The sequence below is a fragment of the Myotis nattereri genome, assembly GCF_964212035.1.
Source record: "Myotis nattereri genome assembly, chromosome: 5".
Classification (NCBI taxonomy): domain Eukaryota; kingdom Metazoa; phylum Chordata; class Mammalia; order Chiroptera; family Vespertilionidae; genus Myotis; species Myotis nattereri.
The window spans coordinates 25,845,214-25,984,797 of NC_138080.1; the positions used below are offsets into that span (position 1 = coordinate 25,845,214).

Sequence of the window (139,584 nt, forward strand, 5' to 3'; positions counted from 1 at the left end):
CCGAGTTCTGGGCTCAATCCCCAGTAGGGGACTGCAGAAGGCAGCCAATTGATGATTTTCCTCTTTCTCATCGATGTTTATTGCTATCCCGCTCCCTTTCTCTCTCTCTAAAAGTCAAAATTAAACACACACACACACACACACACACACACACACACACACAGGAGTTTAATAAGCTTTACTTATTATTGTTTTATTTTTTTATTATTTTTTTATTATTGTTTTAAATAAATAGATATATTTAAAGTTTTTTTAGCAAAATAATTTTTTAAAATACATTTTTGTTGATTTCAGAGAAAGAGAGAGAGAGAGAAACATCAATGATGAGAGAGAATCATTGATTGGCTGCCTCCTGCACACTCCACACTGGGGATCAAGACCACAACCCAGGCATGTGCCCTGACCTCTGGGTTCACAGGTCGACACTTAACCACTGAGCCACGCCGACTGGGCAGCAAAATAATTTTATTTACTAACACATAGTAAACATATACATCCAACATCTTGCACATTTATTCACAAATGACTTCCCAATTCCAATAACTACCTTGATATTTAAGCATGTGTTAAAAGTTATCTTAGTTGAGATTTAAAAAAAATGCTTTGGCCCTGACTGGTTTGGCTCAGTGGATAGAGCGTGGGCCTGTGGACTGAAGGGTCCCAGGTTTGATTCTGGTCAAAGGCATGTACCTTGGTTGCGGGCACATCCCAGTGGGGGTAGGGGGTGTGTGGGAGGCTGCTGATTGATGTTTCTCTCTATTCCTCTTCCTTCCTCTCTGTAAAAAATCAATAAAATATATTTTTTTTAGGAAAGAAAAAGAAAAATGCTTTGTTGTTGTTAATCTTCACCCAAGGATATTTTTTCTATTGATTTTTTAGAAAGAGTTGGAAGGAGGGAAGGGGGAGGGGAGAGAAACATCGATGTAAGAGAGACACATTGATTGGTTGCCTCCTGCAAATGCTCGACCAGGGCCTGTGATCAAATCTGCAACCCAGGTGTGTGCCTTTGGCTGGGAATAAACCCGAGACCCTTCGGTGCTCAGGCCAATGCTCTAATGGCCAGGACTGAACAATGCTTTTTTTTTTTCCAATGGTTATGTAATCCAACCTTTATTGTAAAAGGAAAACATAAAAAATACAGTGGAAATGACGTACAAGATGATCACTAAGCACATCAGTGAGCCACAGGTACTGGAGAGAAGGGCATGTCTATGCCCTGGCTGCCCGGGCACCACGTCCCACCATTGCTTGGAATGGGAAGGAATGCCTCATGCTGAAGTTGGGCTTTTAACTGTTCTGGGAGACAAAAAAACCCCACCAAAATTGCCTTTTACTTAAGAGACACACGAAGCAGGTTCCAAGATTCTCTTCTCTGTCCAACCCTAGAGAAGGATTGATCTCCAATCCTGGTCAGGGTCTGGATGGCGATGCCCTGTCCCTGTCCTTCAGCACAGGGGGTGGCTGTAGAGGGTTGGGTGTGGAAGGTCATGAAGTTTCTCAGTTCAGAGCCGGAGCTGTGAAGGGAGAGGCATTCTCGGGCTCAGGAGGGAGGCAGGCTCTTGGTGCTGCCACACTGCTCTTGGTCTGGCCGTTCCTCTTCCTTCTGCGCCAAATCGATGTTCTCAAGCTCCTGCAAAGCCTCATCCATGAAGTCCTGGGGATTCTGCTTGTAGGACACAGCTAATCGAATTGCGTCGTTGAAGAGCTTCACCACGTTGCTGCCATCAGCAGCTGAGACAAAGTACAGGGGTAGGGAGAACTTCCTGGCAAAATTGAAGCTTTTTTGGGTCACCTTTATGTCAGCATCGATTTTATTGGCCACCACGGGATCTCTGGCCTGAACTCCCGAAGCTCTGTGTACCAGGTGCCCAGGTTCTTATATGTGACTTTCCTCTGCACATCGACACCATGATGCAGGCGTGGGCCTTGTGGTAGTAGGAGGCATGCATACTCTGGAACCGCTCCTGGCCCGCCGTGTCCCAAAAGTCCACAAGAATGGTCTTGCCATCCACAGTAGCTGTATGCTTATACAGGGTCGGGGCATACGTGGATAGCTGCTGGGGCTGAAATCCATCCATGAGAAATCTCCCCATGAGTTTGGACTTGCCCACAGCGCTGTCCCCCAGGCAGATGATCTTCACGTTGTCATCAGCACCATATTTCTCTTGGTCCACAGCACAGGGGTTGGCTTTGTCACTGGCCATTGGCCCCGGGCTCAGCCCAGGGGAGGGGGCTATCTCTTGGGCCCTGCCCTCCATCCCGGGTGCCCGGGGGGCCGTGCGGACCCGCACCCCTAGGACCCGTCCGCTCGGACCCGGCTTTCTGAACAATGCTTTTATATGGATATCACACTAAATATATTGGATTGGTCACAGCAGAATTGGCTTTGTTAATTAGATTAGTTCTATAAAGTTAAAGTTTTGAAAACCACTACTTTTGCCTATCAGCAATATCAGCTTGTATTCCAAAGAAATTTCCTCAGTTTTTCTGGTTATGGAACCACTGATGTACATCTGTTTGGTGTTCTGCAGGCAGAGTCACACAGCCACGCGGCGGAGGTAAAGCGTAAAGCATTCGCAATGGCTTTGGCAGTGTCAGGATGACACGTGAAGGGACTCTCAGACACTGGTATGCATGCAGCTAATTCCTTTTTCATCCCATTTTCTTTGTCACTTATTCTCTCCAATGGCCGTGAGTGCTTTTAATAATATCAGTTGCAAAGTTCTTATCTTTAAGTTCTGCCTGGAAAGAAAACTGGTCCTCTGGTTTTTATCAGGAATCTTGTACCCTCGGAACCAGGCCACAGTAGCTTCTGGGTAGCCAGGTTTCAGCCCCTGGCATCTTTAACGTCATTATAATTTGCTGCATCAGGACCACCCACATTAATGGCAATCACTCTCCCATCAGTTTCCCTTTCATTGATCACAGCCAATATGCTCAGACTTTTCACCCCGATCACTTCCCCTCTTGCACATACCTTGCTTCCCGTTCCACAGGCGTCAGTTGGGTCATGGCTACCATTACAGCCCGTGTGTTTGTCCCTGTGTCCTGGGTCTTGCCGAGTCTGCAGGATGGCACCAGAGTTCCAGATATATCCTTCACAAGGGGACAGATCTGCAAAATAACCGTTTCCCTTTTTTCACATCTTGTTTAATTGGGTTTAAAGGGTCTTTTGTAGCAATCTCCATTTTTGTGTTAGACCAGCGAGGTACTTCAACTACCGTGTGGACTGGAACACATCCTTATCTGCATAAATTAGACCATCATGAAATGGAGAGATATATTGTCTGTTTTCATTTTTGAAGAAGACTCGGTATTCAAGGGTCCCGCTGTAGTGGCCATTCATGGTGCCTGAGATGAGCAGCCTCTGCCACAGAGCAAGCAGCCAGCAGCCCACACACAGCGCCCTATTTAAAAAGAGATAACAGCCGAAACTGGTTTGGCTCAGTGGATAGAGCTTCGGCCTGCGGACTGAAAGGTCCCAGGTTTGATTCCAGTCAAGGGCATGAACCTGGGTTGTGGGCACATCCCCAGAGGGCGTGTGCAGGAGGCAGCTGAATTGATGCTACTCTCTATCCCATTCCCTCTCCCTTCCTCTCTGTAAAAAATCAATAAAATATATTTTTTTAAAAATAAAAAAAATAAAAAGAGATTATCCTTACCACTGATAATCAATAAATGGTGTATAATAAACACAAAAAAATAAAAAAATAAAGAGATAACATATTACCACATGGTTAAATATGTATATACTAGAGGCCCAGTGCACGAATTTGTGGGTTTGTCCAAACATTTCAAAACCTATGACTTACTCCAATATAAGTTTCATAATAGTTTTTTTTAAAAATTCAGTAGCAAAAAGGAGAAACTTCTGGTTGTCCCCCAACATTTATTACACTAATAAAATTACATTATACCACACCTAGTCCCTGTGACTTGCTTTATGTTCTATACAATTGTGTTTTTAAGATACATTCGTGTTTTAAGTCGTTGTGGTTCATTCATTTTTTCTGCAAATCAATGTACCATATGTATTGGTATAAATATACTAAAGTGTGCTTATTCATTCTCCAGTCAATAGACTTGTGGACTTTTCAATGTTTGTTTTTATTTTTAGTTTGTTTGTCTTTATCATTATAAACAGTGTTGCTGTGAGCATTTGTGTACACATCTCCTTCTATACTGCTGCAAGAATTCTAGGAACAGAATTCCAGGACCCTAGAATGCTAGGAGAGTCAACATTACAAGGCAGGACCACTTATTTTCAAGTAATTACACCAACTGACACCCACACAAGCAACGTAGGAGCTCCCTTGTGTCACGTGCTTTCAGACTCTTGTATTTTCAGAACTTAAAAAAAAATTATTGATTTTCTCAGAGAAACATGAATTTGTTGTTCCTCTTTATCCATTCATGGTTGATTCTTATATGTGCAACCTTGGCATATAGGGGATGATGCTCTAACCAACTTAGCTACCAGGCCAGAGACAGAAACGCTTACATTTTGACAATCAGGTTTGTTTGAAATGGCATCTCATTGGGGTTTTAATTTGCATTTCCATGATTCCTACTGAGATTGAACATCTTTTCATTTTTATTTTATTTTATTATTTATTTTTTAATATATTTGTATTGATTTCAGAGAGGAAGGGAGGAGAGAGATAGAAACATCAATGATGAGAGAGAATCATTGATTGGCTGTCTTCTGCACAGCCCCTACTGGGGATTGAGCCTGCAATCCGGGCATGTGCCCTTGACTGGAATCGAACCCGGGACCTTTTGTTCCGAAGGTGGACGTTCTAACCACGGAGACAAACCAGCTAGGGCTTGAACATCTTTTCAGATGTTGGTGCCATTTACCAACATCTTTCATTACTCAGTTTAGGTGATTTGGCAGCAGAATTCAACCTGGCCAAGCTGTTGAGCACATAAGTAATTGATTTTTAGAGAGAGAGGAAGGGAGAAGGAGAAAGAGAAACATCAGTGTAAGAGTGGAATACCCATGGGTTGCCTCCTGCACACCCCCTACCAGGGATTGAGCCCGCAACCAGGGCATGTTCCCTGACCAGGAATTGAATTGGCAACCTTTAGGTGCAAGGGACAACGCCCACCCAACTGAGCTACACTGGCCAGAGGTGAGCACTTCGTTTTAAGTTTAGTGTTTTGTGTACACACACACACACATATATCTCTTCCACAAAAATACAATAGGGTCTTTAGAGGTTGTAACTACTAGAGTCTTCACTGAACTACACTTTTATGTTTTAGGCACTTTTCTTCATGTGTAATATTTCAAAGTTTCAAATGTATTAAAAATTCAGAAAGTGTAGCCCCGGCTGGCATGGCTCAGTGGTTGAGCGTCGACCTATGAACTATGAGGTCCATGGTTAGAGTCCTGGTTAGGGCACATGCCTGGGTTGCAGGCTCGATCCCCAGTGGGGGGAGTGCGGGAGGCAGCCAACCAATGATTCTCTCATCATTGATGTTTCTATCTCCCTCTCCCTCTCCCTTCCTCGCTGAAATCAATAAAAATATATATATTTTTAAAAAAATTCAGGAAGTGTAAAAGGCAAACTCCCTCCCACCTCATTCCGCACCCACCCACTTTCCATCTCAGCCTTTCCTAGTAACATGTTTTATTACATTCCTGTCTTTCCAGCATTTCTTCATGCAAATAGAAGCAAATAGGAAGCTAAATACTTACCTCTTCTTTACACCAAAGGCTTGCTAATTACACCGGTAGGTTGCACCTTGCTTTTGGTCTATACTTTGGAGACCATCCTGCCAGTACATAGTCTCCTTGCTCTGAACAGTTGCCTCATATCCCAAAGTATGGATAGACCATTATTCACTTAAGGGGTCTCCTGTTGATTCTCGAGTTATGGGTAATTTTTCACTTCTATAAACTAGGTTGCAATATATAATCTTGTATTTAAGTAGTTTCACATGGCAGCAATTTTATATATATATTTAAATATATATATATATTTGAATATATTTTTATTTATTTCAGAGAGGAAGGGAGAGGGAAAGAGAGATAGAAACATCAATGATGAGAGAATCATTGATGAGCCCGAAACCTGGGCATATGCTCTTGACAGGAATTGAACCTGGGGTCCTTCAGTCCACAGGCTGACACTCTATCCACTGAGCCAAACCAGCTAGGGCAGCAATTATATCTTTAGGAGAAATTTCCATCAGCTCAATGACTGGGTCAAATATTATCCTATACAATAAAAGGCTAATATGCAAATTGTTCCCTTGGGAGTTCAACCGCTCACTATGACATGCGCTGACCACCAGGCCCAGGTCCCTAGGCCTGGCTGGCAATTGAAGCACGAGCATCTGGCGTGGAAGGGCAGGTCCCAGCTGACCTCTGGGCCCCATGCACCCCCCTCCGCCTGAGTCATGGCGCCCGAGTCCCCACGTGAAGATGCACTGAGCATGGCTGGATGCTGTGAGCCAGGGCGTAGCGTGGGCCTCTTGGCTGCCCAGCGGTGCTGCACAGAAGTGGCAGCACACTCTCTCCAGGCCTGTCTTGCAGACCAGCTCCTGGGCGAACCCACGGGGACCACAACCAACGGGCCCCTGCTGTCCCGGGGGCTGTGGCCTGGCTCACCTGGAAGAGGCCGCGTGGGTGCAGGGTGGGCTCATGAGCCCTGGCGTCCCAGGGGAGGGTAGCAGGGGGAGTGAGAGCGAGCTCTGTGGACAGCCCGCATTCTCATTGTAACTCTGTCACCATCACCCCCACTTCCAGGTAGCCAGAGAGAGGTCGTAGCAAGTCTCCAACGCCAGCCATGTTTGGGGCCACCCCCTGGTGGTCAGCGCATGTCATAGTGAGCGGTTGAAATCATGGTCAAAGGAAAATTTGCATATTCAGCTTTTATTATATAGGATATTTTAAATTTATTTCAGAGAGGAAGGGAGAGAGATAGAAACATCAATGATGAGAATCACTGATGATCCTGAAACCTGGGCATGTGCCCTTGACTGGAATTGAACCTGGGTGCTTCAGTCCACAGGCTGACACTCTATCCACTGAGCCAAACTAGCTAGGCAGCAATTACATTTTTTTTTTTTTATGAGAGATCTTTGTGTTTTGTTTTTTTAGAGCGTTGGCCTGCGGATTCAAGGGTCCCAGATTTGATTCTGGTCAAGGGCATATACCTTGGTTGTGGGCACATCCCCAGTAGGGGGTGTTCAGGAGGCAGCTGATCGATGTTTCTCTCTCATGGATGTTTCTAACTCTCTATCCCTCTCCCTTCCTCTCTGTAAAAAATCAATAAAAAGTATATTTTTAAAAAAAAGAATCTCATGCCGAACCGGTTTGGCTCAGTGGATAGAGCATTGGCCTGCGGACTCAGGGGTCCCAGGTTTGATTCCGGTCAAGGGCATGTACCTTGGTTGTGGGCACATCCCCACTGGGGGGCGTGCAGGAGGCAGCTGATTGATCTCTCTCATCGATGTTTCTGGCTCTCTATCCCTCTCCTCTCCCTTCTTCTTTGTAAAAAAAATCAATAAAATATACTTTTTTTAAAAAAGAATTTTTTTTAATATATTTTTTTATTGATTTCAGAGAGGAAGAGGGAGAGATACAAATATCAATGATGAGAGAATATCATTGATTGGCTGCCTCCTGCACACCCCCTACTGGGGATTGAGCCCAGAACCCAGGCATGTGCCCTTGGCAGTAATCAAACCCAGGACCTTTCAGTCCCCAGCTGACACTCTATCCACTGAGCAAAACCAGCTAGAGTAGCAATTACATTTTTAGGAAAAATTTTCATCAGCTCAATGACTGGGTCAAAGATTATCTCTATATATAAAAGGCTAATATGCTAAGAGTCCGACTGTTCGACCTGTCGCAATGATGTGCACTGACCACCAAGGGGCAGATACTCAACACAGGAGCTGCTGTTATGCACACAGAGAAACGGCACCTTGGACCTGGCACCCACAAAGCAACATTGGCTTCCCCCAAGTGGGACAAAGGGCCCCCAACCACCCCGGAGTGACAGCCCACCAAAATGCAGCCAATGCTACCAATACGCTGTGGCACAAAATGCGACCCACAGGCCAGCCTAGCCCTGAAGCAGTCACTGTGGGCGCCAGGTAATGACGTCACATAGTAACGCCAGGCTTTCTCTCCCTAGCCATGACTGGTCTTGTAGTTTCTTCAGCACAGGAACATGACTTGCTTTATAGCAGGTGGAAACATTTCACACTTTAAACAAATGTCTGTGAAGCATTTTCCCGCGCCTCATCTCATTTGATCCTCAGGAAATCCTGGAGTAGCTAGATAGGACAGTGGTCGGCAAACTCATTGGTCAACAGAGCCAAATATCAACAGTACGACGACTGAAATTTCTTTTGAGAGCCAAATTTTTTAAACTTAAACTATATAGGTAGGTACATTGTTATTAACTTAATTAGGGTACTCCTAAGGCTTAGAAAGAGCCACACTCAAGGGGCCAAAGAGCCACACGTGGCTCCAAGCAGTTTGCCCACCACGGAGATAGGAGAATCAGTGGAATGCTATTTTCCTTTCATTAGCCAGAAAACGGAGGTTTAGAAAGCTTAGGAACTTGACCCAACTGAAAAGAAGAAATGGTGGAACTTGAAAATGACTTCAGGTTTTCTCACTGCACAGAATATAGTCAAACACGGTTGCAGTTAAATATTTTACCCTTTGTTCTCCCTGCGTGATCTACAATAATAATCTGCTTCGTGTTGATATTTACTGCTGTGTTACTGACAATTACCTGAAAAAGAAGCTGGAGTGCTTCACTGGGCTGGAAAAAGTTTAGCTAAATCAGAAATCAGGCAAATTAAGTTTATTCTATATATCTAAAAGGCTAAGTTGATTCTCGCGTGCATGATACATGTAAAGCTCTCGCTGGCGCCAATTGCACACGTGTTTCCATCTGTCATTGTCAATCGTGAATTTGGTTGACACTTCTATTATAGAGAAAGGATGAATGGTAATATTAAAATATTTCTTCTAATTCCCTTTCAATGTGCACGAATCCATGCACTGGGCCATTAGTAATGTTATAAAATCCCATCAAATGTCCTCTATCAGGTTCTGATATTTGCACCTGCACCAGCTTGTAGTGGTTGGACGTGCTTATTTCCCCACAGCCTCTCCAACACAATCTCAACTGCTTTTTTGACATAACTGTGGTGACTCCATGTCATTTGTTGTTGTTGTCAATCCTCTCCTGAGGATATTTGTTCCATTGCCTTGCATAGAGTGGGAGGGAAGGATGGAGGGAGAAGGAAGAAGGAGAGAGAGCGAGACATTGACTGGTTGCCCCCGGCCCACAGCCCACAGGGGTGGTGAGCACACCACTACCCAGGTATGTGCCCTTGATCAGGAGTTGAACCCAAGACACTTTGGTCTGCGGGCGGGTGTTCTAACCACTTAACACACCAGTCAGGGCTTCATGTAATTCTTAATGTACATTTCTCTTATTCTCAGTGAGGTTTGGGATCCCAGTGAGGTTTGGAATCTATTCTTCATTCCCACCTTTTTAAAAAAACATTTGCCAAAACCGGTTTGGCTCAGTGGATAGAGCGTTGGCCTGCGGACTGAGGGGTCCCAGGTTCGATTCCGGTCCAGGGCATGTACCTTGGTTGCGGGCACATCCCCGGTGGAGGGTGTGCATGAGGCAGCTGATCAATGTTTCTCTCTCATCGATGTTTCTGGCTCTCTATCTCTCTCCCTTCCTCTCTGTAAAAAATCAATAAAATATAAAAAAAAATAAAATAAAAAAACCATTTTAAACTTGATTTTTAGAAAGGGAGAGGGAATGAGAGAAACTTGATGTGAGATAGCTGCCTCCTGCACACCCCCAACCAGGGATGGAGCCTGAAACCCAGCATATACCCTGACCAGGAATCAAACTGGCAACCTTTTGTGCATGGGAAAAAGCCCAACCAACTGAGCCACACTGGCCAGGGCCACTCCTACCTTCTTCTTTTTTTTTTAAAATATATTTTATTGATTTTTTACAGAGAGGAAGGGAGAGGGATAGAGAGTTAGAAACATCCATGAGAGAGAAACATCAATCAGCTGCCTCCTGCACACCCCCTACTGGGGATGGATGTGCCTGCAACCAAGGTACATGCCCTTGACCGGAATCAAACCTGGGACCCTGCAGTCCCCAGGCAGATGCTCTATCCACTGAGCCAAACCGGCCAGGGCAACTCCTACCTTCTTAAAAGCCTGTCTTCCTATAGCTTTTTTGGTCTCATTCTCCTAATTTTCAAGTCAGTTTTAGTTCATACAAATAATAATAATAATACAATGATGGTTAACAGCCAACACTAATGGAGGTGTTGGTGTGTGCCAGGTGCCTGCTAAGCTCTACCCTGTCATTGCATTATTTGACCTTCTGAGTACAATGAGGTGGGTATTACTTTCATACCCATTTTATGAATGAAGAAAATGAGGCAGAGTCATTTACTGGCTTGCTCATGGTCATATGGCTAATAATCAAGGAACAGGAATTGAAATCGAGTCCTGTGTGAGCCCTGTGAAGTCAACCTCTTATACAACTTCTTTTTCTGTAGAAGGCAGTATTAGGGATTGTAGGACAGAGAAGGATGGAAAGGATACAGCCAGGAAAACCTGAGAGGGAGGATTCAGGGTCTGACATTTAGAAGTCAGGGGACTTTAGTCTGGTGATTGCCGTTCTCTGAGTTTGTTTCTTAATCTTTAAATGGGGACAGAGCCCTGGCCAGTTTTGCTCAGTAGATAGAGTGTTGCTTTGCAGATTGAAGGGTCTTGGTTTCAATTCCAGTCAAGGTCCATGTACCTTGGTTGCAGGCTCGATCCTTAGCCCCGGTTGGGGGACGTGTGAGAGGCAACCAATTGATGTGTCTCTCTCATTGATGATTCTCTCTTTCTGTCTTTCCCCCTCCCTTCTACCCTCTCTAAAAATCAATGGGAAAATATCCTTGGATGAGGTTTAAGAAAGAAAGGAGGAGGGGCAGAGGGGTCATTATGAAGTAAGTAGGGCTTGGCACACAGTAAATGCCCAAATATATGCACGAATATATATGCAATAAATATTATGGAGCACTCACTCTGTGTCAGACACTGTTCTCACTGCTGGCAGCATAGCAGTGAACAAGCAGACAAAAATTCATGCTCTGACCCAGCTGGTATTGCTCAATGGTTGAGCATCAACCTATGAACCAGGAAGTCATGGTTCGGAAATAAAAACTATATATTTACCAGAATTTTCATGCACTGGAGCCGGGGTCCCTCATCCCAGCCTCCCCCTTCTCACAGCCTGGGAGCCCTCAGGGGCGGGAGGAGACCCTACGATCAGGGGAAGGCGACACCCCAACACACCTCTGCTGCAGCGCAAGCCTCGGGCAGCCCTCGTTACTTGAGCCTCGGGCGGCTAAGGGCTGAGGGGACTGGGGGACTCCGGAGGCATGTGTGCAGCTGCCTGCCACCCAGCGGAGCTGAGGGGACTGGGTGCCGCCATATTTGAGAAAGTGGCAGTCAATTAGCATATTCCCTCCATATTGGCTGTGGGCGCTGCCATCTTTGAGGATGGGGCAGTCAATTAGCATATTCCTTCCTTATTGGCTGTGGGCGCTGCCACCTTTGAGGGTGGGGCAGTCAATTAGCATATTCCCTCCTTACTGGCTGTGGGTGCCACCATCTTTGCAATGGTGTGAGGGTCAATTAGCATATTCCCTCTTTATTAGCTAGGATTATCCATGCCCAGGAAGGACAGGCAAAAAAATTATTAATGCATATCATGTCTTATGTGGTGAGGAGTGCTGAAGAATAGAGAGCAGGGAAGGAGAGGAGGAGTTGGAAGGTGAATTTAAATAGGGTCGGCCTGGCCAGCGTGGCTCAGTGGTTGAACATTGACCTATGAACCAATTCCCGGTCAAGGCACATGCCTGAGTTTGGGGCTCAATCCCCAGTAGGGGGTGTGCAGGAGACAGCCAATCAAATGAGTCGCTTGCATCATTGATGTTTCTATCTCTCCCTCCCTCTCTGAAATCAGTAAAAAAATTTAAAAAATATATATTTATTGATTTCAGAGAGGGAGAAATACAAACATCAATGATGAGAATCACTGATTGGCTGCTTCCCGCATGCCCCCTACTGGGGATCAAGCCTACAATCCAGGTAAGTACCCTTAACCAGAATCAAATCTGGGACCCTTCAGTTCGCAGGCCGATGCTCCAACCACTCAGCAAACCAGCTAGGGCAATAAAAAATAATTTTAAAAATTTCTTAAGCCCTAACCGGTTTGGCTCAGTGGATAGAGCATCAACCTGCGGACTCAACTAACTGTCCCAGGTTCGATTCTGGTCAAGGCATGTACCTTGGTTGCGGGCACATCCCCAGTAGGGACTGTGCAGGAGGCAGCTGATTGATGTTTCTCTCTCATCGATGTTTCTAACTCTCTATCCCTTTCCCTTCCTCTCTGTAAAAAATCAATAAAATATATTAAAAATTTTTCTTAAAATAAAAAATAGAATGGTCAGGATCAGACTCACTGAAATGGTGACATTTGAGTTAAGGCCTGAAAGACATGAGAAAGGATCCATGATGGGAACTAAGAGCATTCATGTAGTGGAAATAATGAGCAAAGTCCTCGTGGTGGGAATGTGCCTGGATTGCTTGTGGCGCATGGGGTAGGTCAGTGTGGCTGGAGGGAATGAGGGAAGGAGCAGAAGATGAGGAGCTGGAAGTCAAAAGAGAGGTCCCCCAAGTCCACTAGTTTGCGTTGAGAACTTTGGCTTTTATCTGAGCTAGAAGGGTGGGATGTGGAGCGAGGCGATCTCTTTCTATCACCAAGAGGTAAAGTAGGGTGTGGAAGTGGGGTGTAACCGAGGTTCAGTGGGGGAGGGCTAGGGGCGCCCTGAGGTCTCCCCTTGAGGAAGTGCTGGGAAGGAGACTTCAGCACGCTGGACAGCGCCTGCACATTGCTTGGATACCAGGAAAGGGGCCTAGATCGGGGTGGAGCGTGCGAAGACGCCCTATTAGAAGCTGTGCTCATGGCCCTTGTGGAAGCTGCAGCTGCGTCCATATAGCTGCTGCGGTCAAAAGGAGTACTGAGGGAGTTTTCATTGGTTGCTGTTCTGTCCATAACTGATCTGCAACATTTAAGGAATACAGTTCAAAAAAAACTGTGAGCACCCTATGGGAAAGTGGCAGGGCGGGGCCTAGGAAAGGTCCTATTAAAATTGCTTGTGATGACACAGAGGGGGCGTCACTGGGCAGGGCCTGTGGAAGGCTTCTATTGGGACTGGGGCTGTTGATTGGGCATGGAAGAGGCGGGTGGTGTGTACCACACGGGTCTAGGGGTGTGTTTGCAGAAGTGGGGCTATGGCCGGTTTTTGCACCCAAGAGGAGGCCCACGCATCATCACAGATGCATAATCAGGACTATAGGGGTGCTCAGATCCCCCAATTTCTTCCCCGAGGAGTCCCTCAAATTGGGTACTAGGTGGTTGGCCTTAAGAAGCCGGTACTTTGATGTCCCAGGTAAGTGCAGGAGTTGGTTTTCTGGACACAGAGCGTAGAATCCCTGAACTCTGAAGTGGGCTTTTCAGATACCTCTAACGTTGAAATAGGGGTCCCAGGTTTATCCATCTGGGGGTGGGGGGCACAACTGACATTTTTCCCCGCCTCCTCCCCAAGCCCAGCTGCCAAGAGGCTCAGTTTAGATGTCGGCTTCTTGGGAGACAATAGGAAGACCACGGACAGGACTTGGAACCTTTGGGTAATGACCTCACGGCCACGCCCTAGCCATTCCTGCTTGTGTCCCCCTCCCCCCACAGAGAGGGGAAGAACTGGGAGCCTGGGCTCCTCCCTTCCCTATATCCCGAGGGAAGGCAATGCCCCTTGCTAGGCCATTCTGCTGGTCTGGGACATTGTTTTAACCTGTCTTGGGTCTGTGAGCTCTTCCTTTACCAAGCCCAGTGGACTCTGCCAACTAAGTCCCCCTGAAACTCACAGCTTGGATGTTCCAGAACTCAAGCCTCATTCCTGGTCTGTTGCCCTCATTCTCACTTCTCCCACACACCTATTCTCTGCCCAAGTCAAAAGGACTTCTCTGAAGCTTGACTTAACCTGGGGGTCTTCCCAGTTCAGAATCCTTCCATAGCTCTCAATTATTGTCAGGATAAAGGTTAGAATTCCTCTGGCTGGCTGTCAAGGAATTGCACTGGGTGTCCCTCACTAACCTAGCAACATTTCTATCTTTTTGCAATCAAAAAGCTTCACCCACCTTGTCGGAGGCCGGTCCATCCTTGCTGCTTGACACAGTCGCTGCAGGAAAGAAACATCTGCACAGCAAATGTTTTTCAAGGGACCTGGCGTAGATGGCGTACTGTTCTTGATGTTTGCTCCCCTTAGCGCTATGTGTTTTAACCAAGGTCACACCTCTCCGAGAAAGGTTGTTTCCCCAGGTAGGGATTTTCCCCTGAAGTTAGGGAAGGGATAAAACCCCTTAACTAAGTGCCAGGCGGGTAGTTAATCACTAACTACAATCACGATTAAGCTACATAATCTTTACTCCCTGGAATGGAGATAAGAAACACCCTAACCTTTGCAATAGAAATTGACAGGATTAAAATCAACTGGTATAAATACAGATGTAACAAGACAATAAACACCAAACTTGGCTAGAGATCCTGGCTAGGCTGCTGATCAACTGAACGCTGTCTCCGTGTCATTCCTTCTTCGCTGACTCCGTCCACACCTTTGGGGACTCCTGGACCTGCTGGGGTTGGATCCCAGCACCACCTGAGTTCGGCTCCAACTGAAATTTTGTTGCCTCTGCATGGCATAGCTTTCTCTTACCCTCCCCAACACACCCATGGTCTCAGTTCAAGCATCCTGTCTCACTTGAAACACAAAAAGCCTTCCCTGACCCTTCCTGCTCATATGGAACAGGGTTTTCTTGGTGCCTAGAAGCACCACGAGGGCAGGGACCAACTCTGCCACTGAAGTTCCAGTACCCAGTGCAGGAGTGATACATAAACCAACATCCAATAAACACATGTTGAGTGAATCAAACAATGAACACAGGAAGTTTCCATTTATTCCAGAATGGGTTAGAATAAGCATCTGGGCCAAAAAGGTTTGCAGCAAAGAGCACACAGCCAGCATGGGGCTCACATCAGGAGACTGAATCTCAGCTGACAGCCCAGCTGTACAGGGCCAGGCCTCAGGGGCAGAGCAGGCCCTGCTGACCACACAAGAATGGTCAACGGGCCAAGGGAGCTGAATGCTCTGCCAGGGTAGTTGGGCAGCTAGGTGGTAACTTTCAGGTCAGACTGGAACCTAGCCCAGAGGGACATGAGGCCCAGTGACTGCCAATCTAGAGAGGTGGAATCCTGGATCTGTATCCTATTACTACTCAGAGGTCCCCTTTGGTCCCAAGTCACCAATCCCCACCAACCCCCATGCCATCAGTCCAAAATTCTGGAAAGGGCCTGCTCCCCCCCCCCCCCCCAAAAAAAACACGTTGGCCCACCATGCCCATGTCTATCTGTCCCACCAGTGGTTTGGTCTCCTTTCCTGAGCCCTCTGGAGTGTTGTGTCCAGTCCCAGAGCACTGACACCCCCCCCCCCCCCCCGCAGCCTATTCACCAAGCACCCTGTCTGATCAACTCGCTGAGTAAGCATGTGGGTCGCTGGTCCTTCCTGCTTATGTTCCTGGTGATCTTTGCTGGTGACTGAAAGATGCATGGCACGGTCCTCCAGCAATATATGGGTCAAAGCATCTCCCCCACAGGCCAGCTCTGTTGCCCACTATGGCCCTGGCTGATGAGTTGGAGCAGCTCAGTGAGGGCCTTCTCTAGGTTGGCTTCCTGGGCTTGGAGGGCAACAGGCCTGGGAAGGCCTTGGTCAGCTTTGAGTGGGTGATGCCCCAGCAAGGCCTTCATGCTCAAGGTGGGTTCACATCTTCCTGAGCCCAGCCTCCTGCAGTAGCAGGTCCTGAGGGCTGGGATATTGCAGTTGGCCTCAGGCATCACCGGGCTATCAGCACAAATGAGGTCCCCAAGTAGCATTAAGGTGCCAAGGGATCTGGACTCATAAGCTGTCACCTCAGGACAGATACCCACTGTGTTGCAATGCTGCTGCTGGCTCAGTGTTGTCCAGACCTGACCATGGTGATCCTGGCTGTAGCTGAAACCTTCACCCAACCCTATTGTGGGCTGTAAAGTGTTTCCCAAAAGACATGTCCACATCCTAACCATTGACGCCTGTGAATGTGACTGACTGTAGGTACAGAGTCTCTGTAGATACAAGGATCTTGAAATAGTATCATCCTGGATTAGAGTGGGCCCTAATTCCAATGATTTGTGTCTTTGTAAGAAAGAGGAAGATTTGAGACACAGACTCATATTCATACATTGGAATATGATAGTGGTCTTTGTTTGAGAGACTGATGTGAGGAGACCTGTGTTGACAAGAAAGGTCCAGAGTTTGAAGGCATTTGGCAGTTGGGGCCAAGGGGCTCCTCCCTTTGGATTTCTGAGTGATGTAGGCTCTGTCCAAAGCCTGTATCCTGTCATCACAAACACAAGGTCCCGAAGATGTCACATGGGTCTTTATCCCAGCCCCTGCACACGTCTGGGAGAGGAGCTGGGGTGGATATCCACCCTCAAGTCTGTCTCCTCTCTCAACTCGTACACATACTTTAGGCACTTCAGGCTGACCAAAATGTTCACACAGTTGGCCACCTCTTGAATGGATTTCACAGGGCCCCTCTCCCCGACCTGGATCACTTGGTATCTAGGACCTCCTCTGCTGCAGCAGAGGGCAAACATTTCCCAATGTTTTCTTTTTTAGTGCAGAATACCTTTTATCACCTCTCCAAGAAAGCAAGTCTTCATCCTTTGAAGACACACTGGAGTTTCTGCCTCGGCTGAGTAATCCTGCATCAAGAATGGGTTGCACTTCTCCCAGTAGCCATGGTTAACAAGCACGGGAGGACAAAGAGCTTAGGCGGTGAACAGTGCCAGGATCTGAGAGGGTGAAGAGGCAGCAAGTCGACAGGGGTCCCTGCAGAGGGCAGTGCAGGCCCTGTCTGCCCACAGGGCTCTTCCCAGACAGGCCACCCCCAGAGTTGAGAAGGGCTGCTCAGGGGAGGTTTTCTCCACCTCCACACTGATGTGTAAGTGTAGAATGTTCTGCAGCATTGGCTTCTAACCACTATGTGACAATGTCTCCCAAGCACTACAAAACTGCCTGCGATTGAGAACAGTGCTCCAGAGAAACCCACTGCAAAGCCCACCTGTGCGCGCTGGGAAATTCTCAGTAGGGGTGCCACAGAACGCCACCCCAAATAGATGGTTCCATCTGGGGGTGCCTCAGTCAAATTTCAACCAGGCTTTTTCAGATTAGGTGCTATGTACCCAAATTAATCCATGGTGACTTCAACTTGCACTTACACTACATCCAGAATTCATGGAGCATAAAACAAAGCATGCTCTACTGTGGGAGCATGGGCCGCTAGGCTACTATGCAGACACTCGGGGCTGTGGAGTTCGCTGGGACATAGGGGCTACAAGATTCCAGCTAACTGCTTGCTGGCCCTGACCAACTCAGTCAAGATGTCATAAGCCTGGAAGTAGCCACTATACCCTCTTTGGTGAACAGGGACCATCCTGCCACATGCGCTCCACTTTCCAGTGCTGGAAACAGAGTGGAGGAACCTAAACCTGTCCATTGCACTCCTGGAGGGTCAGACACCCAGGCCTACAACGGTGCAGTTTGTTTTTTTTTTTTCGTTTTTTATTTGTCTACATTCAGTTGAATTCAAATGTACTGCCTGAATGATCCAGACATACAAAAACCCCACTCTTTCCCACTGTTTTTTAAAATAAAATCTTCACTTATAAAACTGAAACACTAAAGCATTAAAATACAGAAAGCTCGTTTAACTCACTTCACAAAAGCATTAACAGATGAGGTATCCCTTCTGTAACTATTTCAAGACAAACTGAGTTAACACTAACACCAATTGTAAATAGACAGAGGGATACTGAACTGTAAGAACTCAGAAAACTCTACTCGGACAAAGTTGTAATGGCAACTAACAAACCACTGAAGATGTGGAGTCCCAAACACGGCTAAATATGGGCCACAGAACGGTCACAAGGTGACCAGCTGCACCTCACAACACAGCAACGTGGACAGGGTAGGGCAAGAGGACCCAGAGGGGCCGCAGACATGTTAACTGTGATGCATAAAACTGAATCTTACAACGAGGAGGGTAAGTGCAGAAGGTACAAATCTTCACCCTCAGGGCTTTATCTGTACTGGTAGTTCATGCTGTGGTCTGCGTTCCTGCCGTAGCCTCCCTGTGATGACTGGTAAGAGCTGGGAGGGCCGCAGTAATTCTGGCTGGACCCCGGGGAGTTGTAGTTCGATTGTGATGAGTAGCCTCCTGAGGGAAAGAGGGGGTGGGGATCAGCCCAGTCACAGAGGTGTCAGCAGTGGAAGCTCTAACTGGGGCTAAGCACCAGGCTCTGTGTGGCTCTCCGTATTGCCAGCATTTCTTCATGGAGGCGGCAAAATTTAGGTACGATAATTCCTGGGCCCCTGGTTCTAAAAGCCAAGAAACTAGAGGCATGCCTACGTTGGTGCTTGCATAGGGCCCCATATGCCCCGTCTCCTGCTTTCTGTTCCTGCCCCACACAGAAGCCAAAAGGCAGCTGTCACTGTGGCCCTGCCCAGGCTATCTGCCCAAGCCAGGCCACACCCACCCTCACAGCCTCTGCCTCTGTGAGGACCCCCCTCCCCATGCTATGCCACCTGCTGCTCCAGGCCCACCTTGTTTGCCTTGGTACGAGGAGCCGCCCCCAGAACCTCCTCCGTAGCCCCCATGTGACCCTGGGTTGTACGACGACCCGCCTGAGCCGTAGCTGTTCCCACCGCTTCGGCCTCCGCTACCACTGTAGTCTGGGAAAGAGAAGACAGTGTGGTTAAAAGGGCCTTGTGCTGCAGCCCTGGACATGGCAGACCTTTGGCCAAGACCCTGGACCCTTGCAAATTTCCCTGTCTTGACTGCTTAGATTTGGCACAGGTCAGTCTCACCACGAACTGCTTGGGGCTGGCTGGATTCCACAGGTCACCATGCCCTGGACTGTCCTGATCACCACACTCTGAAGCCAAGCTCCATCCCACTTCCCCACCTGCTCCTCCAACCTGTTTCCCAGCAGCTCAGTAACTGCAGAGTTACTAGCACCCAGCCCCTGCTACTGGGTGTCCCACCACAAACCTCGGTTCTCCTACTCTTCCCCAATGGGGCCACTGGCACAGTGCAGCCCACCGGTTCTGTACATGAGGTGGAGGGAGAGATGGAGCAGAGTAACTCACGCTCTCGTAGGGGCTGGATGCTCCACAGGTCACCTCGAAGTGGCTGGCCCAGTCTCAACCCACAGCCTCAGGGGCTTTAGCCTGGGGGCCTCTGCCTCCAAGTCTGTCCCAATGCCCACCCTAAGGCCAATGCCTCCAACTTCCTTCCAGCCCCCAGCCAGAGGTGGGACAGTGTTGCGCTTTTGGGGGACCGGATGCCAACTCACTGAATTTGCTCTCGTAGCTGTAGTCGGAGCCGCCCCCGCCCCCGGGGGAGCTGTAGGAGTTGGAGTAGTAGTTGCCTTGGCCGTGACTATAGCCTTTCTGCTTGCCCTGCGGGGGGCCATAGTTGCTGTACTGGCTCTGGTTGTAGGACTGCTGCTGGCCTGGGTGGGGCTGGTAGCCTGAGCCGTAGGAGGGTTTCTGCTGGCCCCCGTGTGGCTGTTTCTTCCCGGCATGTTTCGGGGGCACTGGGGAGCTGTAGTTGTCACCTTGGTAGTAGGAGCCGTAGCCGGAGGAGCCACCACCGCCCCCGCCGCCGCCACTGCCAGCATTCCCAGAATGCCCTCCATTGCTGTAGAACTGACCTAAACAGGAAGGCATCCAGTCAGGTGGAGGCTCAGGTTAATGGAGTGGGAACAGAGGGGTAGGGAGGGAAGGTCGAAGCTGTGGGTCCTGAAGGCTGACCCAGGAGCCTGCTGCTCAGGTGGGGGCAGAGTGAGAGGCAGGAGAGCAAGGAGCAGCAGCTCCAGTCCCTAAAGCAGCCTGGTCTGGGCTGGCCCAGCCTTCAGCTCCACTCACCCATTAGCTGATGACAATGGATCTTTGCCAAGCAGCGGCACGGCAGCACGCTGAGAGCAGCTTTTGCAGCGGATGTCAACGTTACAATGAGATGGGCTCCGAGTGCAGGATGACATTCACAACTAGCTGACTGCTACCCAGATGTCCCCAACGATGACAGGAAAAGCAAAGCCCAGAGAAGCAACCAGCCCTCCCCTGCTGTGCTGGGAAGAGGCTTGGCAGTCACAGGCTTGGGTGACCCTAGGAAATGCTCTTTAACGAGGTCCCTGACATTGGTGTCATTCTTAGAAGACCAACTGCTCTGACCTAGTTCCAGAAGAACCAGGAATGGACACTTAAGCCAAATGTCCTGGGACTCCCCCGATGGGACTTATGCAAACACATGCCTTAGGAGCAATTCCACAGCCTCCGGGGGAAAGAAGACTAATGCTGAGATCAGAAGATCCAAGTGGCCCCCCAGAGGGCACCTCGTTGTTCCCAGCACAGCTGCTGGGCTCAGGCAGGACTGAGCAGCAGGACAAGCGTGCAGCAAGCCGCCACATTCTCAGGCTCAAGGGCAGAGAATGTCACAGAGAGCTCCCCCAATTCTGGTCATTAGGCAAGGACCCCCCAGAACACTGTTTGTCAAGATATGGCTCCCCAAAAGACTCTCAAGTGGACCTGTGGGAGATGGGTCAGCTAAGGTGCGGGGAACGGGGAGAAGATGGGTCCTGTGGGTTGCTGTCCATCTGGCTGGGCAGTGTCCAGTGCTCCCGCAGGGGCAGTGGAGCTCCTGAGTTCCTAGAGCAGGTAGGCCTGGGTGTGCCTTTGCTGGTTAGTTCTGCCTCTGTCCACAGATGGTTGAGGCTGGTGCTTGGTCAGCCTGGCTATGCCCAGTGTAGGTAGGAGAGGGAGGGGATGCTGCCACGCAATCTGTCCCGTTCCATGTAAGGGTCTCTCGTCCTTTGGGTGAATTTGGGAGTCCTCACCAGCCTTCCACCCACTGAAGATGTGCACCCCACAGTGGTGTGCCTTGGGTTATTTGAACAGTAATTTGGATAAAACTGATCTCTGCTATGGGTTTATTTTCTTCAGGCGGGCAGTCTCCACCCAACACCCCCATCACAAAGCCAAGGACACGGATGTGTCCCATAATGCAAGAGAGCAAACACAAGGAGGCCAGGACAGGAAGTCCTCTTCAAATCCCCTCTTAGAACTCTGCCACATCAGCTGACCCTCGGGCTACACTGAGTGCCTGCCTCCTCACCCCTCCACAAGCACAGGAATGAATGAAGACGCCAAGTAGTTAGGGCTTGTTACTTTAACATGTATTGATTAAAAAAAAAAAAAAGGGAGAGGGGAAGTTTTCAACGTCATTCAGGATAACTATTTCCTGGTATAAAAAGACATTATTCTCAAACAATAACTTTCTAAAAAAAAAAAAATACATCATGCAAAGTTTTAAAAAGTTTCACTGAATGTTTCAAACCTCTGGGAACAAATTATGCAGTAACCGTTTTGACCAGTTTTTGCCTGAATAAACGCAAAATCTTGCAAGTCAACACAGAGGCAGGCTTTGCTGCAAAAAAGAACTGCTGACCAGAGATAAAACCAGATTTGTTTCCAGGGACTCCCACCAGGAAATGGGGGCCTGAGTAAAGAGCCGGACCGCCTCTGTGTGCCTCTCCACACAGGGAGAAGCCACAACCTCAAGCCTGTACGTTAAGGTAAGAAGGGTGGAAGCTTCCAGGGCTTGTCGCAGCTGTGCGTCCAGCAGTGCAGGCCCTACTGAGGTAAAATTTTCACTGGAGAATTGAGCTACATATTAGGCTCTTTCCGCTTGATTATTTTTAAAACTCCATTTAATAAAATTCTAGAATTCCATTCATTTGCAACTGTAATCAGGACTTGCAAAATTCTGCATTATTGATCCCTTAAGCCTGTCTATTTCTTGCACTAAATGATGGAAGCACAGTTTTGATACCTTTGAGAGTTCACCTCTAGCTAAACCAGCCACAGAATGTCGCATCCCCAGTCACCCACCAGAGCATTTACAAGAGGCAGGAAAGGTTAACTTTGCACAATATACAATTCCCCAATGTTCCCATTGTTTTACATGCTTATAAAAAAAAGGAAAAAGAAAAAAAAAAGAAAGAAAGAAAGAAAAGAAAAAAAGTCGGTTGCTCTGGATTCAGATGTGGTGAAATAGTTTTCAGCACTATCAAAGGCATCAACCAGATTTGGGAATTTGTTAAAAGGTTAAAAATTCATACAAAACCTGCTGTAAATTAAGACAAAGGTAGATTAAAATGCATCATTATCTGTCTCTTAAATAAAGTAATGCTTTCCATAAAAAGCAAAGGTGGGCTTTTGCCTTGATGCTGACCAACGCTGGCTCTAGAATTCTGTGCAATTCTGCACAAAAAATGCATTCTCTGAAAATTGTTTTCCACTTATTGTTAACTTCAATATGACCAAGTTCAAAGGCAAATCACGATAAAAACTGCCATTGTCTTAAATTCTGCAGGCTAAGAGTTTCAGACAAGCTGCGGTGACAAGCCACGGTTGAGAAACCCAGTGAAGCACAGGGGCACAGCACGGACACTTTAGGTTTTGGAGTTCGAGAAAATTGGAGTAAAAAGTTGATTTTGTGTGCAATACTTTTAGATGCTCTAGGAAGACCCAAAATCATGATAGCCGTAGCAGTCTGTGAAAAAGTCACCTACAAAAGGGGGAGACAGAGCAGAGAAAAAAAATTAGAATTCTTTTGAAAAATGGCACAGAGCGCCACATTTGAAATTCATGTTTTAGATTTCTCTGCTCCTGTAACCCCCCAATGAAGGCTCCTTCTCAAGACAAGAGCTGTGCATTGTCAGGAAAAGTATATTCACAGATTGGTGCTTCGTTCACATGGCTTAAAGCAGAGAAATTTAAAATTTTTTACTTTTAAGGTACTTTCAAGTCATACAGTGTGTGTGTTAACATTTACAGAGTAAATCACACTTTTGCAGGATGGGGAGGGTGGGGGCCTTGAGGACCACCTGATCTAATCACCAAGGATGGGTGTGGGCCACCCTGACCTAACTCAGGCATGGGAGCTACACTGCAGCTTCTTCCCAAACTCAGACCAAGAGAAATACACACTTACTGTAGCCAGCTGTTGCTGAGTTGCCTCCATACCCATAGCTGCCATACCCAGCGCCTAGAAAGGAACCAACAGGGTTATCAGGGCTGGAGGCGGGTCTCCTTCTGCATCTGCCTCTCCCAGCACCTCAGCTCAACCCTAGGGACCCCACACACCCGAGAGAGCAAGACAGGCCCACGGGTATGGGACAAGGTTCCTCACCAGCATTCATGTAGTTTCCATGGTTGGCGCCACCAAATCCTCTTCCTCTACCCCGACCACGGATGCTCCCTCCTCTTCCCCGCCCTCGAAGGTTTGGGGGTGGAGGCACTTCGTTGTGCATGGGGCCTCCCATGCCAAAACCAGGGTTATGTGGCTGGACAGGAAAGAACAGACAAGTTACATTTGCCTCATTTTCAGATCACAGAAGAATTCATGCCAAGCTAAAGAGATTGAGGGGCAGCCAGTTGTTACCTTAGCAGCAAATTTCAGTCCACCTCTGACAGGCACAGGTGCTCTCTTCTTCTTATTGGCTTCCAGGGAGAGAGGGGCATCAGGGAATAGCTTTTCTAGCGCAGCAAGGGCAGCATGTGCTTTTGCCACCTTTTTATTTGAGCCAGCACCTTGAAACTTCTGTCCATCTACCTCAACCTGAAAGAACAGACATGTGTCAGGGGTGATCCAAAACCTCCCACTGGGCAAGGGGACTCTCCAAAGATTCCAGGCCTCCACAAGAACTGCTCCAGGATCACTCACCTCCATCACAAAGCGCTTGTCATGGCTGCCACCAGTCTCTGAGATGAGCTCATACTTGAGGCCACGCCTCTTCTCATTAAGTTCCATGACGGGGTTCTTGCCATGCTTGGTCAGAATCGGCCCCTGCTGTTTTATGTTCTCAGGGAAAAAGGAAAAAAAAAACCACACAAACCCAATACACTCAGCCAAGGGCTGTCCAACACGTGCTGCACAGCCACCACTGCATCACAGCCCTCCCCTCCATGTGCCCTGCTGTCCCACACCACCCTCGCCTCTGAAAATCACCTGTGAGCCTCCCAGCAACAAGATGACCTCCACCTGCACCCTCTTCTTCTGGGAAATGGCCTATCATTGACTGAGGGTCACCCCAGTACATCCCTGAGTGCTAGGTCAACATCAGCAAAGCCTTCTGGGTAATAGCTCAAAGGCTCAAATCCAGTTCCCCCTATAGGTTCCCAGACTGGAAGGTGACTCCTTTGTGAGAAAATGAGGAGGACCAGCAACCATCCAGGTTCCCAGGACACAAGGCTGCCTGCACCACTCTGTGGTGCTATCCGGCGCCCACCATGGACTCACCTCGGTAGTGGGATCCGCAGTAAAGGCAGCAGTGGGGGTGGAAGCGGCTTCTACCACAGGTGGAGGGGCCATGACAGCTGGCTTGGCCTCAGTTTCCTCAGCCGAGTCCTCCCCCTTACTGGAGTCTCTGCCTTCAGCACCGGTAGGCAAGCCCATGTCCTGTAACACCTGGGAGGGAGACCCGCAAGGCCCCTGTGAGGGATGGGGCTCAGCACTGGGACTCTAAATCAGAAGCTCCGAGGGTGGAACCCAGCAATTTGCAGGGTGTTGCTTCCTTTAGCTCCCCACATGCCCAACCATGTGTGGACACCTTCTGCCTGTCAGCCATGCTGACAAAGGCATTCTTGCCACATGTGATTTGACGAACATTAAAAAACCTAACCATTTCATTGTTTGTATACCCTCCCTAAGCCTCATAGTGTTTGCAGCTAGGACTTAAATAGGAGACGACAGGTATGAAAAAATCCTAGATGAACAAAGTGCTTTTGCTGTCTAAAGGAAAAGCATACGTTGGCTAATGCCACCAGCTACCGTACCTTAACAGCCACATGCAGCTTGGCAGTCTTTTTGGATGGTCCGGAGGCCTCGAATGAGCTGCCATCTACTTCCACAGACATGGTGAAGATGGGGGCATGGACCGGCCCCGCCTGGGAAACCAGTTTATACTGCAGCCCGGGCTTCAGCTGGTTCAACCTCATCAGGGCATTCATAGCCTGGGGAGGCTCTGCCTTCTCCTCTAGAGAAAGACCACCAACATCACTCTGGAACATCAGTTCTGAACCGGGGAGGGGATCACTTCTGATATGGGCTTTTGTAACGGGATATGAGAGATTGGGCAGCTACAAGGCCTTGTCTATGCTGTTGCCAGGTACACGCTAATTCTGGGGTCATCAGTAGGGGCACATCCCCCCCCCCACTTGTCTTCTGTACCCATATGATATACTTAACCATTTTAAAGACGTCTTAAACATGTCTGAAAAAATTCAGATGTCTCCCTACGTTGTGGTGAACCTTAAATGGAGACAGATGGAGGATAAAAAAGGCCTAGGAACAAATGCCTGTACCTTTCTTCTGTATCTTCTTCTTCTTTTTGCTGGGAGACTTTTCCTCTCCATCCTCCTCCATTGGGCGTTTCATTGGCGTAATGGCGTAGGTGGTACTGGGGGGGATTTGAACTGAAAGAGATCAGGACAGAAGTAGTTAAGAGACTAGTCTGGTGCTCTGTGAGGGGCTCACAAGGCTGCTGCCCAACCTGGAGCCCTTGGCAGACTTACCCGTGTAGTCCACTGGGTTTTCATTCTTTGGTTTCTTGGGCATCTTAGAAGGCAGAGGGTCCATACCCAGGACTTTATGCAGCTGTCCAAATGCAGCAAGTCGCAGAGCATGCTGGAAAAGGGGAAGAGGAACAGGAACCTGACTCAGCCGCCCTGTGTGCCTGGCCAAGGTGTGTACTCTTGCTAATGCCTTCTGGAAGGGGCAGGAGCTGAGGGGTTGCTAATGGTCTCCCCTAAAATAGCAAGGGGTCCCCCAACAGCCAGGGGAGGGCCTGACTTCCAGGACCCAGCCTTGCTGTGGGGGAAGGCCAGCCTGTGACCACCCGCCTCAAGAGGAATACAGGAGACCCCAATCTGGGGACTGGTTGCCACACGGAGCCACGTGGTGGGCCTGCAAGGGAAGGACCCCTGGAAAAATCTAAATAGCAAATACATCTCCCCACTGAACTCGGTGTCTGAAAACAACACTCGAGCAGGCTGGGGAGCAGGCTACAACCACGCGTGGCACCAGGGGAAAGAAGCAGCCCAGATTGGGGCGCCCTGTATCAGGCACAATCCCTTCGCCTTCAGTCCCAACCTGAGCCTACTGTCCAGTGGCGACCCTGAGAATACCCAGTAATGGAACTAGAAGCCAGTGATTACAGACTGGGTAAGGGCTCACGGTGGCAATGGCGATGACTATACCTGCGCACTCTGTGTGATATCTTCCCGTTGCTGTCTGTCTAGATGCCCAATAGCATCAGTGGCTTCTTTTTCACAAGGGTCATAAATGCCAGAACCATCTGAAGGCAGGAAACAAGGAAGATATGCAGAGGATTATCCTTTAGTGTCTCGGAAGAGTTGTACTGGCTGAGGGAACCAGATGCGTTACCCCCCGCGCCCCATCCACACCCAGCTCTGGAAAACACGCTGAGCTCGGTGACCCACTCAGCATCCAGCCCATGAGAGAAATAATCCACATGTGTCTCAGAGCAAGGAGCTCACATGGGAGTGGGTCACCAGTGCCCCGGATCCGCCCTGAGTCACAGCTGCGGAGCCGGCACAGGGCTGGATATGATGGTGCAAGAGGGTAGTCACATGCTTTAGCCCTATGGGGACATGGAGCTGCTGCTGCCCTAACCCGGTCAGGGGACCCGCCAGGAAGTGGCCTCAGGGCCTTGATCCCTGTCCTTTTCCTGTAACTTGCAAAGCACAAGGCCCCAACCTGGCATCACGATGCCTGACGCCAGGCACTCCAGCACTCTCCGCAGGGCCTCGCCAGCACCCATGGGTCTGTTGGCTGTGCCGATGGACTTTTCACAGAGAAGCTCAAGGGGCTGAAAGGCAAGAGGGATAGTTAGCCCATGTCCAGGGGGGGTGGGGGTGGGGGTGGTTGGCCAATGCTTGAGGAGCTGTCACTGTGTATATGTGAGGAGGGGTTGGCATGGAAAGTCACAGCCATTCAAGTTCACAAGACAGGGCTAAGCCAAAGATAGGACACGTAGATCAGGACTCAGCCAACTTTTCCTTAAAGGGCCAGACATTCAATCTTTTCAGCCACATTGGCCATGAGGCCAAGTTAAAGCTATTTTGTAGGTACTTATATTTAAAGTTATAAAAACATCCTTAAGTATGTGCTGCAAAACAGGCAGCTGGCCAGAATTGGCCTGTAGGCCCATTTGCTGACTGCTGGCCAAGAGCGGCCAGAAAGGCTTCATCATGGAGCCGAGCATGCCACAGTATGTGCTAGCACCCTCCCTAGGCTAAGCTGTGTACCTCCTCAACAGTGATGGGGGTCCTGGTCTCACTTTCACCTTCCACCCAGAATGTGGCATACAGCAGTTGCTAAACAAGCAGCTAGGATGGGGACACATCAGCCAGACCCCAAAGGGCCACTCTAGCCCAGATACCAGAAGATATTTCTGGGCTATGGAAGAAGGTCCCTGGTTCACAATCCCCAGGTGGCCATAGCTAGAAGGTGCCTTACCCATCCTCTTAGAGGACCCCAGGTGGGCACTCGGGTGCACAGGTCCCTCAGGACCCGGATGACAATAACACAAGACTTCAGCCCATTGGCTCTGGCCTAGAGGAACAAAGCACAGGCTCTTTACACAAGGCACCTACCAGAACACAAGGCAAACATGAACAACACAAGTCTCAGGGTGCTACTTTGTCCAGGGTAAAGGATGAACATTCACAACCATCAAGTGTGTGGTTGGCAGTGATGCCACTGTGTGGACGATAATAATGTTACTCTTGGCACAAAGCAGCAGCAACCCACCTACTCAGTCACAAGCCTCCTTGGGGGATTGTCAATTGGTTTATGCGTGCTGCATTAGCAACTGCATGCCTGCAGGTGCTAAACTCTGCACGGCACTGGTCAACATTACTGAAACTTTACAGCGCAAGTTAGCCACGTTAAAACTTAGGAATTCTCTACCAAAAGACAAATAGAAGAACAAAATGCAAACCTGGAACCACTTGGCGTGTCGGAGGGACGCCAAGGCAGCAAGGCATTTCTGCCTGTCCAGGACGTCCGGGGGGTCGTTGACTGATAGCGTTTCTATTCATGGATGGAATAAGAAGACAAGGCACAGTTTGACCAAGGGGTTTCTGTCAGGTGGAAAGGGGATGTGGCAGCTTCCTAAAGAGCAGTGGAGGTTCCCAGAATCTCAAGTCATCTCTACCCTGGACCAGGGAAGGAGAAGCCTGAGTGTGTCAACTCTGCCCAGAGAGGAAATTGCAAAAATTGGAGGCCCCTCCAAAAAAAAACAAAAACAAAAACGAAAATACAAGTGGGAAGTTACTCTACAAGGAATAATCCCATAGGGGAGGGAATAGATAGGTGGATCCTATCTTCTAATAGACTGTTACCATGCTTCCTCCCCGGCATCTCCCAATAAATTAGCTGTATTAAAATTTTCAATAGAGAAAAAAAAAACCGCACACACAAAAAAACCCTACAAAAAAAACCCAAAAAACAAAACAGTGGTGGGGGGAGTCGAAATGAACTCCCTCTCTGCTTCCCACAACAGCCATCCCAAGGCATCTGCTGCAAAGGGGACCACCTCCACCCACCAGGCAGGACTGCCCTAGCCCCAGCCCTTGACAGAGAGAGTCCTGTTGGTCAAAGGTCCAGCTTCCCTAAACTGATAAACTAAAAGGGCTTTGGTAGTTGGATTCGGGTATCAGAACCAAAGGTAATCAAAGAACAGCAACAAGGGTGCTAAGTGTGAGCCCATGCTGCAGCAAAACTGGTGTGTTTGTAGTTCTGCCGTGTGTGTATCAGGGATTTGGATAAGGCCTGTTCCCTTAATTTGTGGTGTGATGTTTGTGATTAAAAAAAATTCACACAAGAGGGAAGCCCTGGGAGGACTCTGAGTTGTGAAAGCATTATTAGTGTCTGAGCTTTTGTTTTTTGAAAAAAAATCACACAACAGTTTAACTTTGTATCAGCTCTTTGCATTTCACTTTGTATCAGTTCTTTGCATTTCAATTACTGAGCTGATCAAAGCAGCCAATGGAAGGAAGACAAATGAAGAAGCCCTCAGTTCTGCTGCACCACAAGCTGCTAGTACAACTCCATCATGATGTTTACGCAGAAGCCATATGTTGTCTCCCATAATTTAAAAAAACTGTAACATCACCCTGGACATACTTTTTCAAGGCCACACAAGAAAATGGCTCAACAGAAAAGCCAACTGTAACACTGATGACAGCATTCAAGGATTAAGACAAACCAAAATGGTGCAATCCTCTGAAAAGTGCTACTCACTTTTAGTGCAACTGTTTGATCAAACTCCCCAGTACCAAAACAGGAGATGTGATCTCAGAGTAAAAGTGGGCAAAGCTACACCAGTATCCTTTTATCAACGAAGTCTAAAACTGAATAGCACATTTGAGTAGTGAGGGAACACCAAGTTTCCAAAGTCCTGCTGGCCTTCTCAGCCTCCCTACCTCCAGCTAATACTTTCTCCATTTCTTCTCTGACAACGGGGGATGTCAGGTGGATAGTCAGGGACAATGGAGGCTCTTTTGTATTTTTTATCACTATCGCAGCATCATCGACAGATTGGAGTATTTCGTACTTATCTTCTGTAACAGCCTAAAAAAAGAAAATGCAATTTTCAAAATACTTTCTCAAGGGAATCCACACTTCTAGTTAGCCCCACTGGTTGTTGCAGAAAACAGGCCAATATCTTGGGGTGTGATGGACAACAGGCCCTTCATCTAGGGGGTCAGGACCTCCCTCTAATTGGCAAGGTCTATGGCTATTTTCCAGTACTTCATAGACAAAGATGTAATTTTTCAAAGGAAGCTTTATAATGCAACATGCAAGAGTTTAGGGCCTGAGAGCGTGAATCCTCCTTTTGTCATTTGCTAGTTGCGCAACTTTAGACAAATCACTTAATCTCATTATGACTCTTATTTCTAGCCCTGGCAGGTGTGATTCTGTTGGTTGGGCGTTGTCCTGTGCACTGAAAGGTTGCTGAGTCGATTCCTGGGTCAGGGCACATTGATGTTTCTCTCTCTCTAAAAAAATCAATTAATAAGTCTTAAAAAACTCCCAAAACATTGTGGCTTCTAATCTGTAAAATGGACTTAATGACATGATCTATACCACAAGGCTGCAGGAGGCTTAAACTGGACTCTGGATGGAAAGCTCAGCACACAGCACAAAGTGAGCATCTAGGAACTGCTATTTCCACACCAGGATGAGCAGCCACCAATGTGTGGAGTGAACATGATGTGCAGTAAAATAGTTTGTCATGTGGTGCATATTAAAGCACGTACTCACTGCAAATGCATGTCTATAAGGATGGTCACAATGGTCTGACTTCTGTTTTTTTTAATACCAGTTTACATGCCTTGATGAAGGAAAGTCAAGCTTTTATTATTTTTTAAAGGGAAACAAAATAAGTTTCAAATGTAGGGAAGACAACCGTACTTCCAAAAATCTAAACTGGGGGTTTTGCTCCTCCACAGTACTGGCCTTCAGGCCGATCATTCTGAGAGTGGGTCTGTCTTGTGCACTGTAGGGTGAGGAGCAGCATCCCGCCACCCTCTGCCCAACAGATGCCAGTAGCACTCTACTCTTCACACCGTGACAACCAAAACTGTCCCCAGAAACTACCACATGTCTCCTGGGTGTGTGTGTGCAAGTTTGCCCGTCAAAACCAAAACAACAACAAACCCATTCATCTGGAGATGAGACAGGAGGAGCAGACTTGAAGTATGAAAGTGATTCCACCCAAGGTTTCTGGCTTTGAAGATGAGGGAAGCCTCAGTAATGGAATACAGCAGTGGCCTGTAGGTGCTGGGAATGACCCTCGGCTAACACAGCCAGCAAGAAGGCAAGAAACTTAGTCCTACCACTACAAGGAACTGAATTATGTCAACAACCTGAATGAACAGGATAGTTTCTCCTCTACAGCCTGATTTTGGCCCACAGAGACCTACACAGAACTTCTAACCTCCAGAGCTGAAAGATAATATATGTGTTGTTTTAAACAAAAAACAAACACAAAAAAGCCACAACCCACCAATGTAGTTTATTTGCATCTTTCTCTAAAACCCACTCTTTATATATAAAAAAAGTTGTCTTTCTGCTCAGTTGGCTGAGTATCATCCCATGCACTGAAGGTAATGCTGGTTCACATCAATGTTTCCCTTTCACATTCATGTCTCTCTCTCCTCCCACCCTCTAAAACATCAGTAAGAAATTAAAAAAAAAAAAAAGTCCTTCCTTCAGAAACATTTTCATCAGCTTAATTTTCTTCAATTAATATGCTTTTAATAGACAAGGATAAAATTAACTTAAAATTACTTACTATTAAAACAGAAAAGCTAGGGTTTCATATTAAGTAGCACCCCAGAATTACCTATTGTAGTGCATTAGCTTCACATTTCAATTCTGCCCTTTGTCCTGAATCCCAGATTGTCAGTCACAAGGGACAGAATGCAACCAACTGATGTTCCCTCTCACATCAATGCGCCCTCCCACCCCCAATCAATAAGCATATCCTCAAGTAAGAATTTTTTAAAAAAAGTGAATGGTATTTCTAAGGAATGAGTTTTACTTCTTTTGTTTTTGCTAATCCTGTCATTAACTCCAGGAGGCAGCTGGTTGCAGTGATGTGTGGAGGTTCTGAAGCCCCAGAAATCAGCAGCTAGGGGTGCTGGTGTCTGTTACTCTTCCCAAATACCTTGTTGACAAAGCCCTATCTACAAGGAGCATTGTGAAGATGAAATGACACATGTAAAATGTATGCCTGGCCCTAGGAGGGTGGCTCAGTTGGTTGGAGTGTTACCTTCTATACCAAATGATTGTGGGTTTGTTTCCTAATCATTTGTAAGTTGTGGGTTCCATCCCCTGTAGGGACACATGCGGGAGGCAACCAACTGGTGTTTGTCTCCCTTTTCCTCTCTCTCTAAAAATCAAAACCATGCCCTGAGGTGAGGATTAAGGAAAAAATAGGATCTGATTTTTAAAAAGGTTTTGATGATGTCAAAATTTAGATCAGAGGGAAAGAATTAATTATACTATCTATTCATCCATCCCCCCACCCAGCCATCCAATGGAGTCTGGATGTGAAATATAAGCCTACTGAGGCCCTAGAACAGTGCAGCCTAGTATATGGTAGGTACTGGGTCCTTCCTCGAAGCCAGTGTCTGGGCACCACTGCAGTCACCCAGCCATTGTCCTCAGATCCTAAGTGGTTCTGCAGCACCCAGTCCTTTCCCTATTGAGGTGCGAGCACAGCAGGTATAAGGGTGGGTGTAGAGTATGTCTTTTGGCACATGTCACAGTTGGGCATCTCTTCCTCTGCCCCACCCAGTGGATGTGGTCACACTCACAGCGAGCTGGATGGCCAGGTTGTCAGCCACCTTGTCCAGGAGGGCAGTTGTGGGTTTCTCCTTGCATAGCAGCACCAGCTCCAGGTCCAAGTCCCCCTTGAGCAGGAGGCCCTTTGCCACAAGGCCAACACGCATTACACCCCGCAGGGTTCTGGTCATATGCTCCGTCTTTTGCTCCCTGAAGAACAGATCAACGCATGCTATGTGAGGGATTCAGTCTGGCCAGAACCCAGAAAGGCTGGAGTTTCTTCAGAAAGGAAATGCTCAACTCTAGACTAGTCAGTCTCCCTAGAAAGAAGAAAAACAAACAAAAAAAACACAACAAAACCTCAAACTTACCCGGCCCCTTCTTTGCTCTCATCCTCTTGAGGCACGTCCAAGTTCTCGGACTCGGCATGTTCACTGCTGCCTTTCTCCTGCTCATCAATCCAATCAGACACAGCTTTGAGAGCCCGCTCTGTGTGGGACACCATGTTCTGGACTGCCTCCAGTTCCTCTTGGGTTGGATAAACAGAAGAATGCTTTGCCATCACGTGGCGATCATCATTCACAAAAATTCGCAATGGACGCTGGAAATGTGAAAATTCAGTTAAAACCAATGTGAAGAGACCAAGCAACCCACCACTTACCTTTCAGGCTGCATAACTATGCTTTATCATTTGTGTGAAAATAAGACTATAGTAGTCCCCCCTTCTCCGCAGAGGATACATTCCAAGACCCCCAGCGATGTCTGAAAATACAGATAGTACTAAACCCTCTATATACTGTTTTTTCCCTGAGCATACATACCTATGATAAAGTGTAATTTATAAATTTGGCACAGTAAGAGATTAACAATGAATAAAATAATTTAACAATATACTGCAATAAAGGTTATGTAAATGTGGTATTTCTCTCTCTCTGAAAATATCTCACTGTACTGTACTCATCCTTCCTTGTCTTCTTGTGAGGTGATGATGACACAATGCCTACTTGACGAAGTGAGGTGAATCTGAATTGCTTTATTTCTGGAATTTTCCATATAATATTTGGGCTGCGGTTGACAAGGGGTAAGCAAAGCAAAGCTACGGATGGGGGGGATTACTGTACAGGGGTGGACAAAAGTAGGTTTATAGTTGTAATACAAATTAATAATACAATAATTAATAAATAACAATACAAGAATAAACTGTGTTTCACATACAACTGTAAACCCATTTTTGCCCATCCCTGTATATGAACACTAGGAAAATGACAACTAGACATAACAGTTGTTCTTTCTCTAGACAATGGGGGAAGGGGTCACTTATATTTCTATATTATTTGAATTGTTACACTATGTAGTACAATTCAAGTTAAATGAAAAATAGAATTAAAAAAAATAGAATCAAATATATTGAGGCAATACTACAAACATCTGTACATGTATGAAGAAATAGTACCTATGATTAAAGAAAAAGTTTCTTACCATTTTTACTTTTTTCTGTAGTGTCTGGAAATCAAATTTTGCTTATATTTTCAAATTGTGACAGATTTCCTTGGTGTTATCAATACTTCAGCTATCTATAAAATCAGAAAATCTTTTTAGTTTCAAATTTCACAGATGACTGAATTTTACAGGACAGCAGCGCTGACTCATTAATAAGCCCCATTAACACAGCAGGACACATCTTTATTTTCAAGTAACCACCGCTAAGCCAAGGTACAAACAGCTAATTAATTATAAAGTTCCCTAAAAATGAAAAGAGCTGGTTTCTAGAAGCAAAATCTCACTTCAGGCCCACACTCAGATGATTTTTACTTCTTCTATCTTCTTTCATCATTTCTTATATAAAGTATGCCAATTTTTACAAATATAAAGGAAAAGATGGATTCTGGTCCTTAAGGGTAATGAAGAAATGGAAGAAGCAAGAGACAGGGCTCTAAAAAGATCCTATAAACTGGAAAGGCAAGAACCTTCTGAAACACCAGGTAGATGTGACCACTGCACCACAAAGACACACCTGTGGGTTCATCCTTGGAGAGGCTGAGACAACTGAAACGCACAACAGAAGCCTTCAGGACAAACACAGCTGTAATTATAATTTTGACTACAACCTACTCAACCCCCACTCTGTGTAAACATTCTGGTCCACACAGAAATCTCCCAAATGAGTAAACAACAACAAAAAACCCATCAGCACAACATGGAACAGATAAATATACCCTTTGCATACAACCACCTAACAGCTAGCTCTGTCAATCTAAGCCAGTCACTAGCCAGGGCAGCAGGCTCATCCTGGACAGGGACTCACTTTTAAGATAAATGTCAACAAGATTGGCCAAAACAAGAATTCCCACAATGTTTTAGGGTTACCTAGTAACAGAACTGAAAATGTAAAGGTTCCACGCCTTGGCTACTGTGGCTCAGTTGGTTGGAGCGTCATCCAGTGCACCCAAGAGTTTCAAGTTCAATTCCTGGTCAGCACACACACCTAGGTTGCAGGTATGGAAGGCAACTGACTGATGTTTCTCCCTCTCCCTCTCTTATTTCCCTTCTCTCTCTCTAAAATAATTTTTTTTAAAAAGGGAGGATACAATCCAAACTTTATACTATTTAAAGAAAAAAATGTTTTAAATCACTTTTAATTCAATGTATTTATTTGTAGGGTTTTTTTGTTTCATTTTGTTAATTCTCACCTGAGGATATTTTTTCATTAGAGTAGAGGGAGAGGGAGAGACAGAGAGAGAAATATTGATGTGAGAGAGACACACTGATTGGTTGATTGCCTCCTGCACATGGCCCAACCAGGGCCGGGGATTGAGCCTGCAACCGAGGTACGTGTCCTTGCCTAGAACTGAACCCAGGACCCTTTAGTCCCAGGGCCGATGCTCTATCCACTGAGCCAAACCAGCTAGGGCTAAAGAAAAAAATTTTAAGGTTCCGAATAACTTGAAAATCTAAGGAGGCCAAATGCCCCTGCAGCAAATGCCAGGTGGGGGTCACAGGCTTCATGGGAAGGCACAAGTAGGAAGGGGAGGAGTGAATGACCACTCCCTGGACTCAGCTTCTGGCTGTGCATGGGCCCTCGATGAGCCACTCGGTCACTACCAAGTGGGAGCTTCTGCACAGACGTGGGCCTGAACCCTGCTTGCCCAGCCACTATCGGTGTGGTCTTGAGATTTCTTTGGAGCTTCCTTCTATACCTGCGAAAAGGAAGCAACCCCTCTCTCTCTGCAGGAGAATTGTGAAGTGAGTATGTCAACCCAAGGAAAGCGTGAAGCTGGATCTACACCACCAGGCTGCTGTGGAAGCCTAGAGCTAAGTGATATGCATGCAAAATTGCATCCTGTAGTAACAATGAATGATCACTATTCAGTTAGGGACAAATGATATTGTGGTTGTGTTTGAAAAGAATGTTTTTACCTATTAGATATACATTGAGAAAATTTTATGGTTGAAAGTACATGCCTGATATTTGCTCTTAAATACTCCAATGAGGCAGAGGATAAAAGAAGACTGCAAAATGTTGATAACTGTTGACGCTAGGGGATGGGTATATTGGAATTCATTTGTGCATGTTTAAAAATTTCCATGTTTTTTTTTTAAAAATGCATAAGCAGTCTTACAAAAGTGCAGCCATGGCAGGTAATCTAAAAATCAAACCAAAGCTCAGAAAACTAATTCTAAACTACCAAGCAACAGAAATCATAGCTTAATGGTAAGGACCTGTGTTAAAAAACCACCACTCCTAGCCATATCTGTGTTGTAGCTTCATCAATTTGATAAAGGCTGGTGTTTAAAAGCATATTTGTTCAACATGTATTCAGTGTGCACCTTCTTCATGCCAGGCCACAGGCTAGCTGCTGGGACAGTGTTGGACATGGCCTGAAAGTCCCGTTCACTTGGACTTGGCCAGCTAGCAAACCCTGAAGGACAAACTCCCTCCCTCTAAACCCGATGAGGCTCAGGAGCAAATACTTCACTGTATACCTATACCATCTACTCATCTCACATCCCTCCTCCAACACAAATACCAAATGTAGAGACTTTAAAAATAAGTTTTCAAAAAATAAAGTTTCTAACCAAGTTTCCAGATGGCTGACCTTTTTATCCAGGGCTTTTGTAGGATTGATATTGTCTAAAACCTATTTAAAAGGAGCTCCTGGGAGAAGTGGCTGATTCAGCACCTGATACAGGAACTGTACTTGGGTGGGCCTGGGTCAAGCTGCAGTGTCAGAAACTGCTTAAGAGATTGATGCAGTCTTGTCCAAAGAACAAGGAGCTGACTGGTAAGAGCTCTGACTGGCTACATTTGGGGCAACTGAGTATCAATAAATAAATAGTTTCCTATATGAAGTTCTAGAACAGGTAATACTAATAAATGAGAAAAAATTCCGAACAGCTGTTGCTTCTGGGGAATGGTTTCAAGGAACACCTGGAAAGGGGCCCTAGGGCACTTTCTGCGTGTGTTGGTCATGGTCTACATCTTGGTACGGGTTGAGTGTATGCAGTGGTTAGAGTTCACTCAATGGTATATTCAAGACGTGTGGCCCAGCCGGTGTGGCTCAGCATCAACCTATGAACCAAGATGTCAGGGTTCGATTCCCGGTCAGGGCACATGCCTGGGTTGCGGGCTCAAATCCCCAGTGTGGGGAGTAGGAGGCAGATGATCAATGATTCTCTCTCATCATTGATGTCTCTCTCTCTCCCTCTCCCTTCCTCTCTGAAATCAATAAAAATATATACAAAAAAGACCTGAGCATTACTTCAAAAGAAAAAAAGGACTGTACATAAATACTGGACTCTGGTTAATATTACAAGGGAAGCCCTGGCTGGTTTGGTTCAGTGGATAGAGTGTCAGCCTGCGGACTGAAGGGTCTCAGGTTCAATTCTAGTCAAGGGCACATGCCTGGGTTGCAGGCTCGATCCCCAGCATGGGGTGTGCAGGAGGCAGCTGATCAATGATTCCCTCTCATCATTGACGTTTCTATCTCTTTCCCTCTCCCTTCCTCTCTGAAATAAATAAAAATATATTTTAAAAAATGTATTACAAGGGAAGAGTTCAACTTTCTGCTTACTTTGAAGTGCACCATAAAAATAAAGTAGGCTGAAGGATGAACCGAACAGATTGATGGACAGATATGCGAAACAGTCAAATATCAATGGCAGAATCTAGGGTGCATATACAGGTAGGCATTCACCGTAAAACTGTCACCTTTTGTGTATGTTTAAATTTTTCATAATAAAAATTTTCAAATACCTAACTAAAATTCATTAAGCACACTGCATTTATAAAAATCCATGAATCCATAATGATAACTTAAAGAATTAGTAATAGCCTTGGCTGGTGTGGCTCAGTTGGATGGGCGCTGTCCTGTGCAGAAAAAGGTTGCTAACTCAATTCCTGGTCAGGGGCATGCAGGAGATAGCTGATCTATGTTTCGCTCACATGGATGATTCTCTCTCAAAACCAATACAAAATTAAGTAATAATGATTGGCCACCACCAGATATGCCTACATTCCAACTCCATACTCTAAAAACTACTAATAATGTCAGATGACGAACTGAGGGAAGCAGCCTAAAACTCCCCTTTTCCCACTGGGGAACAAGATATTCATTGTGTCAAAATATAAGCCCACGGAAAATGCCACTCGACACCTACCCCCAAATGCACCCCTCTGCTGTATTCACCTCACCGTTTAAAACTCAAGAACCTGGGTGTGCCTCTGTTTCAACAGGCTGTGTCATTTGATCCTCCTCTGAGGGGATTCACTGGGCTATGGCTGGCTCTGACCACCAAGTTTGGCCCATCTGCAGTCCCTTCATCCCTGGCCCTCCTCCTTAAGACCAGGCCTTGGTGGTGATGCCTCCTGATTCAGGTGGACAAAGTGATTCACATGGACAAAGCAAGTAAAAGTACTAATTACCTGAACTAAAACAAACATTTAAAAACTGGAGTAGCCCTAACCGGTTTGGCTCAGTGGACAGAGCATCGGCCTGTGGACTGAAAGGTCCCAGGTTTGATTCCGGTCAAGGGCATGTACCTTGGTTGTGGGCACATCCCCAGTGGGGGGTGTGCAGGAGGCAGCTGATCGGTGTTTCTCTCTCATCGATGTTTCTAACTCTCTATCCCTCTCTTTTCTGCTCTGTAAAAAAATCAATAAAATGCATTAAAAAAACCCCAAAAAACTGGCGTTGCTTGTCTCAGTGTGAGCCCAGATCTGTCACCCAACATAGCCTCTCAGAAGCCAGTTGCTCTGCTCTTGAATACCAGGGAATCCATCTCATTAATGGACACAGGGGTCTTCTGGATGAGCAGGAACCTTTAAAAAAAATCGTAGACCCCTACCAATCTAACTTTAAACTAAAGCTGTGAAAAGCTGCACAAAGCTGTTCCTGCAACCTCATTTATGATTCAAACCTAGGCACAAGTGACACCTAATTGTTACCAGCCCAACGTCTCTGAAAAAGAAACCAAAGGAAGGAAAGAGTGGAGTGAAGAATCAGGATTTTTTTTTTTTTTTAAGAGAAAGAGTGAAGGAGCCGCAAGAGAGGGAGAGGGAGACAGACATTGGGTTGCTTCTGCATGCACCCCAATCGGGAATGGAACCTGAAACCTGGGTATGTGCCCTGATCAGGAACTGAACCAGCCGCCTTTTGGTGTATGGAACGATGCTCCAACTGAGCCACACCAGCTAGAGCAAGAATCAGGATTTTAAGCCTGACCTCTGTGTAGTTTGGGATGTTTCAACACAATAGAGTCAGATTTCTTTCTTTTGTTTTTGAAACCAGACCACCTATGGCATGCAGTTACAGAAGTTTAAACCACAAATCATGCTGACAATGTGATGATCATCTTTCTGACCTCTCACTAATTAGAATATGATGTTCATGGCATTTGCTATTGGAAAAGAAACATGCCCAAGTTAGCACGTGTGATTCAACAAATGTTTTTGTTGTTGTTAATCCTTACCTGAGGATATCTGTTCCATCTATATCTAGAGAGTGGAAGGTGGGGGGAGGGAAAGACATGGATTTGAGAGAGACACATCAGTTGGTTGCCTCCAGCACAAGCCCAGAGCAGGGCTGGGGATAGAACCTGCAACCCAGGCAACCCTGCCCCCAAGCAGGAATCAAACCTACCATCCTTAGGTGTGTGAGGTGACGCTCTAACCACTGAGCACACTGGCCAGGAAGATCAACAAATGTTTATATAATAAGCAGGTGTGGTGGGAACAGCCTAACAGGTATGGCCCCGTCATTCTTCCAGAGTGGACTCACAACCCCACCTCCACGGTATTTCACAAAACCTAGCAGGTATCCTAAGGACTCTGGGGAATTGCCCCGAATTAGATGCTGGTCCTAGAGACTGAATTAGATTCTGAAATGTATAAGGACCCAAGCAAGCTCCTCCTGGTTTCCTAACCTCTGGAGCTATCCTATCCTGGAGTGTCAAGTTAAATAATACAGAAGTGCTGTCCTTTAGTAACTCCTTAAAACGTTTAATATCACATCAAGGACACGGAAAATAACTTTACTTGGGGTGGTGAACACACAATACAATATATAGGTGATGTGTTATATAACCGTTACACCTGAAAGCCATAATTTTATTAACCAATGTCACCCCAATAAATAAATAAATAAATAAATAAATAATTTAAACAAAGCAATCCAAAAGATACCAATCTAAAATGTGGCCATGGCCTGACCATTGTAGCTCAGTGGTTGAGCATCAACCTATGAACCAGGAGGTCATGGTTCAATTCTTGGTCAGGGCACATGCCTGGGTTTCAGGCACGATTCCCTGTAGGGAGCATGCAAGAGGCGGCTGATCAATGATTCTCTCTCATCATTGATGTTTTTATCTCCCTCTCCCTTCCTCTTTCTCTGAGAAATCAATAAACACAGATTTAAAATAAATAAGTAAACAAAAAATGTGGCATGGACACCACTCCGAGAAATTAAGTCTAACAAAAGTCTCAAGTCTAGTGCAATCGGCAAAGTTCTGTCTGCAACAGTGTTTTTATTGGTCCATAGAAAGGTAGAAAGTTAGGAATAAAGATTTTCAATGTAAAGGGCCATCCTTTAAGCTTAACTTACTTTCTGTATTTTCAGTGCTAAAATTAAAATATCTTTTTTCTTATGAAAAGATGGAGATGGTGTATGGTATCTGGTTAAAAGGCATTTTTCTAGGAAAAATAAAAAGTTGGCCCGCCCTAGTCAATTTGGATCAGTGGATAGAGCATCGGCCCGTGGAATGAAGGGTCTTGGGTTGGATTCCGGGTAAGGGCATGTACCTCAGTTGCAGGCTGGATCCCCAGCTCTGCTCAGGGCATGTGCGGGAGGCAGCCAATTGATGTATCTCTCTCACATGGCTGTTTCTCTCTTTCTGTCTTTCCCCCTCCCTTCCAGTCTTAATATGTCTAGAAATTCCAACTGGTCTGTGAGAAGCAGGACCCCAGGCCCTCTGACACTGAAGAGCCCACTGGTCTTAGAAACAGAAACCCCAGGTTTGTATCCACCTCAGTTCTCCAACCTGACAGCTGTAGGACCTCCAGAAAAATCACTTGCCTCAAAGTTGCAAAGAGTAGGAATTAAAGGTGACAATATGGGAAAATTCCTTTTCAACTATAAAGCCACAAATACAATGTATTATGGGAGTAATTTCAACTATTCTTGGATGAACCAAGAGAAATGTAAAATCACAGCAGAAAGTTTAACATGACACCAAGTGAGAATTATCAAACCCTCTTTCCAACACATTCCAGGCAGCAAAGAGAGAGGAGAAAACAGCTTTGGAAATCTTCCACACCCGGGGGGGGGGGGGGGGGGGGGGAGGATGATGCAACTTGCCCACCTATCCCATGGGGAAGCCGTAGAGGATTTTCAAAAAATGTAACATACATTTTAATTTCTTCTCCCAAAAGTTTTTCTCCCACTAAGGAAAAAAAAAAAATGCCTGCCTGGTGGTGTGGCTCAGTGGTTGAGCACCCACCCATGAAGCAAGAGGTCAAGGCACATGCCCAAGTTGGCTCGATTTGGGGGTAGGGATGAAGGGGCAGCAGGGACACGTGCAGGAGGCAGCCAATCAATGATTCTCTCCCATCACTGATGTTTATGTTTCTCTCTCTCTCTCTCTCTCTCTCTCTCTCTGAAATCAGTAAAATCACATTTAAGTAAAATAAGAAAAATTTTAAAAAGACTCCTTAACAAAGGACATTAACACTCAAATGTCAATTATTTTAGTAGGCAAGGGGGTACATTCATTTTTAATGAAAACTGTTTTCAGAAAATTGTAACTTCACCTGAAATTGTAAAGAGATTAAGTGTACTCTGTATACAGTTTCCTCCAGTTGTAACATTTTGCAAACTATATAGTACAATATAACCACGATACTCATAATGAAACAGATACAGACTGTTGCTGTCACAAGGATCCCTCCTGTTGCCCTGTACAGTCACATTCACCTTCCAATTGCCCCCATGCCTAACCCCTAACAACTAATTCATTTAACTTTTCTGTAATTTTGGCATTCCAAGAATGTTTTATATAAACAAAATTGTAGAGATGTAAACATTCAGGATTGGCTTGTTTCACGCAGCACAACTGCCTCAAGATTCATGCAAGTTGTGTATGTATCAATAGTTGGCTCTTTTTTATTGCTAAGTAGTATTCCTTGGTATGGACACACCTTGGTTTGTTTAACCATTTAGCAGCTGAAGGACATCTGTGGGGTTTCCAGTTCTTGGCTATCCTATCTAATAAAAGGGGAACATGCAAATTAACCATCACTCCATCACAAAGATGGTGGCACCCATAGCCACAAGATTGTGGCAACCAGTCCTCTCAGCCCCACCGGAGTCTCCCAGTCCCTCGTCACTGTAGCGACGAGGCAAGTGTTCAGCGCCCGGCCGCAGATGGGCCTCTGGGCAGTGGGCGTGGAGCAGCCAGGACCCACAGAGAGCTACTGGTGCATGGACTCATACACAGGGATACTAGTCACAAATAAAGCTAAGAACATTTGTGTATTCATTTTTGTGTGAACACATATATTCATTTCTTTGGGATAAATGCACAGGAGTCAAATTGCTGGATTATATGGTAGTTGCCTGCCAATTTTATGAAAAACTGCCTAAGTGTTTTTCAGAGCTGAAGTGTCACACTTTAAAAAACAAACTTGAGTCCAGCGGTGTGGCTCAATGTTGACTGTCGACCCATAAATCAGGAGGTCAGGGCACATGCCTGGGTTGCAGGCTCTATCCCCAGTAGGAGGAGTGCAGGAGGCAGCCCATCGATGATTTTCTCTATCATTGATGTTTCTATATCTTTCTCCCTTCCTCTCTCTGAAATCAATAAACATATTTAAAGTAAAAAACAACTCAAGTAACTTCACCAAAATTGACTCAGTTCACCTATTCTACACTCCTGTCAGTTCACACATCTGCTCTGTGAAGCTGTGGTCACTGGTGAGCTCTCACTGGGCAGCTCATAATTCTCCCTGTTTACTGGGCAACTATTTTCCCCTTCTGCAAGCATTCTGCACAGGTCATCCATAGGACAAATATTAGGTGCTACTAAGAGCCATGGGACTGGGCCAATTATTGTCATACAAGTGTCCTTGTGCACAGATTCGTGCACACTGAACGAAAATTAATCAGGAGGTGTCTGGCAGGGCAGGACTGCGCAAGATGGGCTGGACATGCCCTGCAGCCAACCTCCCGCAGTTCCTCCCTGGCCGGCTGCACCTGGGGTGGCACTGTGGCTCAAAAGGTGTCTGTAGCCGAAACCGGTTTGGCTCAGTGGATAGAGCGTCAGCCTGCGGACAGAAAGGTCCCAGGTTCGATTCCGGTCAAGGGCATGTACCTGGGTTGCAGGCACATCCCCAGTAGGAGATGTGCAGGAGGCAGCTGATCGATGTTTCTCTCTCATCGATGTTTCTAACTATCTCTCTCCCTTCCTCTCTGTAAAAAAATCAATAAAATATATATATATAAAAAAAAAAAGGTGTCTGTGGAGTGAGTGGGGTCCCTCAGCCAGGCCTGCAGGGATTGGACTGAAACTGGCAGTCTGACATCCCCCAAGGGGCCCCAGAGTGCAAGAGGGCACTCTGCAAAGTTGCTGTGGTACAGGGTATGGAACGCAAACATAAGTGTGCAGTAAACCAGATTCGGGGCCGACAGTGCCCCCAGCCAACAACATAACCCATGTCCAAAGGTGGAATTGTGCAGCCCAGTGAGGAATCGGGCTCCCTCCTCTCTGGTGTCGGGGTGCGTCACCTGAGAACCACTGCCAAGTCACTGCAACTCCTGCGTTGAGCATCTGTCCCCTGGTGGTCAGTGCATGTCATAGCAACCAGTGGGACAGAGGGAGGGAGGGACACTTAGCATATTAGCCTTTTATATATATATACTAGAGGCCCAGTGCACAAAAATTTGTGCAGTCGGGAGGGTCCCACAGCCTGGCCTGTGCCCTCTCAGTCTGGTACCCCTCGGGGGATGACGACCTGATGGTTTAGGCCTGCTCCCTGGGGGGATTGGGCCTAAGCTGGCAGTCAGACAACCCTCTGGCAGCCAGGGAGCCCTCAGAGGATGTCCACTTGCCAGCGGGGAGCAGGCCTAGCTGCAGTCGGACATCCTTAGCGCTGCTGAGGAGGTGGGAGAGGCTCCCACCACCACCGCTGTACTGGCAGCCGTCAGCCTGGCCTGTGGCTGAGCAGAGCTCACCCTGTGGAGTGCACTGACCACCAGGGAGCAGCTCCTGCATTGAGTGTCTGCCCCTGGTGGTCAGTGTGTGTCATAGTGAACAGTGATTCCCAGTTGTTCTGCTGTTAGGGTCAATTTGCATATTCTTTTAGTATATAGGACTAGCCCTAAGCATGAATTTGTGCTCCAGCAGCTCACCGCACCCTCCAGTAGTTCTCCGCCCACTACATCGCCCTCCTATAGCTCCCCCTGCCCCCCACCCCTCCCCTCATAGCTTGCTGCTCTGCCCCCTCCTGTAGCTCTCTGCCGCCCGCTTGTAGCTCACTGCCCCACCCTCCTGCTGATCCGTGATCTGGTTACATGGTCGGTTGTTATGCTTCATGGCGTAATGACCATTTGCATATTACATCTTTATTATATAGATTATATATATAGATTGACGTTTAAACTTTTTTTTTTTTTTTTTTTACATTTTACTAGTAATTTATGAATGCAAGGGATTTTCAACCTGCAAATCACTAGGTGTACTATTGAGAAGCTAAATTGCAAAGTTTCATTTTTTAAACACACACATACTCTTCTCAGGTTAGTTGAAAGGCAAGCAGTAGAAAAACAAGTAGCCTGGAAGATTATTCCAATAAGACCTCATCCTTGAGTCTGAACCACAGTCCTACTGTGGTTGGCCCTGATGGTGTGGCTCAGTTGGTTCGGTGTCATCCCATGCACCAAAAGGTTGCCGGTTTCATTCTGGCTTGACCCCTGGTAGGAGTGTGCAGGAGACAGCTGATCTATGTTTCACACTCACATCAATGTCCTGGTCCCCCCCCCCGCTAAAAATCAATTTAAAAGTCTTTTTAAAAGCCCTGGCTGGTTTCGCTTAGTGGATAGAGCACTGCCTGTGGACTGAAGGGTCCCAGGTTTAATTCCAGTCAAGGACACATACCTCGGTTGCAGGCTTGATCCCTGGCCCTGGTTGGGATGCATGTGGGAGGCAACCAATGGATGTGTCTCTCTCACATCTATGTTTCTCGCTGTCTCTCCCTCTCCCTTCCACTCTCTCTGAATATCAATAGAAAAATGTCCTTGGGTAAGAATTAACAATAAATAAATAAAATTCAAACATAAAAAAATTTAAAAAGGAGGAACAATTTTAAAAAGGAAGAACTCTCTCCTGGCTGGATAGCTCTGTTGGTTCAAGTGTCATCCCAATACACTTAGGTTGCAGGTTCAATCCCTGGTCAGGGCACATACAGGAATCAGCCAATGAATGCATAAATAAGGGGAATAACAGTCTCTCTCTCTCAAGTAAAATGAGTAAGTAAAAGGAAGGCTGTTTGGAATGTTCAATAAAAATCATCATGGACCAACCTGGCCAGTGTGGCTAAGCTGGCTGAGTATCACCCTGTGCACCAAAAGATCGCTGGCTCCGTGCCCAGTGGGGGTGCATACAGGTATCCACCGGTTAATCTTTCTTTCTCTCTCTCTCTTCCTTCCTCTCTCTAAAGTCAATAAAAACATACTTAAATTAAAAAAAACTATTATGGATCTCAAACTGCCAATAGCACCACTTTTCACTAATCACCTATAAGTATAAAAATAATATGGAACCAATTTACATATTCTAATAAACGGATTGCAGGTTAAACTTTTTTTTTTAAATCTTCCCATGAGGACGTATTTGAGTTGTTTTTTAAAAATATATTTTGTATTGATTTCAGAAAGGAGGAGAGAGAGAGATAGAAACACCAATGATGAAAGACTGCCCCTTCACGCTTCCCATGGGGGATTGAGTCTGCAACCCAGGCATGTGCCTGCTCTGGAATCGAACCCAGTCCTCCTGGTTCATGGGTTGACACTCAATCACTGAGCCACACCGGCTGGGTGAGAATATATTTTTACTGATTTTAGAGGAAGAGGAAGGGGGGTGGAGGGAGAGAGAGAAGGAGATGAACAACAGAGAAACATGGATCAGTTGCCTCCAGTAGGCACCCCAATTGGTGATCGAACCTGAAACTTGGGTATATGCACTGAGCAAGAATTGAACTGAAGACCCTTCAGTGCACCAGAAGCTCCAATCAACTGAGCCAGATCAGCCAGGGTATATATTCAACTTCTGACTACACGATCATTGGTGATAGTATATGGCTCCCACAAATAATAAAAAAAAAAAGGCCCATAGTAAACTCATTTTCCTGTTAAAACTGGTGGCTACATTTTCAATGAGAAGAGGAAAAAATTTCCACTGGACACTGCTTTCTTAAAACATCTGAAAAAAAGCAGGTATTGAAAATATGTCTGGCAAAGGCCAGGTGTTCTCAGTAGATTAGAGTGAGGTCCTATACATCAAAAGGCTGGGTTTGATTCCCAATCAGGGCACATACCTAGGTTTCACGTTCTATGGGATGAGTTTGGGAAGCAACCAATAAAAAATGTCTGAACTCCCAACTGCAATTTCTAATGGGATCACCTACAAAGTGCTGTCTTGGGAAAACCTCACAGGGGTTTAACAGAGCATAAACATGGTGAGAAGCAAGTCTGAAAAACCAGTACACTGACAAGGCTCCCTAACAAATACCTGCCCACAAAGCTAACACTCTGAAGAGGCAGCACCAACTTACCCAAACAGAGAGGAAAGCTAGTTGTTTCAGGTGAAATTGTCAAATGCTGCAGCAGAAAACTGAAGTCAACCTCATCTCTTCAGGACTCAGACACACTTCACTGACAACCTGTGTGTAGACTATCAATCCACCATCTGTCTCTCATTCCAAACCCTTCCCCTGGAAACAAAAATAAGATCTTCCTTTCCCAGGACTCTGCTAAAATAAAAAACACCCAATACAGAAAGCCTAGAAAAATCTTAATTTCTGAGAAAGTTTAAAGCATTTATCTATATAATAAAAGCCTAAGCTGCTGTTACAACAGAACGACCGGTCGCTATGATGCACACTGACCACCAGGGGGAGCAGCTGCCCAGCCAGAAGCCAGGCTCATTGGCTGGCGAGCACAGCGGAGGTGGTGGGAGTCGTTCCCACCTCTGATGCAGGGCTAAGGAGCAGTAAGCCGAGCAGTAAGTAGCCTGCCGCTAAGGAGCAGCAAGCTGAGCATAAGGAGCGAGGAATCCCAGGTTGCAAGAGGGCGCAGGCCAGTCTGAGGGACACCCGCCCCCCACCCAAGTTTACAAATTTCATGCACTGGGCCTCTAGTGATTTCAAATGTTACCACTTGCCTGGCCGGCACTGCTCAGTGGTTGAGTGTCAACCTATGAACCAGGAGGTCATAGGTTTGATTCTCAGTCACGGCACATGCCCAGGCTGTGGGCTCAATCCCCAATGTGGGGCGTGCAGGAGGCAGCCAATCAATGATTCTCTCTCATCATTGGTGTTTCCATCTCTCCCTCTTCCTTTCTCTCTGAAATCAATAAAAAAAATATAAATAAAATGTCACCACTTTTTGGGCCATATATGCTAATACCAGATGGTGACATTTACACATCTTTCAAAACTGTACCAGGTTGCCCTGGCTGGAGTGGCTCAGTTGTCTGGGCATCCTACCATTCACCTAAAGGTTTCGGGCTCAATTCCTAATTGTGGTTGTGCAGGAGGCAGCCAATGGATGTTTTACTCACACATTGATGTTTCTCTCTCTCTCAAAAACAATTTAAAAATCTTTTTTAAAAAAACTGCACAGCCCTTGCCAGTTTCTCAGTGGTTAGAGCATCGGTTTGAGGACTGAAAGGTTGCAGATGCCATTCTGGTTAAGGGCAGGTACCTCGTTCCAGGCTTGATCTTGGTTGGTTAGGGGTGCAGGAGGCAACCAATCAATGTGTCTCTCTCACATCAATGTTCTCTCTGATTCCCCTCCTCCCTTCCTTCCTCTCTAACCTCTGACCTGTAAAAGGTAAAATCAGAAAGAATTAGGAAGGTGGTGAGAGAGGTTAAGAGGCACATGTCCAGCCTAAAGAAAACATCTAAAGCCTTTTTCAGAAGTGAGAACATTTCCAATCCTTACATCTTGCTGAAGCCTAAAGACAGACAAGAGCCCGCCGGCGTGGCTCAGTGGTTGAGCGTCAACCTATGAACCAGGAGGTCACCGATATGATTCCTAGTCAGGACACATGCCTGGGTTGTGGGCTCGATCCCCAGTGTGGGGCGTGCGGGAGGTAGCCGATCAATGATTCTTCTCATCATTGATGTTCCCATCTCTCCCTCCCTTCTCCTTCCTCTCTGAAATCAATAAAAACATTTAAAAATTTAAAAAATGACAGACAAGATACTGTTTACCCAAAGAGAAGTGACTTATAGACTCATAGAAGACTCTTTCCTCATCATGGACTCCACCTGTGCCTACCTGAAGAACTTAACCAGGGGAGCACAAAAACAAGCACCATACATGTGTCATCAGAATATTAGCAGCTGCTCTTGCCAATGTGGATGTTTTTATAGCAAACTTTTTTTTTTTTTTTTTTTAGAAATTAGATTCCTCACTCCAAGGAATAAAATTATCAAGTATACTAGAAGTAACTAAACAAATTTTTGCCTATAGGCACTAAACGAGTTCAAATAAAGAAAAACAAAACTGCCAACAATTAGGCACCATTCCACTCCAGAAAGAAGACGATTCGAAGGCTTGCCCAAGCTCCTAGGGCAGGGAAGACTCTGATAAATTAAATGTCCAGTGCTGGCAAGGCCAAGCCTGGCAGTAATTGCCAGCCTCCAATAAGCTGCAGACAACACTAGGGCCTGCACAGATTCCATTTGCAAACCACAGGGACAAGAATTACAGCTCAGGGGCAAAGACCCCAGGACTACATAACAGCACCTCCCCTATGCCCCCTTTTCCAGCTGTGAATGAGCCTCTGGTTCCCACACTTCATTCACAGCATGAGTGGCTGCCGTCACTACATCCCACATGACCACACACAAAGCATCACATACAAAGCAGAGTGGCAGCACTGTGAGTAATCCGTGGAGCCTCCCAATCACAGACACCTGAGGAGAGCCTAAAGTCCTAAATTTGAGCTCTAACTTCTGACGGCACCTTGTATTTCCCCGTGGACCACTCACTGTAAAGACCGAAGAATACCAAGCATCAGAAATACAGGTTCACAATCTGAAATACCTGAATCCAGAAAAGGGAGGCTTATCACAGAAATTGTTGATTCCTTGCTGATCCATCACCTTCCCTAAGCAGAACCCCAAGCAACTTTCAATCAAATTTGAAATTACTTAGAAGAGATGGCTTACTCTCCCCAAGTTTAGGCATTGAACTAGTGGAAACTATGCTGATCACAGTACACTCCAAATAATTCATCCAGGCAAAGCATTAACCCGGGCAGAACATCAAGAACAACCCTAAGAATCTCATGTCATTTTACTACTTGAAGAAATAAGATAGAAAACCGTTTTTAGCACTCATGTTCGGGTCCCAAGCTTGCAGATTACAGTGCACCCAAACATCGCACCAGATCACCATTTTGGGGGAGGATGCAAGCCCTAAACAATCTGAAAAAAAAAATTCAACATCAATGAAACACCTGGACTAAAGAAATGGAAATCTCAAAGCCTTCCCCAAGTGTGGATGAGGATCTGTGGGAGGCCTGGGTGGCCAGGGATTTGGGAACCCCATGATCCCACAAAGACCTCCTCTGTAATCCGCACATGGAAGAGGTTCCGGGGAGGGGGTCCACCTCTCCGCGCCATGTAAGGACAAAGACCACGTTTCCCGCCTCTGGAGCCTAGGACCCTCCTGGAATCCGAGGCGGGAGTGGGACAAAGAGGGGAGGAGAAGATGAGGATGGGGGTGAGAGGCGCTCCTGCCCCGCGGACCCGGATGCTCTGGGCCGGAGGGGGGGGTGTGTGTTTCCAACACGTGCGCGCACGCGGAGCGCCGCAACAGACAAAAGCCCGGGCCCGGGGAGGCTGAGGCCAGGAGCCCGGTGCGCGCGCACCCCCCACGCGAGGCGCTGCCGCCAAACGAGGGGCCGCGAGGGGGGAGGACGGGTGCGCGCGCACGGGGCCCTCGCCGCCGACGTCGCCATTTTGTTTCCTCGGCACAATGGGGGAGAGTAACGGCCAAACGCGGGAGCACGGCTGGCGAGGGCAGAATGAACCAGGCGCCGGGACAGGGGACCGGGCGGAGGCGGGAAGCAAGGGGCGCCTCTGGCCTTGTCACCGTGACTCTCCAGCCGGGCCCACGCTGAGTGGGAGGACGGGCGGGGGGGGGAGGGGCAGAGGCGGGAGCGGGCCTGACCGCCGCCACATTGGAGCTTACCTTGTCAGCGTCCTTTCCCCGACCGCCACCGCCGCCGACCGCCTGCCACAACCCGCCGGGATCTCCCCCGCAAAAGCCACGCGGTGCGCACCGGGCTGCTGAGTCCAACTGCAATGGCGAGAAGAGGAGGAGGAGCCGGGGGCGAGCGGGCGGGCGCGCGCCAGGGAGGTGCGGAGCCACGTGACCACCCGGAGCCCCGCCCCCTCGCCGCCGCGTTGCGTTCGACGCAGGCCCAGCTTAAGAGTGAGGGACGAAAAGAGAGGAGGTGGGTTCTGGTCACGTGATGAGGGCGTAGACGTTGCGAGCTCATCACGTGGCGTCGGTACGTCCCCTCCCTCCCCTTTCCACGCCTTTGCTTGGTCATGTGACAGTGGCAAATTCGGACTCCTCCTTGGCCACGTGATGAGGACTGTTCGCTTTCCCTGCGTTGTATTGGTCGGCCTACATCATGTGACGACGCCAGCGCTCTCTTATTGACGGTTTTGAGCCGCCTTTTCACGTAATTCAGGTCTAGTGTCTGGTCCTCACTGAAGCTCGGAGTTTACGCTCATGCGCGGCCACCATCTTAAACCCGCCGCCATGTGTACGTTGGCGGAAACGCCTCTGGGAATCTGGCCCGTTATCGCCTTCATAATAGCTGGATCTCTGCGGAGGAGGCGTTTCCTCGAAAGGCGGCCTGCCCGCCCGCCGAGCTTCCAACCCCCTCCCCGCATCTCGCAAGGAGCGGAGAAGACCGGAGGTGCGAGTGCCAGACGGCAGTGTCCCGAGCCGCCGGAGTGCGGAGCTGAGCTGGTCGGGTCATTCGCCTGTCTTTCACAGATGGAGACGCTGAGGCAATGCGAAAAAAAAGACCTGGCTTGAGGGTTCACGGGAGAACCGGTGCCGGGACTCAGACGCTGGGCCACCAGTTTGGGTCTCATAAAGAAAGACCCTGGGGACCGAGGACATGCTCCCTTTTCTTTGCCAGCCCGTCGGGGAAGCCTCCCGAGCGCCGTGTAAGATCCCTGATGTACAGCCTGTACCTAAACTAAGCTCTGCCCCCTCCAGCGTCAGGGTCAGGCTGGCGCTCGACAGGCATGGTCGTTAGGCGAGGCTGGGTCCAGAATAAGGAGTTGTTGAAAAGGGTTTCTTCCTGAAAGAGATGAGAAATTCAAGACTTACAGCCTAGTAGCGGGTCTTCCTTGCCAAAACGGAGGGACGGCACAGCTAATTTGTAAACGATGCAATGTCCAGTGCCTGCCCTAGGTTTGAGGCCCCCGGTGAAACCAAGGTCTGATCGATCCCCCGTTTCCTTTTCTACGAAATAGTAATAATAAAAAAGCACTTGGCGAATTTTAGTGCAGGACAAATGCCCCATAATTATAGCTATTATTCAAAAGGGCGGGTGGCCTCGGCCTGGTTACTCAGTTGCTTGAAACTTCCTCCCATACACCAGAAGGTAACAGGTTCAGTTCTCGTCAGGGCACATACTTAGGCTTAGAGTTCAATCCATGATTGGGGTGCCTTTGGGAGGCAACCCATCAAAGTTTCTCATATCCATGCTTCTCCCCCTAACCCCCCTCCCCTCTCTGAAAACAAGAAAACGTATTCTCAGGCGCTCTCCCTCTGGGAGCATGTGTGCCTTTCCCTTTCCTTTTCCCATCCCTCTCCTCCCTGCCCCAGGCATGTTACCATTAGCTTCCTCACTCCCAAGCTCCAAGGGCCCTTCCTTTAACCTCTATAACTTGTTTCCTAAGCCCATTTCTTCTAGGAATTACTTATTCTACCTATGTGATTTACCAAATGTTCCTGTATAGTTTGGGTCTGGCTCTGAATTCTTTCCCAGAGCCCAAGTAACATAATTTTAGAAAATAAAAATAAAAAGATATCCTTGGCTGAGGGTTTTTTGTTTGTTTTGTGTGTTTTTTAATTATTAATTTCAGAGAGGAAGAAGGAGAGAAACATCAATGATGAGAGAGAATCATTGATTGGCTGCCTCCTGAGCGCCCTCCCACTGGGGATGGAGCCGGAAACCCAGGACCCTTCAGTCCCAAAGCTGATGCTCTCTATCCCCTGAGCCAAACTAGCTAGGGCTGAGGGTTGTTTTTTTAAAAGGTGTAAAGATATGATTACAGAAATGGGTGCATGCTGTACCTACTTTTTTAAAAATAGGTTTTTTATTGATTTTAGAGGGAGAAGGATAGAGAGAAACATGAATGATGAGAATCATCAATCTGCTTCCTCCTGCACACACCTCCCCCCTCCTCCACTGGGGATCGAACCCTGCAACCTGGGCATGTGCCCTGACCAGGAATTGAATTGGTGACCTGTTGGTTCATGGGTTGAAGCTCAATCAGTGGGCCATACCAGCAGGACCTTACTGCTTTTTATTAACACAGAATTTTGAATTGATTAGCTATTCACATGATGTAAAATGTCAAATGTGCAAGAGAGTGTGAGAGGAAAAGTCTATCTTCCTCCCCCAGGTACCCTCCTCCACAGCAGCTGTTGTAAAGTTTTTTGTGTCTCTCTACACAGGCATTTTACTCCCAACGATGCTTAATTGTATCTCTGTTTCTGTGTTTCACATAAATAATAGACATTCTGCAACTTCCTCCCCTCCCTACTTGAAAAGCTTTCTTTAAAAAAAAAAATCATAATTGATTTTAGAGAGGAGGTGAGAAACATCCATTTATTGTTCTACTTATTTATAAATTTATTGGTTTATTCTTATATGTGCTCTGAACTGCAAGCTAACCAACTGAGCTACCCAGCCAGGGATGAAGATCTTTCATAAACAAATAGAGCTTGAGATTAATGAAAAGTTTGGTAAAAGTAATGGCAGCTGTATTCAGATGATTAAGTTTAGAATTTACCAGGTTGTGATGAAGGTAATAACTGGCTTTTAACACTAATGGGCTTTACCTCTAAAGTTAAAGATCAGCAATGTCTGGCTCAGAAGCAGGGCAATTTGGCTAAGCTAACAGCGCTACCAAGTGGTAGAACAGGAAAGGTTTCTAGTTTTCTGACTCCAAGTCTGCAGACGAGTGATTTTTCATCTGGTGTGCCACAAGAATTTTTTTTTATTAATTTCAGAGAGGATGGGGAGGGAGAAAGATAGGAACATCAATGATGAGAGAGGATCATCGATTGGCTGCCTCCTGCACACCCCCCACTGGGATCGAGCCCACAGCCTGGGCATGCGCCCTTGACAAGAACCGAACCCAGGACCCTTCAGTCCGCAAGCTGACACTCCATCCACTGAGCCAAACCAGCTAGGGCATGCCACAAGAATTTTTAAAACATGCAATACCTGACTGTTTAGTCAGGGGCACCTGCCTCTTTTCCTTTAGATTGTCAAATTAAAAAAATGACAACAGCCGTGGGTGGTGTGGCTCAGTTGGTTGGAGAATCTTCCTATACACCGAAGGGTGGAGGGTTCAATTCCTGGTCAGGGCACGTACCCAGGCTTTGAATTCAATCCTGGTCCGGGCTCATGCAGGAGGCAACCAGTCAATGTTTTTCTCTCTCAAATCACTAACAAATAAAACGGTAACAGCCAACACAATAGCCATCCAGAGTGAATGAATCAAAATTATACCTTTTTTTTTCTGTTCGATGGGCAGAAAATGTATTTTTTGGTATGCTGCAGAATTTTGGTAATTTATTTATGTGTGCCATGAGATTAAAAAAAGGTTGAAAATCACTGCTGTAGACTTTTCTTGGGAGGGGCCCAAGGTTACATTTTTTAAAGAACTTGCTTTTGAGGATCTTATTCCTCTAAGGCAGCCCCTAACGAAGGGGCCCCAAGCAAAGTAAGGGGCAGGTAGGATCCTGATTCCAACAACCACCTGTATGGAGGATTCCTGGACAGCTTTGGTGAGTTTTTCAACCTCAAAGGGTTGCTGGAGCAGCCAGTCTGGAGTGGATGCTGGAGAAACAGTTAATGATTGTGGTGATTGCCTACTAGATTTGTGCCCCATTCAACCTGGTGGTGTGTGTCGTGTTGTGTTTTGTTTTAATAGAGCCCTTAATTTTTTAAATGTTTTTATTGGTTTTCAGGGAAAGGGATAGATAGAAACATTGGTGAGAGAAACATCATGGATTGGCTGCCTCCTGCATACCTCTTTCTGGGGATCGAACCCACCACCTGGGGATGTGCCCTGACCAGGAATGGAACCATGATCTCTCGGTTCATCTCCTGGGTAGATGCTCAACTGCTGAGCCATAGCGGCCGGGCCAACCTGGTGTTTTTCATTGAGAGGATCCACTGGGCTGCAGTGAAAGCGTAGAGGAAACAAAAACGCCCTTAAAAGTGTAGTTTATCAGGGCCCACACCTCCCCCACCCACCGGGAGCTGCTGCACAAGAGGTGCTCAGCCCAACCTCTGACATGCTACCTCTGTCATGCTCCTTGTCTGTGGTCTCTACTTGGTTGCCATACAAGATGGAGACTCCAGAAGCCACCTTGCCTCTCTTATCCCTGTATTTCCACCCTAACCCAGCCTCCTACCTTTGCCTTTCCATTACAGCATAGTTAACAATCTCTGTATGCACAGCCATCCTCTTCCTTCCTTGCCTTAACTGACACCCCCTGTCATCTGGCTACACCCCTGTCCTCCCCATTACACCCTCCCCTCGTTGGCTGAAGATTAAGGCCTGTCCCCATCCTCTTGTGCATCCTCTTGCTCTTCCTCTAAACAGGTTCTGCCATCCTCAGGGTTTTGTTTTGTTTCGTTAAAATATATTTTTATTGATTTCAGAGAGGGAGACAGAGAAACGTCAATGATGAAAGAGAATCATTGATTAGCTGCCTCCTGCACGCCCCCTATTAGGGATCAAGCCCACTACCCGGGCTTTGCCTTGACTGGGAATCGAATTGTTATATTGTAAATCAGAAGACGCCTTAATCAATAAGCCAAATTTATTTGGAGTCCCGTTCATTTTCGCTAGCGCTAGCAGGCCCAGAGGAACTCTTGCTTCTCAAATTCTGGGGCCCAATATGGTGGAAGTCTTTTCAATTTATATGTTTTTCAGCTCTTTGTTTTCCAAATTTGGGATGAGACTTACGGACCTTCTGAGAAAAAGTCCTGTTTCCTGGGACAGGGCCGTGAGACCGTATCTCCAGGCCTGGCCTGGCGCCAGCACTGACAACGCTGTCTGGGGCATAGTTTATGGCCTCTCTGGAGTGGGGAGTAGTCTTATTTTCCGGTTTATTTAAGCAAGCAAACGTTTTCAGAAGCCAGAATAGCAGGGTTAAAATTTTAAACCGCAGTTTTTACCCAGATGGAGGTTACTATACTTCAGAATCATGACCTCCCGGTTCCTAGGTCGAAGCTCAACCACTGAGCCACATTGGTCAGGCCATCCGCAGGACTTTACTGTCCTCAGGAACATCATCCGCTTGTCTTCCTCATCTTGTGAGAAGAAACAAGTCATCTTTTCTGTCAAAGAACAGTTTAGACAGCTGCCATTTGGGCTGTGTAACTTGGCAGCCACCATGCTGGCCGCATGACTTGCAGCTCCCCTGGGGGGCGCCATCTTAAAGTGGCAAAGGCCAGCCCCTCCCTTTGAATTAGCCAATCAGGGAAAGACCTTGCACCTGAGCGCCAATCAAGAGTGAGGGACAGGCCAGGGGCCTCAGGATTCTCAGGATTAAAAAGCCGAGCAGACCACCTGCTCCGTGTGCCCGTGCTTCCAGGCCATGTGCTGTGCACCCTTCTATGTAGAAGTCAAGATATTTATTTACCTTGCTGCCTGGCTCCCGAGTACGTTTTGGGCTCTACCAGGACCCCTGCATTGGGGGGCTTGCCTCACTTCTTACAATCTTCACAGATTTCTCCTGCCAACTCCCCTGATTATACCCAAGAAACTCCTCTCCTTGAACGCTTTTTGAGCCATGCCAGCTGCCTTCCCTCGGTCTCAGAGTGGACATGGGTTAACCACAGTGCTATGGGGGACCACCCCTCTGCCTAGCTCAATCTGTAGTTCCATCCTCAGGTCCTACTGCCTGACTCCAAAATTAGGCCCATGAGCCCAGCTGGTGTGGCTCAGTGGTTGAGCGTCTACCCAGGAATCAAGAGGTCACTGGTTTGATGCCCGGGTTGCAAGCTCGATCCCCAGTAGGGAGTGTGCAGGAGGCTGCCAATCGATGTTTCTCTCTCATCAATATTTTTATCTCTCCCTCTCCCTTTATCTCTAAAAAGTTATTTTAAAAAAACCCAAAACACATTTTTTTAAAAAAACTAAGCCTACGACCTAGCCACAGTAATTAGTTTAGTAGTGACAAAATTGGCCAGCGGCAGCCAGTGGTCACCAGGTCATGAGACTTTGGAGCAAGAGAAGCCTTGGTTTCTCTGATGTTGAAGCCAAGGAAATACCAGGTGTGGTTAAGGGACGGGGAGTGTACGCAGGGAATGAAACCAGCCCAGGAGAAAGATGGAGCTAGAGAACAGTATTGTGTTTCCTCAAAAAATTAAACCTAGAACTACCACATGGTCTAGCAATGGAAAGCAGGGGCTGGAAGCGGTATTTGCACACCCGTGTTCATAGTCTTACTCACAGTAGCCCAAAATGGAAGCAATCCAAGCGTCCACCAGTGGGTGAATGAATACAGTGAGCATTATTTAGCCTTAAAAAGGAAGAACATTGGCCCTGACCAGTTTGGCTCAGTGGCTAGAGCTTCCGCCTGTGGACTGAAGGGTCCCAGGTTCGATTCCAGTCAAGGGCATGTACCTTGGTTGCGGGCACATCTCCAGTAGGGGGCGTGCGGGAGGCAGCTGATCCATGTTTCTCTCTCATGGATGTTTCCAACTATCCCTTTCCCTTCCTCTCTGTAAAAAATCAATAAAATATATTTTTTAAAAAAAAATGGAAGGAAATCGGACGGGTTTACTGTATAGGGCGCCAGAGCTGCCTCTCCGGCTCCAGCCCCCCGGCCCGGCGACGCCCGCAGCTGCCGCCCGCGCTCGGGAGCCGCCCGCCTGCGTCGCATCCGGCAGTGGCCGGCCCGCTGGCTGCGGCCGCCGCGGGGGCGCCCGGCTTCTGCGCGCCTGTTCGCGCCCTGCGGGGGCTGCTGTCCCCGGGGCCCGCGTGCAGCCGGCGGCCTCCGCGGGAGCCCGGCCTGGGCGGCGGCGCGGGGAGGCGGCCGCTGAGCCTGTCGCCCCAGCGCGCTGCAGCCCAGAAGGTAAACTAACAGTCCACGTTCTCAAACCATGACGGTGACATGTTAACCAAAGGAAAGTCGGTGACTCTGCTAGATGTTGTGATTGAAAACAATCTAGCCAGAACCCGTTTGGCTCAGTGGATAGAGCGTCGGCCTGCGGACTCAAGGGTCCCGGGTTCGATTCCGATCAAGGGCATGTACTTGGTTGCGGGCACATCCACAGTGGGGGGCGTGCAGGAGGCGGCTGGTCGATGCTTCTCTCTCATCGATGTTTCTGGCTCTCTAGCCCTCTCCCTTCCTCTCTGTAAAAAATCAATAAAATATATTTTAAAAAAAGAGAAAAGACTCTAGATGTGGACGGTTTGGGTGCGTGAGGGAGCCTGGGCTGCTCTGCCTGGCACCTCATCGTTGAAAAGCACACGTAGAGATTGGAAGCCATCGCCGGTGGGAAAGACACGCGTGGGCTGGGTGCGGGAAAACACGCAGACCGCGACTGGGCTGCCAAATCTGCTAGACAAAGTCTATGGGCAAAATGACTGTTCAAGTACCAGATGCCATGTCCGATGCCAGACAGTCCATCGACATGGGCGAGAACTCCGAGGGTAGAATAAATGGGAATATTTTCACAAAGTGTTACCTATTTTTATAATTAACCGAGAGCATGGATGAATGGGTTTACGAGAATGACCCGCTTTACTACTTTAACTCACCTTGTATAACTACTGAAAGGATGCAATCTTTATTTTGTTTAAATTATAAAAAGCAAATCAAATGTTAGAAAACATATGATAAAATGCTACATAGTTTACCTTCTGTTTGTTTAGCAACCTTAGTAAAATGTTTTCATATGAATTCTATGCCTATTTGCCTATAAAGTAGGTTTAAAAAGGTACTATCCCTGTAAGATGGGGGTGATGGCAGAGGTCCAAGACCGCTTGTCTGGGGCCATACAGTGAATTAGAAAATCTGTACCGCAACCCGCATCTTGTTACCACAGATGCAATGTTTAGATCGAAACTGGAGAAATTATGAATATCTCATTTATAGTAGTAATTAGTGTGAATGTGAATGAAAAAAAAAAACACCTGTTGCCTCATGCACTGATTAATTTCAAAAACAGTTGTAACCTTATAAATAAATATTTCAATTTTTTTAAAAAGGAAGGAAATTCTGATACATGCTACAAGATGGATGAACCTTGAAGGCATCATGCTAAGTGAAATAAGCCAGTCACAAAAGGACAACTACTGTATGATTACACTTACAGGAGGTCCCTAGAGGAGTCAAATTCACAGAAAGAGTGAAGGGTGCCAGGGGAGGGGGAACGAGGAGTTGTTTAATGGGACATAGTTTTAGTTGGGGGAGATTAAAAGAGTCCTGGATGTGGATGGTGGTGATGATTGCACAGCGACGTGAATGTACTTAATGCCACTGAACTGTACACTCAAAAAACGGTTAAGGTGAGCCCAGCCAGTGTGGCTCAGTGGTTGAGCCTCAACTCATGAACCAGGAGGTCATGGTCCAATTCCTGGTCAGGACACAGGTCTTGTTTTCGGGCTTGGTCCCTAGTAGGGGGCAGGCAGTAGGCAGCCCATCAATGATTCTCATCATTGATGTTTCTATCTCTCCCTCTCCCTCTAAAAAAATCAATAAAATCATTTTTTTTTTTTTTTAGATTCATTGGTCTTTATTAAGAACTCATTGGTTTCACCTGCTTGGTGTGGCTTAGTGGTTGAGTGTTGTCGACCTATGAACGTCTTTTTTTTTTAAATTTTGTTTTATTGCTTAAAGTATTACAAAGAGTATTACATATGTCTCTCCCCCCCCCCCTTGACATTCCCCTGGCCTCCCCTACCCCCCAGTGTCTTGTGTCCATTGGTTATGCTTATATGCATGCATACAAGTCCTTCGGTTGATCCCTTACCCCCCTCCCTTCCGCCCCCCAACCCTCCCCAGCCTTCCCACTGTAGTTTGACAGTCTGTTCGATGCTGCTCTGCCTCTGTATCTATTTTTGTTCATCAGTTTATAATGGTCTTTATTATCCATAAATGAGTGAGATCAAGTGGTATTTTTCCTTCATTGACTGGCTTATTTCACTTAGCATAATGCTCTCCAGGTCCATCCATGCTGTTGCAAGTGGTAAGAATTCCTTCTTTTTTACAGCAGCGTAGTATTCCATTGTGTAGATGTACCACAGTTTTCTAATCCATTCACCTGCTGATGGGCACTTAGGCTGTTTCCAGAACTTCACTATGGCAAATTGTGCTGCTATGAACATAGGGATGCATATATTCTTTCTGATTGGTGTTTCTGGAATAAAATCATTTTTTAAAAATGGTTAAGGTGAAAAAAACAACAAAAGAAAAAAATCGTTACGGTGCTTTTATGTGTATTTTATAACAATTTTTAAAATTAAAATAAAAAATGGAGTGAAAGTGAAACTAAGTTGTGGCCACCTCATTTGAGCTACAGGATGTGGAGAATTGTGGGGAAAAAATACACATATAGTCAGACACAGTGATGCTAGCTTTGGGCCATGTGTGGCGCCTAAACCACCTTATGGTCATCTTCACCTGCCGGGGTTCTCACTGCTGCCCTAGTTCTTGCTCTCTCATCCCACAGAGCAGCTCTCTGTGACTTTTGCCTGCTGGTCCTCCTCATTCTGAGGACTGAGACTTGCCTTTGGGGAGCAACCTCTCCTCTGTTTTGTCCTGCCCCCCTGCCTTCGCCCTGGGTCTGGCCCATCAGAAGCCCATGGCTCCCCTAGTCCAGTGACTGGTTGGAGATGACATTTTGCTGAAACGGGACAAAGGAGAGGCAGCTGTAGAATTTGCCTCCGATCATCTTGGACGTTCTTTCTGCCGGTGCCACTGGCCTGGGAGGATGCAAGCCCGTGGTACACAGCTTGATGTGTCCTTTAACACCTTACTCCAAATGTTCAGTCCAGCACCCTCTCACCTCAGGGCCTTTGCCCTGGCTGTCTCCTCTGTCTGAAGCACTCTTCCCTCCATATATAGAGCTCCCTCCTTCTCTCAGCTCTCAACTCTCCTGCCCTGATCATCATTTCTTAAAGGGCACTATCCATTGCCCTGCTGTATTTTTCTTCAAAGTGTTTATTGCCACCTCTACAGCGGTTCTCAACCTGGGGGTCGCGAGCCCTTTGGCGGTCGAACGACCCTTTCACAGGGGTCACCTAAGACCATCCTGCATATCAGATATTTACATTACGATTCATAACATTAGCAACATTACAGTTATGAAGTAGCAATGAAAATAATTTTATGGTTGGGTCCCAACATGAGGAGCTGTATTTAAAGGGCCAGAAGGTGAGAACCACTGATGCATATTTAGTTGCTGTCTCCCTTGTTAGATGGTAAACTTGACGAGACCGGGCAACAAGGTCCTTGTTCACTCCTGTATATCTACTATGTGAAGCGTCTGGCTTAGAGCGCTCGCCACAGCAGGTGAGGGAATGCATGGGTCTCCCCCCACACCTGTGCCCCACTATGCCCAGGTCAGTCCAGCCTCACAGACAGATGAGCCAAAGGGAACTCCCCACATCCCTTAATCCACTTTTTTTTATTATACATTTGTGGTTTTCTAAAAATATATTTTTATTGATTTCAGAGAAGAAGGAAGAAGGAGAGAGAGATAGAAACATCAATGATGAGAAAGAATCATTGATGGGCTGCGCCTCCTGCAAGCCCCCCACAGGGGATCGAGCCCACAACCTGGGCATGTGGCCTGGACCAGAATCAAACCTGAGACCTTTCATTTCATAGGCCAACGCTCTATCCACTGAGCCAAACCGGCAAAGGACCTTAATGCACTTTAAAAAAATTAAAGTGTAATATCTGCAATCATAAGTGAACAGCGTGGCATATATTTTTATAGTATACACCTGTGTAAACACCACCCCAATCAAAATAAGGAACATTGTCCCCACCCCAGGAAGTTCCTTCCTGCCCGTCCTAGCCAATCCCCAGCCCTTTTTTTCCATCACCAGGATTAGCTTTACCTGTAGTAGAATGTTACAGGATTGGAAACATACAGCATATATATATATATATATATATATATATATATATATATATATAATTTATTGATTATATATATAATTTATTGATTATATATATATATTATTGATTTTTTACAGAGAGGAAGGGAGAGGGATAGTCAGAAACATTGATGAGAGAGAAACATTGATCAGCTGCCTCCTGCACACTCCCTACTGGGGTTGTGCCCACAACCAAGGTACATGCCCTTGGCCGGAATCGAACCTGGGACCTTTCAGTCCGCAGGCCGACGCTCTATGCACTGAGCCAAACCAGTTAGGGCAACATGGCCTTTTCTGTGTCTGTTGGTTTTCTGGGCCACGTTGGGTATTCGGCCAGCCTGTAACTGGTTGGCACGCCTGTGCCTGCATGCCTCCTTTCTGAAAGGGCAGGGATTCCCCTCCCGCTGGCCTCATCCTGGGTCACTCTGGGTCTGTACCTCTCAGAGCTGCAAACCACAGAAATGAATGCTGGCCAATCCAAGGGGAAAAGATCTTGAGTAAAGTCTGTTGGTAACTCACAGACCATCCAGGAGGGCAGCTGTCGGGCGACACAGTGAAGAAACCATTATGGAGCTGACCTGGGGGGGGGGGGCGGGGGGGGGCAGGCCATACACAATAATCGAAGTACATCATATGTCCCCCTTGAGGCAAGAGCAACGGACAAAAATAAGGGGGGGGGTTGGTGCTGGGCTGGGGTAGGTGCAATTCTAAGTCAGACAGCGCACAGGAAAATCCCTATGGGGAGCTGAGGGAGGGAGGGCAAGCAGATTACTGGGAGAAGAGCCTTCCAGGCAGAGAAAACGGGCAGTGCAAAGTCCCAGAGGTGGACTGTGCTTATAGAAGCAGCAGCAAGGAGGATCCAGGGGCTGGAGTGGGCAAGTGAGGGAAGCGGGGAGGAAAGGACGTTCAGGAGACAGCAGGCAGTCCTGGCAGAGCCCTGTGGACCCCCATGCGGACAGTGGCTTTCACCCTGAGCGCACTGAGAGCTGTGGGAGGATTTGGGGCAGTGAAGGGATCGGATCCGTCCTGCACCCCTCCCTTGCACACACCTTCAAGTGTCTGCACGTCTGTCATCCCAGCTAAATCCAACTCTTTGCCTGCACCTCTCACCGTGAAAGTTGGGGGGGGGGAAGAAAGAACCCCCCCACAACCTCCCTAACATTCCTCGTTTATGTGGTGCTTTCCCATGCAATGCGATGATTTCTCGTACTTCCTTCTCACAGCTTCCAACATCTCCCTACACTCCACACTCAGCTGATGGCCTTGCTTCTTATTTCCCAAGAAAACAGTCCCTGTGAGCATATTATTCTGCCACCATAGCCAGGAGCACTTGTGCCCACATTCCCTACCTTCCACTTAGCCCCAGAGGCCCCTCTCTGGTTCTCCCCTGCACCCACTTTTTCTTCTTCTTCTCTCCCCAGGGCTCAGACTTCCCCTCTGTCTACACCAAGCATGTCAAACTCGCGGCCCATGGGCTGCATGCGGCCCACAATGAATATTTTTGCGGCCCAGCCAATATAACATAAGAAACATTTTAATTAAAATTTTGTAACTTAATTTTTACAATACCCTGTTACGCATAATTATTTTTTAAATATATTTTTATTGATTTTAGAAAGGAAGGGAGAGGGATAGAGAGATAGAAACATCAATGATAAGAGAGAATCATTGATCCCCTACTGGGGATCGAGCCCACAACCCAGGCACGTGCCCTTGGCTGGAATCAAACCTAGGACCCTTCAGTCCCCAGGCTGATGCTCTATCCCAGTGATGGCGAACTGTGACACGCGTGTCAGAGGTGACACGTGAACTCATTTTTTTGGTTGATTTTTCTTTGTTAAATGGCATTTAAATATATAAAATAAATATCAAAAATATAAATCTTTGTTTTACTATGGTTGCAAATATCAAAAAATTTCTATATGTGACACGGCACCAGAGTTCAGTTAGGGCTTTTCAAAATGCTGACACGCGGAGCTCAAAAGGTTCGCCATCACTGCTCTATCCACTGAGCCAAACCAGCTAGGGCTATCCATAATTATGAATAACGAACTACAATGTTCGCTAGTGACTGATTACTATAATCATGTTGCATTCATTTCCCTTATGTACCTTACATGCAGCGAATATTTTAGCAACCGGTTGCCACATCATTTGTCTTGTACTGACTTGTCTGTTGTGCGCAACAGAAATATTTCACTTTCGGAGAACAAGAAAAATAGGTTTATTTGTGTTATGCTTATTAATTTGTGCAGTTATTCAGTGTCTGGTAAGTTAATGTTCAAGCAAAAATATTAATTTTCATTAAAATGTTCTATTATTTTATGTTAACGATGACTCATTTATTTCAGCCCTTTGTATTCAGCATGTCTCTACCGAAATAAACCTATGTTTCTATGAAAATTGAAGCTTTTGTTTTCTTGCCGCCCACATACACTTACACCTTGTTTATTTGGCCTGTGTTAGCCTTTGAGTTTGACATACTTGGTCTACACTCACTTCCCAGGTGACCTCAGGAAGCCAGATGACTTGAAAGACCTTCAAAACAGAAGAAAAGAAAAAGAAAAAAAAAAGAAAGAAAGAAAGAAAAAGGAAAAAAGACCTTCAAAACACTGGGCATTCCTGGTTGCATGCCTCCAGCCTGGGAACCCTCCCTGAAGCTCAGGCACACACATCCAACCATTTGTGTGACGACTTCTCTTGGAAATGTTCCATTCGGCGGGTCCAAAATCAACCTCCCTGTACAGAACACTGTCCTGCCCGGATCCCTTTGCTTCTGTCTTATTGTTTCTTTGCACCATTGCCAGGGTTTTGTGTGCTTTTGTCTGATGGCCTGCACCTGTAACTCTGGGAGCACTATCCTGGGGGAGAACTACCCTGGGCTCCGGGCCGTTTGCTACACATTCAGAGGACCAGAAGTGCCCGGGAGCTTAAATGTTCCCCTTGGGTGACCTTCAGTCAAGGACTTACCACTGTAGGACAACTCGAAAATATAACATCCTCCAGAGCTCCCTGCAGGGTCAGGCAGCGGGCGCCCCCTGCAGGATTCTGCCTGAGCTTGCTCCCCAACAGCTCTGCTTACTCTTGTTTCTTTGGCTCTTCTTCTCTCGCATGTCACATAGGATCAAGCAGGTCAGCTCCATCTTCAAATGACATCCAAAACTGGCACGCTTTTTATCACCTTCACCAAGACTACCTGCGTCCAGCCCATTATCAGCGCCTGCCTGAACTAGTGCAGTAGCCTCCTAATTGGTCCCACTGCTCTGTTTCCTATCAGACAGTCCTTGCACACAGCAGCCAGAGGGCTGTGAGCATGCATAAGAGACAGGGAACTTAAATGCTAACAGCAGTCACCAATACCGTGCACCTTCCCCTGGGGCAGGTGCTATGCTAAGTAAAGTAAGCTCTTTCCATTCATTCGGTTGTACCAGGCACTCTATCCTGCCCTGGGATAAGGTGGTAAAGGACAGGCACGAGCCCTAGCCAGTTTGGCTCAGTGGATATAGAGCGTCAGCCTGGGGACTGAAGGGTCCTGGGTTTGATTCCCGGTCAGGGCACATGCCTGGGTTGCAGGCTTGATCCCCAGTGGGGAGTGTGCAGGAAGCAGCCGATCAATGATTCTCTCTCATCATTGATGTTTCTCTCTCTTCCTCTCCATTACTCTCTGAACTCAATAAAAACATATTTACAAAAGGAGAAGAAGAGGCACGACCTGGGTCCCCTTTGAGCTGACATTCTGGGCGAGAAGGTTGATGCGTAGAAAGTAAAAACACAAATAAATAATTGCAGACTGTGACCAGTGCCATGAAGGAAATAAACAATGCCGCGACCTTCACGGCTAGGGTTCAGGGCCTGAAGGAGGGGCCGATGCACAAATGAAAACACTAGACAAGAAATATGAATTTAGAAGGCATGGGGGCCAGGTGGAGACCTCTCTTGGAGAGGCACACCGAAACCTGGCCTTGTCCTCTATTTATTCAATTTCAGATACACGTCTTGTCCTCAGTAAAGCACAGCAAACAGGTAGCAGGCAGACTGTCTCTAAGGTCAGCAAAGATCAGTAAGGTTCAGTAAACATTTACTTTGAGGTTATTAGGTCAGGAAATTGCTTCGAGCCACCACTAAGTCAACAGAACAATCGTGCTGGGCATTAGCCCTGCTGATGCCCAAGGTCCACTGGCCTTCCTCGTTCCGTGGTGCCCTCTCATGATAGTATCGGCAGTGGGTGGCTTCCCGCAAAACAGGTTGACGTGGTTGTCACCAAGAGAGGCCAACTTTAGGTGAGCAGGGAAGGCTCCCTGGAGGAGGTGACCCCTCAGCTGAAAGTGGAAGGATGAGGAGCTAACCGTGCAAAAAACCAGGGGGAGAGCATTTCAGGCACAAGCCCTGGGGCCAGAGTAGCTGGATGAACCAGCAAGGGGAAGGTGATGGGGCAGGTGGGGCAGGGCCTATGGGCTGCAGTGAGACCTTTGGCTTGTACTCTGAATAAGGTGGGAGCCCTGGATGGCTCTTGAGCAGAGGTGTGAACTCGTTCAGTTGTTCACAGGTCCCCTTCTGCACCTGTCGGGGGAACATGATGGCAGGAGCTGGGGACCAGCACGAGGAACTGTATGGTCCAGGTGAGTGATAATGAGGGCTGAGGGCTGAGATATGGGGAGAAGTGGGCATGTTTAGGAAATATTTTGGAGGTGAGGCTAGCAGGAGCTGCGGTAAAGTGAAAAAACTTACTTGAAGCTAGAGGTGAACAAGGAACCCAGAGAACCTTAGTACAGGTTAGCGGGTGTGGGCTTTAGGGCCAAGGAAACCTGGCCCCGTTCCGGCTGGCTAGGCAACCTCTTTGCCTTAATAAACTTACTAAGGGGAGAGCAATAGAAGCAAGGTATGGTATGCAGATAGGAAGTACTAAAAAAAATAAATAAATAAAAAATGGTGGCTGCTTAAGAAAAAATTCCAGGCAAAGGCATATACTAGTAGGAGTAAGAAAGGCAGTTAACATGGTGGGGCACTTGGCTTAGAGGTGATGGTGACAGCTGGCAGCAGGGGGCAGCGGCGAGCTTCCAGGCAGCCTGGCAGGGTGCCACTTTCCAGATCCAAATGAGCTACACAGTGGCACCTGAGGTGCCTGGGCCAGGGGACAAAGCAGGCCTCGGGACAAACCCAGGCCATGTGACCGAAGAGGGGGAGGCGGGAAGTGGATAGCGGGGCGGGGGTGGGAGGTGAATAGCCCGTGGCCGCCTTCTGGAGTCCAGGCACCAGAACCTAATAAGGGACATTTGTTCAGGAGAAACCTGAGCTGCTTGCAGGGTGGAATCCAGGCGGAGACGGGGGCCAGCAGACAGGGCTTCCTGGTCCCCTTCCCCTGGACACAGTCACCCCAGCTCAGAGAATTCCAGGGCTATACCAGCTGGGGTTCTCCTTACCAGCCTCCCGCGGCCCCCACAAACACTCCAGGCTTGGGCTGTTACAATAGGCACTTTATTAGTGGTTGGAATGCAGTTACACGCAGGGATGTGTGGACAGGACAGGGAGGGAGGTGGGAGGACTGGCAACAGGCGCAGGACATGGAGACCCCAGGCGGGAATCTCTCTCTCTCCCTCTCGGGGATCCTGGGACTGTGCTGATGAACAAAGACATGAAGTCGGGGGCCTTAGGATATGGCGGAGAGGAAACCAGGAAACCAGGTCCTGAGTTCAACCAATTTGGCAAAAGGATCCTCAAGATGAGGTGACTGGGCAGGGAGGTCCGGGGTGCAGGCAGCATTTGCCTTGCACCCCTTCCCCTGAAATTGTCCCTTGGGTGGATTCAGTTTCTTTTCTCTCTTTACAAAGAGAGCTGTGTCCGTCACTGGCAGAGGAAGGGAAGAAACTCAGGCCAGCTTCGCCCGCCAGCCGGTTCCCATCAGGCAGCTATCAGTGGTCTCCTCCCTCCTGCTCCAAGCAGCCTCCCAGAATAGTCTCACTCCCTCATCTCCCATCAACCACCAGGGTGCCCTGCTGCCCCCATGCCAGGAGACACCCCCCTGGGCACGAATACACACCCCGCTGCAGCCATACCAGATAACAGAAGGCACTCCTCAGCGGCCCCATTTCAGCTGTCGAGACAGAAAAAAACTAATAGACCCTTTAATGCATAGCCAGGTTAAAAAAAAAAAATAGTAAAGAAACACATGTGGCAGCCTGCGTGCCAGTTGTTCAGCTCTGGAGAGGGGGCTCCGTCCTGGCTTGAGCAGATGCGTGTGAAGGAGGGCCTTCAGGAGCTGGAGCTGACTGTGCCCATGGCTCCCGCAGACACAAACACCGTCCCGCCATAAGAGGGAACAGGAAGCGGGAGGCAGCCCACAGAGGCTGGGCCCCATCGCAGGCCAGACACATCAAGAGCCCTCACGGGACTCCTTCCCATCCCGGCCAGTGAGGGCTGGAGCAGTTCGTTGCGCAGTCTTGGGGGGGCCCTGACTGCCCCTTGGCATAGGGAGGAGATGCCACAAATCTTCCGGGTCCCCATTGGATGATGGGGGTGTGTGGCAGTGACAGGACTTCCGGTCAGCCCCAGGGGCTGGGGGTTCTGACCCCGCTGCCGAGCACCCAGCGTGAGACCTTGCAGGGAGGTGGGGGGGAAGGTGGGGCCTTTAAGATTCTGCCGGCTTCTTGTTGGTCTTGTTCAAAAGCTTCTTGAGATTGGAAGACATGAAGTAAGGCCTCTCGGCCGAGCCATCATTCCTCTCTAGGTCCTCCACTGCAGAGAGAGACCCCAGAGCAGGTGGCATGAGGGGAGCTCACAGGCAGGGGCCTCGGGGGGCAGGGCGGGCAGGGGCCACAGAAGCCTCAGAGGGTTAGGAAGCAAGACACACGGGCACTGGAGAGGGGGAGCTACAGTGGGCTCGGGAATGGGACACACACGTTCCCCCACGCCCAGGCAAGGAAGCCCCGCATGCACCCCCGTCTACAGGGAGGAAACGAGGAGGCTGGCCTCCCTCCTTCTCTACTCCTCCTACTCCTCGACTTCTGCCTGCTTCCCCTCCTCCGCACTCCCCTTCAACAGGATGTCTCTCAGCTCAGGCGACATGAAGTAGGGTCGCTCCTGAGAGCCGTCATTCCTTTCCAGGTCCTCACCTGGGCTCCCCCCAGGAACCGGCAGGGGAAATGGGGTGGTCAGGAAGGGGAGGGAAAAAGGGAGGCAGGGAAGAACAGGGAAGCCAGCAGGCGTGGAAGAGAGGAAGAGAAAAGAGAGAACAAAAACAGACAGATTGAGACCAGAGTTAGTGGCAGCCACAGTTACCCCCCAAACAAAGCTGAAAACTCGGAAACCAAGGGCCCAGGGCAGGGTGTTCCAGCTGCAGCAGCTCTGTGCGCAGGGAGGAAGCTGAGAGGGCATGCCAGGGCCCGGGTGAGGGACAGCCAGCCCCTGGGAAGCTGGGGCCATGTGGCAGGTGAATGCGTAGCCCCACGGGAAAGGGTTCTGCCCAGAGGGGAGAAGGGAGTCAGGGCCCAGCAAGAGTCGGGCTGAGGGGTCACTCACAGAAGCAGAGGAACAATGTGTCCACACACATGCCGTAGACGCTGAAGAAGCCGTGGGCGATCATGTAGGAGCCAATGATCACAGTCTGGGTGAGGGGACAGGAGCTGTTTCCATCCCAACTCCTGCCCAGGGCAACTCCCACCCACCCTGTCCCTCCCAGGCAGGGATCACCGTCACTCCTATGCTGTAAGCCCGTCTTAGGATAAAAATAACCTAACCCCTCAACCCTGTGGGCAGAGCCCTATCATTCACAGAACATTATTTGCTCTCTTTGACCCCAGGGCCTTTGCACATGCTATTGCCCTGACTTAGTCTAGTTTATTATGCTCCCTCATTATTCTACTTTAAGCTCAAACATCAAGTCCTCAGGTAACACCTCCTCCAAGGAGTAGCCTCTGACATCTAGACCCTGTTTTATGCTCTCCTAGTACTGAGCACCCCTCCTCGGAGATCTTTATCTAGCTGCAATTTTATGCATGTTTAGGGCAGTACAGGTTTTAATGCCCACATCTCCACCAGACTGTGCCTGTCCCGATTACTGCAATATCCCCAGCAATTTGGTGACTCACAAGGCCTTGGTAGGTACCTGATGAACATTTATTGACTGACATGAGTGGACCGTAGAGAGATTAAATAACTTGCCCAAAGTTATACATCGTAGAACCAGCAAAGAGGACTAAAATAAAAATCTAGGTCATGGGGCTCCAAGGCCTGCACCTAGAGTTTGTGATGACCTAAGCCCTCCAGCACCTGTTACCTCCCTGCCCTTATCTTCCTCTTCACTTCCTCCACACCAGTTACACTGGTTTCCTCACTGCTCTGGAATGGTCCCACCTCAGAGGCTCTGTCCGTGTTCCCTGTGCTTGGTTGTTGCCTGCACGTCCTTCAGATTTTAGACCTGACATCACTTCCTCCGTGAAACTGCCTGGACTCCCAGACTTGCACCGCAGGCTCCAAAAGGTCCCTAGAATTCTGCCCTGGGGCACGTGCCAGTCTGCAAACTCGTAGCCACCCACATCACGATTGATTTATTGATTAATGTCTATTTGCCTCTAAACTGCAGTTCTCTAGAGGGACGCCCTCCCTCCCTCTGTGGCTGGTCCATAGCAGGTGATTCATGTTTGTGGGAATAAATAACCAATCCCCTACTTCTGACCCCCACCCTATCTGTCCAGTCACAGGGGGCCAGGTGAGCCCCAACTCCTCCTTCTCCCCCGACACCCACCCATCCCCAAAGTTCCATACCAGTATAGGGACCCAGTAATAATTGAGGGGCGGTGCTGTGTCCTGAATGATCCTAATACGGTGGGTGAAGAAGAAGAAAGCCAGGATCCCTGGACAGGGGGAGAAAACCGAGATGGTTGGTTGAGGGTTTTGGCTAAGGGAAGTAGCCCCCTGCCCAGAGAAGGCCCAACCCACCACAGAAGAAGACATGGGGACCCCACAGCCCAAAGGGCTTCCTCGCCGGACAGGCTGGGTGAGCAGCACTCACCCACACTACCCACAATCAGAAGTTTGCCCAACAGGAAGAGGAAGTCGGTAACTTTGTCCAGGACAGCCACTCTGCAAGGGAGAGTGAGGAGCAGGTGTGAATGTTGGCTCAGGGGCCGGGGGGGCCAAGGGGGGGCGGAGGTGGTGAGAAGATGGTGTTTTCTCGGACCTGATGATGTTTCTCATCAGCAGGAAGAAGGCGTTCTTGGCCGAGGTGCAGAAGTTGGTACCATAGATGGCGATCTGGAGGGAGTAGAAGGGAAGGGTCAGGGCGCCCAGTGGGAATGAGGGCCCCGCCCTTCCAGGAAGAGCTGGTGGGTTGGTTATGGGTCCCAGGACACTGACCATGATGTAGGCATTCCTATTGAGGAATCTGATGAACTTCTCCAGGCACCAGAAGCAGCATTTGAGACAGGTCATGAGGAACTTGGCAAACTTGTTGTCGGCAGCTGGGAGAAAATGGAGGGATGTGAAGGTGAGGGAACACCACCACCATCACCCCCCTGCACCCCCCCCCCCCGCCCTCGACACACACCTCCTCATTACCAGTACACACCCCTGCACAGTGCAGGACTCCCAGAGCCCACCTTCTCAAAGAGACAAGGAGAGGAGAGCCTCCACCCAGGACCCTTGGAGGGCATGCCCCCAATGAGGGACCCAATCTTGAAGCTTTTTTTCAGCCCCGCCTCCAAGACAGGAACCAATCACAACCCATACCACTGCTCGGGCCCCGCCTCCCACAGACACCAATCCCTGTAGGCTTCCATGGTACAACCCATCCCCTCCATGGCAGGAACCAATCACTATCCCACACAAGCCTTGCCCTCAAGCAAGAACCAACTCTGACTTCCCCCAGTTCTGCCTCCCCAGTTTAAGGCCAAAGCCCACAGCACATGGGCCTCACCTTTCAGGCGCTGATCCAGGTACTCCAGCATCACGCGGATGATCTGCACGATGGCCAGAATGAGGGCACCAAAGGCCAGGGAGCCCGTGTGGTACCTGTAGTCCAAGGGCATAGTCAGTGGCTGGGCCAGGCTTCCTCCACCCCATCTCACCCCCACCCACCCCCAGCCCATCTGGGGTCCCACCTGAGTGCCCGGCTGAAGGAGGAGAAGAGCGGGAAGGCAGGCAGGTCATCTGGCTTGTGCAGGGCCCAGTAGTAAGAGGCAAAGGCCCCAGCCAGCGTGACCTGGCCCAGAGCCAGCACGAAGTTGGCCAGCCAGAAGAACATGAAGGCATTGAAGATCTGTAGGCCCAGCAGGGCCCGGTGGTAAGCTGACTCACCACCATAGAAGGCGAACTGGCAGTGGGCTCCAGGGCACAGGCGGGACTCGTTGGAGGAGGGGAAGGTCTGTGGGAGAGATGCAGAGCCCAGTCACAACACAGGGACCCGGGGTTCAGAGTGGGCTCTGGGCATCAGGTCTGGGTCAGCTATACCATAGGGTGGGACAGGAGTCACGGGGATCAGAGTTAAGGGGCTGGGGGTTCAGGACTGGGACTTGTATAAGGGGTTCTAGAAGCAAGACTAGGGATCATGGAACAAACTCAGTGGGTGTCAGTGAGGTAGCCTAGGCTATTTGGGGGGTCATGGTGGGGTCCCGTGTCAGTGGAGTGGCCACATGGACAGGACGGGAGTGGCAGAGGTCAGCATAAGGATCGCTGGGGTCAGGATAGGGGCTTGTGGAAGGCAAAGAAGGAGTTCTAGAAGCAAGAACTGGCCATCACTGGGTTCAGACAGGGGTATGGGAGCTGCCAAGTTGGATCTCTTCCCCGCCATACCCCCATATCCAGCACAGGGCAGACGGCAGGCACCAATGGTTTGCTGAATGGTCCCAAGGTTGGGATGAGAGGTTTCAGATCCTCGGTGGGTTGCTGGGGAAATAGCTGCCGCCCCCCCCCCCGCCCCGCCGCCCCGCCGCCCAACTCCCCCCTCTGGATACCCACCTCAGGGCTGCAGGTTTTCCCATTAACTGGGCAGGTGTTGACATCCCCGAAGATTTTATAAATAGCTTCGTTGGAAGTGGACAGGAAGCTGGGAGCTCGTTAAGGAATCTCTGAGGTCTGAGATTAGGGACCCCAGGGGCTTGTGAGAAAGCGTCTTTTCCCCCACCAAGTTTTGGGCCTGCCCCCAAGCTGCAGGTCACGTCCAGGCAAGTGTGGTCTTTAGCCATCCCCGGGGTCAGGAATCGGGGCCTGACAGTGGATACACGGCAGTGCTGGCCCAGTAGGCGATGCAAAGGCACAGCAGGAAGAAGGTGACCAGTGGGTACAGCAGGGAGCACATCACATATCCCACAGCCCTGGAGGGGAGCAGAGATATGGGCATGAGGGACTGAGCAGCCCTGGCACCACCCAAGCCTGACCCCCCTCACACCCACCTGCTGGCTTCTTTGATGAGGGCAATGGCGATGAGAATTCTCTTCCGTAGAAAGATGAGCAGCAAGATGATGATAACCTCAAGTATGCTCAGAATGATCACTGTCGGGGGCAGAGGGTGGCCACGTCTGCCAGCTGCCTAGGCTCCCACTCCCTCCCGTGCCCAGCTGGGGGCAGGAATGGGGGGTTGGACTCACTGAAAGCCATCCAGGTCTGCCTCAAGTGGAGGTACACGCGGAGGTCTGTCTGAAAGCCGAGATCCACCAGGGAGATGTCGGAGCCGGCTTCACCACGCAGTCGGGCGTACTCCATGTAGCAGTGAAATATACCTGCACAGGGGGGTCGCCGTGCTACAGCACACCCACTGCTCCGCCAATGGAGCAAAGCGGGCGCCACCGCCCCAGTTTAGCAGAAGCAAAAATGGAGGCTGAGAGGGGCTGCCATTGCTTGCTCCCGTCTCTGAGCTTTTGCACCAGCTCTTCCCGCTTCTGATACATTCTCTCCCCAACAGATCCTTCGTATCCTCCTGTGCTGAAATGTCGCCTTCTCATGAGACCTTCCAGAAACCTTTCCCCTTTCTAGAATCTTACCCTCTCACACTCCAACTTCTTATCCCCCTGCTCTGCTTTGATGTCCTAGAGGGTTTTCTGTGTTTTGTTTTGTTTTTCTTGTCCATCTGCTCCATACCTCCAGGAATATAACTCCACAGAAGCAAAGACTTGTCCTGTTTTATTCAATGCTATAATCCCAGCACCAAGAAAACTGCCTAGGATACAATAGACACTCAGTACATGTTTAATGAATGAATGAATAGGTGTCAGGGTGCTGTATGGTCTGAGGCTTTTCTGAACCCCTTGCAACTCTGTAACAATGATTCATGGGTAGTAAGGGAGGACATGGGTGTTAATGTCCAGTGGGGTAGCATTAGGAATTTTCAGCATTCCTCTTAGCTCTTTGTAGCAGAAAATTGTAAAATACAGATAAAGTAAAAAAAAAAAAAAAAGTTTAGTTGCCTAAAATGCCAGCATCCAGATAGAAACTACTATTAACATGAATATTTTAATATCTGTGCCCTCAGATTGGGTTGCATATCAGGCCATCTTTCCAAATGGAAAGTTTAAATGAATAAATAGGCCCTGCCCAGTGGGGCTCAGTTGGTTGAGCATCGTCCCATCCACCAAAAAGAGTTGCCAGTTGATTCCTGGTCAGGGCACATGCCCAGGTAGTGGGTTCAGTCCCAGAACGTAAGGGAGGCAACCAATCCATGTTTCTTTCTCACATCAATGTTTCTCTCTCTCTCTCTAAAATCAATGAAAACTTTTTTCTAAAGCCTCTATAAAAAAGAATAATCAGAATATAAAGCACTGGGTTTTGAGCTTGGCCTGTTGGTTCCTTCGGTCTCAGCTCTCTCCATCTCCTCTGCATACTACCTTCTTCTCGTTAAGCCTCCTAACTAGTAAATATTAATTATCCCCATTTTATAGAAGAAGAAATTGAGGCACAGGGCGGTTGAGTCACTTGCCCAAGGTCACAGAGTGAGGAGTTGGCAAAACCGGCATTTGAACCCCCAGCTTTCTGGTGCCAGAGCATGTATCATTAGCCACTGTCCTAAGCAGTCTACTTGCGAATGCCTTTTGGTGTCATAAAATACAGATGTGGGCCCCAGTTTGGAAGACTACGATTTAGCCCGTAAGTGGAGGACAAGGTAGAGGACATCTGATGGCTTAGAACAGTGGTTCTCAACCTTCTGGCCCTTTAAATACAGTTCCTCATGTTGTGACCCAACCATAAAATCATTTTCGTTGCTACTTCATAACTGTAATGTTGCTACTGTTATGAATCGTAATGTAAATATCTGATATGCAGGATGGTCTTAGGTGACCCCTGTGAAAGGGTCGTTCGACCGCCAAAGGGGTCGCGACCCACAGGTTGAGAACCGCTGGCTTAGAAGATGCTTAATGCGGCAGTGCCAGGTCAAAGGGCATGAGCATTTGGCGGACTCTGAGGAGGGCAGTGGGAAGGGAGGGGGAGACGTACCGTAGCCCAGTACTAGAATCACCATGACGATCATCACCCAGACCATAATGCCAGCCAGGAAGCGGAGCAGCACGATGAACAGGAGGCTCATCGCCATGGCGATGACCAGGCCTCTGAGGGATAAAACGGGGGCATGAGCGGTCCCCACCCTTCACCAGCCTCAGACGGCCCAGCCCAGAAAAGGCCACCGCTCCTCCCCTCTTACATGACAATCCAGTACCAGGAGACGGTGTAATCCTCAAATATCCGCATGGCCAGCTGCCGCGCCTCCAGGACCCCATTGGCCTTCCTGGGGGAAGGCATACGAGGGTGGCGTCAGACCCCTCCCTGACGGGTTCAGCCCCACGGGATGCTCTATCCCACCCAGGAAAGCGCGACGCCAGCGTGGTGGGCTGCGGTCCTCACTTGGCGCCCTCCACCAGCTCAGTGATGTTTTTCCGGACGCCGTCCCCATCCTCATAGGTCGTCGCGTTGCCCACCATGAGGACCCCCTTATGGGCGTGGATGGCTGGGAAGCATCGTTGGGCCACTGCATGGAGCAGGGGACGGGACAGCAGTCAAGCTGAGCCCCTGACACCTCCCCATGCCCCACCAGAGCTCACGGGACCCCAGACTCACGCGGGGTGCTAGGAGTGAGGACAGGGGGGCAGTCACCATCCCGAAGCACCTCGGCCACACCCTGTGGAGAGAGGGGACGGTTAACCCCCCAGACCAGCACCCTCCGCCTGGCCCTGCCTAGGCTCCCCTCACCTTGTTGTTCTGGAAGCCAGGCACGCAGAACTGCTTGTAGTACTCAAAGTCCGGGGAACCGCGAGCATTCAGATAGGTGAGGTATCGGTTGGGGCACTTCTCCACGCAGATCTTGGGGGAGCAGGAGGCAGGGTTGGGTGGGGTCAGACACCCGATCCCCACTCAAAATAGAAGTTCCACCTCCCATTCACCAGGGAAAAAGAAAAAGCTGGGTGAGAAGTCATCACTACAGGAGAAAAAGGACCTGGTGTTGGAAATGGGGGACAGAGAAGGGGCTGGGGAGGGGACAGGTTACCTGGGGGGTGGGACACTGGAATTCCAGCAGGACGAGGGGGCTGGCACACTTCACAATGTTGAAATAAAACAGGAAGGGTTTGTTCCTGGGGATGGGAAAGGGAGATGGAAACTGTCAAGACTCCTCAACCACGGTATATAAAATCCTAACCTATCCTATATAATAAAGAGCTAATATGCAAATTGTCATCATGTCCTCGCACCCTCACACCAGGGCCGGGGGGGACCTGAGGCTGCAACCCCCACCCTGTGGGGCTTGATGGGGGTGGGGCCGGCCGGGTCTGGGTCTGGCGCGATTTTGAGGCACAAGCAGTTGGGTGGGGACTTGACCCTGGGTCCCCCAGGCTCTAACAGGAGGGAGATTTTCATATACATTTTACTAATTTTCTTTCATCTCTGATGCTTCTATTACAGAGAAAGGGCAAATAGCAATATTAAAATATTTCCTCTAATTAATTCCCTTTTAATGTGCATGAATTTTGTGCACCGGGCCGCTAGTATCTTAATGAAAGCAACAACAATAACAATAACTGCAGCAGCAGCAACTTCCTGTCAAGTACTTTCTAAGCTCTGAACACATATAGGCTCATCTAACCATCACAACAGCCTTATTAGAGTGGGACTGTTAGAATCCCCAGTTTGGAGATGAGGAAAATAGGTTCAGAGAGGTTGAGACACATGCCCTAGGTCACACAGCCAGGGAGTGACATAACCCTCACATGTACAGGTGAAATGAAAGAACTCCCTCTTTTACCTCAGCTGTCATGACCGACATCAGATCCCATAACGTCTCCTCTCTGTCTCTCCCCTAAAACGTGGGCCTCCAGAGGACAAGGCTCTTAATGTCTCAGTTAATGCTGTGTCCCCAAGGCCTGGTACAGTGGCTGGGGATGGTGGGAGTTTTATAAATATTTGTTGACTGGACTAACGGATGGCTGGAAGTAGGAGAAGCCTAGAACCTTCTCCCCAGAGCTCATGAAGCCCTCCTGCCCACTCCTCTCCCCAGCCCCACCAAGCAATAAGGAGCTAGACTTACGCATTTTTTGTGCCCTTTTGCCCGCAGAACTCGCCTCGGCTATCAGTGGGGTAGATCACCTTTCGAGGGTCTCCATGGGTCCAAGCTGTGGAGGAATCCAGAGCCACTGAGGCACTGCCTGCCACTCCTCAGCGCCAGCCCCACCCCTGACCCAGAGGCTGTGGCTTCCCTCTCTCCCTGGGACCCTCAGTCCTGTGCCCTCCTCCACTCACCTATGATCCCCACGGCCACGTAGCCCACGATGGCCAGGAGGAGGAACACACAGCAAATGATGTCTGTGCAGCCCCTGGGAGCAAGAGACAGTGTCAGGGTGGGCGCCTTGGTGCCCTGAGGATCAGAGACCCACGGGACCCGGTGCACACACTTACACCCATGTGTGATTTGGACATGTCCCGGACTTACACAGATGCTATACCGAGGGGCACGTACACTTTACATGTTAATGCGCAATGGCACACTGTCCTCAAAGCAGGTGCAGCGACGTGCAGCTCTCCTTTGATTGAGGGTGTCCATTTTCTCACATCGTGACCAGCATTACATATTTTTTTAATTTAAATTATTTTTATAAGGTTAAATATTATAGTGAAAAATAGATGAGCCCTGGCCAGGTAGTTCAGTTGGTTAGAATGTCGTCCCTTATACGCCAAGGGTGCAGGTTCGACCCCTGGTCAGGGAACATACAAGAATCAACCAATGAATATATAAATAAGTGGCACAATAAATTGATGTGTTTTTTTTTCTCTCTCTCTCTCCAAAATCAATAAATAAAAACTTAAAAAAATATATGAACATGGTAAAAATTAAAACCACAAAATAGGGATGTATACAATAAAGAAATAAATCCCCCCCCCCAAACACACCGCTGCCTGCCCATAAGTAACCTGTTAGTTAGTCCTTTGGGTTATTTATTAGGTATTAACGCTAAAAAAATTTTTTCTTAAGTGTGATACATCTCCTGTTCTGTGTCTTGCTATTTTTGCTTAATATATTGAGGGATCCATATCATCACTTATGACTCTTGTACATTTTGTTGTTGTTGTTTTGTAAATCCTCATCAAGGATATTTTTTTTCCATTGACCTTTTTCTTTTTACTATTCCTCACTTTGACTCACTGGGAAATGCCCACTGTGTCTTCAAAACCAAGGCCAGTTAGCTTCTACCACCTCAGGCACGGATGGCCATCACCCCCATCCTTCCTGCGTACACACCTCATTCATACCTTTATTATTGCGTACTCCACAACGTCAGTTACTGTGGTTAGTACTTTGCCTGGCAGAATCAATATGAATTCAAATTGAACTTATGAATTAACAAACAAATAAGTGAATGAATAAATAAAGTGTTATGAAGACTACTAAACTAATTAAACCAGGAGGGTGAGGTGACCCTAATACCTTAGCGATTTAGGCAGCAATCCAAAAATCAAAGCCTTTATGTGCCTCACGTTTACAAAATCAAAACGCACAGGTTGTAAGCCACAGCCCATCAATAATTTTCTTAGTTTGTGCACCTTCTCTATAAAACTATCTTCCTGAGCTCCCATCAGTGGAACATGCCTAACCATTTCTGACTTGGTGCAGCCGGAGTTGAATTTGTTTTTGCTAAAATAAACTCTTAAAATGTTTAATATGCCTCAGCTCCTCTATTAACAAGACAGTGAACACAGTCTTCCTGTATCTACTTTTTTGAATAGATTCCTGTTTGCTTGGGATCACAGGGCGGTTGCTGGAATATTAAAACATAAATGGAGACGTGGAAAAACAGTGACGATGTCATAGTTAGTAGACAGGCACTTTGGTGTCTAAAACACCGTCAGACAAATACTAAAAAACCCAGCTATTTAGATCATGAGATCAGATTGATAAAGGGAAAAAGTAATGAATAACTACAATGTTTTTGGTGATTGTTATGCTCAGATTTTCCAAGACAGTTCCGAAGACCTCAGAAAAAGTGATTTTCAGATGGAAATCTGAAGGAATTACCAGATGAGGAGTTGGTAGAGGGTAGAGAAGGTGTGGGTGTCCACTGATCTTTTATAGAGAGTGGAAGGGAGGGAAAGGGGAAATAGAGAGAGTCAGAGAGAGAGAGAGAGAGAGAGAAATATTGATGTGAAATTGAACCTTATGGTGCAAGGGCCGATGCTCTAACCACTGAGCAACACTAACCAAGGCGGGACTCGTACATTTTAACAGCTGTGTAATATTAACCTAAGCATCCACTGTAGCTAGTTGCAAAGGATGGACATTCAGATGGTTAGATTTCTGCCATTTTCTAAAAGATAGCTATTTCATACATTTTTGTCCATGTGTGCAAGGTTTATGAAAACTATTTTTCACCGAAATTTTAATCTTTGGAACAAAAACATGCACACTTAAAATGTTCACATTTCCATATTCCCTTGAAAAAACCGCCACAGTTACTTTCAATGCAGAACATGTGTGTTGATCTACTTTGTGCTAATCCGTGATAGGAAATTCTATCTGGTTATCGTTTTAAATGATACTCCTTTACTCTCCATTGAGTTTGAAACATTTTTCCATAACTTCATCGCCTGCAGTATTTCTTGTCCCAGGCTTTTGCCCGAGTTTTTTTTTTTTTTTTTTTAATTCATTTGTAAGGACTCTTTATATTAAGGAAACGAATCCTTTCACCGCCAAGTTGCAAAATATTTATCCCCGGTTTGTTGGAGAACAGAGGGGGGAGTGTGAGACACAGGGGTGAGGCAGTACGAGCAGACCCCCCTCGGCCCACGGGAACCCGGGGCGCTCACCGGTTGTAGATGGGTCCTTTGAAGGTGGGGTCGTACTTCTGCGGCGTCCCTGAAAACCACAGGCAGAGCTGGTGGGCCCAGAGGCGCCGGGAGCCCCCCACCCCCGCCCGCAGACGCTCCTGCGGGGTCTTCGGTCCCCGGAATAAGTTTCAGAGGCGCTGCCGATCCGCCTCGCCCGCCTCCGGGGGAGGACGTGCCCAAGCCCCCAGCACAGCGGCCAGCGCGGGGAGCGGGCTGGCACGGGGGCCGCCAGGGCGCCCGGGGGAGCGGGGAGGGTCCCCGGGGGAACCCCACAGGAGAACTGGGGAGAGGGCTTCAAGGACGGGCCTCGGGGAGAGGGTTTGGAGGGGACTCTGAGAGGCGCCCCGGGGAAGACGGGGGCGCGGGGTGCTGGCCGGTGCTGGCGGGGGAGGGGGCGCCGCGGGCAGAGCCGGCACCCCCTGCGCCCCCTCCCCGCGGCCAGGCGGGTGCGGGCGGCGCTGCCTACCGTGCTTCCCGTAGTAATGCTGCCGGTCGCCCCCCATCCCTGCGCCGCCGCGCCCGCCGCCGGCTCCCGCGCCCCCTCGGCCTGGGGTCTGGCCCCGTGGGTGTCCCGAGGGAGGGGCGGTCGGACCGACTGGCGGCGGCTCCTCCCCGCAGGGAGCCGGGCGGGGCGGCCCAAACCAGTCCGACCGGCCCCAGCGGAGCGGCTGCCAGGGGACTGACCCGCGGAGGCGGGAGGCGGGCGGGGCGCGGGCAGCTGCTCCCGCCACTCACCCGCCGCCGGATTTAGCCCTTCCCCCCCGCGCCCCGCCCGCCCCCATCGGAGAACCCCCGGGCCCCCCCCAGCCCCACCCCCACCCCCACCCCCACCCCCACCCCCACCCCCACCCCCACCCCCACCCCTCAAACCCCAAAGGGCACCAAATATGACCCCATTCTCTAGGAATGGAAACTGAGGCACAAGGAGGGCGATTTCTAGCCGGGCGCCCGCCACAAAACCGGCGATGGCTGCCCCAAACGCCCAATTGCAAAGTATTTGAGCTGAAAAGTCTCAAATCAAGTGGCTGTATTTTATTTTGAGCTGCACTTAAAAACATTTAATGGTGACAGTTAAACATTGAGAGAGTCCGTATAAAAACCCACGCGGCCGCCCTACCCGGTTTGGCTCGGTGGATGGAGCGTCGGCCTGCGGACTGAAGCGCCCCAGGTTCCATTCCGGTCAAGGGCACGTGCCCGGGCTGCCGGCTCGACCCCCAGTGGGGGGTGTGCAAGAGGCAGCTGATCGATGTTTCTCTCTCATTGATGTTTCTAACTCTCTATCCCTCTTCCTTCCTCTCTGAAATCAATAAAAATATATTTAAAAAAAATCCACACGGCCAATTTCTTGAAAACTGGCGAATTGGGGCGGGCAGCCCCCATGCCACATTCCTGCCTGGCACCCAGATGGTCCCTGTATGGCCCCCAAAGCTACACACTTGAGTCATCATCCCTGCACACTCTCACAGCTGTGAGCCCAGGAGCCACTGTTTTGTAGAACAGGGATTTATTGAGGCCCTAGGGGAGCAGGCTCTGGGCTGGACACCAGGTTCGGTGTGTCCTGTGGAGCCAACATCCTCCTGGGTGGCCCTGAATTCAAATATTCCCCACCCCCCCCCCACCCCCCGCCCCCCAACCAGAGAACACTTAGGCCTTGCCTTCCCTGAGCCTGTTTCCTCCACTGTGAAATGGGACTAAAGCAAAAAACCAAAACTAGTCAAAGACCAGGCATGGGATGCCAGGAGGTATACAGTTGGCCTGGGGCTTACAGTGGAAATGGATGTACCGTACTGTAGGGTAGGGGTGTACGACCAATGCGGGGATGGGGATACGGCATGGGGGGCAGTCAGAATGGCATTTACAGCCAGTGTGGACTCACACAGCTGACATGGAGGCAGACAGTTGCTACAGGGTGTTTAATCAGCGTGGGGTATACAGTAAGGGTGGAGTATACAGCTAGTGGGAGGTATACCATCGGCGGAGGGGGCAGGCAGCCGGCTATCCTCCCCACACCAACCTTCCACCCCCATGTGAACCGTATACCCCCTCAGTTTCACTGCATCTCCCACCAGTCATGGGGCCAGTTGTATCCTTTACAGTGTAGTTACCGATATACAGCTGGCATGGGGGTACCATCGGCAGGAATGTATATTCAGTGTGGGGCATACAGTTAACATGGGATTAGCCAGTGTGGTCGCATACACTTGGCGCTCAATAATTACAGCAGCTGCTTCAGAGTCCCACCCCACGCCTGCCCCACTCTGATCGCTAACCCAGCATTCCTAGAGAAAGGCCACCTCCTCCCAGGGGCCCACAGCTGTGAGGCCCTACCTGACCCCTGGCCCGCAGACCTCAGCAAACAGGCGAGGCTCAAGGCTTCCGGCCATGCCCTCGGATGGCCAGGTCTCCTAAAGAGATCCTGTGGCTCCTGAGGTCCCTGCCAGCTAGTCCCACCCCCGGCCGTCTGAGTGGTGCCCAGGCCTCAGCTTCTTCTCTTCCCAGATACACCAGGCCTCTCGGGGTCACTCCTATAAACTCAGGACCTCAACCAACTCCATCCTGATGATTCCCAAAGGTCCATCCCTGGGAAGGCCTGGCCCCCAAGCCGCACGCCCCTGAGACACCTATCTCCCGGTGCCCCACATGGGGCTCTCATGGGCACCTCACACTTGGCACTGCCACATCCGATCCCCTCCCCATCGGCCCCCTGGACTCAGAAACGGGAGCTCTGTCTTCCAGAGCACTCAGTCCAGAAACCTGGGATGTCTCTCTGCTTAACATCAACATGAGCTCTGCCATCAGAATCTACCCAGTAACCAAACGCTTCTCACCCACTCCTTGGCCCGAACCCTGCCACATGGCGGTCATCTTCTGCCCAGGTCTCCCAGCTCCCACTCTTACCCCCGTCCCCTCCCCCACCCCGTCCCCCCCGTGTTCCTCCCGACGCAGCCAGCGGAGTCTGTAAACACCTGGGTCAGGGCACATCCTTTCTCTGTCCAGAACCCTCCATGGCTCCCACCTCATTCAGAAGAGAAGCCCCACTATAGCCCTCAAGGCCCTGTCCCCCCACTGCCCTCACCTGCTCCCTCTCTCCCTTTCGCTCATTCCACTCTAGCCTCACTGGCCTTCTGGTTACACCGAAAACTCACCAGGCCTGGTCTGAACGCAGGACCTTTGCACGTGTTCCCTCTGCCTAGCAAGCTCTTCCCTGAGAGTCCATGTGGCTCCGCCTCCTTCAGGCCTCGGCTCACAGCACCTCCTCTGAGAAGCTTTCTCTGACCAGCCTCTCTAAAACAGCACCCGCTCCCCTCCATTAAAATCACCTTATTTTATTTCGTTTCTTACCACCACCTGACATGTCACACATTTATGCATTGGTTGGTTGGTGTCTGTGCCCATGCCCCAAGGCAGGGGTTTATGTTTGTTTTGTTTGTGGTGGTGTCCCCGGTGCCCAGCATAGTGCCTGGCACAGAACAGGCCCCGAGGAAGTGTTTGCTGAATGAATAACCGCTCTATATAATCCATGTATATGCAGTTGACCCCTGAGCATTGGGTTTGAACTGTGCAGATCCACTTACATGCGGATATTTTAAAGTAAATATGTACAGTACTGTAAATGTATTTTCTCTTCTTATGATTTTCTTTTTTTAAAATATTTTAAAATTGATTTTTAGAGAGAAAGGAAAGGGAGAGAGAGAAACATCAATGTGAGAGAGAAACATCAATCTGCTGCCTCCTGCACACCCCACCATACCGGGGATCGAGCCTGCAACCTTTTAGTGCACGGGATGATGCCCAACCCACTGAGCCACACAGGCCCAGGCTCTTTAAGATTTTCTTAATTAACGTTTCTTTTATCTAGCTTACTTTATTGTAAGAATACACTATATAATACATATACAAAATATGTGTTAATCAACTGCTTGTTATCGGTAAAGCTTCTGGTCAATAATAGGCTATTAGTAGTTAAGTTTTGGGGGAGTCAGAAGTTACAGATTTTCCACCGAGTGGGGTGTCAGTACCCCTAACACCCATGTTGTTCAAGGGTCAAATGTATACTTAAGACTGAAAATGGAAATGTAGCTTAGCGTTTTCCAGGTTATATATTTAAAAAATTAATTTGAGCACTGGCCAATGTGGCTTAGTTGGTTGGAGCATTTTCTCGTACGCCAAAGGGTGGTGGGTTTGATTCCCAGTTGATCCCTGGTCCGGGTGAGTGTGGGAGACAATGGATCCGATGTTTCTCAGCTCGCTCATGCTCTCGCTCTCTCTCCCTTCCTCTCTCTGGAATCAATTAAAACTATTTTAAAAATTAATTTGTGAATTTTATACATAAAAGAATTTAATACATGACAAATGTGGAATTTCCAGTTGGCAGAGAAAGGATAAGTCAGTGACTGGCTTGGCTGCATTTGGAAGAAAATAAAGTTAACTCCACCACTATACATAGCAAAACGATTCCACATGGATTAGTCATGCAAATACATGAAAACTCAACATGATTACAAGTATGAAGGGAAAACACAGGGGCATATTTCTACCATCTGAGAGGGAGGTGAGACTGGTAAGCATGTGGACGAGAGAGAAAGAAACACCAAAAGTTCCTGTGTCAGTTAAATGGCAGCCAGACTGGCCGAGGGGGAGCAGCCACTCAACAGCTGGTGCTCACAAAGGGGGGCCTTTCAGACACTGGCGCTGCTCTCCCGCCTCTGGAGGTCCTATCGTCCACCCATGTCACAGCAGAGGAAACCGAGGCTCAGGGAGGGGAGGCAGCGAGTGGTGCGCCCCTGCACCAGGTGTGATGGGTGGGCGGGAGCCACTGAGGGTGTCTGGGCAGAAACGTAACCAGGCCAGGCTGCGGGAGACACGTAGGGAAATCTCAGACAGCTCTCATGTGAAAACGTGAGTTATCCCTCCCTAAGATGGAACTAAAGATGCAGAGACGGGCACCTGGCCGAGGCCTGGCTCAGGGCCTGGCCTGGTGGGCACTCAGGGAATACAAAAGGGAACATTGGTACCATCACCTCATGGATTCCACTAGCTCTTACTAATATTAGTGGATGGGGAAGGAAGGAAGGAAGGAAAGGCGAGGCAAATACTGATGGTTTCTGATAATGAGCCTGGACCAAACCCTGCAGGATGGGGACGTGCTGAATCTTTGCAAGGATGTTGCAAGGTAATAATAAGAAAAGTACAAATGTCCCAGTGCCTCCCTTTACTGACCTGTTTGCCATGTGCCAGGCACTCTTCTCAAACATTACACAGTTGACCTCAGTTCATCCTTACAGCAACTTTGTGAGGTTGATTCTATCATTATAACCCCCATTTGACAGATGCAAAACAATATTTCAGAGAGAAATATTGTTCAGGTGGCCACAAAGATGGTGAGCAACAGAGCCAGGCCAAGCTCCTATGTTAGTGTCTGTATGAGCTTCCTACGGCTCCTGTAACAAATCACCACCAACTTTGTGGCTTAAGACAACACAAAAAAATGTATGAGGTCAGAGGCCCCACGTGCATCTCACTGGGCTACAATCAAGATGTTGGCAGGACTGCATTCCTTCTGTAGACTCTCTTTCTCTGCCTGTTCCAGCTTCTAGAAGCCTCCCCCTTTCCTTGGCTTGTGGCCTCTTCCTCTTATTATTACCTTGCAACACTATTGCAAAGATTCAGCAAGTTCCCGTCTTCAAAGCCAGCACTCCCATCAAGGACATACCGGTTTCTATTGTCACTGTCTCCTCTGACTCCTCCCAACCTCTTTATAAGAACCATTGTCCCTGGCCTACCTGGATAATTCAGGATAAATTTCCTATCGCAAAATCCTTAATTTATTTATTTATTTATTTTTTTTAAAAAAAAAATCCTTATGATTTCTTTTATTAAAGTTGCATGATTTCTTTTTTTTAAAAAATATATTTTATTGATTTTTTACAGAGAGGAAGGGAGAGAGATAGTTAGAAACATCGATGAGAGAGAAACATCGATCAGCCGCCTCCTGCACACCCCCCACTGGGGATGTGCCCGCAACCCAGGTACATGCCCTTGACCGGAATCGAACCTGGGACCTTTCAGTCCGCAGGCCGACGCTCTATCCACTGAGCCAAACCGGTTTCGGCCCTTAATTTATTTTACTTATTTATTTCTGTTAATCCTCACCTGAGGATATTTTCCCCATTGCTTTGTAGAGAGAGAGAAAAGGAGGGAGAGGGAGACAGAGGAGAGAGAAACATCAATATGAGAGAGATACATCGATGGTTGCCTCCTGCATGAGTCCGACCAGGACCCGGGCCCTGGAGAAGCCTGCAACCGAGGTACATGCCCTTGACCAGAATCGAACCTGGGACCCTTCGGTCCGAAGGCTGGCACTCTATCCACTGAACCACGCCGGCCAGGGCTCAAAATCCTTAATTTAATCCCTCTGCAAATTCCCTTCTGCCATGCACAGTAATGTAGACACAGGTTCCAGGAATTAGGATGTGGACATCTTTGGGGGGACCGTTATTCTGCCTGTCACAGTGTCTTTACCATTTAGGCCAGGAGTTAACAAAATGTCACCAGTGGGACAGATCCACCCGCTGCTTGCTTTCATGTAAACCAGAGCCGCAAATGGTCTTTACATTTTTATTTTTATTTTAAATATATTTTATTGATTTTTTACAGAGAGGAAGGAAGAGGGATAGAGAGTTAGAAACATCGATGAGAGAGAAACATCGATCAGCCGCCTCCTGCACACCTCCCACTGGAGATGTGCCCGCAACCCAGGTACATGCCCTTGACCGGAATCGAACCGGGGGACCCTTCAGTCCGCAGGCTGACGCTCTACCCACTGAGCCAAACCAGTCAGGGCGGTCTTTACATTTTTAAATGGCTGAAAAACATCAAAAGAGGAAGACTATTTTGTCATGTGACAATTACGTGAAATTCAAACGTCAGTGGTCATCAATCAAGTTTCCAGGGCACACAGCCATGCTCATTTTCATAGTCTGGCCGCTTTCACACGACAAAGGCAGACCTGAGTGGCAGCAACAGACTGTACTACACGTGGCCCGCGAAGCTGGAAACTTTTATTCTCTCAACTTTTACAGAATTTTCCGCTTCCTGGTCTCTAGGCCATGAAGCAACATGCTGAGCTGGGTCTGTGCTGGCGTGTTTCATGCGCTCTCCTTGTAACAACTGGAGGCGATGAGGCGTGTCATTTACTCCCCAGCGACACAGGCCAGGAAACCAACAAGTTCTTTTTCTCTCCAGGCTGCCGTTTTCCTGTCTGGAGAACGAGACTAACACCTGCATTTGCTTCACAGGTGTTGCCAGGACGCGATACTCAAAAAGCACTTAGCGCAGGCCTGGGGTACAAAGCTGCAGCAAACACTAACCAGGGACGTGGTCCCATTCGACAGAGGGACAAACGGAGGCCACTGGCTTAGACCGCAGAGCTGGTGCGTGGAGCTGTAAAACAAACCAAGGCCCCTCTGGCTCCAACCCAGGCCTGTTCTTTGGCAGCTACTGGGCGAGACAGAGCTAAATATGCAACAATGGTAGGGGGGGGGGGAAGGCGTGGGAAAGCTGAGCCATTAGGCCAGACTAGGGGTGGAAGTGAGGGGTGGAGACAGCCCTTGAGTCCTGGCTTTGCTGGGCGCCATGGTCAGCCCACCCCGAGCAATGGGCGTGGGAGATAAGAGAACCAACACAGGCCGCCTGGTGACGATGCTGGTGCCAGGACATCAAGTGCCACCCAGCCCCCACGGCTGCCGTATACTGGCCAAGTCCCCAAGCCTACAGAGGCCCAAAGCCTCGCCCATGCAGCCAGTCTGGCTCACCCCACCTTCCCAGAAGTCTGTGCCTGATGAGATCCTTTGACAAAAGGTTTGGGGACAGCATGTGGGAGGGAAAGCTGGAAGCGATGCTATTCGTCATAAAGCTAAGAACAAATACAGAGTGCCCACTGTGTGCCAGGCATTTACTTCTAGAAACTCATGTCAGCCTCACAAGACTCTGAGGGCAGATGGTACAATATAGGAACTGAGTCACAGAAATGTTGAATTACTTGCCCGGAATTACACAGCCAGCAGTAGCTGGGATTTGAACTCTGCTCCTGACACCATATTCTTAAATTCTATGATAAATGAATAACTCTAATTAACTGAGCATTTGCCATGGACCAACTTCTGGGCTAAACGCTGTACTCACGTCAGTTCACTGAACCCTGGAGACAGAGGGAGCTCATACTGCTGTTACCCCCATTTTATGGATAGAGAAACTGAGGCTCAGGTATACGAAAGGTATAGATACAAAAGGCTCATGGATACGAAAGGCAAAGATGGTACAGAACTGGGAAGAATGGATCTGGGACTGGAATAGAGCCAAGGCTTGGCTCCGGAACCTGGCTGAGAGTCAGAACTCCGTGGTTAGCTTTTCCTGTAGATGTGTTTATTTAGCCTCTTGGTACTAGGTGATATAAGTACTCAACTAATCTTATTGCCTCTGCTCTGGTCTCCTGGTTTCTGCAATTGCAGCCCCTAGGGGCCAGGGCACGTCTGTGAACACCTGAGTCAGACCAGGCTCCTCCTCGGCTTAGAACTCTCAATGGCTCCCATCTCCCAGGACAAAGTTCCAAATCCTGCCCTCACCTCCTCCCATTCTTCCCCTTGATCCCTGTACTCCAGCCACACAGGCCTCCTCACTGATCCTCAGACACAGCAGACAATCCCACCCCAGGGCCTTTGCATAGACAGTTAGTGCCCTCTGCCTGAAACATACCACACTGCTCCCTCCCTCCCTCCTCTGGTCACCTCAGGCTGGCTTTCCCTGATCCTCCCATTTAAAATTTTAAACTTTCCCTCGAGGCCCTATATATCACTCTCAACCCTCTTTCCTGCTTTATTTTTCTCCAGGGCCCTTCTCTGGCATTTTAAGAATTTTCCTCATTCACCTAATGTCTTGTCTGGTTTCCTTTCTAGAATGTCAGCTCCAGAAGTGCAGGGCTTGCTGCGTCTCAAGCATTTAGCACAGACGCCGGTACACGGTACCTGCAGGATAAATGTTTGCTGAGGGAAGTTATGAATGAACTTTAGATTATGCAACCTATATGCTAATCAAGATAAAAACTTACACCAGAACAAGACTTCAGACTAACAGAAATCACTCTCTCTGTCACCCCAGGCCTGAGCCCTCACTTCCTCTCCGTGGGAGCAGTTCTTCTCACTGATTTTCCTTTCCTTTCCTCCTTCCAGACACTGGTTACAGTCCAGATACACAAGCAGATTTCTAGTTATTTAGCCCTGAGTTTTGTCACACATCCTATGTAATAAAAGTCTAATATGCTAAGTGTCCAGTTGTCTGTCAACCAATCAAAGTGTAATATGCTAATGATATGCTAAAGTCACTCAACCACTCACTGTAACGTGCACTAACCACTAGGGGGGAGATGCTCCAACTGGTAGGTTAGCTTGCTGCTGGGGTCCAGCCGACCTGGCACTGAGCGAGATGGGCCGGACACGCCCTGGAGCCTCCTGCGGTCCCTCCCTGGCTGGCCAACCTCCTGCATCCCTCCCCAACCCCCACCTGGCCTGTGCCCTCTCGCAATCCGGGACCACTCAGGGGACATCGGAGATACGGTTTTGGCCAATCCCACAGGCCAGGTCGAGGGACCCCACTGGTGCACGAATTTGTGCACCGGGCCTCTAGTCTATAATAATAAAAGCATAATATGCTAATTAGTCCTTCCAGGGCTGCGAGGGAAGCCCGGGTCCTGGGTGCCAGAGGGAAGCCGGTGCCAGCAGCCGGGGGAAGGAAGGCCTACTCTTGCACGAATTTCGTGCATAGGGCCTCTAGTACTAACATAATTGGACATTGTTCCCCATCAGAGAAGTTAAACCTACTTCATCTTTTTACAAGGCAACATGGTATCCTACCCTGGGAACAGTACAATTTTTCATTAAACCAGCCTGAGGAACTATAAAAAGATACAAATGCCACAGAAAGAGAAAGAGAAATTAGTAGATGAAGCTCTGGAGACTTCTAGGCTAGGTTACCTCTGGATGAGGACAGCTGGCTGAGCGTTTCTGAAGGGCTTTTTCAGGCGGAAGGCTAAATCTGCTGTGCGGTTGAGGTCTAAATTTTAATTTCCAGCTCCCACAGAGAACATGTTAATTTTGTTTATTTAAGAGTGTTTACATCTACTTAAAAATACCCCTCCCTTTGAGGATTGATGGGGCAAAGGACATAAGAGAACTCTCTGGGGTGATGGGGAAGGCTTTACCAGGGGGCTGCAAAGTTTTTCTGTTGAGGGCCAGATATTCAAGATGTTAACTTTTGTGGTTCACATATCACCTCTGTTGTACATTCTTTTTATTTTTCATACACTTAAAACAGTTAAGATAGCCCTAACCGGTTTGGCTCAGTGGATAGAGCGTCGGCCTGCGGACTGGAAGGTTCGATTCCGATCAAGGGCATGTACGTTGGCTGCAGGCACATCCCCAGTGGGGGGCATGCAGGAGGCAGCTGATCGATGTTTCTCTCTCATCGATGTTTCTAACTCTCTATCGCTCTCCCTTCCTCTCTGTAAAAAATCAATAAAATATATTTAAAACAAACAAACAAACAAACAAAAAAACCCCACACCAGTTAAGATAATAAATTTTGTGGTTTTTTTTTTGTGTTTTTTTACCACAAAAAATAATACATAATAATAATACTGATAAGCCCTCCTTGGGCATGAGAGGCTTTTGGGGTGCTGGTAATATTTTTCCTGGGTGCTGGTTACTTGGGTGTGAAAACTCCCAGAGCCTCATAAGTGTAGGATCTGAACGCTTTTATGTATGAATTTTGTTTCAATAAAAAGTTCAGCCCTGTCTGGTGTGGCTCCGTTAGTTGGGTGTCATCCTGTGTCCTGAAAGGTTGCTGGTTCAATTCCTGGTCAGGGCATATGCCCAGGTTGCAGGCTTGATCCCCAGTAAGGGGTGTGCAGGAGACAGCCAATAAATGATTCTCTCTCTTTCTCTCCTTTCCTCTCTCTGAAATCAATAAAAACATATTTTTTTAGAAAAAGGAAAAAAATGACTGAGGAAGCTTTCCAGGCACTGACATGAGAGATCATCTCGAACATATATTAAGAAAAAACAACAACAAAAAGCAACACGTAAAACAAACACCTTTCATTCAACAAATACTTGTTCAGCATCTACTAAGTGCCAGGCACTGTCCATACACCTTCAAACCAAACAGACATGCATTCCTGCCTCATGCAGTTAGAACTCAAACCATGAAATAAAGAATATGTGTATTTTTACATGTTCTAAGGTCTAGACTCCATTTGGAAGACAACACAAGTTGCTGTAACACTAATGCACTCCCAGACAGTGGTATGGGGCTGGGAAAGGAAACAAGGAGACTTTTCATAATCTACACTAATAAAACAGATGCAAAATGACCATACCTCCGTGACACCCACTAGCCAATCAGGACTGAGTATGCAAATTAGCCCAACAAAGATGGTGGCAACCCCACCCCCCAGCTGCTCAGGGCAGGGCAGGACGCCTGCTATGAGGGGGAAGGCGGGGCCTGGGGATGCTACAGGAGTGGCGCTTCAGCTGGAGCAAAGACTGAAGGCTCCGGGCACAGCAAAGACTCTAGTGGGAGTGAAGACGGAAGGCGGCAGCCAGAGCAAAGGCCTGAGCCCCGGGCCCGGAGGAAAACCAGTGCCGGCAGCCAGAGGAAGGAAGGCCTATTGCACAAATCTTCATGCAAAGGGCCTCTAGTAAAGCTATAAAAGTCTTTTGTATCATTTGTATTTTGAAGCATGTGACTATACTAATATATGTTCTCTTTTGTAAAAAGTTGCAGTTAAGAAGTAAATACCCTCTCCCAACAGTGTTTCGTTTTGTTTCCAGATCAGGTGCTAGGAACCCACTGCTGGTTGAGTTGGACTCTAGGAAACTGGGCCATGAAATCTGTTCGTTTGTTCTTTTTCTTTTTTTTTAACAAGCACCATTCCTTTTTTCCACCCCTACCCCATCAGGTTCTAGAATCTTATTCCATGCTGCTCATGCTAAGGGTGGGCCGGTAAGGATGGTTGTGCCCATTGCTGACATCAGTCGAGGCCCGGGAGTCATTTCCTTCTTGGAGCCACGGCCTTCCTCTAGACATCGTGTCTGCTGAGAAGGGAACTTCCGGCCCTGTCAGGTCAGCCCAAGTGTATGTCCTGACAGAGTGGGTTGCTTCTCTATCAGCTCACGGAAAATCCATGTCCCCAGTATCACCAGCCCCAGAAGTATCCTGAGTACGTGGAGCTTGCTGGGAACTGGGCAAAATGGTTCCCACCATGCCCAGTCCCAAGGTCACCAACTTGCTCAGGGCCACACAGCTTGTGTTAGAGTCTGGATTTGAGCCTTTGTCTGTCTGACGTCACCGTCTAAACTCACAGAAAGCACTGGAGTGCAAAGGGAAGATATGTGAGCCACTGTTGGACACTGTCCCCAAAGGAAAGGTCCTCGTTGTCTGGCAGGGTCTTCGCAGGGCAGCCGGAGGGCCCCAGGTTTTTGGTTCTGATGAGAAAAGACTTTTCACAAGCTAAGTGAGACCCTTCCCCACTTGGAGGACTCAAGCCAGGTGGCCCCCCTGGAGGAGGTGAGGCCCTGGCTGCAAGATCCAGCTGACGCCTCCACCTCTGAGCCTCACAGAGAGAAATAATGAAGCAACTGTGAGGCTTGTTTACTGTTCACTCTGCCTGAAACACGCTTCTTCCCATTTCCCCCACAGCCATTGGCTCAAGCTCCAGCCCTTGGTCACCTAAAATAAACCCAGATGATTTTCCCTACATTCACCATATCCTGTCCTTCGCTTCACAGCACTTACAACAACCTAGAATTACATCTTTATTCCCTTGGCCACTCCCTGCGGTCAAGGATTCTGCTCTGTTCGCTGTTGTATACTCAGTGTCCAGACCCCACCTTATAAGATGCTCAATAAATGTTTGTAGATAGAATGTGCTCCCGGCGCCCAGCATAAGGTCTGCTGGGCACAGAGGTCCCTTGTCTCGGTTGTGAGCCTGGCAGGGCTGGGAGGGTTTGCTCAGGCCCATCCATGGCTACCTCCCTTTGGGCAGATTCAAGGCTGGGTGAATAACATCATTGTCCATTCTGTCCCCCATCCCGACTCCAGTCTGGCCTCATGGAGCCCAAAGATTTCTCAAGTGAAGTGCCGCCCACAGGCAGGCCGGGCCAGGCCTGGAGCCCAGACTAAAATTTGAAGATCAGAGATAGCTGGCCACAGCCCAGGGATGCACAGCATGGGCAGCTGCAGGACCTGGGGCTTGAGCCAAAACCAAGAACAAGGAAGACCCTTAAGAGACTGGCAAGTTCAAGCAAGGAGGGGAGCGGCTGGGTGGTAGCCAGGTCCCCTGCCTCCCTCTTGAGTGGGCTGGGCAGGGAGTGTCCCAGCCTCCCCCAGATGTGTCTCTGCAGCCTCCTGAGGCCACAGTCTCTAGGGGGGTGGGACTTGGGGGAGGGGAGAGAGAGAGGCACAGTTCTGCCACATTTGTTTTTCATTTTTGAGTGGTTTCCGGCCCCTTCCCCAAGGCCATTCAGTCTTACAGTTTCCAGGAAGTTTCTGTCACACTAGGAGGGTGGCAGGGCCTCTCTGCCCCAGGGCACTGCCTTGTGAGGCGTGTGACCAGATCGGCCCTCGGGACACAAAAGGGGGAAGAGAAAGGAGAAACTGAGGACTGTTCCTCCCAGTCCCCGCCGTGGGAACCAGAGGAAGAGAAGCGCAATAGGGCGTGGTTGGGGAGGGGCCTCATCTTGGCTCCAGTCCCTGCGCCCTGAGGTGCAGGCCGCCTTCAGAGGTTCCGGGGAGGGGGGCACCCCCAACCCTTTGCACAGGGCAGGGAAAGTTAGCCAATGGTTTCCGGCTTCCTACCTGCCCCCGCACCGGAGGCGCCCCGGTTTCCGCCCTTCCCAGGCGGCGGGCCAGACACGATGGGCTCCCACCCTTGCATTCGGTCTGCCGAGTCTTGCCTCAGTTTCCCCATCGAGCCAAAAGCCCGTGCCGGCGACCTCCAGAGGGATGTGGGCAGGAGTAAGAAGTGGACAAAGGGGACTGGAAGAGGAGGGGGTTTGGGGAGGTTGGGGCCCTGTCCCTTTTCGAAGCCCAGGTCGCCGCGCCTCCCCTCCCCCGCCTGGCATCTGAGCCACCCAGATAACGGGACCTCCCCGGCGGAGCATGCGCGTGCGTCCCGGCCCGTCGGCCCGCGGGAGAGCAAGGGTTCCCCGGAGGGTCCGCAGGGCGACAGGGCGGGGAGAGGGGGAGTGGGCACGGCGCAGGGAGGGATGCAGGCCCTGGGAGCAGGATGAGGCCGCGGCTGCAGCGCGGGCGTTTAAGATCTCAGACCTGCCCCTCCTCCAAGGGCCCCCCCAACTCGGCAAAGGCGGCCACGGGTCAGAGGCGGCTCCTACCGTAGGCTCCGTCCTTCCGCTCGTCCTCCATGGCCACGGCGGGCTGGGAGGGGAGTCCGAGCCAGCGCGACCCCAGCCCGAGCGGGCGGGAGGCTGTGCGGGCTCAGCGCCCCGCCCCGGGTCCGGCTCCGCCCAGCCCGCCCGGCGCTCCGCGCGCCTTCTCCAATGGGAGCCCTGCGCGGGCGGAGGCAGGGGCGGGGCCGGAGGCGGGCCCGGCTCGGGAAGGGGTGGTACCTCAACCTTTGTTTCTTTTCTGGACCGTGAGACCTTCTCGGTGTGTTTCCTGTAAAAGGAGGAGTTGTCATTCATTCAATCATGCATCCATGCATCCATCCATGCATCCGTCCGTCCATCCATCCGTCCATCCATCCGTCCGTCCATCCACCCACCCATTCATTCGTCAAATAGATATTGAGCGCTCGCTGTCTGTGTGCCAGTGAACAGACAAAATGATGCCATTTTTCATTCTTCAGATTGGCAAGAATTTGAGTTTGGTAACATCAAGCCAGGTGAAGAGAGGCTGTAGAAGGATTAAATCCAAACCGTGCTCACCCCGTGCGATTCCTCTCTGCCGTGGCAGGCGTGTGTGCGTGGGGAGTCCATGCCAAACAAAGGGTGTTACTGAAAGGTTCCGAGTGGGCCGTGTTCAGGCACCTATGATATGAGGCCATAATGTATCAAAAGAACTTTTATTCCAGGCACCTGGGTACAGATGGGCTGAGTCCGAAAAAGGAATCAGTGGTGACTGAAGGGGGAGGCAGACTTTTTTTTTTTTTTAATTTTGTTTTTATTTTGATTTCAGAGAGGAAGGGAGAGGGAGAGAGATAGAAACATCAATGATGAGAGAGAATCATTGATCGCCTGCCTCCTGCACATCCCCTACAGGGGATCAAGCCCACAACCTAGGCATGTGCCCTTGGCCGGAATCGAACCTGGGACCCTTCAGTCCGCAGGCCGACACTCTATCCACTGAGCCAAACCAGCCAGGGCAGAGACTTTTATTAACCTCTGCTGGCTGCAAACAGTTCTGCTGACATAAGGGTCGGGTCCTTTCTTGGTTCCTCCATGCCAGACATCCAGTGGTTATCTAGGCTATGCCGCGTTCAAGACTGCAAGCTTTCCACAAGATATCTGCTAAGCACAATAAGTTTCCTCTGCCCCGTTTTATTATCTTGAACCCTTCCACTTACCTGCAGCTTTGATAGTGTTAAAAAAAACTGGGAGACGCCCTGGCTGGTTTGCTCAGTGGATAGAGCACCGGCCTGCAGACTGAAAGGTCCCAGGTTCGATTCCAGTCAAGGGCATGTACCTGGGTTGCGGGCACATCCCCAGTAGGGGGTGTGCAGGAGGCAGCTGATCGATGTTTCTCTCTCATCGATGTTTCTAACTCTCTATCCCTCTCCCTTCCTCTCTGTAAAAAATCAATAAAATATATTTAAAAATAAAAATAAATAAAAAATTTTTAAAAACCAAAAAAACAAAAAACGGGGAGACATGTCCATCAACGGAGGACTGCATACACCAGGATGGTAGGGTCCCAGGAGGGAATAGCATGAGCAGATAGAAAGAATGAAAGACATCAGGGAAATGAGAAAAAATTTTTTTAGAGTATAATAGAAGTAATCCTGTTATTTGCAGATTTTTAAATATTTCCTACAATTTTTGTGATATTATACTATGTTAGTACAGTTTTGGTAATATATTTAAAATGTTTTTTCTTCAAATATTAATGCTTATTGCATGTAACATTATTACATTTAAAATGGTTTTCTTGAAATATTAATGTTTATTGCATGTAACACTGTACTTAAAATTGTTTTTCTTGAAATATTAATGTTTATTGCATGTAACATTATAAAAAATAAATTTAAAAAATAACATAGCCGAAACCGGTTTGGCTCAGTGGATAGAGCGTCGGCCTGTGGACTGAAAGGTCCCAGGTTCGATTCCGGTCAAGGGCATGTACCTGGGTTGCGGGCACATCCCTAGTAGGAGATGTGCAGGAGGCAGCTGATCGATGTTTCTCTCTCATCGATGTTTCTAACTCTCTATCTCTCTCCCTTCCTCTCTGTAAAAAATCAATAAAATATATTTAAAAAATAAAATAAAATAAATAAAAAATAAAAAATAACATAGATGGTGCCAGGTGGGTACTGGAAATATCGAGAACACTTTATAAAGCACATGATTGTTTAACCATAAGCTGCATACCTGAAACTAATGCAAAATAATATTGAATGTAAACTGTAATTAAAAATTTAAAAATTTAAAAAAAATAAAAGATTTACTAAATTTAAAAGAAAAAGACATCAGGGAAATGCAAGTTAAAACAATGAAATACCACTACATTTTCACCAGAACAGCTAAAACTAAAAAGACAGACAGTAGCAAGTTTTGGTGAGCAAATGGGACTCTCCTCCGCTGCTGGTGGGAATGTGAAATGACACAGCCACTTGGAAAAAAAGGTCTGGCAGTTTCCTTTATAAGAAATGGGTACCCACCGCATGGCCCAGCCATTGTACTCCTAGGTATTTACCCAAGAAAAATAACACTGATTGAAAAAGAAAAAAAAAAAACCCCACAAAGACATGTAAACAAATGTTCATAGCAGCTTTATTCATAATGGCTGAAAACTGAAAGCAATCTAAACGTCTATAAATGGATGAGTGGTTCAACAAACGGTGGTCCATCCATATAAGGTGATACGCTTTGGCAAGAAAAAAGAAATGAACTATTGGTAAGTGCAACAGCATGAATAAATATATTTTTAAAAACATCCTGCCGGCCCTGGCTGGGTAGCTCAGTAGATTAGAGCATCCTCCCAATATGCCAAGGTTGTGGGCCAGCCCGGGCACATGCAAGAATCAACCAATGACCCTCGCTGGCTTGGCTCAGTGGATAGAGCATCCGCCTGCGGACTGAAGGGTCACAGGTTCCAGTCCAGTCAAGGGAGTGTGCAGGAGGCAGCCGATCAATGATTCTCTCTCATCATTGATGTTTCTATCTCTCTCTCCCTTCCTCTCTGAAATCATTAAAAATATATTTAAAAAAGAATCAACCAATGAATGCATAATAAACATAAGAACAAATTGATGTTTCTCTTTCTCTCTCTTCCTTCCTCTCTCTAAAAACCAATAATAGTAATTTTTAAAAATACATATTTTTTATTTCAGAAAGGAGGGGAGAGGGAGAGATAGAAACATCAATGATCAGGGGAAATCATTGATCAGCTGCCTACGGCATGCCCTCTACTGGGGATTGAGCCTGCAACCTGGGCATGTGCCCTTAACTGGAATCAAACCCAGAACCCTTCAATTTGCAAGCCGGCTCTATCCACTGAGCAAAACCATCTAGGTCAAGCATGTCAAACTCAAAGGCTAACACAGGCCAAATAAACAAGGTTTAAGTTTATGTGGGCCGCAAAAAAACCAAAAGCTTCAATTTTCATAGAAACGTAGGTTTATTTCGATAGAGACATGCTGAATACAAAGGGCTGAGGTAAATGAGTCATCGTAAGATAAAATAATAGAACATTTTAATAAAAATTAATATTTTTGCTTGAACATTAACTTACCAGACACTGAACAACTGCACAAATTAATAAGCGTAACGCAAATAAACCTATCTTTCTTGTTCTCCAAACGCGAAATATTTCCTGTTGTGAACACCAAACAAGTCAGTCCAAGGCTAATGGCGTGGCAATCAGCTGCTAAAATATTCGCTGCTAGTATTAGTGGAGAGAAATGGTGCGCCTGCGCATAAGGGAAATGAATGCACACGATTATAGTCATCAGTCATTAGTGAACATTGTAGTTCATTATGAACAATTATGTATAAATGGATATTGTAAAAATTAAGCTACAGCCGAAACCGGTTTGGCTCGGTGGATAGAGCGTCGGCCTGTGGACTGGAAGGTCCCAGGTTCGATTCCGGTCAAGGGCATGTACCTGGGTTGCGGGCACATCCCCAGTAGGAGATGTGCAGGAGGCAGCTGATCAATGTTTCTCTCTCATCGATGTTTCTAACTCTCTATCTCTCTCCCTTCCTCTCTGTAAAATATCAATAAAATATATTTAAAAAAAAAATTAAGCTACAAAATTTTTATTAAAACATTTCTTACATACCACTATATTGGCTGGGCCGCAAAAATATTCAGCGGACCGCAAGTTTGACATGCTTGATCTAGGGCTAATAGTAATTTTTTTTAAAAGCATTATACCAAGTGAAAAATGCCAGTCACTTTTGTATGAAGTTCTAGAACAGGCAGAGCTAATGAACCTGTGATAAAAGAACTTGGATTAGGGGTTGCCTTCATAGGAGGTAGTGACTGGTGGGGCCATAGGGTGACTTTCGGGGGACTGGAAACAGTACTGTGGTTACACGGGTGGGCTCAGTTGGCAACAGTTACTTGATATACATTCCAATTTTTTAAATGGAATTTTCAAATATAGTTTAAGAAAGAAAGAGGTGGCCCTGCAGGTTGTAACAAGAGTGAGTGTTTATAGGCGCTTACTCAGCATCAGGTGAGGAAATAAGTGCTTTATATTAAATCTTTATAACCGTTTCCTTGTTGGGGAAAGTGGCACAGAGTGGTTAAGTAACTTATTAAGGGCTTTGCATTAAATCTTTGCAATCATTTGTCAGTTGGGGAAAGTGACACAAGGGGTTAATTTACTCTCAGCCAGTTAGTGAGCCTGGGGCTGTACAAGAATTTGAACTCATAAGCCTGACTTCAAAACCCACACATGTTCCACACCCTTTAGCCACAACCCTGACAGTGTAGCCCAACTAAGCTTTTAGGTCCTACTGATGAGTAAAAATAGCAAGTTGTGTTCAGTGTTTAGTCATTTATAGTATGAGGGAGGGAGGGAGGGGGAGAGAGAGAGAGAGAGAACATTACACACAAAAGTATATACATACATATGTCAGCGTTAAACTAAACAGAAAAACATCTGAACACTTCAGTGGTTGTTATAGGGACCAGAATGGAGTGGAGCTGGCAAAGGGGACGAGTTTTCCTGATCTATGTTCTCTCTCTCTCTCTCTCTCTCTCTCTCTCTCTCTCTCTCTCTCTCATAGGAGAAAGTATATGTTTCTTAGGTTATTAAAACTCTATTTCAAAAAATAGATTTAAACAAACAAGTCACAAAAGGACAAACACTGTATGATTCCACTTACAGGAGGTCCTTAGAGGAGTCATAGAGACAGAATGAAGAATGGTGAGTCCCAGGGTCTGGGGGAAGGAGAATTGGGGAGTTTAATGGGGACAGAGTTTCAGTTTGGGAAAATGAAGACGTTTTGGGGACAGATGGTGGTGGTGATGGTTACACAACAATGTAAATGTACTTAATGCCACTGAAGCGTACACTTAAAATGAATAAAATGGTAAATTTTAGGTTATATATATTTTACCATAATAAAAAAAATTTAAATATATTTTTAAAAATTTGGTACAACACAGCTGTGATGGGAGTCACTTGGGAAAGCCCACAGGACGCATATGGCCTAGACATGGGTTGGCAGGTCAGAGAGGGCTTCCTGAAGAGGAGGCCTGAAAGCTGAAAGAGAACGGGGTGGAGAAAGCAAAAAGGCACAGGCATGCACTGAGTAGTCAGGTGCCAGAGGAAAGAGAGAAAGAGAGAAAGAGAGAGAGGAACTGAAATTAGGGAAGTCAGTGTATCTGGGGCAGTGGGTTCAAGAGGTGCATCATGGGAGAAGTCCGCAGGGCTCTGCTATGCCAGGCAGGGCAGTTCAGGGCAATGGGGAGCCATGGGGGATGTGAGAGTGAGGGAGGGCAGTAGGAGCTGCGAGTTTTAGAGAGATCCCTTTAGTGCTGTGGAGAAGAGGTTGAATGGGGTGCCTAGAGGCAGGTCCCTCAGGGGAAGCTGGGCAGGCTGTAGGCACCCAGGAGGAACTGGGGCAAGGCCACAGGTCCTGGGGACAGGGGAAGTTGCAGCTGAGACGGGGCAGCTGCTCACACAGAGATGCTCTGTTCTCTGACCCCACTGTAGCTTCGGGGCTCATGAATTTTTCAGCCAAACAGGACTTGAGTTTCAGATTCCAGGGCGCCTGGCCCAGGCTTTTGGGTTCTATTTACTGCCTGAAAACATCTCAGGGCCCCAGGAGAAGAGCCCTTGATGAGGTTCAGTGATGCCTGGGCTGGGGTGACGGACTGGCAGCTCCCAAGCCCCCCTAAATCACCTTCTGAGCGGAGGGCTGGTAGGATCTTGGAGATTACCTTTATTTGAGAAGAAGGCAGCATAAAACCTTGGGTTTGCAGGATTAGAATTCCAGTTTGGCCACTGCTGGCAGGTGACTTCTTTTTAAATTAAATATTTATTGTTCAGATTATTACAGTTGTTCCTCTTTTTCCCCCCATAGCTCCCCTCCACCTGGTTCCCACCCTACTCTCTGCCCTTACCCTCCTCCCCACACACACACTGTCCTCATCCATAGGTGTACGATTTTTGTCCAGTCTCTTCCCGCACCCCCCCACATCCCTTTCCCCACGCCCCCCCCAAAGAATAGTCAGTCCACTCCCTTTCTATGCCCCTGATTCTATTATATTTACCAGTTTATTCTGTTCATCAGATTATTTATTCACTTGATTTTTAGATTCACTTGTTGATAGATGTGTATTTGTTGTTCATAATTTGTATCTTTACCTTTTTCTTCTTCTTCCTCTTCTTTTTTGTATTTTTATTTTTTTAAAAAATATATTTTATTGATTTTTCACAGAGAGGAAAGGAGAAGGATAGAGAGTTAGAAATATCGATGAGAGAGAAACATCGATCAGCTGCCTCCTGCACACCTCCTACTGGGGATGTGCCCGCAACCAAGGTACATGCTCTTGGCCGGAATCGAACCTAGGACCTTTCAGCCTGCAGGCCGACGCTCTATCCACTGAGCCAAACCGGTTAGGGCTTCTTCCTCTTCTTAAAGGATACCTTTCAGCATTTCATATAATACTGGTTTGGTGGTGATGAGCTCCTTGAGCTTTTCCTTTTCTGTGAAGCTCTTTATCTGACCTTTAATTCTGAATGATAGCTTTGGTGGATAAAGTAATCTTGGTGTAGGTTCTTGGCATTCATCACTTTGAATATTTCTTGCCACTCCCTTCTGGCCTGCATGGTTTCTGTTGAGAAATCTGCTGACAGTGGTATGGGTACTCCCTTGTAGGTAACTGACTGTCTTTCTCTTGCTGCTTTTAAGATTCTCTCTTTGTCTTTAGCCCTTGGCATTTTAATTGTGATGTGTCTTGGTGTGGTCCTCTTTGGATTCCTTTTGTTTGGGGTTCTCTGCACTTCCTGGACTTGTAAGTCTATTTCTTTCACCAGGTAGGGGAAGTTTTCTGTTATTATTTCTTCAAATAGATTTTCAATATCTTTCTCTCTCTCTTCTTCTGGCACCCCTATAATTCGGATGTTGGTATGCTTGAAGTTGTCCCAGAGGCTCCTTACACTATCTTCATATTTTTGGATTCTTTTTTCTTTTTGTTTTTCCGGTTGGGTGTTTTTTGCTTCTTCATATTTCAAATCTTTGACTTGCTTCTTGCGATCCTCTAGTCTGCTGTTGGAACTCTGTATAATATTCTTTATTTCAGTCAGTGTATGCTTAATTTCTAGTTGGTCCTTTTTCATATCCTCAAGGGTCTCACTAGATTTATTGAGGGTCTCACTAAATTTATCACTGGTTTCTAGAAAATTCTTGAAAAACTTTATAAGTGTGGTTTTGAACTCTATATCCAGTAGTTTGCTTTCCTCCATTTCTGTCATTTGTGACTTGTTTCTTTGTCTCTGCATTTTTTATGCTTCCCTGTGCTTTATGGCTTTCTGTGCTAGGTGTCCTATAGGGCCCAGTGGCTCAGCCTCCCCAATTACCTGAGGTGGACACTCTTGGTGCACCCCTTTGTGGGCTTTGTGCACAGTCCTGTTGTAGTTAAGCCTTGATTGTTGTAGGTATCACTGGGAGGAATTGACCTCCAGGCCAATTGGCTGTGAGAATCAGCTGTGCCTACAGTGGGAGAACTTCTGTGCTGGAGACACCCTTCTGGGACAAGACTTGCTTCAGTGGGGCTTTGGTGCTCACTGAGTCTGCCCCCTGAGTGTGTCCCTTATGGATCTGAGGAGTTGTAATCTGCATGGTCCCACTCTGACCACTGGGTACACTGACTCTTGGATCTCTAAGGAGGTGCTAATTTAGCCTCTGCCTGAGGCTACCCAGCAGGAGCTATGGAGAGATCTGCAGATTCCTTTTCTTTGTTTGGGGTTTGGAGGTGCCTAGATGAGGCCCAGCTGTGAAGCAATGCAAGCTGCTGTGGGGCCTTGGGCCTTCTTTTGGAAGTTCTGGGTCTCTCTGACCCAGCTGCAGTTTATTAGGTAATTTTCAGATTGCAAAGGGCCAGGCCTTTCATATGCAAAAGCCTCTGCGCACAGCTTGGGTGGGGTGGGGTCTCAGGGAATCAACAGGGTGGAGCAAAAAGCTATGGCTGCACCTCAGCCCTACCCTAAGAGGCCCCGCGTCTCAGTGTCCCGGTAATCGCTACAACTACCTCTGAAAGAAAGCCGCCCTCAAGTTCCGCCTGCTGCCAGACAGTCCAGTTTCTCCCCGTATGAGTCTGGGTCCCCAGAGACTTGCCCGGAACTGGAGTTCAGAGCAGTCAGGAGCTTGAGACTCCCTCCTGATTCAAAAAGACAACTGTGTCCTCAGTTGCCAGCCCTTTCCACATGCGCCTCCGTACCTCTGCACTTTACTTCCGCACCTCCTCTGAGTCTCAGTGTGCTTTTCTCTTTCCTTCTAGTTGTAGAATTTCCACTCAGCCAGCCTTCCTATGGTTCTGGATGATGTCCGTTTTGTCTTTTAGTTGTATTTTTGAAGTGGTTGTGCGAGGCAGCAATTTCCGGTGTTTACCTATGCCGCCATCTTGGTTTCTCTGGCAGGTGACTTTTTACATACATATTTTTATTGATTTCAGAGAGGAAGGAAGAGGGAGAGAGAGATAGAAATATCAATGATGAGAGAGAATCATTGATCAGCTGCCTCTTGCACGCCCCATACTGGAAATAGAGCCCGCAACTCGGGCATGTGCCCTTGACCAGAATAGAACCAGGAACCCTTCAATCGGCAGGCCAACGCTCTAGTCACTGAGCCAAACCAGCTAGGACTATAAATATTTTTTGAATGGTTCAAGCTGTGTGCTCAGTGGTTGATCTTCGACCTATGAACCAAGAAGTCACGGTTTGATTCCCAGTCGACAGGAGGCAGCCGGTCTATGGTTCTCTCTCATCATTGATGTTTCTATCTCTCTCTCCCTCTCCATTCCTTTCTGAAATTAATAAAAAATATTAAAAATATTTTTGAATGAATAAGAATAACATTAGGAATAATAATAAAAGCAGCTACATTTGCCTTACTCAGAGTGCAACCCACAGTTCCTGTCACTGAGTGAAAGAATTTACTAGTGAGTAAATATTTGAGTGAAAGAATAATTCATAGGTGAGGTAAACGCGCGTGGACCCCGTCCTAAAGCCAGAATTGATGGCTGATCTGGACGCTGGGGGCATCAGTCCCCTCCAACAACTGGTGGCCCCAGGTGCCGGGGCTGTGATCACCTCCACTTTCCTGACCCCCCTGGACGTGGTGAAGATCCACCTGCAGTCTCAACTCCCTGCAGTGACCAGTGAGCTGATGCCTCCCTCCAGACTCTGGAGCCTCTTACGCCAAATTGCCCTCCTCCCTCCAACCCACAGAGAAGTACCTCCTGTACTGCAGTGGTGTCCTGGAACCCCGGGACCTGTGCCCAAATGGTGCCCGCTGTGCCACCTGCGTTCAGGACCCCACTCGCTTCACCTGGTGATGACTGTGCCAGCAACTGCCATCTTCTTCACGGCCTTCCTGTGTGGTCGAGCCCTGGCCTCTGACTTCTACACACCCATGGTGGCTGCTGCACTGGCCTGCTTGGGCACCCTGACTGTGATAAGCCCCCTAGAGGCGTAGGGACTAAGCTGCAGCCTCAGCCCGTGTCATACCAGGAGTTGGGTGCCTGAGTCTGAACCTCCGTAGCTCAGGGTGGCTGGCCTCACTGTGGCTGGGCTGGGGCCCCACTGCTCTTCTGGATGTGCCCTCTTCAGCCCTGCACTGGTTCAACCATGAGCTGGTAAAGAGCTGGCTGAGTGGGCGCAGGCCAAAGGACCAGACTTCGGTGGGCATCAGCTTTGTGGCTCTGCATCTCAGGGACGATGGCTGCCATCCTGACTCTATCCTTTGATGTGGCAAAGGCTCAACGCCAGGTTGTGCTGGGAGCGGTGGAGGCTGAGAGAGTGTCACCCGCCCACGTGCACGCTGACTCCACGTGGCTGTGGCTGCTGCTGCTGTGGCTGCTGCGGATCTGGGCTGAGTCCGGCACCAGGGGCCTCTTTGCAGGCTTCCTCCCAACGATCATCAAGGCCGCCCCCTCCTGTGCCATCATGATCAGCACAGGAGTTGGGCAAAAGCTTCTTTCAGAGGCTCAACCTGAAACAGCCTCTGAGCCTGAGAGGAGCGAGGGGATGAGGGCCGCATCTCTCCCATGGGTGGTGTGGGGCAGGAGACTGAGCCAAGTGCCTGTCCTCCGGGGAGGGGGCCGCAAGGGCCCAGCCCATCCCTGGGGCCTGCCCAGGCCCCCATCAGACAGCTTTCTTCCTGCTGGTCCTCATCCCAAGCGGCAAGGATCATCACTTTTCCACCCAACCCCCCAAGTTCAAGACCAAATCTGTTAACTCTCTCCTCCCCCTGCCCTCTCACCCATTTTCCTGTGTTTGTTGTGGCTGGGCCTGCCCCCAAGGCCCACAGAACCCGGGACCTGGCCAGTCTGAACCCACAGCTGTTAATTCACTGAGTGTAAAGATGAAAAATAAAGAGAGAATAATTCATAAATATTTATTGTATAAACGAGGAAAAGAATTAATGATTTGGACGAATATTATTGAGCACCCAGTGCTGGGCACTGGAAATACAGACATGAACAGAACACAGTCCCTGCTGTATTGGGTCTGACATGCGTGTGGGAGAGACCGGACGGGCGGACGGATGGGCGGACGGATGGGCGGACGGATGGACGGACGGCTGCCCTGGGTCTCCACCTGTCTGCACTCCTGGGTGCGAAGGGAAAGCCAGGCGGGGTAGCTGTGCGGCCTAGAGTCCGGCCCCTTTCCTTCCCGCCGGGACTTCTTGTCCGCTGACAGCTCCGCTCACCTGGCGGCCTCCCCTTTAAGACGCGCTCACCTGGGCGCTCACCTGCGCCGGCGCTTCCGCAGGAAGAAGGAAGCGGTGCCGCCGTCGCCGTCGTCTCCGTCCTCCCTCCCGGCTCCCGGTCCGCCGGCCGCCACCATGTCCGCCTCGGCTGTCTTCATCCTCGACGTCAAGGGCAAGGTGAGGCTGGGCGTGGGGTGGGCGGGGGCGCACAGGTGGGTGGCAGCGCGGCCCAGGTGTCCCCGAGGGCGGGGGGCTCCCCTCCCCCCACCCGGGTCCCGGGTCCCGTCCCGCCGGCACCGGCCACGCGCTCGCCTCTCGGAGCCTCGGTCTCACGCTCCGTAACCATGGGAACGACAGGGGTCTCCACCCCAAACAATGAGCACAACCCGCAGCCGGGGGCGCCCACTTGGCCCCGCAGCCCTGCTGCGAACACGCGGGGATCGACCCACTGGAATTGTTATTTCTGTCACCATCCGCACCCACAGTGTGAATATTTGGGGAAGACAGCAGGGCCAGGGGGCCCTGATTCCCCTTTGGGGCTGCTTTGTCCCTTTCTGGGGCCCCCTCTTACTGTCCCGTCGTTCAGGAGCAATCATAAGAGCGGTGGGGAAGATAATATTTCCGATAATGATAGTGAGAGCTCAGGTGTCTGAGGACCTGCCCCCAGCTCTGAGCACTGGACGAAACAACCTTACCAAGTAGGTTCTGCTGTTATTGGTGGCTCACTCCCTGCCAGTCAGAGCTAAGAGAGCTATATGGGCACAATCATTTTTATTTTCTTTCTTTTTCTCTTTTAGGTATAATCTTTCTTTTTTATTTTACTTCTTGGCATGATCTTTCTTTTCTTCCTTCCTTCCCTCTTCTATAATCTCTCTTTTCTCCTCTTTCTATAATCTGTCCTTCCTCCCATCCTTCCCTTCTTACCGTTCGTCATCCCTACCTTGCCGATTTGGTGCATCTGAAGCCCTGGGCAAGACCAGGATTTCTGGAATGAGGGTACTTGGTCCAATTCCTGATTTCCCACTTATTATGAACACGGTTCCTACCTCAGTTTCCCCAGCTGTGAAATGGAGGTGACAATGACACGACCTCACAGGGTTGTGGTGAGAACTAAATCAGCAAGCAAACATCCACTCTTTTTTTTCTTTCTTTTTTTTTTCTGAGAGCATACCTATTAAAGCTGGGGACAATGAAAAAGGAAGGTTTAGGATAGAAGAAGCAACAGGAGAGAGCCTACTTTGGCACTTTATAGGAAAGAAATGAGCCTGGGCAGGGCTGCTATTGGCTCGCTGAAAAGTCAGAGAAAAGAGGGCCTTGGCGACAGACAGGTCCTGGGAGGAGCTGCAGCTGCCCATTGCTCCCCCGGTTGCAAGTCTCCTGGGGGCCCTTAGGGTATAGGCCAGTGATGGCGAACCTTTTGAGCTCGGCGTGTCAGCATTTTGAAGAACCCTAACATAACTCTGGTGCCGTGTCACATATAGAAATTGTTTGATATTTGCAACCATAGTACAACAAAGATTTATATTTTTGGTATTTATTTTATATATTTAAATGCCATTTAACAAAGAAAAATCAACCAAAAAAATGAGTTCGCGTGTCACCTCTGACGCGTGTCATAGGTTCGCCAACACTGGTGTAGGAGATGCACACTTAAAGAGTGAAGAAAGGTGTCGCCTGACCGGTTTGGCTCAGCGGATAGAGCGTTGGCCTGCGGACTGAGGGGTCCCAGGTTCGATTCCGGTCGGGGGCATGTACCTTGGTTGCGGGCACATCCCCAGTAGGGGGCGTGCAGGAGGCAGCTGATCGATGTTTCTCTCTCATTGATGTTTCTAACTCTCTATCCCTCTCCCCTCCTCTCTGTAAAAAAATCAATAAAATATATTTAAAAAAAAAAAAAAAAAAAAAAAAAAAGAGTGAAGAAAGGTGTGGGTGTGCTCCTGGGAGGGGGAGGGCCAAGCATCCAGGCTTTAGTAGAACTATGACCTGGACCTTAGTGAAGGGTCTAGACATGTTAGCTGTTTTTATCACGTGCCCATTTTACAGAGGAGGAAACTGAGGTGCAGAGAGGTGCTCAGGCCCCTGGGCCAGGGAGTAGGGTCTGAACCAGGCACTCTGGGTAGAGTGCCCCTGGGTGGAGGGACCCTGGATCCCAGTGATGACTGGGCCTTCTCTGCCCGCCCTTAGCCCCTGATCAGTCGAAACTACAAGGGCGATGTGGCCATGAGCGAGATAGAGCACTTTATGCCTCTGCTCATGCAGCGGGAGGAAGAGGGCGCTCTGACCCCACTGCTGAGCCACGGCCGGGTCCACTTCCTGTGGATCAAATACAGCAACCTCTACTGTATCCAGCCACAGGTGGGGTCCCTGGGGGGCTGGGGTGGTGGCAGCTCAGGCCCAGAGAGGGTAGGCTGAGGTTAGGAGTTGCACAGCACATCAGTGCAACTCCTGTCCTCAGCCTAGGGGTGTGTGCGTGGGCAGAAATGGGGTGCTGGTGGGGAACAGGGTGGGGGTTCAGGGTCTGTGCTCCATTGGAGCCCTTCGAAAACGGCACCTTTTCCTTAACCTCGCTGCCCGCAGTGGTGGCCACCACGCTGAAGAACGCCAATGCCTCGCTCGTGTACTCCTTCCTCTACAAGACGGTGGAGGTAGGTTGGGGCCTCCCACTTGTCAGCTGGCCTGTTGGTCCACCTGTCTTGCCCATCTCCTTCATGGTCCATTTTCCTAAGAAGCTCTGCCTGACCTCCCTGGGGGTGCCCTAACAAAGTCCCATCACTTGTGTTCTCACTGGCTGCTATGGGATCATCTCTCCCTATAATAGGCAGGGACCAAGTGGTCTTTGAGAGAGTGTAACTGCTCAAATCTGAGCCAGAGTGAACTGGTTTCCAATCCTAGCTTTCCCTGCTTCCTGGCTATATGACCTTGAGCAAGTCTCTTCTCTCTGGGCCTCTAAACTGGGAGTTATAGCAAGTCCTACCTCGGGGTTGTACAAATTAATAAAATTCATACCTCTAAAGTGCCTAAAACAGTGCTCAGTATACACTAAGTGCTCAATAAAGGCTTGGTATTATTGTTAGCATTATCACAAATGTTATAAAATTATATAATTTAGTGAGCTCTTACTATATGCCATTCTTAATGACTGAGAAAGTGCTCAGTCATCACTATTCAACAAACAAGAAATATTCATGGATTTGTCTCCTCTCTGCCAGGCAAAGGAAAAACACCTATGCATTAGACAGGTCTCTGTCCTGAGGAGTTAAAGGGCATAAAGGAGATTCAATCTGATTAAGATGCTAATCTCACCATAGCATCATGGAGGGGAGTGGTCCCCACTCACCCAGGTATACCCATGACTCCTTACCTTGAGAGGGTGACATTTGAGCTGAGGTCTGAATGACAAGCAGCACTCTATGAGATGAGCTGAAGGAAGAGTGTTCCAAGCAGAGGGAATAGCATATGCAAAGGCCCTGGGGTAGGAATAGAAAGGCCAGTGAGGTTGGAGCAGAATGAGGAGTGGAGAATAGTTCAAATGTTGATGACTAACAGGTTCTCTTCTGTGGTTATGCCTACTAATTCCCAGGGGCTGTTAACTTGGGGACCCCAAACTTCCAAGGACTATGAATAGAATACAGAAAGTCCATGACCTCAGTCATGTTTCTGTATAACAGGTTTTCTTTCCCATCCTGTGTATTTTGTTTTATGTATTTATTCTGAGATAGGCCCATGAACATCAGATATGCAGGGATCCATGGTCCAAGAAAAAACAAACAAAAAGACCAGTTAGTTCTAATTCTTCCTGGACCTCCCCACCTCTGGGTTCCTACTTTCCTTGAGTTTTCCACGTTATTGTACCCAACACGTTGGGTTATTTTGGTTCTGTTACCAGTCCATTTCCCCCACTGGACTTCTCCCTGAGGGCAGGGACCCTGGGGGCTTTGTCCATCGTTAATGTCCCAGCACTGGTATAAAGTAGGCACTCAATAATTGCTTATTGGATGGCTGGCTGGATCAATGGGGACCCAGCCTAGGCTACACCAGCTCCACCTCTGTGGGTGTCTGTTCCTGCACCCCCAGGTATTCTCCGAATACTTCAAGGAGCTGGAGGAGGAGAGCATCAGGGACAACTTTGTCATTGTCTACGAGCTGCTGGATGAGCTCATGGACTTTGGCTTCCCCCAGACCACTGACAGCAAGATTCTGCAGGAGTGAGTGTGCTGTGGGAGCAGCCACAGGGCAGGTCATGGTGGCACGAAGTTGAGGAGGGCCAGGAGGTGTCCCCGGGTCCCCCTCTCCATGCTCCCTGCCGTCCTGCCAGGTACATCACACAGCAGGGCAACAAGCTGGAGACGGGCAAGTCACGGGTGCCGCCCACTGTCACCAATGCTGTGTCCTGGCGCTCTGAGGGCATCAAGTACAAGAAGAATGAAGTCTTCATCGACGTCATAGAGTCTGTCAACCTGCTGGTGAGCCCCCACAGCCCCACCCGCCCCTGGTTGGGGACAGGAGAGGGGGCCCCTGCCCGCTGACCCTCATGCCCATGTGTGCATCCCCAGGTTAATGCCAATGGCAGTGTCCTGCTGAGCGAGATCGTGGGCACCATCAAGCTCAAGGTGTTTCTGTCGGGAATGCCAGAGCTGCGACTCGGCCTCAACGATCGCGTGCTCTTTGAGCTCACTGGCCGTAGGTGTCTGGAGCAGGGGGTTCATGGAGGAGATGGAGACCCCTCTGCATCTGGGGCCCCAGAGAATTGCAGTCAGTTCTGAAATCGGCACTCGAGTACCCTCTGCTGGTCATGGCCAGCACTACAGCTGCTGGTTCTTTGCTCAAACGCTTCTTTATTAAGTGCTGGGTGCAAGGACAGGGCAGTGACGAAAAAGACAAATCCTGGCCCTCACAGAGCTGACATTCTGGGCTATACAAGGAGACAGACTAGCATTGCATTTAAAAGCCTGACAGTGAGACTCAGATCCCCTGGGTTCGGATCCTAGCTCTGCCCCTGGGCAGCGGGGTGACTGGGCAAGTTACTTATCCACTCTGGGCCTCAGTTTCCGCATCTGTCAAATGGGGGTGATGATAGCAGTGGGCTATTAAGTTAGGGGTAAGGGACCCTGCCCCGGCCCCCAGGGTCATCCTGCATGCTTGACTCTGAGTTTCAGGAAACAAGAACAAGTCGGTGGAACTGGAGGATGTGAAATTTCACCAGTGTGTGCGACTCTCCCGTTTTGACAATGACCGCACCATTTCCTTTATCCCACCTGATGGCGACTTCGAGCTCATGTCCTACCGCCTCAGCACCCAGGTGAGGCAGGGTCAAGCCCCATGGCAGGGGAGGAGAGTGACCCCAGAACCTCCCAGAGCCCCCCTTCCTTTGTCTGCAGGTCAAGCCGCTGATCTGGATTGAGTCTGTCATTGAGAAGTTCTCCCACAGCCGGGTGGAGATCATGGTCAAGGTGGGTTGGAGGAACAGTTACTCACAGTGCTTGATCTGCCCCTCCCGCCTCCTCACCAATCTAACTTCCTTTCCCACCTCCCTCCTGGTTCATTTCCTTCCAGCCACACAGGCCCCTGGCTGGTTCCCAAACCTTCCAGGCTCAGGTCCCTGAACCCCTGCAAGGCCTTTGCACTGGCTGTCCCCTTTCCCTGGATCACTCCGCCCCCACTCACCCAGGTATACCCAGGACTCCTTATCGCATCTCCTTAATCTCTTAAATTGGAGATAGTCTAGGTCAGTGGTTCTCAACCTTCCTAATGCCGCGACCCTTTAATACAGCTCCTCATGTTGTGGTGACCCCCAACCATAAAATTATTTTCGTTGCTACTTCATAACTGTAATGTTGCTACTGTTATGAATCATCATGTAGATATCTGATATGCAGGATGTATTTTCATTGTTACAAATTGAACATAATTAAAGCATAGTGATTAATCACAAAAACAATATGTAATTATATATGTGTTTTCCGATGGTCTTAGGCAACCCCTGTAAAAGGGTCATTTGACCCCCAAAGGGGTCGTGACCCACAGGTTGAGAACTGCTGGTCTAGGTGCTTAAATGTCATCTCCTCAAAGAGGCCTTCCCTCATGTACCTATTGGGAATTATACCTGCCCCCAACATTTCCCACCTCCCTTCTTTGCTCTGTTTTTCTCTTCTATTATCACCATCTATGATCTGTTTTACTTACATGTTTACTTTTTAGATAGATAAATAGCATATTTTTATGATTTTAAAAATAGTGAACTACCTAGCTTATTTAAATATACTTGACCTTGCCCAGCCATGGGCATGGTTTAGTGGTTGAGTGTCGACCTATGAACCAGGTGGTCATGGTTTGATCCCCGGTTGGGGCTCGATCCCCGGTGTAGGGTGTTCGGGAGGCAGCCTATCGATGGTACTCTCTCATCATTGATGTTTCTACCTCTCCCTCTCCCTTCTTCTCTGAAATCAATAAAAATATATTTCAACAACAAAAAAATGTATTTGACCAGAGCCTCTGAATCCCCACATGTCCCTCCCCTTGCCCAGAGGTAATTACAATCTTGAATTTTATGTAAATGATTTCTTTGCTTTTCTTCATAATTTTTTTTAAAATATATTTTATTGATTTTTTACAGAGAGGAAGGGAGAGAGAGAGTTAGAAACATCGATGAGAGAGAAACATCGATCAGCTGCCTCCTGCACATCTCCTACTGGGGATATGCCCGCAACCCAGGTACATGCCCTTGACTGGAATCGAACCTGGGACCTTTCAGTCCACAGGCCGACGCTCTATCCACTGAGCCAAACCGGTTTCGGCTTTTCTTCATAATTTTTCCCCCCACATGTGTAGCCACAAATATTTCATTCCTGCCAGCTTCTGACCCTCGTAGTAGTGGACTCAGGCTGTATGATTTTGTGTATAACTTACTTTGTTCGTGTAGCATTGATTTTAAAATGAATTTGGGGGTCGTAGTTTGTGCATCCATTTCTATAGCTGTAGAATATTCCACCGTGGAAATCTATGTCTCCATTCTCTCACATGGGTTGTTTCAGTTCGTGGCTACGCCAGTTCCCATTGCCATTAGCTGCTTTGTGCACGTGTCCCAGTCCCACAGCAGGAACTTCTGCAGAGCTTGTAGCACAGCCCCCTTTCACAGACGGGGAAACTGAGGTCCTGGGATTATGATGTCACTCATCTAGGGAGGGAGCTCCCCTCACGTTGAACTTGGGTCTGCCTGGCTCAGGAGTCTGTGTTCTTAGATTTGCCTTTGTTCCCTGGCCTTGGGGTCTCAGGGGAGCTGGGTTGCACAGTGGAGGGTCACCAGGGAGGGTCTTGATGCTCTTCAGTGTCCCCATCTCTGCAGGAAAGGGAAAGGGGCTGTTAACGCTAGAGCCTTTCATTCCCGCCTCCCCCCCCCCCCCCACCATTTACATTTAACTTCAAGTCCTCTGCCCAGATCCCACTTCTCACATATTCTTCCCCAAGTGAATAAATAATAGTAGTAATCATAATGCTAGCTACCACACACGGAACACTTAGAGACCTTATGGTGAAAGCTTGTCCTGTCACACAGCTCGAGGTACACATATAGTGTAGCTTCTTCATTCATCTGTAAGGAGGACATGTAATGGTTGAGGACACAGGCTCAGTTTGAATCCCCACTATGCCAGGTACCAGCTATGTGACTTGGGCAAAATGCTCTTTCTCTCTGTACCTCAGTCTCTTTTAAAAAATACATATTTTTATTGATTTGCGAGAGAGAGAAACATCAATGATGAGAGAGAATCATTCATTGGCTGCCTCGTGCTCGCCCCCATCCTCCCCTACTGGGGATCGAGCCCGCAACCCGGGCATGTGCCCTTGACCGGAATCAAACCTGGGGCCCTTTAGTCCACAGGACGATGCTCTGTCCACTGAGCCAAACCAGCTAGGGCTGTACCTCAGTCTCTTACAAAGGGACTTCAGGAATGGATCCTACTTTACGGAATCAGTGAGAGGATTACATGCTTGGCACAGGGCCTGGCACATGGCAGGGGCTCAGTAAGTGCCACCTTCAAATGAAAACCCCTCTCCGATGGGCTCGTGGAAGTCATTTTGGGCCTGGCAGAGGGGTATGACCGTTTCCATATGGAAGGCACTAAGGGTACGGCCTCCGGGGCCTCATGGGTGGACCGTGGTCTGCCACTTGTTGGCTGTGTGTCTCCAGGCAAATGCCTCCCTGCCTCTGTTCTCCTCGTCTACAAATGGGGCAGGACTGGTTTTCACTTCAGGTTGTGGAGGCTCTCGATGAGAAGGCATGTGGAAAGGGCTTGGTGAATCGTTGCAGAATCCATGAGCAAATTCTTCCTGCTGCACTCTCTCTCCCCCCCACCAGGCCAAGGGACAGTTTAAGAAGCAGTCGGTGGCCAACGGTGTGGAGATATCTGTGCCGGTGCCCAGTGATGCCGACTCCCCGCGCTTCAAGACCAGCGTGGGCAGTGCCAAGTATGTGCCCGAGAAGAACATCGTGATTTGGAGCATTAAGTCTTTCCCGGTGAGCACTGGACAAGGGTGGGGCTCTGTAAGGACCCACTCCAGCTGCTTGAGGGCCAGGGGGATAACCAATCAGACCCACATCTACCTGCACATGGTTGTCATTGTGGGGGTGGGGGTGGGGAAATAAAGCTAGACATCTGGCTGGCATGGTGGTAAAGCTTCCCTACCAGGTCTGAGGCACCCAGCCTTGGGTTCAGATTCCCACCCCACTCTCTCTTTTTTTAATATGTATTTTTATTGATTTCAGAGAGGAAGCGAGAGGGAGAGAGAGAGAAACATCAGTGATGAGAGAATCAACAATTGGCTGCCTCCTGCACGCCCCCTACTGGGAAGTGAGCCTGAAACCCAGACATGTGCCCTGACCGGAATCAATGTGACCTCCTGGTTAATAGGTCGACGCTCAACCACTGAGCCACACAGATGGGGCTCCCATCCCACTCTTTTTTTTTTTAAATTTTTTTTTAAAATATATTTTATTGATTTTTTACAGAGAGGAAGGGAGAGGGATAGAGAGTTAGAAACATCGATGAGAGAGAAACAGATCAGCTGCCTCCTGCACACCCCCCCCTGGGGAAGTGCCCACAACTGAGGTACATGCCCTTGACCGGGATCGAACCCGGGACCCTTCAGTCCACAGGCCGACGCTCCATCCACTGAGCCAAACCGGTTACGGCTTAAATATTTTTAAAAATATATTTATTTGATTTTTTACAGAGAGGAAGGGAGAGGGATAGAGAGTTAGAAACATCGATGAGAGAGAAACATCGATCAGCTGCCTCCTGCACATCTCCTACTGGGGATGTGCCCGCAACCCAGGTACATGCCCCTGACCGGAATCGAACCTGGGACCTTTCAGTCCGCAGGCCGACGCTCTATCCACTGAGCCACACCGGTGTCGGCCCCCATCCCACTCTTGCCTCTCTGAGCTGCGTGGCCTTGGGAAGCCCTGTTCCCCACATGGAGCCCCAGTTTTCCCACCTCAAACAGGCAGGATGATGTTACCCACGTCCGTGGGCCCATGGAGGGTTTGGTCTGTCCCTGGAATCGGGGGGGTGGGGGCGTTCATCGGGGCCTGAAAAGTGGGAGATGGCCCCACCCCACCTTCCAACCGGGCTGAGGCTGTGAGTCTTAGCCAGGAGCCTTTCTTGTCTGTGAAAGGGGCCGAGAGCTGAGACGGCTCCAGGGGCTGTTGTGAGGATGGTCTGTGGTCTTAGGGACCCCTCGGTGTGTCTGATGCCCCCATTGCCTTTAGGGGGGCAAGGAGTACCTGATGCGTGCCCACTTTGGCCTCCCCAGTGTGGAGAAGGAGGAGGAGGAGGGCCGGCCCCCCATTGGGGTCAAGTTTGAGATCCCCTATTTCACCGTCTCCGGGATTCAGGTAAGGGAAGTGGGCAGGGTGGCTCTTCTCTTAGACCTCAGTAGGTTCCCCTATTGGTCACCTCTCCTCTGTAGCCGACCATGTCTTTTCCCCAGAACATGGTTGCCTCTTCTGCCCTCAGCCTGGGTCTCCTCTCCCTTTTTCTCTCCTTCTCCCTCCCCTTCTCTCTCTGTTCTGTGCCACTCCCCCCCCCCCTCCATTGTAACTTCCATCCCTCTCCTACTTACAGGCTGTTCACCATTCCCTTGGCCTGTGGCACCTCATCTCCCCCAAACCGTGTTGTGTCTCTTCCCTTACACTGTGTCATCTCTTTCTGGACCTCTCTCCTGGACCACCTTCCTTTCCCCCGTCCCACTGTCCATGCCACATGGTTGCCCCAAGCCGTGTCACTTAATTACTCCCAGCCTGTGCCTTTCCTCCCCCAAGTGGTGTCACATATATTCCCCTGGTTCTAGCAAGCTCTCTCCCCTCAACCTGGGCCCCTTCCATTTCCTTTCAGGTCCGATACATGAAGATCATCGAGAAAAGCGGTTACCAGGCCCTGCCCTGGGTCCGCTACATCACCCAGAGTGGCGGTAAGGCAGCCGGCTCCCTGGGACAGTGGGGTCAAAGAGATGATGGGGATGGTCTTGGAGTTTAGATGCATTCTCACTCTCACTTCGAGGGCTCCAGAACTCAACAGGCCTATCCTGTCTTTGCCACCGTGCCAACTTGGGCCTTGGTTTGCCCATCTTTAAAATGGGGGCAGTTGTCAGTTCCATCTGCTGCCTGGAAACAGGCTAGTTACTGTGGTTCATTCCCTGTGTTTGATTCACCCTTGGCCTTGTAACTTCCTGGCAGGGTTAGTCCTGAACACTGGGGCTGGGGAAGGATTGGGGAGACTGTCCCTCTGCACCATTTGTCCCATTCTGAGATGCCCCTGCTCATTGTTTTCTTGCAGATTATCAACTTCGTACCAGCTAGGAAGGAGAGGGGGTAGGGCCTGGAACACGGGCCTCCCTCTCCCTCGGTCCTGATTGCGGACTTTAGAGGGAGGGAAGGAAGGTGGGGAAGGTGTGAGCAGGCCTCTATTGGCTTAGCAGTTTCCTGCTTCCTGCTCCCAGCACCTGGCCCCCTCCCAGACTTGTCCTCTACCCATAGGCTGGGAGGGAGGGCCTCCCAGCTTCCCTCTTCCACTTCCACTTTTGTATGAAGAGAGAGAGGAGGGGCCTGGAAGCCCATTCAGGAGTGCCTTCCGCAGTGACCTGCCTTCGGGGGTGCTGGTGCCCCTCCTTCCCAGCTGCTCATTTGAGGATGGCATTAAAAACATCCACTCAGCTGCTGTGCGTGTGCTTCTTGGCTGGGGACTGGGGTGCCAGGGACGTCCTTGATTTGCTGGGATGGGAGGGGGTGGCACAGATCCATTCTTCAGCCCTGGTCACAGCTCCTCTGGGCCAGTCCCCTGACTGGGGACTTTCCTCCCCGCCCCCCCCCCTAGTCAGTTCCCCCCGCAGCCGCCAGAGGGCGCGGTTAACGTCCAAGTCAGCGCCTGGCTCCTCCGCTCGGAACCCTCGCGTGCTTCCCTCCTCGATCTGTGCCACCCATCCCGCCACCTACGTGCCCTCACCTCCCCCTCCGTACCCGGCTCTTCCCGGACCCACCAGGCGCACTCCCACCTCAGGGCCTTCGCATTTGTAGTGCCCTGGACCTGGCATGCTTTTCCTGGGTATCCACACACGCTCCTTACCGTACATCAGTGTCACCAATTCAGGGCGATCTCTGTTTCAACAGCCTCCTTTCCCAATAGACTCTTACTTATCCCGTTGTATCAACTCCCTTAGCGTTTACCACTCAGAAAATATGTAATTATTGTTCCCTCCTGCCCTGAACTGTAGCTCGCTCTCCAGTTGGGCGCCTACCACACAGTAGGTGTTCAGTAAAAAAATAAAAAGTTTCCCCCCAGTAAATGTTTGAATGAAGGTCTCTGCCAGGTCCAGCCACGTGGCAGCTGCGGCGTGAACGTTCCTTCGCGTCCCTTGCACTTGCTGTGCTCGGGCTGGTTCAATCTGAGCCAGAAAGAGATTTCCTCCTCATTCGCTCGTTTTATTTTCTCCACGGTGCCTCACGCCGTCTTAACTTACGTAGGTGCTTGAATGTGCGATGGGAGAGGTTCCTGCACAAGGTGGGTGGATGAAGGAGACAAAACGCTCCGCTCCCTGTGAAGGACGAATACATGCTTATCGCGCAGCATTTATGGTGGAACCGCGGGCGCGGCGGCCCCAGCGGAGGCGCTGGGTTCCTGGAGCCGCCCGCGTTCCCCTAGCCTTGAACTTTCTCTCCCCGGTCAGTTAAACCGGCTCTGCCTCCCGCGCGCCAGGCGCATTTGAAAAACCGAAAACCCCGCCATGGCCGGCGGTCCGCCAATCGCCGCGGCTCGGCCAATCAGGAGCGGCACCGCCCACGCCAGCGCGCAAACCCTCCCCGGCAACGCGTAGCTATTGGCTGCGCTGGGCGCGTGGGCGGGGCGTCGCAGGGTCGGGCGCCGGGCGGTGCGGCGGGGCTACTTTGTAGCGAGCGAGTTTGTAAGAAAACAAACCGGCCGCGTCCGGGGGCGGAGCTCAGCGCGCAGCCTCGGTCCCGGGCGGACAGCTCCGCAGCCGCGTCGCGGCGTCTGCTCAGAAGAGACTCCGCCCGCAGAGGAGGAGGGAGGGTGAGTGGGGCGGAGACCGGGTCCCCTGCGGGCCGCGGAGGGTTGGGCCTGCTTCCCAGCCCCTCGCGACCTGCCGGCTGACAGCGGGGAGGAGCCGGCCGGGGGTGGGGGCGGTGGGGGTCGCGGCGGAGCCCCGGACTGGCGAGCCGGGCCGGGAGCCCGGCGCCGGCTGGCAGCTCCGCGAGGGGGCGGTGGGGGCCAGCACCGGTGGCTGCCCCCGCCCTGACCGTGCCGGGTGGGGCGGGGGGCTTCCCAGGCCGGTGTCGCCATGCTGCTGGAGGAGGTCCGCGCCGGCGACCGGCTGAGCGGGGCCGCGGCCCGAGGCGACGTGCGGGAGGTGCGCCGCCTTCTGCACCGCGAGCTGGTGCACCCCGACGCCCTGAACCGCTTCGGCAAGACGGCGCTGCAGGTGAGGCCGGCCGGCCTGGCAGCGAGGCCGGGGCGGCGGAGCCGGGAGGGAACGGGGGCCCAGACCCCGCTCCTGAGTCTCCTGCCCCGGCGGGGGCCGACCGGGACCCGGGCCCCCATTTGGGGGCTGACGTCACGCCCTGATGCCCCCTTTCGTAGGTGCTGGTGGATGGGGCGTGGATGGGGGAAGGGAAGGCTTTCCATCGGTCTTCGGGTGCTGGGGGTGCAGTTTTCCTGGGAGGTTCTTTTCCCGGGAGCGAGCATTCAGCTTCTCTGGATACCGGTTTCATGGGGCCGGCCCTTGTTTCTTTGGGTTCCTATGGGGAGACCCGACCGTTGGAATTAGGGATTCAGGTCTCCACCGCGTTCTTATTGCCTGTGGGGTCCCCAGAGAGATCCAGTTCCTTGTGTGGGGGGTGATCTCCGTTCTTTTCTCTTCCCCCCCTTAGATTCTTGGTATATCACGGGGAGTCCCACGGGGGGAACAGGTACAGGTTGCATAGTAGTCCCCATTCCCTGGAGTCATTTTAGAGAGGAAGCTCATTTCTGGAGTGATTCAGGTGTTCTAGGGGAGCGTTCCGGTTATATGGGAGGGGCTGTTCATTGGAGAATGGGTTTCAGATTCCCTGGGCATCTCCTTTCGCTTGAGGGGGCTGTCAAGTTCGGGGGGCGGGGGGAGTTCTCATTTTATGAGACCCATTTCCTGGAGGGAGGTGTGTATTTCCTGGTGATTTCCCACGTCTGAGGGGGTGGTGGTCCTCTGGTTCCTTGTGGAGGGTCTTATGTTCTTTGAACGTTTGCATGGGAGCTGTTCCTGGGGTGGTGTTTTTCCTTAGTTTCTTGGGGGTCCCCATTCCTAGGAGACCTTGTCCTCTGGGGGTTTGCGTTCCCCAGGCTTTTTCCATTCCCCAGAGGACCTCTTCTCTGGTGTTCCCTATTTCTGAATGACCCCTCTCTCCAAGTGATGCCTTTTCCTGGAACCCCTCTTTTGAGAACCCCCGGAACTCTGCCCCTGCACAGGTCATGATGTTTGGCAGCCCCACCATCGCCCTGGAGCTCCTGAAACAAGGCGCCAGCCCCAATGTCCAGGACACCTCCGGCACCACTCCGGCCCACGATGCAGCCCGCACCGGATTCCTCGACACGCTGAAGGTCTTGGTGGAGCACGGTGCTGATGTGAACGCCCCTGACAACACGGGGTCGCTCCCCATCCACCTGGCGGTGCAGGAGGGCCACACGGCTGTGGTCAGCTTCCTGGCTGCCGAGTCTGATCTCCATCACAGGGACACCAGGGGGCTCACGCCTCTGGAGCTGGCGCAAGGGAGAGGGGCTCAGGATCTCATGGACATACTGCAGGGGCACATGGTGGCACCACTGTGACCCAGGACCACCCACTGCAGCCACAGGACCCAGCTGGGTTCTCTCTCCGAAAGGAGGAAAGAAACACTTTCTCTTTTTGCTCCTCCAGTCCCGCTGCCAAGGGTGGGGGAGCACCAGTTTGTGGCTTGTTGGTATTGATTTCTGGAGTGTGTGTGCTCAAGGGACATTTCTCATTTGTTTTTCCCTTTTGTGTGTTTGGTGAGAAGGGCTCCTTTAGGCAACAGCCACCTAAACGGTTCAGTTTCCTCCACTCCCCAGACTGCTGGGGCGACAGAGTCCCAAGGGCAGAGCGTTTAAAGCCTCAGCCCCACAGTGAGGTCATGGCTTCCAGGGCTCCTGGAACCTGGCGACTTGGCTGACTGTACAGAGAGATCTCAAGTGTGCACTCTGCTTTTGAGCATGGGGGCGGGGGGAGTTCCAAATGAATAAGAGGGTGGGATGAGTTCATTCATATCTTGTTGGAAACTTGTTTTCCTGTCTCTTGTACAGCTTTAAAAGAAGATTCTATTTATTAAGCTTTATGGACAAAAGTTGTGTGATAACTTAATGTTTTTACCCATTAAATTAATTCTTGTGCTTGATCGCAGTGGTGGTGGCTTCTGATTCTTTAATCTGCCATGGAGAGTCACGCGTCCAGGATGTTCGTGGGGGTGGGCACGGGGGTCGCGGGTCACGGATGCTTCGGGGAGTGGAGAGAGTGGTCATTCCCAGGGCGCCAGGGGTGCGAGAGCTGGGTGGGGCGGCGTTTTGCGCTGTCGGAGCGGAAGCGAGGCAGGAAACCGCGAGTGGAGAAAGGGCCCCCAGATGTCAGCTGGGTGCGGGCAGCCCCCGGGGTGGGGTGGGCGGTGGCTGCAGCCTTCCGCCAGAGGCGTGCCCGTGGGTGGGGACTGAGGTCACGCGGCGTCAGAGATTCCGGAAAGGCTGGAGGCGGGGTTAGGGCGCGGTCCCCGAGGCCCCGCCTCCTTTAAAGGTGGTGCCGGGCGGGGCCGACAGCAGCCCCGCCCCCGGGCGCCAGCCGGCGCGTGCGCAGTGGGTCGCGCAGCCGCCATGCCGGAGCCGCGCGGGTCGTCTCCCCTGCGGGTGAACGCGGCGTTTGCCGCGCGGTACAGCCGCTACCGGGAGCGCGAGGAGCTGCAGCGGCGTGAGTGCTGGGCGCGTGCGCGCGGGGCGCCGGCGCGGCCGGCCGGCGGGAAGCGGTGGTGGAGCCGGTCCCCCGGGCTGATCAGGGGCTCCCGTCTGTCCCGCAGTGAAGGATCGCTACCGGGACCGCGACGGCGAGGACTCCAGCTCCGAGTCGGACTCGAGCGACGAGCGCGTGGTGAGCTTCCGCACCCCGACCCGGGCGTGCGGCGGCATTCAAGCCCCCACCACATCCTGACCCCAAACCCCATAGCGCTGTACCGGGCCCAAACCCCACCCCCGACTCCACGAGGGACAGACAGCGCCCTCCCATCCCCGGGGCGGGGCCGAATCCCCCCCCTGTCCCCTCCACTCCCCTCCAACCCCCTCCCTCTTGCTACGGGCCCACCTGCCCATCCTGATGTGCTTGGTGTGACCACTCTGCCCTGGAAGTGGAGATCTCTGCACATGGGTCACCAAGCGCTTCTCCCACATCAGCCACCTCACCTCACTGTGCAGCGGGTCCCTCCTGCGGGGCCCCGTGTCCTCTCTGCTTCCTGCCCCAGGTCGATCCATTCCCCCAGGAAGCACGGTCCCTTTGCTCGGATCCTGTCCTGATGTGTGGCCCTCCCTCCCTCTCTCCCTGTTTGACACCCCACACACCACACCTGCCTTTCCCCAGCGGGATCCCCTTTCCTTCCATGTGGCCGATGCCCATTCCACCTAATGTTTGCTCATCCCTCCACCCCAATGCCCGCACCCTCTCAGCCCACCTGCCCTCCTGCTTTCTGCCCTCCATGGCTCTCACCACCTTCCTTCTGAAGTCTGCCCCCAATCCTTGTCCTGCCCTAGGAATTTGACCCCCAGCAGGAGCGAGACTTTTACAGGACACTCTCCTTGTTGAAGAAGAAGGATCCCCGGATTTACCAGGAAGATGCCACCTTCTACCAGAGGACAGGTCTGGGGCTGCTCTTCTCCAAGGTTCCTCGTGGCCTTGTCGTCTGCTGTGACTATTTAATGAATCATTTTATGTCAAAAGTGCTTAGCAGAGTGTCTTAGATTGTAACCCGTTGATGTTAACATCAACCGTGTGCTTTGGGCTATTCAGAGCGGGAGTTACTGGGTGATCACCACCAGGTACTGCCCGGTGGTGGCCAGTATGATAACTGTTGTACAGCTGGGGACTGGTGGTTGGGGATTTGAGGCCTTCATCTGACCCTGGCCCTGGCCCAGCCCCGTGGCATTCTCTGTCTGGGGAAGGAAGGGAGTTGTGGTTGCGGAAAATGGCAGGTGTCTTCCGATGACTCCGCAGCAACATCCTCGGAAAGCGAGGAGGAGCTGGCAGCTGAGAAGCAAAAGAAGACGCGGCCCATGTACCTGAAGGACTATGAGAGGAAGGTTATCTTGGAGAAAGAAGGGTGAGGACAGGGCTGGGCACATACCATCCTCTGCCCCGCCTTCCCAGAGCAGGTGGATGCATGGGGGTCTTAGGGGCAGGGTGGGAAGAAGCCAGTGACTCACCAGAATTGAAGGAATGCCAGAGAGCATGCTCCTCTGTGATGGCCTGCACCCCTGTCGGCTCCCCCATCTGCTTCTCATAACTGCCCCCACCCACTGGGACCGGCAGACCGTGGGGAGTCTATTTTGAAGCCCCAATCCTTCCTTGCACAGCAAATATGTTGACGAGGAGAATTCAGACGGGGAGACCTCCAATCAGAGACTCCAGGTGGGTGGGATGGAGACCGGGTTGGGGCTGAGGGGTCTGGGGCTGGGCTTGAGGCCGACCGCTCCCTCTCTTTAGCAGGTCTCGTCAAAAAGTTACGTGGAAGAACAGGAACAGCTCAAGGAAAGGTGAGCTGGGCCAGTGGCCACATGGATAGGCGTTGAGGCTCTGGGTGTGGATAGGTCTGGGCTCCAATCCAGCTCTGTCTCTCATGGCTGTGTGCCCTTGGGCACATACTTGCTCTCTCCATGCCTCAGTTTCCTGAAGTTAAATGGGGTTGATAATGCTATGTCTCAGCACCACTCTGAGCTTGTTAGGAAGAACTCCGGCTTGGTGAACAGGGTTCGGGGCTAGCCTGGCTGTTCTGAGACTTGTTCTCTCGGTGGGCAGCTTCCGAGCATTTGTGGAAGACAGTGAAGATGAGGATAGCGCCGGGGAAGGTGGCTCTGGGTTGCTGCAGAAACGCGCTAAAACCAAGGAGGAGAAGGTGGGTGCTGGGGCCCTCGCTGGACTGGGGCTGGTGGCAGGGAGGGGCGCTGGGGCTCCAGCAGACCCTCAGTGCCAGCCTTCCCCCAGGCCCAGGAAGATGCTGACTACATTGAATGGCTGAAGGGGCAGAGGGAGATTCAGAACCCTGAGGCCCTGAGAGAACTGGTGAGTTTCCACGCAGTCGCTGAAGGACTACACTGCTTGTCCCGCCTTCATCCAACCTTTTTCTAGAAAGTAACCCTCGAAGGGGTAGCTAAGAGCAATACTCTGAAAATGGGTGTGCCCCTCTCTGGGCCTCAGTTTGTACATCTATGAAATGGGAATAATGCCCCCACCTATTTCACAGGCTGGCTGTGAAGTTTCAGTTACTTGAATCCGTTTGATGCCCATGTCTGCCCTCCTTCCCTGCCTCTGAGCGTCTAACCTGGGTCCTGTCACCCCTTCACTCCTAGACTCACCTCAAGGAATATTGGAATAACCCAGAGCTGGACGAAGGGGAGCAGTTCCTGCGGGATTATATCCTCAACAAACGTTACGAGGAAGAGGGAGATGAGGAGGAGGAGGAGGAGGAAGAGGAGGAAGGGTGAGCAGCCATGTTCTCACCAGGGGCCTGGAGCCAATACTGGCTGAAAAGCGAAGGGCACTGGCGTTTACTTTTGCACACACATCGTCGCAGAGTTAGTCATTCGAGGAAGAGCCGTGGAGTGTGGGCTCTGGAGCCAGGTGTTCAAATCCTGACCCTGCTAGACTTCTGTGCCTTGGTTTGCCCGTCCTTACAGTTGGGGCAACAGTGGCACCCTACTGTAGGGTTCTTGGACGGTGGAATGTGTTAACAGGGCTGGTACACAGGAGCTCGGCTGACCCAGCCTCCCTCTATCCTGTCCCTCAGGGTCCCAGGCCCCCCGGTCCAGCTCTCCATAGACGACTCCTCTGACGAGGGGGAGCTGTTTCTGAAGAAACAGGAGGACTTCGAGCACAAGTACAATTTCCGCTTTGAGGAGCCCGACTCGGCCGTGGTGGGTAGAGCTAGGGCTTGGGAGGCGCTGGCTCGTTGGGCTCAGGCCCAGAGAACCCAGAATCATCCCTGTCCCACAGGTCAAGACCTACCCTCGGAGCATTGCGTCCTCTGTGCGCCGCAAGGACGAGCGAAGGAAGGAGAAAAGGGAGGAGATTAGGGAGCGGAAGAGGAGGGTGAGTGTGAGGGGGCGGTGGGCTAGGAGAGCCCTTAGCTGTGGGGAGAGCCCATACCCTCCCTCTCCCTCTTGCCTGCCACCCACAGGAGAAAGCGAAAAAGCAGGAAGAACTCAAGCAGCTGAAGAACCTGAAGAGGAAGGAGATTCTGGCCAAGCTGGAGAAGCTGCGGCAGGTCACGGGCAACGAGACAGTGGGCTTTGAGGAATGGGACCTCGAGGACGACTTCGACCCCACCCGGCATGACCAGCTCATGCAGGTACGGCCCCCACGCCCAGGCCTGGCCGTGCAGCCCGTGCTCCGGAGCATGGCTCTGGACTCAGTTGTTTCCGGTTGTGGGGCTAAGAGAAGTGGTTTGACCTCGCTGAGCCTTTGTCCTTGTCTGTAAAGTGGGTCTAACCATAGCATCCACCTCAGAGCTGTTGTAAGGATAGCTTGAGAGAAATACACATAACAGTTCAGTTGGTAAGTGCTCAAGGAACAGTGGGTTGCTGTGTTTCTTTTAAACTCATTTATTGTGCCATTAATGTTTATTGTTGTATTTGTGGGAATATAACATCAGGCCATAGAAACAGGTGATGAAGGCATGTGAGGAGCAGTGGGGACCACAGGAGCCTCAGAGAAGCCTCTGACCAAGCCTGGAAAGTGAGGGAAGGGGAATGAGGATATGTAGGTAGGCCAGGTGAAAACCAGAATGGGGGCGGGAAGCGGGGGGGGGGGGGGGGGGGCTATATAGTTGGAGTTTAAGCTTCAGTTTCTCCATAAAATGGGGATACTGTCTGTCTCCTGGTGCTTGTGCAAATGTGAGGTGTAGCCAATATTGGGGATATAGTAGATGCTCAATAAATGACATGTTTAACAATATCTGCCTTTGCCAGGCCCTGCATTGGGCACTGGGGTTTCAGCCCTCGTGGAGCCCAGTGTCGGCCTTCTTGGAGCTGATGGAGTAGTGAGAGCCAGTCTGACAGTCGCTGTATGCCAAACACTGGGCAGCGTAGAGGTTCTGCCCTCTCAGAGCCCTCAATCTGATGGCAGGCGTTTAACTATGGTTACAACCTGCAGGGCCTGAGTGGTGATGGGGACCTGCAGGGGCAGGTGGGGTCTGAGAGGAGTCCTTTGACCAGCTTTGTCAGGCCCACTTCAGGAGCTGGGTCCTGAAGGGTGCTAGGGAGCCATGTGAGGTGCAGGGATAGAGCTGTCTGGAAGGGTTGGGCCCTGCTGATCCTCCCGGTCCCTGGCCCTGCAGAAATGCTTCGGGGACGAGTACTACGGCACAATGGAGGAGGAGAAGCCACAGTTTGAGGAAGAGGAAGGGTTCGAAGGTGAGGTCACTGGGTGGGGGTGGAGTGCTGGGCCTGAAGCCTGAGTTCCCCATCCTGAGCCCCCTGGGCTCATCCCTGTCTGTCCGTCCTCTGGAGCCAGATCACTGGAACTGGGACACGTGGACTGGGCTGGAGCAGGGTGGAGATTGGAGCCAGCAGGAGCTGCACTGCGAGGACCCAGACTTCAATGTAGGTGCCATGGGGAGGGGGTGGGCTGCCTTGGAAAGTCCCAAGGGCTGCGAGGACTGGCCTGACCTGCATGTCTTGGCAGATGGATGCTGACTACGACCCCAGCCAGCCGCAGAAGAAGCAGCGTGAGGCCCCCTTAACGGGCAAGAAGAAGCGCAAGTCACCCTTTGCTGCAGCTGTGGGGCAGGAGAAACCTGTGTTCAACCCCAGTGAGGCTCTGGTGGGCATTCGGTGGGCGAGCAGGGGCTCCGCGGGGCCAGCGCACCATAGCAGCCCAGTTCTCTACCCACACAGGGGACAAGACCTTTGAGGAGTACCTGGACGAGTATTACCGGTTGGACTATGAGGACATCATCGACGACCTACCCTGTCGCTTCAAGTACCGCACTGTCGTGCCCTGTGACTTCGGGCTCAGCACTGAAGAGGTAGGGGCCTCAGGGGGGTGCGGGACACTGGGAGGCACCCAGGAGGCAAGAGGGAGCTCAGAGCCAGTGGTTGCTGCCACAGGACCTGTTTCCTCATGTCAAAAATGATAGGACTACCCTGGCCAGGTGGCTCAGTTGGTTAGAGCATTGTCGATACACCAGGGTTGCGGGTTCGATCCCTGGTCAGGGCACATACAAGAATCAACCAGTGACTGCATGAATAAGTGGAACAACAAGTAGATGTTTCTCTCTCTCTCTCTAAATTCCATAAGTTAAAAAAATACAGGAATAATAGTGCTAATGACGACTGAAATTTCCTACCTCAGAGGGTTTCCATGAGATGGGGAGGGGCTTCAAACAGCCCCTTATAAATATTACAGTTGACCCTTAAACAACTGCTGGCCCCTGTGCAGTCAAAAATATGCATATAATTTTTGATTCCCCAAAAACTCAACTATAGTTGGCCCTTCATAGCTGTGAGTTTCACATCTATGGATTCAACCTTTGCAGATTCAGGCTGACTATTTTAATAGCCTGTTGTTGACTGGGAGCCTTACTGATTCCATAGCAGTTGATAACTTATATTTGTATATTATACACATTATGTACTGTATTCTTACAATAAAGTAAATGGGGGGGAAATGTTAAAAAATTTTAAATATTTGACAAAAACCTGCATATAAATGGACCCATGCAGTTCAAACCCGTGTTGTTCAGGGGTCAACTGTACCTTTAATTATGTTACTATTCTATGTGCAGCAGGGTGGCCTTTAAGACTAGATGGGCTCTGGAACCAGATGCCCTGGATTCAAATCCCGCCTTAGCCACTCATCAGCTGTGTGACTTTGGACTTGGGCTCTGTACCTGTTTCCCATCTATAAAACGAGCCTAATGACAGCCCCTACCTCATGTCCCTGAAGCTGAAACGATGTGTGGCTCAGAGAGGAAGGGAGAGGGAGACAGAAACATTACTTATGAGAGAATCATTGATCGGCTGCTTCCTGCACGCCCCCTACTGGGGATTGAGCCTGCAACTCAGGCATGTGCCCTGACTGGAATTGAACTGTGACCTGCTGGTTTATAGGTCGACACTCAACTGCTGAGGCACACTGGCCGCACCCATGTGACTCTTTAGATGGCACTTGTCCCTTAGCTATCCATGATGGGTGTCAGTGCTTGACTATTCATGGTCAGTAAAAATAGCTGATGTCGCCCAGCTGGTGTGACTCAGTGATTGAACATGGACCTATGAACCAGGAGGTCACGGTTCAATTCCAGGTCAGGGCACAGGCCCTGGTTTCGGGCTGGATCCTCAGCAGGAGGCATGCAGAAGGCAGCCAATCAATAATTATCTCTCATCATTGATGTTTCGATCTCCCTCACCCTCTCTGAAATCAATAAAAATAGAACTGATGTCGATTGAGCTTATACCATCTGCATTTACTCACTCTTCTCAACAACCTTCTAATAGGTTCTGAGGGGATGCCCACCTCATAAATGAGGAATCTGAAGCCTGGAGGCAGGAGCCTGGAGGTTGAGAACCTGGGCCTTACCTATAATTAGCAAACCTAGTGCTTGGCATAGAGGTCCCTGCCCTGAGGCTGCTGGGACCATAGCGCATGGGTGAGGGCTACAGGGCCCTGGAATCCGAAATCAGCCACTTCCTGGCTGTATGACTTGGGACAAGGAACCCCTTTCTGAACCTGTTTCCCTATCTGTTGTCCTCTGCAGAAAACATTAGCCTCCACGGACATCACTTCTCTCCCACCATCATGACATCCCTGCTGGGTGGTACTAGCATTACCCTGCTTTGACTAATGAGGTGACTAAGGCTTAGAGTCAGAGCCCCCCCAGGGCTCACGCAGCAGGACCCCTCTCCCTTCCCATGCAGATCCTTGCTGCTGACGACAAGGAGCTGAATCGGTGGTGCTCCCTGAAGAAGACCTGCATGTATAGGTGACGGGTGGGGCTGGGCCAGGTGTTTGGGAGGAGGGGCAGACAGGCAAGCATGGACATCTCCCTGAGCACCCAATGACACGCGTGTCCACTGGGCACCCAAAGGTCGGAGCAGGAGGAGCTGCAGGACAAGAAGGCGTACAGCCAGAAGGCCCAGAATTCATGGAAAAAGAGGCAGATCTTCAAATCGCTCTGCTCAGAGGAGTGAGTGTTGCTTGCCCGGGGAGGGTGGGGTGCCAGGCCAGGGTTTGAGTCTCGCTCTGTCAGCCATTTGTTGCATGACTTTGGGACTGGGCCCTCCCCCTCTCTGAGACCTGGGTTCAAATCCTGCCTGGGCTACAGCTATATAACCTTGGGCAAGTCATTTCCCCTCTCAGCCTATTTCCTCATTTATAAAATGGGGATAAAGATGGCTCATTTTTGTTGGGGTTTTTTGAGGATTAAGTGAATTTATGTGAAGTGCTTAAAACATAGTAAGTGCCGATAGGTTTTAGCTGTTATCATGTTACTTCTTGATCTATACAGCAGGGAGCAGGGGTGACAGGAATTCCCAGAGTTGATTTAAAGATGAAATGAGTTAATTTATGTAAAAAACTTAGTGTAAGCCCAGGCTCAAATACAAGAATTATCAGCAACACAGTCCAGCTTCAGGATTCAGTAGAAAAACCCAGTTTTGGTGTCAGACCCCAGTGTGAATTCCAGGCAGGCACCTGAATTGCTGCGTTGGCATCTATCTGAGCCTCTCTCCTCAACTGTAAAACGGGGGATGTACACTGGGAAGGGGTCTAATTGTGCTGGCCTGGGCTGAGCCCTGACTTTCTTTCCCCAGGAAAGAGACACCCACAGAAGCCACAGGGAAGCCACAGGGAGACAAAGCGGGCCCACAGGGGCAGCTGCTGGCATCTGATGGGGCCTGCAGGAAGCAGCCCCAGCCTGAGAGTCCCCTAGCACAGAAAGAGGCCGCCCCCGTGTCACCCACAGAGAAGCCAGCCCCCCAGAGGCGGAGGAGGGGCAAGAAGGCTCGACTCCTGGGCCCCACAGTGACGCTTGGAGGACAGGAGTTCAGCCGCCAGAGACTGCAGGCCTTCGGCCTCAATCCAAAAAGGCTGCACTTCCGCCTGCTGGCCCGGAAAAGGAGGAAGCAGCAGGGGCTCAAGAGCTGCCCCTGAGCTCGATGGAGAAGACAAGGGCCCTCAGATCTCTCCCTTCAAGCAGGCCCCTGAATGCATCCCTTCTTGTTGACTGTACAGACCCACGTGTCTCCCTGTGGGCAAGGGAGAAGTCCCGTCTTACAGATGTGGAAGCTGAGTCTACTCCAGCTCCCCAGGAGATGTGGACATGTCTCATCTTGATACATACCCTGGTCCCATCTCTCAAATGCTCCGTCTGGCCATAGCTGAGGTCAAATCCGACGGCTTTATTGGCCCCAGGCAGCCAGTTCCCACACGGCCACCAGCCCTTAGGACAGGAGCTTAGAGGCCAGTGAGGGCACGAGCAGTCCAGTGCAAACTACAGTACTTGAGTCAGGCCCTGAGTGGGTGCCTGGGAGTCCATCTGCCATCCCTCCCTCCTCGCCCTGTGAGGGCCCAAGTGGCAGGAGGCAGGCCTTTGGGCTCCGTCCCTGGCTTAATGGCTCCAGCCTGGAGGTTTCCTGGGCTGGTCTCAGCTGCGCTTAAGGGGGTGAGAAGTGGGAAGTACCATCACCACCAGAGGTCAAGCTCCCACATCCAGTGTGACATAAATAAAAAAATAAATAGTGTTTGTCCTATCTTCTCCCCCATCCCATCCCTTTATAAAAAGACAAAGTCCTCAGAGCTGGGGCGCTTCGCCTTGAGGAGCCGCCCAGTGCGAGGGAGCTGCAGAGTTGGCTGGGAGCCGAGGTTGTCTAGGCTGTGGTCCTGAGCATGGCCCTCGGCCAGGGTGAACATGGGGTACCGCTGCGTAGCTGCAGAGGAGCTGAGGACCTGGTGGGAGGAGGGAGAGAGCAACTCAGTACCAAAAGCAGTCGCCAGTTACTGACCCCACAGGCACAGCTATTCTAACAGGTCTATGCAGAAGGTGCTTCCTGAACTCAATCCCCTCCCTCAGGGCAGTGACCCAGGCCAGTCAATCAGCACCTTCTATTCCCCCGGACAGCGATGGACTCTGATCAGCATGTGCCCCAATGCAGACAATGAAAGGCAGCCCTGGGACTTCACTCTATGCTGGGAGAGTAGGGTTCCCTTCCCACGAACTGGGAGGTAGGTGCCCAGAGTGGCTGACAGCTGACCTTTGCCACAATAAGGGTAAAGCCTTGGGACGGACAGTTAGAGCCAAGACACAGGGAGGGTCCTGTCCTTGAGCTCCTGAATGCCACTGTCCTCCAAGGCAGCAGAGCCCCTAACTTTTCATATTATGCCCCTTTTGGGTCTATTCAAAGCTGGGCTTTTGTAACACGGACAGGATGATAACCTTGACAACACAGCCTGGAAGTAACCTCCCCAGGTCTGCTGGCCTGGAGGCCTCTGTCCGTTCTCCCCTCCAGCCCTGACTCTCCCACACCTTCCACCACTCCTCTTGCTCACCCTGGTCAGCTCTGAGCACAGTGTCTCAAACTCCTTCCTGTTTCCAGCATAGAACCCCACAGTACAGCTGGGGTCCATCTTGGTGAAGGCCATCTTGCGGGGTGAGGTGCAATGGAAGGACTGAGGCAGACAAAGAAGGGGAGCTCAGGGGGGCCCCAACTTCCTCCACATGCCCCCAACCCCACTCTGGGGATACCAGCTCACCTCCAGGGGGAAGTCAGCCTGGCCGACATCCACAGTGGGCTGGCAGTAGTGGGGGTCCAGGTAGAGCAGGGAGTCATCTGCAGGGGAGGAGGTGTAAGTGGGGGTGGGCAAGGGGGAGGTGAGGCAGGATGGAATGTGACGGAGCAGGCCTACCCTGGTAGCCGATGAAATACAGCGAGTGCCGCGGCTTGCCCCCCATAATGCCCAGGCACAGCTCTGAACGCAGGAGCTCCTACAGGGAGGAGAATGGGCAAAGGTGAGAACTCGGGACAGGTGCTGTTAGTCTGTCAAGAAATACTTAGCTAACACCCAATGTGTGCGAACCTAGGCGTGTGCTGAGCCCTGGGGAGCAGCAGTGACTAAAGTACTATCTATGGAGCTGACATGTTAGACAAGGAACAAGGTGAGTGAGTTATGTGTTGGAAAGTGACTGCACTGGGAAAAGAAGAAAGGAGGTAAGGGAGCCTTGAAATTATAAACAGAGGAGTCAGGAAAGGCCTCACTGGGAGGTGATGTTCCAGCATCTTGGGAAACAGCAAGTGCAAAGGCCCCGAGGCAGGTGTGTTGTAAGGCCAGCAAGGAGGCCCATGTGGGTGCCGCGGAGTGAGTGAGGAGAGTGGGAGCAGATGAGGTGAAGGAAGGGACAGGGTCCTGTGGGCTGTGGGGAGAGCTCTGGCCTTTATTCTGAGTGTAAACACACCAGGGTCTTTCCAGCCTTGCTGTTCCCTTTGCCTGGAACACTCCTCTGGCTCTTCATGTGCCCTGGCAAGAGAGGGGCTTTCCTCGGTTGTGCAGCCACCCCCATCATCACTAGTTTTCGTTCCTTTACAGTTCGAGTTGTAACTCCCAGGCTGTCTATTTGGTCCCAGATTCACTGCCTGTCATTAGAATGTTCACCCCCCAAAAGGCACAAATTTTTGCCTGTTTACGTCTGAATCCTCAGCAACTGGGAGAGCACTTGGCACATAACAGGTGCCCTGTGACTATTGGATAAACAGATGAAGGAAGCACACATACCTAACCCAAACTGAAAGAACCCAGAGGGCTTCTGGGGGAGACGTGGTGAATCTGGCCGAACCTACCTTCACGCAGGGCACATACACGGGATTGAGAGTCTCCCCACCCAGCCGCACAGGCACCAGGATGACCACAGACTTCCACTCCGCTGTGCAGTCCGGCCGAGCCACCAGGCGGGCCACATCTGCTTTGTACACTGGAAGGACAGGGCAGAAGGTCATCTTGCTAACCTTCAGCTTCAGAGTGTGACCCTCCAACCCCAGGGTCCAATCTCATCCAAGCAACCCCCTGGGGGGTGACACTCCCATTGTCAGTGGAGAAGGAAGTATTTCCAGAACCCCCAAACTCCCCTAGACAATCCCAGGGCCCCCATTTCACAGAGAGCAACCATGACCCTAAGAGTTGGATGAAGAACGTACTGCCAGGAGGTGGAGCCTTTCCCAAAGCCTGGAGCCTACCCCCAACCCCAGGCCCCACTGGTCCTCACTGACTTGGTTTCTGGGTTTGCCAATAAGGAAATGGGAGCACAGAGCAGTCCTCAACCAATGTCCCTGTGTGTCCCTCCTCCTCAAGTCTCATCTGCAGCTGTCCATTCTCCTCTTCCTTCCTTGCTGGTACCAGAGAAGTGGATCCGACCCTTTCTGGAGACACAGCTGCTATGATCTGAATGCTTGAGTCCCCCAAAATTTGTATGTAGAAATCCTAATCCCAAGGTGATAGCCTTTGAGAGGTGATGATGTCATTTGAGGCTGGATCCCTCAAGAATGGGATAAGTGCTCTTATAAAAGAGGTACCCCCCCCAATTTTTAAAAACTATGTATATTGACAGATGTTAACTAGATTTAGTGTGGTAATCATTTCACAATGTTCAGGGTGGGGCAAGAATAGGTATACAGTCATGAATATATGAAACAGAGCTTACTCTTGTACTATTATTAATTGCATTATTTTCCATACGAACTGTAAACTTTTGCCCCACCCTGTATACAAATATCAAATCATGATATTATATACCTGAAACTAACATATTGTTATAGGTCAGTTATACCTGAACGGAAAAATGAAACAAAAATGAGACCCCAGAGAGCTTGCTTGCCCAATCTGACATGTGAGCACACAGCAAAGCAAGCCAGGGAATGGGCTCCCACTGACACCAAATCTGCCTGCATTTTGATCTTGGACTTTCCAGCCTGAGAATTATGAAAAATAAATTCCTGTTTTTTATAAGCCACCTGGTCTGTGCTATTTCTGTTGTAGCAGCCTAAACAGATTAAGACAATAGCTCTCTGTGAAAATCGAACCTTGTCCCAAACCCCTACAATTTTGCATAACAATTTAGTTTTTGTAGCTTCCCTGATACCAATCCTTTTATTTTTATTTTTTTAAAATATATTTTATTGATTTTTTACAGAGAGGAAGGGAGAGAGATAGAGAGTTAGAAACACCGATCAGCTGCCTCCTGCACATCTCCCACTGGGGACGTGCCCGCAACACAGGTACATGCCCTTGACTGGAATCGAACCTGGGACCTTTCAGTCTGTTCGCTGACACTCTATCCACTGAGCCAAACCAGCGAGGGCTCACTTAGTTCTTATAACAACACTACAAGGCAGAGAAGACCAGACTTTTGTACATGTCAGAGCTGTTTACAGTAAGAGTTAATTGGATCTCAGAGAAATAAGTCCTTATGTCCTTTATTCTATCCTTGGGGAGAAGCCCCTGAAGCTTGCTCTCCTGGACCTAGAGGCAGCAGAGGGATCCTGAGCATCTGTCCCGAGCAGGCCTTGAGCCCTTCCCAAGGGTCCCTCTGACCCAGACCTGTTTCAGCCTCTGAGAAACGCGGGTCCTAAGAGGCAGCCGCAGTAGTGACTGGCCCAGGAGGAGAACCCCGTGACCTTGGCTAGCAGCCCCTTACCTGTGCAATCCTGAGACACGTACACCACCAGGCGGGTGACCTCTGAGCAGCTCTCCACAGCTTTCCTGGGGGCCAGAAGAAAGGCTTGAGTTCCCTAGGGTACCCACTGGCTCCCATGTCCCCTGCCATGGTCCTCACCTGAGTATATGTGCCACAAGAGATGGCCCATACCAGTCACCTGCCTTCTTGCCCCAGCTCTGTCCGAGCTCCACCAGCTGGTGTAGGCCGAAGGGGGCCTGGGGGTGGTCGGCGAACCAGGACACAATCTGCCGATGCCAGCGTTCCTGCTCCAGCTCAGGGGCGCCCTGGGCCCAGCGTGGGGGCTTCCAGTGGGCAAGCCCATGGTGCCGGTTGGGCGAGGCCAACCCTGCCGGCTCAGGGGGGCTCAGGCCTGCACCCTCCGCCCATGTCCAGTCTGGAGGGATGGAATCAACAGTCAACCAATGCCAGTGTGTGGGGGTCACAGTACCCAGTTACTCATGCTTTACACCCAATTCTAATGCCCCTGAGACTCCACGTTTCACAATTCTCACATTCCTGAAACATAAACGACTCTAAACTTTATTTACAAACAATTCTAACCCTGCTGACTTAAGCGGTCGGCTCATGCGCCTGGTGTGCCCTTCCCCCTCCGCCTCTCACCTCTGGGCAGGAAATGCAGCAGGAGGCCCTGTGCCAGCATCATCTGCCCACTTCGCAACATGCAGCCCCAGCCACAGTCTGAGGTCAGGCAGCCCCCGGCCAAGGGAGGGAAGTCCCGGCGGTAGGTGAGCCACAGGCGGGACGCGAAGTCCCGCTGGAAACGCTGGATGTCACCTGTAAGAGCAGGTGTGTCAGCGGCCACACAAACATCTGGGGGAGGGGGGCTCCCCCAACTCGGGCCCGGGGCCGCCAGCTCACCCTCACTCTCGAAGCAGTAGCGGCGGCCACAGAGGTGGACGCTGGAGATCTTGCTGAAGCTGGTCCGGCTTTTGACTGTCCAACCTGTGAGCAGCATCGAGATGACGGGCTCTAGCACAGTCGTCATGGCAGCGACAGCTCCCATCTGCGAAATGGGACCATCCCCCCGCCCGGCTCCGGGTGGCTCCGGGGGAGCCCAGCCCCGTCCTCTCGGATGGAAGTGTTTGCCATCCCCTCGGGATGAATGAAGGCAGGTCTGACTATCGTACCCATTTCACAGAAGGGAAAGGTGGAGGCACAAGGAAGTAAAAAGGCCGCTCAAGGTCACGGGAAGGGGCATTTGGAAACACTTTCCCTGCAGGACCTGCCGGGCGGGCGGGGCGGGGCCGCAGGTGCCTCCGGGAGAGCGAATGGTGGGAACCGGATGCAGGGCAAGGACTGGTGCCCGGACGCCCCCCGCCCCCCGCTCTCCTTCACCCCCGCCCCCCGCCCCCACTCCCAACTCCAGGCCCCCAACCCGGCCCCCGCCCGGCCCCGCTCACCGTACTTGACGTTGTTCCAGGCGGTCAGGAACTTCGCCTTGAACTTGTCCACCTCGCCCGGCTCCCCGGGGGCGGCTCCGGACGGGCCCAGCGCGGGGCCGCCGGCTCCGGGGGGCGCCAGGCCGTTGGGGTCCGGGCCTCGGGGCGCCCGCGCCCGGCGGGCCTCGGGGCGGCGCGCGTCCTCCGGGCCCCCGCGGCGGTACTGCGCGGCGGCCGGCGACACGGGGTGCATGGGCGCCGGGTCCCGGGCCCGGCCGGAGCGCCCGGGAGGCTCTAGGCCGCCCCCGCCGCGGCCGCCAGGTCCCCAGGCCCGGCGCGGGGCGCTGTCCCCGCCGCCGCCGCCATCTTAGCGGCGCTGCCCGAGGACGAGGCGGCGGGCGTGGCCCTCCGACGCCCCGCCCCGGCCCGCGCCCCGCCCCGGCCCGCGCCCCGCCCCGGTTCCCGCCCCGCCCCGGTTCCCGCCCCGCCCCGGTCCCCGGCCGGCGGCCCCCCCGCCCCCGCCTTATCGCGGCGCCCAGGCGCGCCGAGCCCCGCGGGTCCTTATCGAGGCCCCCGCCCCGACTCCCGCCGCGCGGGGCGCCCTCCGCCCCTCCGGGCCCGGGCGGGGCAGACCTGTCCGTGACGCCCCTTCCCGCCCCACCTCTCATCCCCCCCCCCCTCCGTGTGCCTCAGTTTCCCCATAAGCAAACGGGGGGGCTCAAAGACACGTCACAACATAAACGAATATTCACAATGATTTTGCTCCCGGAGAGAAGCCCGACGAAAAAGAAGAGAATCCTCTCCGTCCCGTTTAGATCAAACTCAGTCCCTAGGAAGTGCAGCCTCCTGCCGCCCTCAGCGGCTGCCGGGGCGGGGAGAGGGAGGAACCCAACAAGGGCGGGAGGACCCTTTCGGGGCCGGGAAGGGCTCACGGTCTGGAAGGTGGAGGCGGTTTCCAGGACGTGAACACTCACCCGCGCGTGGGTTTAAATCGAGTGTTTGCTGTGCGCCCATTACAGCTAATGAAGCTGCAGACGTTTCAATGCGTCTAACGCGGAGGAGGGTTAGAAGGGGGCTGAGCTCCTCCGCGGCGAGCTCCTCATTGGCACCGAAGGTGCAGTCCGGGCTCAGCGCGGCCAGCCTCAGCCTGACGGGGAGGTGACAGTGTGACGGCCTGTGGCCCTCGGAGAGGGTGGCCAGCCCCGCGCACTGTCCTCAGCCGCTAAGAACGTCAGAGAGGATTAGGGTGAGGGTGTGGGGTGCAAAGGAGAAGGTGCAAAAGGAAAGTCACCTCCCTGACTTTCCCTCTGCTCGCCCGTCAGGCACACCTGCCTCCTTAAACTCTGCAGGTCCCACCACAGGACCTTTGCACATGCTGTTTCTCTCTTCCCTGAGGTATCTGCACGACTCCTCCTGAACCTCCTTCAGGACTTCGTTCCAATGTCATCCCTGCAGGGTGACGGCTCTCAGAGTTCCTCCCCATGCCCACCCTGGGCTCCCTTCTCCCTTCCTGCTATATTTGTTTACAGAGCAGCTACAACCCTGATTGAGTCAGCTCAGGCTGCTGTCACAAACAGCGCAGACGGGGTGGCTTGAAAAACAGACATTTATTTCTCACAGTTCTGGGAGGTGGAAGTTCAAGATCAGGGTGCCAGTGGAGCTGGGATGTTGGTGAGGGCCTGCCTCTTCCTGGTTATGTCCTCACATGGCCTCTCCTTGGAGAGAGAGCAAGACTGAGTCTCTTCCTGTTTTTATGAGGGCATCATTCCCACCATGGGGACTCCACCCTCATGACCTCACCTAACCCTAACCACCTCCACATACTATCACATTGGGGCTTAGGGCCTCAACATATGAATTTGGGGCACAAGCATTCACACCATAGCACTGATTTTATTTATTTATTTGTTTAGTAACTAGAGGCCCAGTGCCCGAAATTTGTGCAGGGGGAGGGGGGGGGGAGGGGGAGCGGGGGGGGGGGAGTGTGTGTCCCTCAGCCTGGCCTGCACGCTCTCCAATCTGGGACCCCTCGGGGGCAGTCAGACATCCCTTTCACAATCCAAAATTGCTGGCTCCTAACTGCTCGCCTGCCTGCCTGAACGCCCCCTAACCATTCCCCTGTCTGCCTGATCGACACCTAAATGCTCCCCTGCCAGCCTGATGGCCCCCAAGTGCCCTCCCCTGCAGGCCTGGTTGCACCCAGCTGCCCTCCCCTGTAGGCCTGGTCTCCCCCAACTGCCCGCCCTTGCGGGCCTGTTTGCCCCCAACTACCCGCCCCTGCCAGCCATCTTGTGGTGGCCATCTTGTGATGACATCACACCACACCACCTAGGCTTTTATTATTAGGATAGCTTATTGATTTTTAGAGAGAGAGGATGTGAGAGCACGTTATTGATTGGCTTCCCCCTCGTATCTCCCCACACTAGGGATGAGCCTGAAATCTGGGCATGTGCCCTGACCGGGAATTGAATCGGCAACCCTTTGGTGCACAGGACGATGCCCAACCAACCGAGCCACACTTGCCAGGGCCATAGCACCGATTTTATATATACAGGCAGTCCTTGGGTTACGTCGGACTCGAGGTACGTCGTTTCGTAGTTACCTCACCATCTTCCATTTATAGTATTTATAAAAAAAAAAAAAAGTTCCGTCATTTTGACGTATGTACATATGTGCTTTATGTTTTTTATTATTTATTTACCACAAGTAAAGGTCAGGAATTGTTATCTTTCTTTTAAATTCTTTTACTGTTTCACTTCATTACTGCTGTGTATGTGCTCCATGTGAATGACGTAGGTGCTTATGTGGGTGGGTTCTGACTTACGGTGAAAATCGCATTACGTCACGCCGTGGGAACGGATCTCCGACGTAACCCGAGGACCTACTGTACCAGGTGGAGCAAAAGTAGGTTTACAACTGTCCACATGGAAAATAATACAATAATGAATAAGTAATAATACAAAAATAAACTGTTTCTCATACTCACAACCTTACACTTACTTTTCCCCCACCCTGTATACTAGTACTTTTTTGGTTTTTTTTTAGTATATGTTTTACATATGTAATTTCTATGTTTATTACCTCTGTTTCCACCACAGCTTGAGGGTGGGGGTGTCTGTCCATCCAGGTCACTGCTAGGGCCTCAACATGCAGCTGGTGGCCTGGCCCACAGTAGGGCCTCAACATGTAGCTGGTGGCCTGGCCCACAGTAGGAGCCACAAAACACCTGTGAAATGGAAGGAGGACTTGTTGCCTCACAGGGGATAGATGGGTGGTGGGGGCCACAGGCCCTCTTCTGTTTGATCTGGTGTCTGACCTCCACCATGGCCACAGCTGGTTCCCCTTGAGAAGGGGGTGGTTTACTGTGGGGCCCTGGATTCCTCGACCTTCCCCGCTCCTCCATGAGCACAGCCACAATATCAGCTCTCTACCTGGGTCTCTGTCCCCAGCCCAAGGTCCAGCCACCACCTGTGTTGCCCCTGAATGTCCTCCTGGTCCTGAATTGATCCTGCATTTCCCCACCACTGGCTTTTCCTCCCCAGCCCTTGCCCGCCCCCCGCCTCCATTGCCTTTCTTACCAGGGTCTGTCTTACCACCTCCTAACCTGTGCCCCAGTTGTCCTCATAGTCCCAAAAGCAACATAATAGTCCTGGCCATCTGCAGAGAGGCTGCAGCCAGCTATCTCAGACCAGTGACCTCCCCTCTCTACGCTTCATTTTCCTCATCTGCCAAATGGGGCATGAGGAGAACTAGTGCCTACTTCCTAGGGGTTGGGAGGAGGAAGTGAATATGAAAAACACTTAGAACACTCCCTGGCACACAGCCATCGCTACATTAGTGTGGGTTGTTATTGCTAATATATATATACA

General features: G+C 50.0%; 6 protein-coding genes and 3 pseudogenes across 15 annotated transcripts; 4 read left to right on the forward strand and 5 right to left on the reverse strand.

The window, feature by feature from the left end:
• Positions 1 to 1,087: 1,087 nt before the first annotated feature.
• ILF3 (interleukin enhancer binding factor 3) lies at positions 1,088 to 50,874 on the reverse strand. Of its 2 annotated transcripts, XM_081092095.1 has the most exons (21): positions 50,641 to 50,874; positions 34,148 to 34,242; positions 33,040 to 33,269; positions 32,701 to 32,878; positions 29,800 to 29,947; positions 28,314 to 28,405; positions 27,830 to 27,925; positions 27,068 to 27,179; positions 26,548 to 26,645; positions 25,864 to 25,975; positions 25,654 to 25,764; positions 25,126 to 25,325; positions 24,590 to 24,757; positions 24,014 to 24,139; positions 23,732 to 23,908; positions 23,480 to 23,633; positions 23,282 to 23,335; positions 19,581 to 19,940; positions 18,829 to 18,957; positions 18,259 to 18,442; positions 1,088 to 3,114 (listed from the first exon to the last, which is right to left on the reverse strand). In XM_081092095.1, the coding sequence occupies exons 2-20, from the start codon at positions 34,148 to 34,150 to the stop codon at positions 18,306 to 18,308; spliced, it is 2,685 nt and encodes an 894-aa protein (XP_080948221.1). In that variant the 5' UTR covers positions 34,151 to 34,242; positions 50,641 to 50,874; the 3' UTR covers positions 1,088 to 3,114; positions 18,259 to 18,305. The 2 variants fall into 2 exon arrangements, with proteins under 2 accessions (XP_080948221.1, XP_080948220.1); XM_081092094.1 differs by lacking the exon at positions 1,088 to 3,114 and having other exon boundaries at positions 17,794 to 18,442.
• LOC308519817 (rab-like protein 2A) lies at positions 1,541 to 2,204 on the reverse strand (annotated as a pseudogene). The gene has a single exon. The product of its transcript is annotated as a rab-like protein 2A (transcript).
• LOC308520169 (inorganic pyrophosphatase-like) lies at positions 2,492 to 3,346 on the reverse strand (annotated as a pseudogene). Its single transcript has 2 exons — positions 3,262 to 3,346; positions 2,492 to 3,114 (listed from the first exon to the last, which is right to left on the reverse strand). The product of its transcript is annotated as an inorganic pyrophosphatase-like (transcript).
• A 16,425-nt stretch (positions 50,875 to 67,299) lies between the features above and the next one.
• On the reverse strand, positions 67,300 to 94,709 carry SLC44A2 (solute carrier family 44 member 2 (CTL2 blood group)). 3 transcript variants are annotated; one of them, XM_081090998.1, is made up of 23 exons: positions 94,580 to 94,709; positions 80,112 to 80,160; positions 77,553 to 77,626; positions 77,341 to 77,425; positions 76,306 to 76,390; positions 76,011 to 76,121; positions 75,879 to 75,939; positions 75,666 to 75,789; positions 75,466 to 75,549; positions 75,261 to 75,373; positions 73,421 to 73,552; positions 73,226 to 73,325; positions 73,055 to 73,147; positions 72,792 to 72,879; positions 71,936 to 72,198; positions 71,752 to 71,846; positions 71,193 to 71,296; positions 71,017 to 71,090; positions 70,849 to 70,919; positions 70,602 to 70,690; positions 69,357 to 69,441; positions 68,833 to 68,950; positions 67,300 to 68,573 (listed from the first exon to the last, which is right to left on the reverse strand). In XM_081090998.1, the coding sequence occupies exons 1-23, from the start codon at positions 94,608 to 94,610 to the stop codon at positions 68,552 to 68,554; spliced, it is 2,151 nt and encodes a 716-aa protein (XP_080947124.1). In that variant the 5' UTR covers positions 94,611 to 94,709; the 3' UTR covers positions 67,300 to 68,551. The 3 variants fall into 3 exon arrangements, with proteins under 3 accessions (XP_080947124.1, XP_080947126.1, XP_080947125.1); XM_081091000.1 differs by lacking the exon at positions 68,833 to 68,950; XM_081090999.1 differs by lacking the exon at positions 67,300 to 68,573 and having other exon boundaries at positions 68,691 to 68,950.
• Positions 94,710 to 104,116: 9,407 nt separating this feature from the next.
• On the forward strand, positions 104,117 to 105,130 carry LOC308520170 (mitochondrial glutathione transporter SLC25A39-like; annotated as a pseudogene). Its single transcript has one exon. The product of its transcript is annotated as a mitochondrial glutathione transporter SLC25A39-like (transcript).
• Positions 105,131 to 105,875: 745 nt separating this feature from the next.
• AP1M2 (adaptor related protein complex 1 subunit mu 2) lies at positions 105,876 to 117,645 on the forward strand. 3 transcript variants are annotated; one of them, XR_013996113.1, is made up of 12 exons: positions 105,876 to 105,988; positions 107,996 to 108,152; positions 108,389 to 108,456; positions 109,886 to 110,016; positions 110,127 to 110,274; positions 110,365 to 110,491; positions 110,968 to 111,110; positions 111,190 to 111,261; positions 114,165 to 114,323; positions 115,622 to 115,703; positions 116,203 to 116,278; positions 116,644 to 117,018. XR_013996113.1 is itself a non-coding variant. In XM_081093473.1 (12 exons), the coding sequence occupies exons 1-12, from the start codon at positions 105,947 to 105,949 to the stop codon at positions 116,664 to 116,666; spliced, it is 1,278 nt and encodes a 425-aa protein (XP_080949599.1). In that variant the 5' UTR covers positions 105,876 to 105,946; the 3' UTR covers positions 116,667 to 117,645. The 3 variants fall into 3 exon arrangements, 2 of the variants coding, with proteins under 2 accessions (XP_080949599.1, XP_080949600.1); XM_081093473.1 differs by having other exon boundaries at positions 110,962 to 111,110; positions 115,578 to 115,703; positions 116,644 to 117,645; XM_081093474.1 differs by having other exon boundaries at positions 115,578 to 115,703; positions 116,644 to 117,645.
• Positions 117,646 to 118,255: 610 nt separating this feature from the next.
• Positions 118,256 to 120,761, forward strand: CDKN2D (cyclin dependent kinase inhibitor 2D). Its single transcript, XM_081093475.1, has 3 exons — positions 118,256 to 118,392; positions 118,649 to 118,801; positions 119,821 to 120,761. The coding sequence occupies exons 2-3, from the start codon at positions 118,661 to 118,663 to the stop codon at positions 120,178 to 120,180; spliced, it is 501 nt and encodes a 166-aa protein (XP_080949601.1). The 5' UTR covers positions 118,256 to 118,392; positions 118,649 to 118,660; the 3' UTR covers positions 120,181 to 120,761.
• Positions 120,762 to 121,203: 442 nt separating this feature from the next.
• Positions 121,204 to 130,348, forward strand: KRI1 (KRI1 homolog; the record flags this gene model as incomplete). Of its 2 annotated transcripts, none has more annotated exons than XM_081092097.1 (19): positions 121,204 to 121,321; positions 121,428 to 121,498; positions 122,152 to 122,257; positions 122,612 to 122,717; positions 122,971 to 123,025; positions 123,104 to 123,150; positions 123,413 to 123,509; positions 123,599 to 123,676; positions 123,964 to 124,094; positions 124,401 to 124,527; positions 124,607 to 124,702; positions 124,791 to 124,961; positions 125,949 to 126,024; positions 126,125 to 126,213; positions 126,296 to 126,422; positions 126,508 to 126,638; positions 128,530 to 128,594; positions 128,700 to 128,798; positions 129,424 to 130,348. In XM_081092097.1, the coding sequence occupies 19 exons, from the start codon at positions 121,228 to 121,230 to the stop codon at positions 129,761 to 129,763; spliced, it is 2,106 nt and encodes a 701-aa protein (XP_080948223.1). In that variant the 3' UTR covers positions 129,764 to 130,348. The 2 variants fall into 2 exon arrangements, with proteins under 2 accessions (XP_080948223.1, XP_080948222.1); XM_081092096.1 differs by having other exon boundaries at positions 121,228 to 121,321; positions 123,101 to 123,150.
• On the reverse strand, positions 129,992 to 135,968 carry ATG4D (autophagy related 4D cysteine peptidase; the record flags this gene model as incomplete). The annotated part of the gene is made up of 10 exons (XM_081092098.1): positions 129,992 to 130,558; positions 131,159 to 131,278; positions 131,363 to 131,439; positions 131,516 to 131,594; positions 132,445 to 132,575; positions 134,295 to 134,359; positions 134,433 to 134,709; positions 134,937 to 135,110; positions 135,195 to 135,278; positions 135,737 to 135,968. 10 exons carry the CDS (start codon positions 135,966 to 135,968, stop codon positions 130,385 to 130,387), a joined length of 1,413 nt encoding a protein of 470 aa, XP_080948224.1. The 3' UTR covers positions 129,992 to 130,384.
• Positions 135,969 to 139,584: the final 3,616 nt, after the last annotated feature.

Excerpts from the sequence above, each read along its gene's own strand:
- AP1M2 (XM_081093473.1), top strand. The coding sequence starts at position 105,947 with ATGTCCGCCTCGGCTGTCTTCATCCTCGACGTCAAGGGCAAG. Across the intron at positions 110,017-110,126 it reads GACAGCAAGATTCTGCAGGA|GTACATCACACAGCAGGGCA; the intron begins GTGAGTGTGCTG and ends CCGTCCTGCCAG. Across the intron at positions 110,275-110,364 it reads TAGAGTCTGTCAACCTGCTG|GTTAATGCCAATGGCAGTGT; the intron begins GTGAGCCCCCAC and ends GTGCATCCCCAG.
- CDKN2D (XM_081093475.1), top strand. The coding sequence starts at position 118,661 with ATGCTGCTGGAGGAGGTCCGCGCCGGCGACCGGCTGAGCGGGGCCGCG. Across the intron at positions 118,802-119,820 it reads TCGGCAAGACGGCGCTGCAG|GTCATGATGTTTGGCAGCCC; the intron begins GTGAGGCCGGCC and ends GCCCCTGCACAG.
- SLC44A2 (XM_081090998.1), bottom strand. The coding sequence starts at position 94,610 with ATGGAGGACGAGCGGAAGGACGGAGCCTACG. Across the intron at positions 80,161-94,579 it reads GCGGAAGGACGGAGCCTACG|GGACGCCGCAGAAGTACGAC; the intron begins GTAGGAGCCGCC and ends TGTGGTTTTCAG. Across the intron at positions 75,940-76,010 it reads CTGGCTTCCAGAACAACAAG|GGTGTGGCCGAGGTGCTTCG; the intron begins GTGAGGGGAGCC and ends CTCTCTCCACAG.
- ILF3 (XM_081092095.1), bottom strand. Across the intron at positions 28,406-29,799 it reads GGAGAAAGTATTAGCTGGAG|AAACGCTATCAGTCAACGAC; the intron begins GTAGGGAGGCTG and ends ATCCATGAATAG. Across the intron at positions 25,326-25,653 it reads GAAGAAGATACAGAAGAAAG|AGGAGAAGGCAGAGCCTCCC; the intron begins GTACAGGCATTT and ends GTCTTTCTCTAG.